The sequence below is a fragment of the Diprion similis genome, chromosome 8 (assembly GCF_021155765.1).
Source record: "Diprion similis isolate iyDipSimi1 chromosome 8, iyDipSimi1.1, whole genome shotgun sequence".
Lineage (NCBI taxonomy): Eukaryota > Metazoa > Arthropoda > Insecta > Hymenoptera > Diprionidae > Diprion > Diprion similis.
In genome coordinates this window covers 15,209,849-15,339,070 of record NC_060112.1, presented here as the reverse complement: position 1 = coordinate 15,339,070, position 129,222 = coordinate 15,209,849, and the positions used below count along the sequence as shown (strand labels likewise).

General features: G+C 41.7%; 6 protein-coding genes and 1 long non-coding RNA gene across 8 annotated transcripts; 2 read left to right on the top strand and 5 right to left on the bottom strand.

The window, feature by feature from the left end:
• Positions 1-37,852: 37,852 nt before the first annotated feature.
• LOC124408718 lies at positions 37,853-38,850 on the bottom strand. The gene is made up of 2 exons (XM_046885857.1): positions 38,636-38,850; positions 37,853-38,240 (listed from the first exon to the last, which is right to left on the bottom strand). The coding sequence occupies exons 1-2, from the start codon at positions 38,759-38,761 to the stop codon at positions 37,992-37,994; spliced, it is 375 nt and encodes a 124-aa protein (XP_046741813.1). The 5' UTR covers positions 38,762-38,850; the 3' UTR covers positions 37,853-37,991.
• Positions 38,851-71,961: 33,111 nt separating this feature from the next.
• LOC124408719 lies at positions 71,962-89,168 on the bottom strand. The gene is made up of 4 exons (XR_006929461.1): positions 89,157-89,168; positions 87,455-87,457; positions 76,000-76,010; positions 71,962-72,087 (listed from the first exon to the last, which is right to left on the bottom strand). It is a non-coding gene; the product is annotated as an uncharacterized LOC124408719 (long non-coding RNA).
• An 853-nt stretch (positions 89,169-90,021) lies between these two features.
• On the top strand, positions 90,022-97,942 carry LOC124408717 (venom peptide isomerase heavy chain-like). The gene is made up of 4 exons (XM_046885856.1): positions 90,022-90,293; positions 96,887-97,214; positions 97,312-97,627; positions 97,775-97,942. Exons 1-4 carry the CDS (start codon positions 90,269-90,271, stop codon positions 97,940-97,942), a joined length of 837 nt encoding a protein of 278 aa, XP_046741812.1. The 5' UTR covers positions 90,022-90,268.
• Positions 97,943-104,137: 6,195 nt separating this feature from the next.
• LOC124409078 lies at positions 104,138-117,275 on the bottom strand. Its single transcript, XM_046886471.1, has 26 exons — positions 116,992-117,275; positions 115,854-115,957; positions 115,289-115,410; positions 114,750-114,906; positions 114,301-114,517; positions 114,016-114,122; positions 113,791-113,945; positions 113,314-113,503; positions 113,016-113,148; positions 112,620-112,935; positions 112,347-112,528; positions 111,898-112,067; positions 111,721-111,830; positions 111,142-111,244; positions 111,010-111,058; positions 109,375-109,488; positions 109,135-109,278; positions 108,392-108,594; positions 107,490-107,754; positions 106,647-106,753; positions 105,835-105,989; positions 105,332-105,627; positions 104,930-105,249; positions 104,686-104,814; positions 104,234-104,454; positions 104,138-104,182 (listed from the first exon to the last, which is right to left on the bottom strand). The coding sequence occupies exons 3-25, from the start codon at positions 115,377-115,379 to the stop codon at positions 104,244-104,246; spliced, it is 3,924 nt and encodes a 1,307-aa protein (XP_046742427.1). The 5' UTR covers positions 115,380-115,410; positions 115,854-115,957; positions 116,992-117,275; the 3' UTR covers positions 104,138-104,182; positions 104,234-104,243.
• A 153-nt stretch (positions 117,276-117,428) lies between these two features.
• Positions 117,429-122,068, bottom strand: LOC124410085 (solute carrier family 22 member 5-like). Its single transcript, XM_046888213.1, has 10 exons — positions 121,934-122,068; positions 120,627-120,881; positions 120,264-120,480; positions 120,031-120,137; positions 119,810-119,964; positions 119,496-119,685; positions 119,247-119,379; positions 118,848-119,157; positions 118,376-118,557; positions 117,429-118,153 (listed from the first exon to the last, which is right to left on the bottom strand). Exons 2-10 carry the CDS (start codon positions 120,812-120,814, stop codon positions 117,977-117,979), a joined length of 1,659 nt encoding a protein of 552 aa, XP_046744169.1. The 5' UTR covers positions 120,815-120,881; positions 121,934-122,068; the 3' UTR covers positions 117,429-117,976.
• Positions 121,696-126,485, top strand: LOC124410084 (exocyst complex component 1). 2 transcript variants are annotated; one of them, XM_046888210.1, is made up of 12 exons: positions 121,696-121,871; positions 122,253-122,795; positions 122,874-123,028; positions 123,114-123,341; positions 123,427-123,663; positions 123,765-124,005; positions 124,092-124,309; positions 124,477-124,667; positions 124,828-125,195; positions 125,318-125,463; positions 125,558-125,752; positions 125,837-126,485. In XM_046888210.1, exons 2-12 carry the CDS (start codon positions 122,348-122,350, stop codon positions 125,987-125,989), a joined length of 2,580 nt encoding a protein of 859 aa, XP_046744166.1. In that variant the 5' UTR covers positions 121,696-121,871; positions 122,253-122,347; the 3' UTR covers positions 125,990-126,485. The 2 variants fall into 2 exon arrangements, with proteins under 2 accessions (XP_046744166.1, XP_046744167.1); XM_046888211.1 differs by lacking the exon at positions 121,696-121,871 and adding an exon at positions 122,042-122,162.
• A 27-nt stretch (positions 126,486-126,512) lies between these two features.
• Positions 126,513-127,704, bottom strand: LOC124410086. The gene is made up of 3 exons (XM_046888214.1): positions 127,449-127,704; positions 126,931-127,091; positions 126,513-126,703 (listed from the first exon to the last, which is right to left on the bottom strand). The coding sequence occupies exons 1-3, from the start codon at positions 127,495-127,497 to the stop codon at positions 126,647-126,649; spliced, it is 267 nt and encodes an 88-aa protein (XP_046744170.1). The 5' UTR covers positions 127,498-127,704; the 3' UTR covers positions 126,513-126,646.
• Positions 127,705-129,222: the final 1,518 nt, after the last annotated feature.

Below are 129,222 nucleotides of genomic sequence, written 5' to 3'. Positions count from 1 at the left end.
TGTTATTTCAATTATAATACTAATTTTAACCGTTTACGAAACTACAAAGAGACCGCGTGGCGCTAATGCTTGCCTTGTGTAATATTTCGCTTTGAGGGAGGGAAGAGCCCGCAATAACAATTATCGCAACGATAAAACTGACAAAGAATTCAATGTAACAGTGCTCAGATCTCGTCGTTTAATTTCTGTGCCTGTGAGAATTTGTCAAGTTGAAAATAACAAAAGGGCGATATATCAGTTTTTGAAGTTTCAGATCGCACTTCCGCTTTTGTAACATCCTCACGTACTACGAGGTGTAAATATCATCGTACTCAGAATTGTCATCTTCATCGCAGTTACATCCTAGCTCTACCATGAGAATGAATGAGACCGACGTTCACCGTATATTCGGATTATGGATGGAACTGAGACGATTTCGCTAAAGCGACAATAAAACACGTGGTGTTACCCAAATCCGACCCAATAATAGAGAACGATTACCCAGTACTTGCCTTGCCCCGGTCCAGAAGTTATAACGGCAATGCCCAACCGCGTTATTTGCCCAGCGTGTATTATACAACGATCCAGGAAGTAGGCGGCCCTGCTAATAGGAAAATCACCTCCGAGGCGGGGCCAATTTCTGGATATCAACTTCCAGGGACGTCCCTACATGGCCCGCAGCAAACTCGATTACAATCAGGTATATTGGATCGAATATTTTGGTACACGCTACAAAACCGTACGAATTACTAAAATTGAATTGCTAATGCACCCGTGCGAAAATCAGTAGAATGTAAATCACTGTATGGCTATCAAAGACACGGTAAGGGTGATCGTTTTTGACAATATAATATATAATGCGAATCATCCAAATATTAGCGCTAACAGATTATAACAGTGACACCAATGCATCGGGCCGATTCTAAGGTTCATGGTTCAAGGTTTTTGGATGGTGCAACATGCCCAGAAATTGGTAAAGTTTGCTTGAATTTTAAACGCAAATTCGAAACGGCGTTGAGCGATGGAGAAGCGAGATTAATAAGTAAGACTGCGACCAAGTCTCGAGCTGGGTTCCCTAGCTGGATCCTGCAGGAGGAGGCTAGGCGACTAATCCAATATCGGAGAGGGGAATTACAAGGGGGTAGGGATGCAAATCCGAGTAGCACCCTCCGCGTCTTGCCTCATAATAAACTCCTTTCATTAAAGGCGTCACTGACGGCGAATGAACGAACTGCCGACTCCCTACGTGGTGACAGCTGGAGCTCTAATTATTGGATTTAGTGCTTCTTCCTTCTCATCCTCGCCTCCACCGACGCTCTCTCTCTCTCTCTCTCTCTCTCTCTCTCTCTCTTTTCTCTTCGACCGCCACCCTCGTTAAATACAGTTTAGCGTAATTAAATCTTGCGTACCTGTCGCCGGAAGACTTGAACTTCCATTCTTGGAATTTACCGATCTGCATTCAATTCCTGGCAAGAGGTGATCGGCCAGCTGTGGGACTACAATTCCGGGATCCCGTTCCCTCGATCTCTCCGATATTTCCGGATTCTAGACAATGCAAAAGCAATAAACGAGATTATTGGGAAGTTGAGATTCGATGATCAGGGTGAATTGGAACGTCAAATGCAACGTCCGATCTCTGATCCGATGGAGATGATACAAGCGCGATTTCTGTCGTCAGAAAATCGAAGGGTTCGAGTTGTGGATTTATCTGAAATCTAAGGCACTGCGAGCACGTCAAGTTATTTTTCGTTAATACCTCCCTTCCCATAGTGTGTGCACTCTAGATAAAAGAAATTTATCGAATTCTCCGCGGAAAGTCGACTCCCTATTTAAAAATATGTCTGTAGTAAGAAGTACGTCGAGACGACCGAGAAGTAGGGGAGGAAGAAAGAGGAAAAGTGCTCGTACTGCTGTGGGCGGAAAACCGTGGATTTCTGTGGCTAACCGCAGCAACTCTAATTGGATCCTTGATGCACAAAGGTATACGTACCTTTCAGAATTTGAGATATACTCGTTGGAAATGTGTACACGCGATTTCTTTTTGTAGTACCATACGAGGCGAGGAAAGTAGGGAAGTATATTTTCTTCGCATATCTACAAAGTAAATTCATCCGTTAATTTATTCATCACTTGGTGCTATACGGCTTCAACGACTCTTTGATTAATTGCGTAATCCCAACAATTTCTTTTCGGAAACTTGTCAGGTTCGTTATAGGAGCATTAACCGTCTGGGCCGGTTCAACGTCTTTACATTGTGCAAATGCATTTTATACTCGATGCACTCTCCTAATGCATTCTATAAAGTTTAGAGCTTAAAACATTCGCCAGAAGAGCGCCGCGTTGCACGAGATCCTAATGAATTATGCTCCAACCTAATGCGAAGGCTGGCAGTTAACGTGGTTATGGACCAACAGACGCTGCGCAACTATGAGTGAACTAATATTGCCAATTACAACTGGCTGAGCTCGTTTATGGTAATACAATTACTTTCTTATAATTAATCATGTTCTCCTGTTATACGTAATCGCACCAAAGACGGTTCGTGTTCAATTTTATGCCTTGATTATTATTTACTTGCTTTGCAAAATCTTTAAAATTAGGATATTAACCCTTACGCTGCACACCGGGGTCGAAATGACTCCACGGCATCTGCACCGTAAATTCCATATGAAACGTATACAAAATAATCTGATGTGATCCAAGATAAATAATGAAATATCGTAGAAATCGTTGATTCATTCTTTTCTCAAAAATTCAATTTTACTCACGGAAATGAATACTTTTTTTTCATCGCTCAGTATCTCCATATTTTATTTTCAAATATCTATATCTTGAGAGTTACTCAGTCAACATTCAGCTCAAAATATTGAAAATTGAGTGAGTCATGATTTTTTTAGTAGAATCATTCATTTTTCGGTATTTTGTTGTGTTATGATTTTTTTTTCGTATTTAAAATTTTATATTGCTAAAGATAACTAATTTGCTTTGAAATATAATAGTTAACGAGTATTCCAGAATTTTATCCAGCTATTCGAATCAGTACCCCCGTTTTTAAGCAATGATTTTTTACGTGGGGTCTACAGCGACCCAGGTGTGACTACCAGTGTTATTATCAGAAAGTGAAGAGTGTAGGGTTTAAAAATCATTGATGACACAGAGAATTTAATTCCTGAAATATGATTTGACAGCTCCATGTTTCGCTATTTTGAGAAAATACGTCAAAACAAACAAACAGACATAAAACGGAATGAAACGTGATCAAAACGTTGCGTGAAAATTTTTACAACTTTCCTTACCGATGCTCATATTTCTTCGATTCATTGTTATGAATGCTCTCACAATTTTACACATGCATTCTATCGATAGAAGTTTCTATTACAGCCGTATATGCTGTATCTTCCCGCATGACGATCGTTACACCAGCAGTACAGAAAACACTCACCCCTCGCTCGCATCCATATTTCACCATATTTCCCGCATGCATGGAAGAGCTTGTGAAGAATATGAATTTCACGTCAAATTTTGAGCAAAACAATATCGATCAATCGACGACTATCGTAAATTTCCGAACTTTAAAGCGGAGTTCTACAAGATCGTTCGATTTCGATAATCTCTCAATACCCTCTATAATTACTAAAAATTAATTCAGCCTCTAAGACTCAATTCTAACTGCGGATAAAGAGTAATTCTTCCCAAGTTGAAAACCGCATTACATACAAACGATTTTATTCCGGGGGCTCTTTGGCACTGCTGATTGTGAGCTTCTCTTTGCCGCGTCAATCGATCGTTAATAACAAATCGAAACTCGACTCAAGAACGGGCACTCCTGGATGGACTATTATACAGCAATGCACGTAGCGGTGTATTACCAACATGATTAAATGCAGCTGGTCCACTCGACGCGAGAATGCAAACGAGTTATAGGTTCGGGATAAACGGGCAATGCAAGGGTTGCGGTGGGAGCGAAGGCGAACCGGAATACACGCACTCTCGACTCCCGAGTAAAGAGTTAGCACCAGCCTTCCGCCCTCTGTGTATACCGACCATTCAGCATATCCACCAGTTCATTCTTCCGGGCGTATAACGATACGGTAATTACGCGTGCGTTGCGGCACAGACGGGGGCAAAAAAGTCCCAAAAATCGTCGTCGAGGGGCTTTATGCCTTCGTCTTTGGGGGCACGGCAAAATGTTGTCAAATGCTTGTGATCCGCCCGCCGCCCCTTCGTCTTTACTTCATCTCGGCCTTCTCATATTTTGTGTATTGAGACGGTAAACAAAAGGGGGAAGACAAAGCGTCGCGGGCAAGCGATATCCTTTTTATTGTCCGACCCAAGAGAGAGAGAGAGAGAGAGAGAGTGAGAAAGAGAGAGAACGGCTCGGGCTCTTTTCCGCCGATTCTCGTCCGGCAATTAGATTTGGAAGGTTTTTCACAATCGGAAGAGAGATCCCACCGACGAAAACCGGGCCTTTGTTTCTCACCTGTGAAAATCACGCGTGATTCGTGATCTGCCAGGTGCGTGGTACATCTACCTTAGCTGATATATTTCCTTGCCTTTGATAATATATCAGCTGATTGCACAGCTCCGTCTTAGAGGGAGATGTAATTCCGGCCCACGGAGATATCTGGGTCAAAACCAGGATCGTAGCTTCTGCCGCAGAACTCAAGTTCTGCAAAATTAAGTGGACATAAATTCCCGCCCCGTCGCGCTTTTATTTCCATCGTTAAAAACTAAATTCCCGCCTGCAGATAATGCCCGCAAATGAATGAAACGGGAGAAAGTATTAAGGAATCCAGTTCATTTAACCCTCGTTTGCTCAGATTGATGCCGCCATGAAAGCTTCAAAACTGTGGTCCAAATAAACCTCGGGCCGACCTAACCGCGTCGAGTTGAAATACCGCGTGCTCCATTAGCCACGGGTCACTCAAAAGTTACGTCGCTAAATCTTTTATCACCTCCTGTCCGCCACTTTCCTCATGCATCCGAGTTTCATCAGTCATAGATCCGCTGTTATTCTGTCGGTATTCGCTAGCGAAAGATTCAGCAGTGATTCGTTATTTTATATTAACATTTTTCAAAAAAGCGTGTTATTGGTACTTCACGCAGCCATTATAATTTTTCTTTTAGAGTACAAGAATACAGAATCAGGGAGTAAAAAGTTTGCAAACCCGGCTGTTTTATTTCATTCCAAATCATAGATAAGTGTATAAAACACATAAATTTCATACTGGCATTCGATTAACTCAAACCTGAAACTGTATCAGTATCACTTAGACGTAGAATTCACCCAACTTCCGTCTCTGGAAATGAGAATACTTCACCATTATTCACGGATGAACAGAACCGCGGCGTGTTTCCGGTGTAAATATTGTAAACGCGGACTTTCTTCTTCTCCTATCGCCTAAGAATATGACGGGAAGGCGAAGGAAGAAGTTGGAGGCATGATATCTTCTACTCGACTTGGCACGAGGCGGACTTTCTTCTCTCTATCTCTTGCTCTTCGTTCTCCTTCTCGCTCATCAATTTCCGCCGAACAGAATTTAATTATTTATTTTTCATCGCACTTGGTGCGCAAAGTAGGCGTACGGGGCGAAGAAAAATCACACACCTTTGTTCGACGAATTACTCGCTCTCCGTCGGCATTAGATTAAACGGGGTGGCGGAAGGTGAGGGGGTGGTAGATGCCGGGCGATACCGGCTCCGCCGTCTAGCAAATTGATACAAACGAGTGACGCAGCTCGTGTTGGCCCTTGATTGAAGCGAGCGACTCGCTGCCGGCGCCCTTTTGCGTAGGGTTCAGAGTTCAAGTATTACTATTCGAGCTGCCTCTTCGTTTATATCGAGAAATATTTCACGCCGTGAAGAAGGTCGGAAACGCTGCAGCTCGGAACGTCATCCATGGTAGATATATTTTTCTTTTTGATATCGAGACAACTGCGCAAGATCCTTGCTACTACACGTAAGGTTAAGGTAAGGCACGAGTATGCAGGCTTTGAATAAGGTGAATATTGAAGGTATAAAGAGTGTATTCACAAAACCCCATAGCGCAACGTCTCAGTTGCGATCCTCGCGAAACTCCGAACTTTTGTTATTTCTAACTCACTTTGTGCCTGAATTTGCATTCATAAACTCCCACAAAACTTGCCACGTAACTCGTTACAGTTTCCCATCCAGAAACGCAACTGGAATCGGAATTAGTTTCAAAGTTAGTTTCGATAGCGAACGAAACTCGTCTGCCACCCCGCAGTTCACGGCAATCACTGTTCGCACATTGCTTCGTCAAATTTTCGATAGCCATCGATGTATCGATCGATCAAATGAACAAGCAATTACAAAGTCGTGCGATAATTCTCGATAACGCGAAGAACAAGACTTCAGAAGGAAAATTTTTTCCTCCTGAGACCCACCACTTTCTGACGATCGACGAATATTTTTCTGTCTACTCGACACGTTTCACAGTTTCAAGTCTGAAAGGAATTTGAGAACGAAGTTGAACATATTTAAAGGGGTGGCTGGTCGATTTCGACGTTGACGTATACATTTCCAAACATCAAAGTCTACGTATTTCAAAAGAGGTTTAACAGCCCCATTACATACATAATTCTGAACAAAAACACTTCAGCAAATTTTCATTTCACGCAGAAATAAAGAAATGGCATAAATTCTACGGATTTAGTACTGCGGTTTTGTAGAATCCATGCTATTTCTTCATATTTTATTTCATTATTATTCTGCTTGGAACGGGGCTTTTAAGCCTTTTTTCACTTTTGAGATTCGATAGACTTAGATATTTGGAGATACATACGTCGACGTCGAAATCGACCAGAGCACTCCCTTAAAGGAATGGAGCAACCGTTCCGTCCACCGCAGTCTTGGCACCGAGTAACCTGAAGGTGGTTATAATTGAGGGTAAAACTCTGTCACCTGGCAGGATCAGAGCTCCTTTTTCGTCTCTTTTCCGGAACTGTTCCGCCGGTCTTTTACCCCAGAAATGGTTCAACTCGCTGTTGAACTCGACGAATAAGGTGTGATACGTGCCGAAGACGTCACAGATGTGTGTGTGTGTGTATGTGTGTATGTGTGTATGTAAAATGTTGCATGTATGAGGTACGTATCAAGAGAGATGAGAAGGACTTGTTAATTTTCTCCCGAGGGTAATTACAGCTTGCTTCATGACGAGCAAATTTCGACCCAGTTTGATTTTTAGCCCCGTTCTTTTATCCGTGCGGAATATTCAAACATCTGGATGGGATTGGACGGTGAATATATTAGCACAAGTGTCGGCGGGCCGGCCCTTGCAGCGATCTGGAGTAATGAGAAGTATTCAGTAATATTATTATTATTATACTAGACACGGTTTTACCATTACAATAGAATAAAGTAAAACTCTTCACGACAACTTTCCTATATAACTCAGCTGTTAAATGATCTCCGGCATTGAAACTCTTAATTAATATGCAGATGTAATTTCTACAAACTTTATATATCGCCCGGTCGCTCAACTAGTTTTCACTGCTCAACTCCCAAGGCGATACAAGCACTACTCGAGCTACCCGTGGTCGCTTGCTGGGAAGGTAGGTAAATTCTGGTGAAATTTCCGAGTTTTCGTTTGATTCAATGTTGAAACTAAAGCTTGAAATTACTCGGAGAGAGTTGACTTAGAGAGAAAGAAAAAAAAAAAAAACAAATAGAAGAAAAATACAGGATAAAATTGAAGGAAGAAATTTCTTTTTACCGCCGGTCAAAGTTACGGGGTTTCTAATTACGCGATGAAGACGTCAAAGTCTTCCAAGTGCCACAAGGTATTTCTCGGATATCATCAACACTCACAATCCGACAACGCATACTTTTTACTCGCTTAAGGTAGAATTAATTATATCTGAATCTTGCCCAAGGCTGCAGCTTCGAAAATGTCTTTCAACTTTTACGATGCACACCTTTTCAAACACACTCGAACGTTTTCTGTTAACCGTAATTGTAGTGCAGCTGAAATTGAATGTAGTGGAGAAAAACTAAAAGAAAATCAATGTCAGCGATACTTTCGCATCAAAATTTTCCGATCCTGAAGAACCGAGAAAATTCACACTGACATGGAATAGGTTGAAATTTATTATACAACTGAGTGTTTCAAATTTCTTCCATGCAATATATAAAGATGGTGGAATAAAAAAAGTTACGCATCAATGCTAATTTATAAAATGGCATCTAGCCGTGGAGTTCACGCAAAATGTCGGACGATTGTATGAAAATCGAATCAAAGCTACATAAGCACCAGCTCTTTTCAGTGTGGAAAACCCCTCTTGAGACTATTCGGGTTACTTTGTACACAATTGAACAATTCTTGGAGCCTTGCCAGTTCTCGAAGGATGTCTTGATTTTAAAAAGGACGTAAAAACAGACAGGCAGTATTCGTCCAGTTGAAACCTCAGCTCCACGTGATTGCTAATTCGTTTCATCTCCTCCCGTCTCTTCCCATAGATCCAGGCGTAAATACAATAGGGATATCAATATTAATTGCACCCGAAACTTGGGACGAAATAGTCCAGCCAGCCAAACTGAAAAATATTTGAACAGCAAGTTGCTGTCAAAACAGCAAACCGAGCGGTAGTGATTCTCGTTCGATGACAAGATCTCCGAGGCTTCGATGGTCGATCGATCAATATTGCGACGATCCGCGTGCCCGTCCTGGGTAATATAACGCAGTTAGGCAATACGATTGCTCCAGGGGTGTAAGGATAGGAGATCCGCAGTAAGGTTGGATCGCAAACAAGGTCCTGCAGGATAGCAGAGGCGAGTCCCGTCGTCAGTTGCGCTATGCCAACATTATCCGAGCCCCCTCGACGATCGGTGGCAGTCGAATGCAAGGAATTCTCAGCGGACCGCTTGGACAAATAAGTAATATCGGCCCGTGCCCGCCATCCATCATCGACCACTCTATTAAACGCAATCCCCGTCGACGCCGCGCCGCTCTTCCGATCATCCCGTCGTACCTACCATCGGGCATCATCGATATATCGGTAGGAGAGGAGCCAGACAAAGAATCGTGTCAGAGAGAGGCCAGGAGACATGCGGCACTCCCGTTGTCAATCAGGTCTGCAACTCCCGAGGGTCCGTTTCATCCGTTAGTCACACCGACCAATGCAACGTCCGGTCGAGAGAAGAGTAATAAGTGCCACGTTAGACCTGACGGGCAATATTCTTCGACCACATCGCGAGGGAAAAAACGCATCCATTGCAAGCTCCGGGCTGTTTTCAAATCCCCCCCAGCTCTGTCTGAGCCACCTCCTTCAGCTTTCAAGCTCCCTATACTTGAACTTATCAACCCTTCAAGAATGGAGAGTAGAAAATATTTGGACGAGCCACATGCTGTCAGAAAACATTGTGGGTTATAGGTTGTTCAAAAGTCAACGTTCACTTAATCGCGAGGCTTGGAATGAGCCTCGCTAAATTTTACACGGAACGTTGTCATTCATTTTTCGTCACACTTTCATGTTGACAAATTTCTATTCCGCTTGGTTATCGTAGATGAATGGAATTCGCGGGGGATGATTGTGGATGGGGAAGAGCAGTGGCGATTCGGGGCATAATTGACCCTGTTCCGTTTAGTTTGATGTTTCGAACGGGCTGCATGTGCGGTTTATTGTGTTCAACCAAGCACCGGGCAAGCCCAGTGCGCCAATATTAGCGATGCACTCGATGCCGCCATAACGGGCCCTCCGGTCCTTCTGGCCTCTCGTCGACCACTTCGCTCGCACAAATAACGACGCAAGTATCGTGAATACTTTTGATCCCGGGCAATATGCCGGCTTTTTGTACGACTTTAGCCTCGGCGTGTCCTTGTTTTACTTTTTGCTCCCCTGTTTCGATTCATCTATTCTTGTAACACGTTACGAAGTTATATTTATACTTGCGTCTATTCGTACATAACTCGTCGACTAAATTATATCTGTAATAAAATCTAAATAATCCTGATCTTTTCACTTTATTGATCAATGTCTTCGTGAGTTCAAGTTTGTCTACATAGTTTTCACCCTGGCGATCAAGCGTAACAATTTCGTATGAATACTCCAATATCACGCAGCCAGCCATCGGCTGCAGCTCCGTTACTCACAGAGAAAAAAGTTTACCTAATACCGCTGCGACACGTGGAGCGTTGAAACTCTTCTTGGGTTTGGTTTAGAATTTTAAGTCGGTCGATACTGCTTACGCGTGTTTATGCAGGCTGACACTATCGTGATAGCTGGGCGAGTGTATAAGTTTCGGTCGAGGCAAAGTTTCGTAACACAAACTATGTTCCGGCCACGACGCCCCGCAGATTCAAATTAATTTAACTGGTAACTTTGCAGGGCAGGTAAATAATAATGGTAATAATGATGATAATAATAATTTCACAATATCAATTTAATAACGTTTTATAGTTTCTGCTCTGGGCTCCACTTTCGGCTTTATGACTATAAGGGTCTTTTTCAAGAATTATTCAAACGTTATAAGATCCAAATTGGATCCTACAGGGTTGGGTGCTTGGCCGTACAAGAAGCAAATCAAATTTAAGACAGTATTAAAGTTTTATACCGCTACCGTGGCATTTTTTTAACGTAAAATCTTTCGCCCCCCTCCACCGTCCGCTCTCTGGCTCCATAAAATTGATGCTTACGTTTTTTGAAAATAACAACACGACATCTCGAATGAGTGACCACCGTCAGAAATTTGGTTCAAACTTCGACCAAAACAAAATTCAACATAATCGTACCGATCAGGTTTGCATCGGAATTTCCCCTTCTTCTCTGAGATTCTCTGCTTGGCAGACTTGGAGTCGCTAAAACAAAAAGGTGGTCCCTCTCGACGTATGAATGGAACTTACCAAACATAAATTAAAACTTCATAGACAAGAAAAAAACTGTTGAGCGTACCTCAAGTTGCTAATTATTATTTACAAAAATTAAATAAAAAAAAAATTGTTTCACAAGTCATGATAATGTAATATTTTTGTTTTGCAAAAAATCTTTTTCGTATCTTTAAAATTCTCAGGTTTTCTGCAGTACGTCCATAGTCTCGACGTATGACCAAAAAGGTTTAAAATTTGACTTTACACCTAACGAAAGTGTTTTGGAATATATCAGTTCCATTAGGATTCAAATACCGCTTTAGCTGAGAAAGATTAAACAGGAATAAACTGTGTGAAATTTCTTTCAAGAGTATAAATACGTACAATAAAATATATAAACTTGTAATTAAATCTGATTACGAGGAAAACCGAAACGTGCTAAAATATTCTCTCGTATCTAGTTACACTATGGATGGTTAAATTGCATAAGGCATTTTGCGTTCATATAGTGCCTCGGTTTAATTATTAACAATTCAGTAAGTTGGCGAGTAGCCATGCAGGCACACGCGTTGCCTGGCGGACTGGAGAGAGTGTGTAATTGAAATATGGTGCACATAGCATATCTTTGGCTTAATATTGCTGCGGTTTCCCATGCACGTATAATACACTAAAGACATCCACCCAGTGCAGAATAGCTGAACGATTTGTCTCGGTTAAGTGTGCATAATTATAAAGCATATATTATTAAATGAGGCAAGGGGGGGAAAATAGAGGGAAAAAAAAACAGCGAGCAACGAGCGCTCCTCGCGCATTCTGCCGTAGCTACTCTTCTCATCGTGTAAACCGTGCTGTATATTTTACGGACGGCTGCCCGGTGATGCAGTAATTAGCGTCTCTTTCATGTCCCTTCGTCTCCGCCGCCCCGTCAGTCCTCCGTTCTCTCAATTTCCCTCTCCCTTTATCTCACCCCCTTTCGTTGCGCTCTCGTGCCGGTTGCACCATAGGCGTATAATCCTCCCCGCGCCTCCCTCCACCCCCTAGAAACTACTTAAAAAATGACGACATAATAATAATAATGTTAATTCTCGGCGAGTTAGAGTCCCACTTTTATCCCAGTGCACGAGTACATCGTCGAGCTCTAATTTGGACCATTCGTTGATGGTCCTTGTTTCTTTCCTCAAGCTGTAATTCTACCGTTTTCGAAACTAGATGCAGGATAGAAGCGAAAAGCGTTCACGCCGGATCTCAGACTCGGAACTAATGTCTTTCGAGTTTTCATTTTTCTTTTTTTCTCTTCGCCTGCAGTTATACCGCGTCTTTGTACCAGCGGATATTCCACTCCGCACCGTCACTTGCAGACTGTGCATGCTCACGGCGTGTGATCGTATTGTAATTCCTGCATTTCCTCTCTCTGCAGTTCATGCGGACGATGCGATGGGGAAACGGCGAGGACGTCGCTGCAAGCCCAGCGGGTACCCACTGTCATCAATTCTGATTCTCGGTTATTTAAAAAACAAAACCATACAGGTGCATGCATATGCTTCTCTTCTTTGCTACCTCCACACGCATGCGTAATTAGTTAACGTCAATTTTCTTGCGAGCCTCTTCCCTGGACGTTTACCCAAGATTGATTGCTCATGCGAGCTCGTCTATCCAACCTCCATGACACTGTACCTCGCTCTGCAAACGTGATTGTCACTACCACTCGAAGAATAAAGTACTACACCATACTTTTGTACCGTAGAGTTAGGATATAAGCGTGGTTAAAAACTTTTTTGAAAATGGTAATGCTAATAAATTGGTTCGAGATTGTACTTATTATAGTTCGCTGATCAGATGGATTATGAGAAACGCTGAGAAGCGACGAAGACAATATTTATGAGTGCTATTTAGGCAAATAATGAAATTTTGATAGGTACAATTTTTGCGCAGAGGAGGTACAATTTGGAATTTAGAACGATATCCTGCCAATGTCAGTTTGATGGAAACTGCATGGTAACTGGATAAACGAAAAGTGACAAACGATCAGCGACAGCTGTTTCGAACCAACGTTTTTCATACGGTCTAACGATCCGGAGAATTCCTCTACTCATGAAAGCGTGTGCGTATGTATCTTGTAGGGCAATTAATGAGCGCAGTTAATTGGTCAGAAGCATCAACGACGGCCACTCGAAACTCCGCGCAGCGAGTGGCGATACGCTCTCCCCTACCCGCGGGCATTCTCAGCGCATTGGATGGAAGGACTGCAGATGCACTGGCAAACTTGGATAATTGATTACTCAAGCAAATCTGTACACGGTGCACGGAGTGGTTGCAGGTTACCTCCTCCGTTTGGTACATGCGTTGTGAATGTTAACGCCGTGCCGCGTAGTCGTTTGAAGCTCGCGATTCGTATACACCAGTCTCTAGGATCCTTGTCCGCGCGAGATCAAAGTCCATACGAAGATGATAAATACCTAGTCAACCTCGGCGGTAAAACGAGAGAGAGAGAGAAATTAGTGAGGATGGAAACACGGCGTCAGTTTTAAAAGCAACGGATCTTCGGCCGTCGTTAAGCAGGTAGTCAGTAAGTTAGCTAGGAGGGTATACGTACGAGTCCAGGATATGCGGTAACCAAACATAAATTAACCTAATGACAAGCCCCCCCAACTCGCCTGAAACCTAGCTACGAGGATAACCCATCTCGTTAATTGCCAGGGCTGATGCCAGATAACGGAGCGTCAACGCGATAAGACAAATCGCGGACAGATGAAAAGGATCCCGCACCATCGGAAGCTCCCTGTGCACTTGCCGGTTTTTACCCATCGTACATCTGTCAACGCTGATAAACACTCCCCTGATCGTCAGCCACCTGGGAAAGGCTGATGAACGGCGAAAGAGTAGCAATAATATATATAAGCAGTACGAGTATATTATGCGACCATTTCTTTCCAAACAGTTGTTGTTATCCGATTATCCGATAGCATCAAGAACTGAGAAACTCAGAACGATGCAGCTGTGTGTCGTTAAAGGATGCGAGAGGACATCGACGGCGAAATCTGTGTTGATTAAAAAGGTGTCCATCTTGAATAGAGAGGCACAAAGAGAGAGGCGTAGAAGCCGATATCAAAGTAAGCTGTAAAAAATTCACCCTTCCATCAGGAAAGAAAGGATTTATAAAATAATAATGGCGTCGAGGCTGGTGAAGCAGTCCAGCCGAGACGCTGATGCAAGGATACCGGTCCCTTGTAGCCTCTTGCGCAGCCGCATTCCCCTGCACTACTGCATTGTGCGTCACCCTTCGAAACCGGCAGGGGTTGCGCGATTTTATCATCTATCTTTTGTCCAGGGTCTCGAGGGGCGATTGCCACCGAGTCCTACGCTGCACGCCGTTGCAGGCTGAGTCTGTGTCTACATATACGTGTGTATAATAAATGTACCCTTGTGTACCAGTTATATAAGAATCGGTGGGTCTCGAGGTCGCGTAGGGTGGGTATTACGCTACCTGAGTCGCGACGCCTGGGCGATGGAACCTCTTCTTCGAGGTCGTACCGACCGACCGACCGACCGACCGCCGAAAGAAATGATAATCTCGAGGCGACCCTCGTCTTTGGATGTGACAGCGTCAGCGGCTTAAACCCGTCCCAGACACACTGCGACATCTCCACTGAAGGCTGGTGGCCTCCTGCACAACAATATCGCTAAACGGATCACGATTAGATTTCATCTGGTTACCTTTACGAGGATATTAAAGGCTTTAAAGAATATATTAAGAGCGGGATTTTTTCTTTTGTATACTTTTTCTACGTCTTCCTCTTACCACGTAGTCCACGATATCCTGACCTGTGCGGAAAAGGATTCGAAAACCAGAATCAAATCCGTGGGAGAATCACCGAAATTCATTGTTGTCTCTATCCGATCAAATGCACCATGCAGTGGGTGAATACACTCAAAGGGGGAAAGTCATAGTGTGATTGTGACCCCCGTGGTGCTTTCACGGTGTTTTTTTCAACCCGATTGAATTCCGTCTTTTCAATTTCTCAGCCGAGTTTCGTTGTCACGTAATATCAACGTGCAGAGTACTGGCACAGTTACACATTATGCCGGGGGCCGATTTTTTTACGAGTATGAAGTCGAAGGGAAATCAACAAAGTAGATTACGGAACTGCGGAAAGCTTATCACTTCGCGGAAAGAAAGATCTCAAACTGTTTCGTAGTGTGGAGGGGGTGTTCTCTGGGGTCGTGTTTCCAGGGTTCTTCTCCGAATAGCACGTAGACCAAATTCTATCAACATTGTCACGACGACTTTTTGAAACTGAGAGAGATTCAAACCCCCAGTCAAAATATCGAGTGTGTAATTGATTCTACGGAAACAACATCATTAGAGAGTACATCGGAAAAATTATAGGAAATTCCCGGAATTACGAAGGGTTGCTCGAGTGTCTCCTATCTTCGCTGGTTGATTCTGTACCAGGTTAAGATCCGAATCCCTGATCAGCCTTAATCGAAGTTTGCACTATCCAAGTTGGAAGGCTCGAGTTGCCTTTGCGGCTCTCCGGTGACTCAGGTTAATAACAATAACAGTATAACCAGAAGAGATAGGGACGCGGTGCCATTTCGATGATTGTGAATCGACCTGCGTAGAGCCTAAAAGGTTAATTGCTTCTAATTAGGTCTTACGTATTCATTATCGGATATCTACTTTGTGCTGCTGCGAGTATCACTGTGAAAAGGATGTAATTGCGAGTCCCTTGAGGATGCAGGCGATGAAGAGGGAGAGCTGAAGATAGTCTGTGGAGGAAGAAGAAGAGAGACGATGTGAAAGGACGTTCCTGAGGGAAGGAAAAGGAAGAAAAAGATTCTATAGCGTAACCGACAAGACCGCATGCTGGGCTGTCCTTTGCCGGTTTTATCCGAATCCCTCCGTCGATGTCTTGCTTCTTGTCCCATCTCACCGCCCCCGCTCTTCCCATCCTTGTACAATTTGATCTTAATACGATAAGTACGTCTGGGTCCTATCATCCCATCCAACTGCGTCATCCCAGGCATTTTCGCTAACGATTCCACGGCTGTCTGTGACCAAACCTCCTCGTTCGCCAGGACGACCCCTAGTTTTGGCGAAAAAGCAGGTTTACTTGTACGCTTAGGTACACCTCCGCTCCAATCGTAGCTTACCACGTTTGCCGTAAAATTAACCAGCCCGCGGTAGGTATAAACATTTGCATTTCTCTCGGCGGTTCTTTCACGTATCACCAACATTTCGGCAACCCTTGTTATAAAAGAACCGGCTGTGTATACGGGAACATGAGTACCTACACTACCTACTATATATACATAGAGTGTGTAAAATTCGCTCGTCTACGCCGAGGAATTTTATTCCGTCCGGTAAAATGAAAAAAGCAACTTATCTGCTAAAATTGACGCTGCGCTGTGCGACCAAAAAAAAAAAAAGAAAAAAAAACTCCCTTGCTAAAATTCATACCACGATAATATAAAAGTATCCGATAAATAACGAGTCCCCCTTTCTCTCGGAGCACTGACCCATGTATATTATATACATAACAACGCATACATAAATAGCTTTTCCACTGGCGTGAAATTATCTTTCCGTTTGATGATTACCCTCATATCTTCTAATGCACGTACTACACGGTGAGATGAATAATGTATGAGTTGGTTTCATTTTCCGCGTCAATAATACAAAGTCTTAGTCCCTGTGGGCCAAAAGTAAACTCCACGAGAGAGGCGCACGAGGAAGAGGAGTTAGCGAAGAGTGGAGCAGCCAGTAGATCAGGGGGAATGATAAGCGCGGGGTGGGGAAGGGAGTGGAGTGGAGAAACCGCCACATACTGCCTTCGCGATGTAGTTCCACGGAGAGGGGAGATCCCCCTACGCAACCCCTATGACTTATGGCATCAAATTTCGACTGAAAATAACTACCACTCAACTTACCCCTTGACACCCCACCGCGCCAGTGTCAAATGTCACGCATAACGTACATAATGTATACACATACACATGTAGGTACGTGTATGTATATATATATATATGTATATGTATTCATACATACCTATATACATTACACGCGATATGATGCGGGGGGTGAAGTAACTCTGTTACCGTTCCAAACTTCCAGCAGATATCTGTTCCACTGTTGCAAATTAACAGTGGGAGAATCCGAATGCAGTCCAGCTGAATTCCGGAAGGGGGAATAATGGGATGATGCATAGGAGTGAATACGATGATCGTGCCGAGAGGAAAGATGAAGAAGAAGTGAAATTGGTGAGGCCTGTGTGACGTGGGAATTTTGGGAATCTTTTTCACGAAATTTTTATCTCTATGCGTGTGTACGATGAATAGGTTTACGCCATCGACTGGCTAAGTATGAAAGAATAATAAATTTAGGCGCAAATCGAGTTAAGAGTTGGCAAAGAAAGAGAAAATATAACTCAATCTACATCTTGAAATTGGGGAAATTTGATCATCCTTTCATATCGTAATTGTCGCAGCATCTGGTACCAGACGGTCCACGAAAGAGATATGAATTTCGTTAGCTCGTTATTTGATTCTCTTGTTTATACTTTTTCTTTTTCCTGTTCTTCTTCTTCTTTTTCGTTCCACAAACTTCAATGTTTATTGAGAATTCTAACAACGATTCAATAACGGTAAGCTCATCGTTCCAATAAATCCAATACGAAATCTGTTATTTTACCTTTATAGACGATACAAACAATGTATGTGCTGCTTGTCTGAGTGACGGAAATTCTGATTTGCATTCCTTCTCGCAGGATTATATATTAATGAGCGTTCGTCGAAACTCTTTGCAGTACGGAAAACTTCACAGGGATATCAAGAAAACGTGCACGGAAAACTAAGGCATCCTGCCTTAACATTCCAGGATTTCAGGAAACAGCAAATATTCGTTCGACTTAACGAAGCTTGCGTTCCATAAAAATATCTTGATATTGGAACTCTTAAAAATAGTTCAAAATAAAATGGCATCAAAATAAACGTACGACCTAGCGGAGAAATTTCTGCACTTGACACAGATATTCGACCCGATTTTTTTGCTCTCACCTTTTTCCATTACTCGAACTTAACACATCTCCCGTACAAAAGTCTCGCCGTGTATAGAATTCGAAAGGATAAGTCTACCATGTAATTGCGTATAAGGGTCTTCAAAACCTTAATAAACTCTGCAAGCTTTACGGCTTCCAACAAAATCCATTCGTCTCAATAGTCGTTTGTAGACAGGACACAATTATCCTCATAAGAATTTTTACTTTTCCATTACGTCTACGAGTACTTTTCGAGACATTTATATTTGAAATCAAATTACGGATGTGAAAAAAGAACGATTCAATTCACCTTGGCAATTGACATGACAGCGCAAATAGCGGTAAAATTACTAGCAATCATGATGGTCTTGCACGTAAAACGACTTCCAATAATTCTGACTGTCGGGTACCTCCCAAAATTTGTAGAAATTGAATTAAACCAAATCGAGTCAAATGTGTAGCAGAAGAAGAGAGCGTCAGATCCAATGCCGCAGGTGCATCTCCGCGGTTCAGATCCATTGGACGCGGCAATTTTAAAAGTATTACTATCCTTTGAAACCCCACCCGCGTGTTCAGCCGAGTGTGAATCCGGTGTGGCAGCATTTTCCTCGTCTGATTGAAATTTCAAGTTCGGTTAGCCATGGCCAAAGAACTCGCTTTTAACCGCTTGACATCATCCCTAATTCCGAAGTGCTCGAGGCACTTTGAGCCGCGGAAATCGTAGTCAGCAAATCTCAATTAATTCGTGCTCCAATTCCCAAGTCGTCACATAAGTCATGGTAAAAAAAAAAGGTAACTGTTTTGTATCTGTGTAAAATTTGTTATTATTATAATTTTTTACAATTTTTCTGCTCTCCTAAGTACCAATGAAATCAAGTTAACGGAGAACTTCCTTGGCACGGATGCGAGTCCTGCAGACATCCGACGGCCTGGCGCGATGCGAAATTAATCAAGCTCACTCGCTGTCAGGGAGGGCACAGCTAGGGCGTTTGATACTAGAAACTAATCGAAGCCTTGTTGGTTTTTGTTCACCAAACGCAACGTGTAGCGAACACCCGGTGCTCTTGCAAAAAGCCTCTCTCCACCCCGCCGCGTCTAAAGGATGCGATCTGCCTCAGCGAAGGAAGGATCCCTACGGACAACGTGCCAGCCATAAGAAATGAGGAAAAGTTAATATTGCGCTTTGGTTCGTGCAATATTATCTAATCGATCGTATGAAAGAAGCTTTATTTCTTCGAAAGAAGCAGTGTAATATCAGGAACCGGAACTGAAATTCGTCGAGCGGAGGCTGGTCAGAGACCATGCACATGACGTGGTCGCAAACAAGTCTTCCGCCAATCACGTGAACAGTGATCTACGTTTGATTCATTTCGTCCATGAGAAAGTAGATCAAAGGGATGGATGGTGCGGAAGTAATGACTTATAGTACAAGGAAAAGCTGAGAAACCTCGTTAAAAAGTTAGCACAAATTAAATTCAAATAGAAGTAAAAAGGTGCGTACATACAGCATGTAATGTATATATATACATAAAGTCGAGGTTTTGCGGCTGGGCGAAAGTAATTACCAAAAAAAGAAATTCATCCGCGGCTTCCTCGATCTTTAATATCCGGAGGGGCTTCAAAGCTCTCTTGGGATTTAAATTTTCGCCCGATGATTTTCTCCTGCAATGCGGTAATGGCCTACATCTAGAGGTTGTAGTTAGTTAGCGAATAGCGTCGTGATGACGGCGGCGATTGGCTGCCGGATCGCGTTGAGGGAAAACTCAACTGCCCCCATGGCAGTACTTCCGTTACGCGAAACTCAAGCTAATAATTGCCACTGATTCAGGTTCGTCAATAATGCAAGCCTCGTCCTAATCCCCCGGATCCCTGCGCCGCTGGTTTGCCAAAGCTGCGGCACCCGGGGCTTTCATATTTTAGCAAACCAATTTTCATTTTTATTTCGCCTGCGGAGCGTTAACGAGTTTTTGCTTTGAGTAGCCGGGCACGATTACTACCGGTGTTCAATCCATACTCTGGCGTACACATATATCCATATATCGACATTGAAAATGAAAGCACAAAAAAAAAAGAGTAAGCGCGAAAAATACCCATGTAATACCCATCAGTCGTAACCCTTGTACAAAATTTACAAAGTTACGATTTTCGAACTTCCTTATAAACCAAATTCTCTTTCAACATTTTGTAGGTCTCTGTCGACATTCATGTATTTAAAATTCAACTTTGCCATTTCATAGTATCTCGTCAATCCAAATATGAACAACAAAAACTCATATTGGCTATCAAGATCATCACTTTACAAACTTCTGAAATATTGAACCAATTTGATCCTTGGAAATCAAGGACTGTTCAAAATTTTGTCCGCATTCAATGAGATTTCAACCTATAATTAACGATCTACAACAAATTGGTTAACCTAGAATTTGACTATTTAGCATTTCGATCCGGACCCTCTCAAAATCTCAGTACGAGAAGATGAACGGCTGACGTTGGGATCCGAGAAGCTTGCTTCACCGTGTGCCTTAGGCTTGAGTAAATTACCTCGAAGATGTAGCGATAAAAAGTGGAAACTCCTCCAATTGGCACGCGGATATAACGAGTGTTTACGAGCCCTTTCGTTGCCTCCTGCATGCTGCACATACGGAAGACCAGGCGCTCTTGATTCGAATAACCTGGGAATAACACACAATCCTCAGTTTCTTGCCTTATTTACGTTACCAAGGAAGACTGACGGACCGACGCAGCTCGAGTATACGTATAACGAAGTTAATAGCAAGTGGGGTAATCACACGGAAATCATCGGGCGCAATCTCCTCGTTTGGGAACCTCGTTTGGGGAGAGTGGCCGAAGAGTATCCACGTTCCTATAATTATTTCAAGTCCGTATTTCACACTCCCGTCACCGCCCTGTTGAACCTGAATATACAGACATGTATACCACTGAAATCGCGCGTGAACACCTGCCTAATTGTTAATAATTTACCAAAGTTAAACTGCCTCTGCTGTACCATTTTATTTTCGAAGCACAGACCCTTTCGTTGGGAGAAACTTTTCAGCTGTCCTACACTCTGATTTCATAATATTCTCTTTCGAAACGGTAATCGATCGGTGCAGAACTTTACCCATCAAACAACGTCCACACATTGCCCACATGCCGTTCGGTCCAGCTGACCCCGATACTTTGCCATCGCAATTATCATCGTGGTCAATTAGTTGAACAAATATCCAGTGGACAGTATCGAGAAAAAAGTGCGGTGCATTTGTTATTGAATAAAAATCAGTTGGCAGTGAATGAAATTCGCTTGGATGAAATCTGCAACCTGCAGGCGTAAAATATTTCTCCAGCAATTTCGCGGATGTATAACAATTGCTGTGTAAATCAAACAGAAATTCTGTTATGAGGTGTGGCTTTGCAAATTCGAGTATTGATTGCTCTCGCTTCGACCTGAACCGTTTCATATTTAATTTACTTTTTCGTTTATTCATTTCAATTTATTTCTCTTTCTTTTTTTCACATTTTTCCACGTCGCTACCTGGGCGATCTGTCCGGTATTTTGATTTTTGGAACTGGTTTGTTTCCGTGCACTCTAACACTTTGTGTTATCAGTATCACGGAATCGTTTTACGTCTGTTTCTGTCCATATTCTGTCACTTTTCATCCCATAACACGAGGACCGAACGTGTCCGTCGCGATGCCACCTGCAGTGTCAGTTACCTGCATAAAATAGTAGCTCAAAATTTGCGCAGTTGTCGAATGGAAGCTTAGAAAGTGTCCATACTCTGTGAGAAATTCTGCAATGTCAATTGCTACTTATACATATAAACTCCATATTTCGTAACATCAAAATTCTCTCTCTAATTTATTGTAGCAAAAAACATTGCGTTTATTTGTTAACTTTAATTGAATTAAATAACACGCGTGCCTAGATGATGTACTTATTCTAATTATACATACGAGTCCCTCGTCACTTGCTACCCCTATCATTTTCAGCACCCCCGTTATACGCGTTAAGCGATTCGTTCTGCACACGTGCGAGCCACTGCATCATGGTGTTAAATAAAATGATGTAAATGACGAAGAAACAAATAGCCTAGAAGGATATTCCGGATAGATACTTGTTGTTTTCTGAAACCCTAAATAAACGACTGAATTCCGCGGATTTCGAATTCTAATTTCCGTGACCGGTGGTTGAATGGAATTTTTATTGAATTTTGTAGGATATTGCTCGACACGCTGGTTGAAAGGGAATTTCTTTCCTCGTGGTATTATTTCGTTGATGGTTACAACGTAACTTTTCACTGGAAAGTTTAACATGCCTAGCTACTATACATATATAATTTTCTGGTAACACTCCGTCAAGAATATTTGCTGAAGTTGGGAGTTCGAAGGGGAAAAATTTTACCCTGCCGAGGCTTTCCTGAGAATAAATGATCTGTTAGTGAAACACGTCAGGCCGAGAGATCAAACCAGAAATCAAACCTGACCTCGATGAAGCGCAAATTAGAAAATGGCTTACGGTAGATTTACTTTTATCTTCAGGGCTGAATAAATGTGGCTATTAATAAAATACGCTGACTCCCAGGCACGTTAACGCCTCTACGACGTTTTATAAGTAAAGTGCGTATAAAAAAAGCTCTAAAAAATATATTCCGCCTTAAGCCTGGGACTTTAACGGAGAGGAGAATGGAAATACGCCGCAGGATTAGGCAGAGATAAAGGTACAATAAAATCCTCGTCAAAGAGCAAATCTTATTCGACGACTACTGCCGTCTGACCCTAGTCTTTTCAAACCAGGGTTAACCAACTCGGTAACGGCAGATTACTGATCGTCATACAAAAACTGTCACCTTTCATAACCCAGCTGAGCCCAAATTCGACGTTCGAAGCTTTTGCACGATTTGCTCTGGATTATACCTGTCAAACATGTGCTTTCATTCATCCTAATGTTTTTCTGTAACAGTCTTGACGTCGGTAGTTGTCGCAAATAATAAAATACTGTTTAATCGCGACCGGAATAATAGATCTGGCCGGCGTTGTGTCAGACGTGGCTCGAAGTCGTGTTCAGAGATTCGAATAGAAGGCCTATAAACGGAGGTCGAGTGGGGAGTATGTGATATCATGAAAATGGATTTGAGCTAGTTCGTAATATTTGCACACGGTGGAAACTCGAGGAGGCGTTAAGGTAAGCCGTAACCCTTAGCCCCGTGTAAACCCACCCCTTATACTCATGCTTACAGCTATAGACCCATACTTCATCCCCTTGTCCTCGTAGACTGCTCATGCCCCAGACTATGTAGATTGTTAGGTGCCTAACAGTCTTGTTACTCGATAGTAATCATGTAAGATGGCGCCAGAGCCTTGTGATTATTAATTAGGGCATAATCACACGGGGATTTCCTCGTTCGCTCTTCTAGTTAACTCTGACAAGATAATTTACGATTATTACAGCTGCACGTTTATTGTACCTACTTGCAGGAGACTCAATTTTCTCCGATACCATTTCGTTCGCCTCCACAGCCAAAACGTCCGTCAATGTCTGGAAGAAACCTGGAATTAATTAATCAAGCACCCGGCCATATGATTATTCAATGCCGACAGAAATTCATTCCTAGATTTTCACTCTTACAATTAGTCGTGATTATAATTAATGAGACTCGGTCGATGACCCTCGGTCGATAAACAAATGAAATAAAACGTATAATTTAGAAGTGAATGTAATATCCGCTCTACAATTTACATATACATCGTGTTTGGTATTCACCCATTTATTATTACCATTATCGCCAATAGTCTCACCAATCAAACGCGTCAATGAAATTTCTCACAATTTTTTTCTAAAAATTTCTGTCGCGTCTGCTTTATAGTTTGCAGCAATTTTTGTACAAATATTTCATCGAAGGGTTAAATCGTCCAGTTATCAGCAAAATTCATCTCGTATGTCGATGGCATCGCTAACGGGTATAAATTCGCAAATTTTCGATCCAATCTAGTCGCAGTGAGAACTGATAGATTTGACTGGCAATCAACGTTAATTGCTATAATTATTTCATGGACTATCAGCAAGTTACCAAACGTGTTATAACGTACCATAACAGATTTACCGAATAAATAATCCGACTCTTCACACGATTCGGGCAGGCTGATCAAACACACCGTGCAACTTTGCCCGATAGTAATATTATCCTCGACCGCAAACGCGTATGTGGACACATATGTCCAGGTACATGAACAAGATGGAACAGTTCATGCATCACACGTAGAATGGAACCAGAGGTTTGCATACAGGTGTCACGGGGATTCGGGACCAAGGGGATGAATACTCCGTCTTCTTTACTCGACACGCTGGCACTGAGAGCTGTGTCATAGGTCCTCGTACTCGCTTTGTACTGCATCCAGAGTCTAGACTCTCTACCCATCCACTTGGTAAGTCTTGTTGCAAAGAGGTCACGCATACCAGCGAACATTGTTGGACACATTCAGATCTTGCGGTATGCCGACAAATGATCTTGACAAAAGACTGTTTCTCACTTTACGTACTTGCCAGGGTTCAACGGACCGCATATGTGGGTGGGTATCCTTTTTCTGCCGACGCATATAATATGAGGATAAACTCGCGGGATTTTCACCGGGTTTATATGAATAAAAGTTCACCGTATGAATTCGGACGAGTCCTGTAGCTGGATTTCGTGATCGAAGAGCAATCCTCATTTCATATATGTAAATGTACACAGAAGTGCATTCGATTTTTCGATATTTTACTAGAATATTCCGGTACAGTGAATGCACCTGCACTTCAATCGCCGTACGAGTTGGATACTTTTTCGAGAACGACAGCCACGTTGGGATGCCTAACTAAAAGCTAGAATTTTCTGAAATACATCAATGCTGAGTACTCGCGAACGGAAGTCAGCGAGTAGTCCGTCGGATCTGCAGTCTATATACCCCGGTTCGCCGGAAGTAACCCAAGTGCAATTATTTATATTGATACACCGATCGATGCCTCGAGCATCGGCGATGCTGGGGCAGCTCCGAAGAATTAATATCGCCGGATTTCCACCAGGAACCCCCAAAGGCGCTTCGATATCTCTGCGTGGATTATATGCGCTTAGTTCGAAAACCGGATCCTAGCTAGACAGTCATTTTCTTTATTATCCTGAAGTATTTCAGCCTCAGTCCTTAGCCAACGGCGGTTTTCACCCCGCAGCTGGTTATTATGAAAAAGAATATCTGCCTTTGCCTAACCTATGCTGATCCGAGACTTTATTTACGGAAGCTCGGAGGTTCGTCGTTGAGTTTTTCTCTTCATCTTCTCTCATACCCCTCGTCAATTTTCCTTCTGTCGTTTCTTTCCATTTTTTTTATTCTTTTTCTTTTTAATATCCTTTCTTTCCTTTGGAATACTTTCCCGCTCCCGCTGATGGCTGAGCTGACGGGCGTAATGACGTGACATTCGAAGAGAACGCGAATTGGAGCTGCAGGTACAAGGTGCGTCGCAAACGCTCCGTCTTTATTATTCCATTTTCTGTTTTTCCACTCTCTCGTTTCTCCGTATAACAATAAAACTTTCTTACGTAGGGGTGAGAGCTCGCATCGCAAAGATGATTGTATCCAACTGTATACGCGCGAACAGAAGAACAAGCTCTGAGCCAATTACTGCCACCGTCTTCGATCACTAAAAGTTCCCTTTCTGGATCTCTCGGCACTCTTGCGTGTCATCAGAAATCGACACAGGCTGCGGTAGTTGGCCGGATAGAAAAAGATGAGAACCTTATTAGCTACTCGTAAATAAAACCATGATTATAGCCCCTAATCGGTCGTGAAATCTACAAAATAACGAATTTACACTCGAAGCTAATTATCGTGCACGCACATTGCATGGGAATACAGGAACTCGGGACTGTATTCCCCTCCCCCCTCCCCCAAACGATCGTAATACCTGGAGAAAAATTAATTCGGTTCATTTACTGTCCCGGCGGCTGCCCTTGCGTGTTATAATTAATTTACTGTACAAGTTGACACACTATCCGCAGTGTGTTTAAACTCGTTCGTTCGAACACGCCAAACCCAGGTTCACCTTATGGCTGTATTACGGTGTCGTTAATTTTGTAATTAATTACTCAATCTGCCTCTTTCATGTGTCGTTACTTTTGCGATACTGCAGCATAAACATACCTTGCATGCACACCAATGTCACCGTTGGACGTTCGTATAATTCGACGCGAACGTCTGATTCTAGATCCAATTGGAAAACAATTACATCCTAATTGTATGATGAAAATCCGCACGTGTCAATGGAAATACCGGTACTTTTTTCCACTACATCAAATCTCGCATGATAATTATTCCCATTATAATTTTGCGGCGCGCAAATGCTGATACATATGAGAATTGATCACGAGCAACTTAATCATCGGAACGTGGGCAGCCTAGCTGCAGGATGTATTTATTGCCTTCACTGGTTCTTGCATATGGTGGATGATATGCCGTGGGCGCGTAGCGTCGAGGGACGGCAAAGGAACCACACATGGGCATGCATGGGTGCATTGAGGGTCGTGGTTTTCAGAGTGCTTGATCAATTAGTGATGGTATTTAATTGGCCGCGCGGGCGTTGATGAATGGAAGGCCGCGCCTCCTCTTCTTCTCTCATTCTCTGATTCCACATCGTCCTTTTGCCCGCTCTCAGCTTGTCCTTCAACTCCGCAAAAGAAACGAGTGACGTAGGATACTGCATCGCGACCGCGAGTCTTCACCTGGCTAATGACGTCTCGAACAAGATAAGCGCCCACCGGTTAAGATATACTTACCTGTACGTCATACCTCAGTCCGGCGGTAATTCGCTTAATTAACATTCTTTGAAAACACTTCTAACAAGTCGCGTTGCACTAGGCGGAACCATGAAAGAAGGCTCTCGTGATTTATTTTATACGGACTAAGACTGAAACGTGGATAACGCATGTACACCCGATCAAAGCGCGTAAGTTTCATTATGCTGAATAACCTGCTTTTGGACTTTCATCTAAGATAGAATTATGCTGAAACTATTTTTGCTATTTTTTTCTTCGAGATGACACATGCTCTTATAGCTGAAACATCTTGGAAACGATTACACCGTCGAAATAAAATCGCAAGCGTGTCAACGGCGGCCATGTTCGATTCCTGTCACTCACCAAAGTTCACAGTTGTTTCACCGTATCGAATGCCTGCGAAATGTGGACCTAAAGACTCATTTCTGCATTTTTGAGACGCTGTACTTTCTGTTTGTCTTTTTCTATTTCCATTAATATTATACATGGTGGCCATAATTTAACTTCAGGGTAAGCAATCTCTTCGTTAGGACTGACGCATATTACTAGCGCAGGGTTTGCGAGGGCGTAAATCCTGGCGTTTCATCTGGCAACAAACGTGCCACGGGACAGAGCGTTATTCATAATTAGCAGGGGATCGAGTTAATTACGGATCCAGACCCATTATCCTAATAAACCGCACCCCCGAATAAATACAGGTTATAAGCCACAAGGGCAGGCAGATGAAGGTGAGGGAGGTCTTAGCACGCCCCAAGAGACAGACGGACGAAGGAACCGACCGATATAGCATCTACCAAAAGGCACTGTGCGTGAATTTGTGTGCATTGAATATCCATGCAGTCGACTTATGTCAGCATCATTGGGCCTATTCGTTCTCGTGTCTCCGGGCTATTAATTAATTAATTGGATACCGACAATTACGAGGTCTTGTCTAACGTTCAATGCACGCTAATTTCCTCTCGTAATTATTCCGTGCATGATTGCCGGCAGTCCCAACCCCTCTGTTACCTATTCGCTGACAGACCAGCGCAGTCCATTTTGATTAATTCTCATTTGCCATTTGCTATGAGAGTCTCGGATGCAAGATGGACGGCTGTTATAGAGGGACGATATGAAATAAACAATAACCCCGATCGCGGATAAGAGAAAATTTCAAACTAACAATAAGCACAAAGTTTTTCATTGACCCACACGCACCGAGTTATGTTTCTTATATTGCCGAGGATTGGTGTCCAAACTTTTCTTTCGAGAAACTTTTTTCACTTCCTATTTTCAGTTCGTCGAACTTCTTTACCTTCTCAAAATTAGATAGGATATACTTTTTCTATTTTAGTTGAGTTACTGAAATTGATTTTACGTCCTATATCTTGTGTTAATTTCAAGTGTTTCATTGCCCACGAGAGATTCAAAATTCCTTGGAATGGTTATATTTCAGGGAATTTTTTTTTTTTTCCAAAAACAGTTTACGATTCACTAAAGATTATAAAACCAGTGTATGGTTGAAAAGTGATGTTACTTCCAATTCTTTAATTATAATTGATCAGTCTAGCATCAACGTTCCCGCGGCTTGTAACTTGGAAGTAACGATAAAAAGCTGCTGCTGCGAGTGGAATCCTTGATTGCTGATAGGGGACAAAATATCTGAACCGAAATCGATGGGTATCTGGAACGCATTTTTACCGAGGTCTAACGAGGTACCGATTCTTAGGCATCCTTTGGACAAATTTATGGCAATTCGGTCCGTGGACCGACCATAATTTACGATCGATTGCCGAGGGTTGCAGCAGCAGGGCTAGACGCGCATGCTTGTGAGTTTGAAATCCGGGTGCTTCGTTTTCAAACTAACAAGGGTATAAAAGTCAAAGTCCTAATTTATTCAAACCATTACGGCAACGTTCGTTTAATGAGTTAATCTTGGAATCTATAGAGGTTCGACTTTTAGGCGATGCCGATGGAATAACCATTCACTCGTTTTACATCTCGTATTCATATTGTGTCTGCAGCTCCGATCCCAAAACGAATACTTTTATTTACAGCCTACATAAAGTCGGCTTTCTTTCTCATCTCACCTTTTCATACAGATTATAGATACACACACACACACACATACCTGCTATAAATTCTCATTCTTATTTATTACGTAAATGTTCGCAAAAGCTTTTTGTAATTACCTTACACCTCGTCGTTACCCGTAACATTTGCAGGACCGTGCTCGTGTATTCAGTTCGATTCTTTGCGGTTCTCAACCTTGCTCGTTATACTGCACTTTAAGGACGGAATAAAAAATATACTTGACAGTTATTACCCATGTTAACAGCAGTTGTGTATTTCAATCTATACTTACAAAGTTCTCTGTATATTTATCGCTTCCCAACGCAACGTCAGGTCTTATTTTACGTCTCACATGCGGGGTAACACAAAACTAGATTCAATTTTCCAATCAACCTCTTAATGTTGACCGAACCAAAAGTGAAAAAACCTACGAGCTTTCGAATTATATTGTTCTCTAAAACCTTGCTCTCGGCTGCAGGTAAAAGTGGGGAGACAGTATTCACTGAAATTAATGATTGGTACTAAGTTCGGTGGTAGAGACCCCAAATGAGATCTCCAGAGCATTTTATACATCGTTCTATAATAGGATCGTAAAGAGAGTAGAAAATTGAACACTCGGGTTACCAGCTAAAACAGGCCCTTACAAGATGACCGTTAATTTGAACCAAGATTGTTGTCAATAAAGGAAAAACTCTCGAATGAAGAATTTGAAAAAACTTCTTTGACATCGTGGCATTCCTACGGTTTGATCAAGGGAAAAATCTCCGTCGTGCACAGATATATATTAGTTTAAAATGGGTGTAGCAACCTTTGTAGAAAATCCCTTGCGTTCTTCGTCGGTGATTCTGTGCAGCGTGCCAAAGCCTCCGAAGGGTCAGGCCTGAAGTCGTTTTCGAGCAGAGACGACCGGGTTCGACAAAGATCTCCGTCTGCGAACGAAACTCCGCTGCGTGGCTACGGTCAAATTTCTCATTAATTCACTCGTGTTCTAAACAACTTATAGCCGGTGGTCAAATCTCCGGTGTCGACTGACCACGCTGTGTCCAGGTTGACGATGCCCCTCGTATAAGGCCAAATTGCCATCATCTGTCATAAATCCCAAAAATTTATTACACCGATCGTGCCCATCGAGCTGGAGTCCCCGACACTCGATTGAACCGCCTCGCCTTCATATATCAGAAGCTGGTACATCGATGCTAATGATTTTCATCCCGCCCCCTTAAGGTGTGGGTACTCGTTTATAGATCCGTGCTGTAGATAAAGCCTGATCGTTGCCCATATGATTTTTCCGATGAAACGGGGAGAATTGACTTCTGCTCTTCAATTATCCTTCTAATTGGGCCATTGGAGTGTTATTAACACTTAGGAAATTTCAAGTTCCCTCACCATCTAAAACCGAAAATTAAGGAGTACCACGTAAAATCTAACCCGAAGATAGTGTCAAGAATGTTTCCTTGGATCTATTCGTTTTCCCGTTCGGTCATTATCTCGTACAGTGACGGATGAAGGTGATCAAACATACTGCGCCTTGAGTATGTGAATAAAACGTGCAAATGGCCCGATTCGTACGACCTGAGCATCAATTCTGCAGGACTGACCACATCGAATGTCGGATTCCGAGTGCAGAACCAGTTTACCTTAATTTTTCCATTATCTAAATCGCGGCGAATGCGAAATTGTCCGAGACAATTGGCCCCAAGTGGCTGCGAATAACATCAACCTTCATCATTCGTCACACAAGGGAAACAGCCAGGCAGTATAAGGTGTAATATTGTTTGCTGATGCGCGTGATTCACAGACCTGTGTCATAATGACAACGGCTTGGCGGCTTGAGACGCGTTAAATGAGGGGTAAAAAATACCTGCACACGGTGTGCATCTCGAAACTTTGACACCACGTCGTGTCGTATCGTGTTACCTGAGTTATGTAACGCGTTTCGTGCCCACCTGCACTGCACGTCGACGTTGGTACAACACTGCATAGTTATTAAAAGTTTTACAACAGTTTTTTAGACGCAACAGCTGACCCTTTCGGCGGAGATCAAAAAGTTCCCACAACGAGATAGGTGAACTTTACCGGGGAAAAACTAGTGTGTCAAAATGAAAAAGTTAGGCATTAATTTGGTTCAAAGGTCGGAGGTACCTCCCCGAAAACGTAAAACGTGACTACCAACTTCGGTGTAAAGGTGGAGTACAGGTGAACCCGGGCGTGAACCTCCACGCACTCCCAGAAGGCTCAAAATTCCAGATAAATATCCTCCCCTATATACATGTTTGTACTTTATTATACCAGATGTTATAACAGGCGTTAAATGTTCACTCACTTCATTATTACAACCTTCAATTCCATCGAGCGGAAAGCGTTACTGATAACGGTTACTTTTTCTGTATAAAAGGTGAACGGAAATGAATAAGGAATTATGAATGTTCATTAACAAGGACATGAATGCATACATGTCATTTCAGAAACCAGAATTCTCATTTTGACTCGGTTACAAATTATAGATAAGATTTATCTGATAATGAACGATTCAACTACCATAAAAAAAAAATCAGTTTCTTCGAAAATTCTCTGCCGAACCAGATTCAGGCGTAAAAAAATGCGTGCATATGATACGACTAAATATACAACTCGTGCCAAAACCCTTCACCATAATGGATCATCAACGTTATTTCCACTTGACTTCTTCGCGAAATTAGGCATCGCGGGTTACGATACATGATTTGGTATACATATGGGTACAGAGAGTACAGGCGCGATACGCAGAGCATGTGAATTTTCCGCACGCATGACTCCCAATTTATATGTAATTAAAGCTGGCTCAAAGACCCTTGCTTTATGGAAACCAAATTTCCGTCGAGGCAGGCGCTTCAGTAATACTCGTATAACTCCCGCGTGGATCATGCATGGCTCGTTCACCGACCCGACCAGCGATCGCCACGAATCGAGCAGACCGATCGATTTACCAAAACACGAAAGCGACGGGGATAGCTTTGTTCAATTCCATCAGTGTCGATATAAACAAGCATGCAACTTGCAGAAGATACAGCAGACAAAGCGCTTGCTACCCTGTCCGAAAGTTGATCTGAACCCGAATGGCCCATCACCTTATACCTCAAGGCAGGTGCAAAGTCAACCAACGTGCCAAAAGACGAAAAGAAGAAATAATATTCATAACACTTAAAAGCACGCCTAAGCACAGCAGGGGCGAAAAGACGAGAGAAGACGGAGAAGGCTAGACGAAATTACTCGGATGCCAGGTGAGGCGTGTTTGGAGCTGTAATTTTCCGGATAATGCAACACCGGTTCTATATATACCTACTATAAGGCTATGTAGGTCTGCCTGCGCCGCGCCGCTCCGTTGGGCCCTAAGGCCCCTCAAAGAGTCCCGCGAAGCTGTGTCTCGGCGGGGAAAAGAGGGCCGACGGCACCGCGGCGGGGAGGCGAAGAGTCCCGGGAATATGGCCAACGGGCCCGTTGGATGGGTCCGAGGCTTGTTAGCGAGCAGCGTAGTTTGTGATCTGCGCCCTAGCCGCCACGCCATCGCTTCTCCCTCTGGTCGTTCGGTCATGTGGACGACTTCGTTGTGTAAGTGCCTTATTAACTTCTCGCCGCCACATCAACTTCGACTTGGTGTTCTCTCGCAGGTAGAGGTGGGAAGGCTTGTGTGCAAGAAATAAGAGAGAGAGAGAGATTTAGTCGTACGAACGTTTCAGGCGACGAACGCTTACTTCGTCACTTGTCTCGAATTTGGTAAACACATGCTGGATGAGCTCGGTATTTTCTTTTGAAAATAGAAAACGCCATTTACATGCAGTACCTATCAAAGTTCTGAAACGTTGATCGATCCAGTTACCCTTGTGACGTCTACTGCGCCAAGAAGTAACCAACGAATTATAAACTCGAACTAAGATAGATGGTTTCAGTTACACGCAAATTCGCCAAAATTTTTTTAAATTTCACTTCTTTTTGACTTCGTTGAAGATAAGGACTAACTGCTGAAACTAAACTGTCTTTCAATTAATCTCGTCAAACAAAATTCACAACCGCAGTTTACGAGCGTGTTAAATTCATATAATTCTGGTTTGAGAAGAGAGTCATGCAACCTTTGAAGTCTCGATGGTAATGAGGATAGCAAAATGAGTGTAACAAAATGAGAGCAAACGAAGGGATAATTTTATAATAGTATTCGCATATACCGGAAAAGCGGACTTTGCACCTTGAACGTAAAAGTAACAACGAGGTGCCGTAATAACAAGGAATGGTGCATCGATACATCTGCGGATTGCATCGATATATGCAATGGACCAAAGAACGTGGATATAGTTACACGCGTATTTCTCGGAACGCGGTACTTTCAGCCAATCATAAAAATCCCCGGCCGACGAAAGGTACGTGCAAGAAGTTCGTGTACATAGCATTTATGATTTTTGCAGACGAGGCGTTCCCTCGCTCCTTATGAAAATTTTCCCTCGTCTTCGCTGCGCCACGTTCAACGTTCGGTGGTTCGCGCGCCTGGCTCCCGAGGTGTAAATAAACGGGATCCGAGATTACACTTGATTACAGGGAGCTCTACTCGGCCGTCCGCGCATCTGACCATCCTTCATCTGACTTTTTTCACCTTCCTTCTCTTCTAGTCTTTTCTCATTCTCTCGTCCATCTCACCGCCATAACGCCACTGCGCAACGGGTAACATCCTCGGCATCCACATTGTTACACCATTATTTGGCATCACATTTGATACTTCGATTTTCCGCATACGCCAACCGTAAAGTGAATCCGACGAATACGTCGAGAATAGGCGCCTACTTAAATTGCTGTGGGAATGTTCCAACTGTAGACGTAGTTACGCCTGGATAGAGGCAGCATGACATACGCACAAGCGAATGATTCCCATAGTTCAGGCTGCTCACTGTGCCACGCGGCCCTCGCAACCCGCCTTTTTACACTCGCCATCGCAAAGAAAAAGCCTTTGAAAAAAAACATCGTATTTTTCAACTTGGAACTATGCTTAATCAGTAGTATTTTCGTTTTGTAGCCTTTCGGTACGTTTTTTAAATGGGTATAACCTATTTTTTCACATTCATTCCACGTGTACTTCCTTAATACAAATTGATAAATGTCACGTCAATTTTCAGCTAAATTACTACCCCACCTGAATAACTGTAAAAAAATCTTTCTTCGAGTGTGCAGCTGCTAGATCGAAATGTAATTAGTTCTTTTTGTACCGCTTGGTAAAAATCGGTCACCGCAAGATTTCCGGGGAACATAAACAAGGAGGTAGTGAAGTTTAAGGCGAAAGGTGGTGATAAACGTTCGTCACAGGATTAATCACCTAAATCACGCCATAAAGGATGTACAAGCCTGTGTTGACCGCTCAGAGTTCCTTTGAAGAGGACTCGCAAAGCAAAACGAAAACAAAGGAAAGAAAAAGATGGCGTGGAAAAAAGAAGCAGAAATTCAGGTGGAGGAGATGAAAGAGAGTAAAAAGAATACCAGCACTCGTCTCGCTAAGCAAATCCTGTTTCACGCCTGCCACAATTTATGCAATTTTCGCAGCCCCTGCAATCACCAGCTCAAACCGTCGTATAACATGTACGGAAACATCGGAGGCACGGTACTTGGAAATAAAAAGTTAACTCCACTCGAGCCGGAACGTAATCGTATAAATTTGGTTTTTTGCTGGATATACCTACACATGTATACAACAAGTGCGATATCAGAACCGTTAGTAAACGGAAAATGCGCGCACATAGTTGAGTCTGCATAACTGCAACGAGGATAACGGGATTTCTAACTAATCTCGAGGGTGAAATATTTCCGCGGATTGCAACCCAAAAGTCGATACGTATTTAGCAATTCATATCTATTTCGAGTAGATAGATACATATATATACGTACCGTAATTCGCCTTCATCAGCGCGGCGAAAATATTATGCTGGGGTTAGAGGCGAGCACGTTTAAAATTTATTGGCCCATCTGTCAGGCGGATGAATATCCCGAAAATACGTCGATGAACAACAACTTGGGGCAACAATGGCAATCGTTCATTTTTTTCTGTTATAATTTGACTCGGTGTTGGTAATGTCCGAGACGGCGCGCAGCTTTTTCCCTCTCGGTTTTTGTACCTCGCGGTCTTCGCTCTCCTCGGTAGCAGAATGTCTGTGCCCCAAAGCAATGACGGACACCTACCAATAAACCGTGTAGAAGAGTCACGAACATCCATGCCGAGGGCGAATGTCGGAAGAGGAGTGCCAGCTCGCAATTGCAAACTCGTATTATATATCTACATATAAGTATGCGTTTGGGCGTCGCACGAGTTACGCGAATGCCGGTGAAAATTTGCGACGTGCCATCGGTAACCACTGCCTCTGGTTTCCTTTCCATCTCGCAGACTCCGTTGCAGTCTTGAGGCCGCGGTTATACGGCCTCGATCTCATATCAAATTCTTGGCATTAAATATTTACCAGGTAATTGAAGAGTTTGACTTTTAAATCCGATTACTCCGTCTGCGGTAAGCAAGTTTTACGTCGTTCGCCTTTATATGGGTTGCATACGTACATAAGAACATTCTAACTTGAGTAAATACCTGAAAGTCGGGAGTACCAATTCAGCCGTGAAGAGGTCGCTACGCCATCTTCACCTTATTCCTTATCTTCTTCAACAGTCGGCCGTATTTATATATTTAGTAACTCGTTAGAGAGAGAAGCGAAAACGCGAGAGTAGATTACATGCTTGGGTCTTCTAAACCTACCATCTACTTGCTTCTTACCAGCCGAACCTCCGACTTCATTACGATCCAACCTTTGCTCTTCGTACGATCAGGGGTGTAATAGACTCGCTCGCCCCGTGCCTTTTCCGCCTTGATAAGGCGACCAATTTTTATTAAACCCTAAAGCGAAACCCCGTGTCTTGGATGTTATCAAATCCTGTACAGCTATGAAGCGTGCATCTGCGATAGATGTTTCTAAAAAAATATACTACAATTTATGAGAAGTAATTCTGAATTCAGTTAAACTTCATAGCTTTTGAGAAAACAATTTTACGGTTGACTGGGTGAGATGGAAGCATTTTATGATCCAGAGGCCTTATATGTTTTCTGTTAATTTCAGTATCAAATCGATTTGAAGTTCAAAGAATCACGGTGTCTGCGAGTAAAACTATCTGCGTCTGGCAAAACCGATTTATCTATGGCCTACGTGACTTATACTTCAATTTATGATATTTAAATGAAGAAATCAAAGTGTCCATGAAGCTTTTTCTCCATCCAACTGGAGTAAAATTAACTCACAGTATATACACCGCAGATTTTCCTGCACGCAAATTTTATTTCATCCGCGACGTTTATGAATTCTCCAACGATTTTTCGGATATGAAACGCCAATTTGGCAAAAATTGTATTAATGTCTTGAGTTCATAGACAGGTCATTTATCTAGTTTAATGAAAATTCAATATTAGCGTAACGGATATGTCTTTGCAAAAGTACTGCTTTTGAAATTCACGTATCCTCGAGCCAACTAACATACCGGGCAAAATAGAATGTCCTATTACCGAATTTCAACGCAAAAGTCAACAGATCACGATATAATCTCTTTCGTCTGCAGTTAAAGTTAAACCAACATAACCATACTGAAATACACAACGGATCTATTCGCATAAATTTGATGATAAGTTGCCATCGAAGAAGTCGCTTAATTCGATTATATGTCTTCTCAGATCGTTAGAGACATTTTGTTATCCCAGTACCATCGAGTGAAATGCTAAGTAGTCAGTTTAATTAGTCAATCGCATCGAGTCTCTGTAATTGACCGTAAAATGTGTTAGTTATAACGAGTGAAAAGAGGGTGTGCACACAGGAGGTTTTGAAATAAGGCGAGGACCGAGATGACGGCAGATGAGAAACTCGTCGCAAGGCGTTCCCGGGTAAATGAACCGGGGATTCATCAGTGTTCGTAAAATTACCGTTTCAACGTGTATAACCGGCGCCCAACTTTGTACCTGACTAGATCCAAGCTCCGTGTTGATTTATAAGTGAAACATTATCTTTTTGAGGGCCAGTCACATAGTAACGACCCATCCGAACGACGGCAGCAGCGTTTAGCGGCGCAATGCATCATGGTAAGGTAATGACGCCCATGAATATGTATACCTGAGCAGAGCAGAACGAGCTCCACGGCGCCATGGTCACGGCGGTGTCCATAACAGGAGAGGGATAACCGGGAGAAAGAGAGGACAAGGGTTACTTATACTTCACGCTAAGAGCCAATAGGGCCTTAGTACGAGACAAAAGATGGAAATGAAGGATGTTCCTTCGCGAAGCTTCAAAACATCCTGAGACTCTAATGAGCTAAGCTACCACAGCTCAACCATTGCTACCCGTCAGCTGCTTAGTACTGGTATTAATCGCATCGAGCCATGATGACACCTCAAAGGTTTAGTACATTATCCGATCCTGTGATACTATTTTGCACTAGATGAATAATCATTGAATATAGTAACTTTTATGCTCATACTCTACGCACCGTGAAATCACCCGTTTCGTCTGAAAAAGCTACCAGCAATTATTAGACGTTCAAACAAAATATGTCGTTGTCAGATTTTATTCACAGTGCTTGGATATGATCTTGAAGCTTGAAGTTTGCTGCCGATTGTAAATTATTATACTGTTCGTATACCCGACGTATTTTATACCTGAACTTGAGTAGGAAACTAAATTTCAGTACATTAATTTAGCTACTGAACCTAGTAAGGTACGGGGTATAATCCGGACTATCTGGGAAACGTCGTGTACTATGCATATACGAGGAGTTCAAGCGGAACCGGAAGCCACTAAAACGCTGAGAAACTCTCGGGCTTGGTATAGCTAATTCGAGTTCTGTGTAACAAGTTAGACGAAAGGATTGTGAGAAGCCAACGTCTTGCATTTCGGTGGAAAACATACTGCAGATACGGAATGATACCGTACAAAGTACTTTGAAGTATACAACATAATTACTTATCGTGAGTAGTTAGCCAGCTCAATTTCAAGCCCGAGTGTCACAAAGCCATGATTGGGAGTTAATCGATGTCGAAATTGCAAGTCGAAACTTTATGTATTGAGATGGTTCTAAAGGGTATTCCATTGGGTTTGCTTTTAGCTTGGGAAACAGTAATGAAATGCCAACGTGATTTATTGTGGTCGTTAATATGTGTAAAGAAAGTGGAACAGTTTGTCACTGCACAATTTTTTCAGTTCTACAGAATACATGCATCAATCTACTGAAATTAGTTATCATCCAAAACCACTTCGTACTTCAAAACGAAATAGCTTTGTTATGCGCGTTCGCGGCTTTATCTTCTATGGCATAAACGTCAAGCTGTACATCCAATCCAGTACCCAATTCACCAACGGCTGAAACTACGATGGTGCTGGTACCAACGCCTCCTTTGACCACGTTGATCGTTGCTGCCTTCCCTGGGGCGTTCACGGCTGATACTGCGGTAATTCTGCCCTCGGTACTGAACCCTGACTTAGCAACCATAGATTTCCCAGGAACGGGGAACTGAAAATATAGTGACAATCCAATACATCGGAATAAGGTAGACTGCATTACTGATCACTTTGAGCGTGGCTGAACATAACAATTTGTGAAAAATATATGAATTACAATTTAAAACCTTGAAGTATAATAAATTTAGTTTGAATAAGGAAATTGAGTATAAAATTCTACGTGCCGTCAGGTACCTGGAAAGTCATATGTTTCCAATTCTCTTTCGTGTGAAAATGAAACAAGCGAAGTACCTACAGTGGAAAGGAACGAGACCGCTACGAAAGTGGAAAAATTTGTACGACCAAGGAAATCGGTGTTGTGTAACAACGTGCAACTGGCTTGCCATTTGCCGCACAGTGGAAAGACATAGGTCCTCATTAAAAGAGGTAATGACGAGCATTTCTTACCCTGAACAAACGTCTGCTCTCCACGAGAACGTCTCCATCCTCACGCTCTCCAAGGTGGAGATCATCGGCCGTGGCGTAGGCGGCGAGATAGAATCCCACGATGGCTAGTAGAACGAATCGCTGCATATTGAATGCCGAATGTACTTCAACTCCTGTATCCTCCAGACTAAGCCGACTGCAAAGCTTTGGTATCACTGATGATCCAGCATGAAATCGCACGGTATAAGTACCTTGGCTTATCGATTACCGGCGATGATTCCTCATTCTCGGTCAAGATGACCGAACAAACAGCTCATTGTCAGATACCTACGCATCTTTCCGAGGAAGACGACACGTTACGCAAGTGGCGTCTCACCTTTACCGAGTAAACAACTTGTGATCGCAAAAATTGTTACACTGCGCGATAACAAACCATGACTTTAATGTACGCATTACAGTGTGAACAAGTTTTTCTACTTGCGACGGCGTCTAGCAAGTGTCAAGTTAAATTATTTTGGATGGCTTAGAAACTTGTCCATTTTATTCCTGATTTTCTCAGACCCTTTGGCGATGTTTGAAGGAGTTTCTATTCCACCTCTCTTCTATTTACAAGCTCAATTTTAAGCATTTCGACATACCTTCTGAATCTGAGAAATTTCTGCAGCATATTACGTAACGTGCGAAATAAGATTCGTTTTACCTGTTTTATTGAATTCAATAATTCACAATGCAATTGCGGTATTCCCACGTTCGCATCAGAAATCCGCCTCTGAAATATAAATACATGGCTTACTAGCCAGATATGTTTTTTCTTTTCCTGCTCACGCCGAGATCTGGGTTGTTTGGATTTAATTAAACTTTTAGTTTTCGGTTTTCATTCGATATTACCTTGCATTCGAATGTTATAATATGCGATGTGTGAGTTTTATTACGAACTACAGGGGGTCTGATATCTCTTTTATCTAATCGATGCATATCTGCTGTTTATATTTGCCCTACGATCTGAAGTATGTCCGCATAAAACGTCATATGTTTACTACTATAGAGTTACAGCGAGTGACTCAACAGCAAAAATTGCAGCTTCGTTTCGTTTTAATTTTTTTTAATTTTTTTTTTTTCGTGTTCAAAGAACGTACAGCACTGCCTTCTAGAAAATATGCCAAGGTTTGTTATAGAAAAGTATTATCAAGAACGATTTCCAAGAATTGTTTTACCTCGTGACGAGTCTTACTTTAAAATCCTCACTCCATATCTTTCTGAATCCTCTGGGTGAAACACTTTTTGTGTCAAGAGTAATGGCCTTTCTTTGTAATAGCAAACCTTCTAAATCTCATCATATTTCAGTCATCTCCGAGCTACAACGATGACACACACTACGTCACAAGGCTCCAAGACGAAGACAAGCTCATGAGCAGTCATAGAATCCTCCAAGATCCTGTCCAAAATCTATAAGAAGAACAAGCCCTACGGCTTAACTTTACCACGCTTCTGATTACAGACTTTTCTGTCAACCTTAAAATATGAGGTGAGAAAATTCATTAGCTCCCATTAGCTAAAACCATAAATTCATTGAGAAAATAAGTGGCTTTTTTGAATGTTATTTTGAACAATTGGCATACGTCGAAAATGTGGATATTTTTTTTTATCGATCGTTTAGATCGAAATTATCTTCTACTTCACAAATTTTTACAATCGAACGACCTACAATTTGGATAAATAATGCTTTCCTAGCAAAAATGTTCGAATGTGCAGCGATGTTTCTTTGGAGCTGCAGTTGCAGCAGATCGGCAACGCAAAAACACATATTCAGCAAGATATAAAAAAATCCATACAAGAACCGGATACTGAAAAATCTGGAATCCTGTCGAGTCCGTATCAATCAATCGATGTTTAAAACTCTTGGGAAGAGATGGTTGACATCAAAGGAGTGCCTCCTTCAATATCAGTCGTCCGTGACATCTTTTACGCGCTGATAGTAGGAACACCCGACCTTTGGGAATGTTAACAAAAGAACTGACGGGTCAAAGTGCGATTCGAGATCGATTTCACCCTTCGTTGGCGAGGCCGCCATCGACGCAACCCCTCGGGTATTGTATTTTTCAAATTGCCAACCGAGTTTCGGGTGTCACTTTACTATTCACCTAACGCCCTCACGTCGCATGACGTATTTCCCCCGAATTGCGTGCCTGATCGAAGCGAGGCGTACCTGAACCGAACGAGTCGTACAGGCGAAACGAAATTTCGCCTTTCGGGGAATGCTTCCAACCGTTTCAGCCCCGTCCATAGACAACGTGCGATTAAAGTAACCCTTCTGGTTTTGTCGCCCGAAGCGGGGTCGCGCGATGGGAAAGAGTGACGAGCAGAATGCCCTGAAAGGCCGCAATTATAACCACATTACTAAATTATGTCCCGAGCTTTATCTCCGACCCTCTCCTTCTCCTGCTTCACTCTTTTCGCTCCCCAACATCGCGGCACTCGCCTTCGCCACTTGAATTACTGAATGCAAGATTTTTACCCCTGGATACGGTGCACGAGCTTTGTTGACTTTTACAAATGATTATCTGAAGGTATACGAAAATTGAAGAGTACCGAAAATGTATTCCGTGCAAATATTTACTTTCTAAAAAGGGTTTCACTGAGGAAAAATTTTCTCCAAGGTTCGGAATCAATTCATCCCAGCCCCCTGCACTTGCACGATGGCAAAACTTTCCTACTACAATCGAACAGGTATTCCCAAAAAACAAGGTATGATCAGATTTTCATGGATCGATTTTTCGTCGCATAAGGGACACATATCAATGGCCGTTATCCGTCCATTCATCCGCCTATGGACCATGCATACTAATTCGTATTCCAGAGTTTTGGAAGCTAATGTAGTAGGCAATCGGGCTTTTGTCTACATCCCTTGGAGCCATTTTTTTTATGAAAAATTCATGCGACGTGGTCATTATGAAGGCTTACCCATCTCTCCCAATCGCATTCCAGGAGCGAAAAATGGGTCTCTCTATGTCTCTTCGAAGTCGAATCAGGTGTAAGCGAGCCAATCTTGCGTGGATCAATGGGGGCTTATCTAGACTCAGTGATAATATTACGTAAGATGAACTGTCCGCACGTACAAAATCGGCCAAATATCATCTTCATTCCGACATCACATCTCGGGAATCCCGTCACCCGGATGAGGAACCGCTCGCGTTTTGGATTTAGAGTTAACAGCTGTTTTATGACCCGCGAAATTATGAGCCCGGGGATGCAAGATTTTACGAGGCTATAACTCGCGGCCCGTTTAACATGCACACCATATTTTCGGCTGGAACTTTTCTCGCCGTGACGAAACACCGGGAGAGAAAAAAAGTGGGCGAGGGGAAGAAAGAAAAGGGAAAAGAGAGAAGAAGAAAATTATCGACGATGGCGAACGTCTGGTCGAAACGCGTGTTAATCCCTAGCCCCAAGCCAGGATCGAAGTGATTACACTCCGTCGGCGAATCTCAACTTGGTAAGACCTCGTGCAGAGTGCGCCATTTTCCACTTTCGCATATCGGTAAAAAAACACTCGATGATTATATACGTACAACTCGCACGGCGTATATTTCATTCGATTGAAAATACGGCACATGCGCGTATAATGGATGGAATTACAGTTTACCCGCAGACTGCGTGCAGCGGTAGTTGTACGGCAGGTGAAAAAGCGCACAGCTCCACTTTCACGGCGCTAATTCAATTTGCATTTCTTTTATCGTCACGTTTATATCTCCCCTGTCGTTCCTCGTCCAGGTTCCCACTCGTACTCTCGTTTTAAATCACTCAGGTACCTTCGTCGGCCCATCTCACCCTCCCCCCGTTCCTCCTCCTCCTCCTCTTCTTTTGCTTTTCACACGTGACACGACAGAAAAGCTCCTCGCTTGTCGCATATTTACATCGCGTCGAGATGGATAAAAGCTTGGCGGCAAGAGCACCCTTGATACTCGTGGGAGTCTGGACTGATTACCTCACAATGTGAACAGATGCGGTGCCGCGGGGTTGGATGCACGCTCACATCTCTGTTTGACAATCCATCGGCCGAGTGGGCGGGAAATTTAATCGATTCAGCATCATTTTGCTACATCAAATTCGTACGGGCGACGGACATTTATACATCCTGAGTGTCACTCTCGCGGTGAAATTAGATTGAAGACGTGCCTCTTCTCCTGACTGTCTTCGTGCTCTTCGTATGCGACTGACTACAGGATCACACGTTGACTCGATGTTGTGATTATCGAAGTAACCTAGGAACAACGGGTGGAATCATACCTAGGCTTTGTCTTTTGACGCTTGGGTACCCTTCTACAGGATCAGACACAGGAAATTAACGGCTCGTCTCCACCGCCGCATCCTACGCAGAATGTTTGTTACGGAACGTAATTTCAGATTTATCTCCTCCAAGTGTCATATCTTTAATGTTGATTCTGCACGTGTCGCATGTTTCTTTATCTTCGCTCCGCTTATCTAGTAATTATCAGGATCCAGCAGAACGTGCTTGATGTCGACGTAGCGTGGAACGTTCTAGATCGATATATCAATAACGAGTTCGATTTTTTTTTTTTTTCACATTTATGAATTTTTCGTATGTAATACAACGAGTTGTAAGATAGGATTTAATATACCGATTTCCCAGCTTCTAGCCAACGGCAGACAAGTTTGTAGAGTCGCAGGTGGTAAGTTTAAACTTGAAACAAGCATGACAGCTGGACCAGAGCAACCCGCATTTAATTTTATTTGCTTGAATTAAATTTGCATACTTTACAAACAATTTCGAAATCGCGTACACTGGAAGAAGTTAGGATGCGAGTTGCTCTCTGAGGAAAAGTTCCTGTCACCAACGTAGTTTGATTAAAAAACAAATTGTTCCTTGAAGGACAAAATATATTTTTCAGTAATAAATATTACTGTCGTATTTAGAATATGAATCACATGTCATTGCATGCAAAGATTCTAACGAGCGATTCAAAGGAAGTGTGGCAGCGTCAAACCTAAATTCCGTGATGCACGTTAAACGGTAGATCCAAATATTCATTTCTCATAAATCTGAACATCAATGCTCCACACATTTCACTAAAGCATGAAACTCTAGAAAATTTACCACTACGATGAAACCGTCTACCCAGTTCAATGGAACCGGTGAACCATCCCTGGGGTGCCTCTCCGTCCTTTTCCGAGTCCATCGTCCTGCTGCTCCTGTGATCGTTCAAGTGTTACGAGAAAGCCACGTGACATTTTCCACCAAGTTCTATCACCCTGAAGGCATGTCACATCCTTACGACTACTTATCCGCTGACTACCACGCTGCAATCTGAAGCGCAAGCTGCTGTCTTAAAAGTGTTAAGTGGGTTACGGATCGTGACGATATGAAATTCGAACTCCTGTTCTAAACCGAAACGGGGAATTTTTTTTGTGTCACTTTAGTAGTCATAAGAAATTTCTGCAAAAAAATTTTGATGACGAAGTATGTTCCTCGAAAATATCTGCAAGATCTCAGCGGGATATTTTTTTAATGCTACGTCGGTTTCAGGAAGTTTCCATACATATAGACTGGTGGGATAAACCAATGGTATACGCGTACATATACCCGCGGTGAAATCCTCTTTACTTCTAAAAAATTTATATCATTTGCATCCCTGTCTCGCCTAAACCGCGAAAATCTGGGGGAGAAAGCTTCTAGTCTGCCTACATAAGTAAAATTCCGTGCACCGTTCACTTCTTTCGTTTCTTCGCACCTTTGATCTTATGTTTCGTATCACCGAGGGTAGGTAAAAAAATATTAAATAAAAAAGCCGTTTCAAACATTATTCATCCACCCGCATTGCCGAAACTTATCCTGGAATTTTATTGTGGAACACTGCAGTACTTGTGGGTATTTTTATTTTTGCCACTTTTATAACGTGTGTACGCAACTGAAGTAGGAGAAAAGGGAGAACTGACAGATCACCACTCTCTATGCACCACTCGTGTAGCCACGTGGTTGCTTCTGAGGGGTGCATCCTCGCTGCTATAGATTCTGCGAAGGGTCGGTGCCAAATCCTTTTATTAAATTAGGTGAAATGCGAATTACGAAAGGCATTTCAATGGGACTCTGCAGGGCGACGGGAAAAGGACGGTTCCTGAGGGACAAATACCGCCTCCTACGTGACATCCAGACAAAATTTCTTAATATGAAATACATTCAGTGTTGTTTTCTTTTCTTTTTTTTCTTCTTCTTTTCTTGGGAAGGGGCATCCAACGGTGCGTGGTGAAATGAAAATATGTAAATATTGGAAAAATCGAATTACTTAATAACGGTCTCACAGCTGGGTGAAAACAGATCCTTTTTTTATTTCTCTTTGCAAAATACATACAAGGGTATAATATGAAACTAGAAAAATTGCACTACAGCATGAATTTTAAAGAAACAAGTCTCGAAGTAAAAGTTTATCTAATTTTTTCTCTTCCTTTTTCATCCTCTTCTTCCTGTTACACTTCCTCTTCTTCTCCTTCTTCTTCAGCAGCCTCGTCCTTTCCGCTTTACTTCACGGATGTGCGGAACAACTCCCGCGGTTAAAGGAGCACGTTCAACCGAGTATAAACTTGGGTGTAAATACGTCGTCGTTAAGGATTATAAGGTTTTGCTGCAAAATTTTTAGCGTTAATCAGAGCAAACTTTTCCAGCACATGAGCGTCGAGCGTCGAGCGTAAAGGCGGAGCAAAACATGAGCGTATAAAAACTACATAATTTTCTTGGTTAATTTTTAAAGTGGCACTCACCGAGTTGGGTGTACAGGGTATGCGTAGGCGCGGAGCTATGCATGTATAACATGTAAGCCGGTAGCTGCTAGCTGCTAGCTACTAGATACAAGCTGGTAGCTGGTAGCTGCTCGTCTGCCAATTGCCCCCTTCTTAATAACGCTGTAAAAACCCTCTCAAGCTCGGAGAGCCTCTCAGAAATTATAATCTCACCTTCACTTCTGTCTTCCTGTAATCATTTACTTACTCAACTGGTACGCTGTACCTTGTACCTGATGCGTGAACGAGCTACCCCAATTTCACTCCAGTCGCAGACGTCTTAACAGCTGAACAGTGCAATCCTAAGAATTCTTACAATTCTTCAATTTCATTAAACAAAACAATCCTTTATATCTGCATTCAAAATCATTCAATTCAACTTTTCTATAGCTAGATAGGAAACGAATAATCAATCGAGTTTATAAGGTAATATTCTGAAAGCAAAGATTGTAAAATTCGTTGTCTCAAATGGAGGCCGACAGATTAACTCTACAGGGCTAAACGTCGGATACAGTAATGTGGAAACACAGTATCGCTGGTTTTATCACAGCGCACAGTAAACATCTGCCTTGATGAATAACGATCGCATAATTGTGAATCGATCCAAGAAAGCAAAGCCATTTAACTTTGTGTGTACCTTGCGGGATGAACGAGCGTTTTGCTAGCGGGGAGTACCGATCTAAACGCGAAACCTTTCGGATCAGCGAAGCGGAAGGCTGCGGTCGGTCCATGGCTTTGGTTAGGAAAACTCGACGGGAGTTAGTACTGATTGGAGAAGGACGATGCCAGGGTGGCGAGGTTAGACGTACGTACTGAAACACCCCTAACATTGCGTGGTTTTTAGATATATGCAATTCGATCCGACAGCGATAACTCGCTCTAAAGTTCAGCCTGAACCGCCGACGGATGCTGCGGGCAGAGAGTGGCTATCGGTTCCTTCGGGATTGGATCTAAAATGAATCCATTTCCCCCCATCTTTGAACTGAAATCGTAGTATAACAAGCCTTCAGGGTGTAATTTCCGGGCGAGTAATTCTTGGCTGAAACTTTTCAGTCGGTGGCGCAACAATTGAACGTAACGTTTCGTTCTGGTCATACATACCGAGCAATTGGTTTACCGAGATTTTTTTAGTTAAACTGTAATTCTGTTTGCACTTTGACTGAAAGATGTATCAATTTACAGCGGATAACTGATCCAATCCGAACTCCGAGGCTTAGCAATAACAAAGGAAATTAGTTAATTAAGCCGAAAGACGTTCGTAAACATCGGGAGGGTCTGTTGAATAATTGAGAGTACGATTTCTCTTTGTTTCTTCGCTGGAGAATAAATCAGTCGAATATAAACCAAGTTTCACGGTTTCGATCCACCGAGAAAAGGAGGATCTAAGACAGGGCAATTCAAAACCCTTGATTCTAATTAACAGTCTCTATTGGCTTCGTGTACTTGTGAACCAAACGAATCTCGGTAAATATTGTTAAGTGATTACTTCTTTCTACCGTATTTCCACGTCTTCGATTTCTCGTCTGTCGACAACTGCTACAAACTGCAGAAATTGACGAGTTTTTTTTGTTTGAGGTAAAACGTGGTACAAACTTCTCCGAACGAATTGCATTGGAAAAAACGATGTTCAATTATGCGTTTGTAACATATTGAAACACTTCGTAATTTCTACAATATATTTACATCGATCATTTTCGTCCATCTGACATCAGCCGAGCACGACTAAAGATACAGCTTTACTATCGCCGTTTAACTGCTAGGAACACAATGGAATGGCTAGATCAAGTTCCGAGGGTTGACATCATACTATTATGTATATAAAAACTAATCTCTACACTATATGTGTATACAAAGATGACATGTCGAGGTTTATGACGATACAGTTGATGTTTACATGTTACGCTCGTATGTGTTCAGAGCGATCGGAACGAATAGATAATCCTTTTCTTATACAGCGCCTTAGTTCTCCCAGTCTTGTCGAGAACTTCGATCAAGGAATACGAAATAAAAGTATTAGAAAAGAGTGCAGAATTATTAACCCATCATCCTATATCGAGAGGATCAAGAGAGATGCATTTGCTGATCTGGTACCACCAGCTGTGTGCGGTTCAGAACCACTTCTGTCCACTAATTATCAGGTCGTCGAGGAAGTCTGTCGAGCTTCCTGAATCCTGAATCCAGAATCCAGAGTAGGTGTCATCAGCTACAGAGGTAAGAGCCATTTTATATTGTCGCATGCAAGAAACGGAAAGTAAACAATCAAAAAGATATGTGGTGGAAGCAACCGGAAATTGATTTCGGGGTTGAATATTTTATCCATAACTATGCGAGTGATTGAGATGGGTAGGGATCGAAAAGTGGAATGACGAAACATCAAATCAAGGATCGAAACAGTGAAGCTTCAAATACGCTTGACTTTGCTTTAGAATGTTAAGATGTAAAAGTCTGGAGTATAGAAAATGTAAACGTGGAATCGTTAGGGTTCTGACTATTCTTATGCGTTGGATTGTACTTTACCTTTTTATAAAACATAAACCCGGATCCGACAGTCCTGCATCGTAATCCACCAGAATTTCAGCCCGCTCTTCCATCGCGCGTTTTCCCTCAAGCAATAACTATTTCCGAAGTAAAATTAAATCTGGAACAAGTATAATTGAGAGATATTCGCTGACCTATGGTATTACGGGCTTTCGTGGAGAATCCCGATAAACTCCGACCACAACGAGTACCTAACAAGTAGAAAAAATAGGGGAGTAAAAAAAGGTTTAAATGCCGAAGCGAAGCTCGGCAGTTAACGTAAAAACTAACAATGAGCCACAGAATGGTCGACGAGCAGATAGCGTCGACCCCGGACGATCGGCGTCGGTGAGAGAGCATCGAATCTCTAGAATCGTCTATCAATTGAGTCGACGGGGCGCACGCAGCAACACAAAGGGCCGTCGATCGTGCTGTTAAATAATCAACCCCCTCCCTCCTGTCCGGGTCTTTTATTCAGCACGCCGATTAACTTGTTCCGACTGAATATGGTACCCATCTCTCTATCCGCCGTTCCATTGTGCTTTCACGATTTAGACGACGACATATCAGCCCGTGTCGCCCTCTTCCACCACCGCTGTTCGATTTAAACTTCGCTGTTTGCCCAAGCGTGACCCCGCCTCGTGTTCCGTGTTTTCGAACAAAAGAGATTATTATTGCGAATATTTCATTCGGATGCATAGGATAATAACATCGCGCCGGTCCGTATGTATTCCACTGCTGTTGGTCATTCTCAGTTCTTTTCGATTTAGATAATACCCTCGATACAGAGAAAAACTTGGTGAATTGCGCGAAACTCAATGAATTTTTTAAGAGCCATTATTTTTCATTCATTTTGTATCTATAGATCACAGAAATACCCAAATCAAGTTCTTATAATCAAACGATCAATTGCAGAGTTCTTTGAATATTATTTATATTATATTAATAAATTCTGTAATCTTTGAAAAATTTCAATCTTACTAAAATATGTCCCCAAGGTCGATCTCTTTCCAAATTTCATCAGTAATTTGATCAGATTTTTAGCCTCTGAAAGTGAGTACCGTCAATATGTACACACCTTGCGTCAGATCAAAGTTTGTAAAATATTTACGTTCTTGGTCTATTACTTAACTACGAATACGGCTAAAAACATATTGTAAAATGAAGTGCATGCAGTGAACCGTATTTTTATAATTTCCCATCGAATATTTACCTCCAGCAATTTAAAACATTTTTAATTTGTTCAAACCAAACAACCGAAGTACCGCACGGCGTGCTCGTTAATGCAGCTAAGCGTCCAGTTTATTGATAATATTAACAGTTGTAACGATTATGTATTCTGTTTTTTGTTATTTTCTGGTTTTGTAGTCAATGCTGGAATACCGATGACACGACGACGCGTCAGACGAGATTTTTTTTCGCTTAGTGCATTTAGGGTAAGCAGTTCGTATAACGTACACATGTAAATATGCGTGCCATAAGTCCTGACTATATATATTTACTTACAAATCGCCTTCATTCATCTCCGGCAAACACTGCATGTGGAACACGTTGTAGGGCGGTGAAGCTGAAATAACCTGCGCGAAGTACTTTGAACCTAACATCAAGATATTTAGCCTGAGGGTAGAGAAGAAGAAAAAACAATTTGTACAACACAGTTTTATGAAATTTAGAACAAAAGGGAGGGGAATGAAATGGAAATCCTGAATAAAGTTTAGCCACTCTCACGATCGGTATGAATATATATTAAAATCTTATGTAACACAAAGTGATATTCTCTGTTTGACGAGAACTTAAAGTGGTATCTCAGTACAAAATATAATTCTAATTTCATTCACTCACTGCAGATAGCTGTTCGTATTTTTCATTTAAAACCTACTTGCATGTATCATTCCTTGTCTTTCAACAAACGTCGCATCATGTTTGTATTGAACAAGTATACACGCAGTCTGCATGAATTTTTGTAAAAGGAAAACTTTTCCAAAGTTTGAAAGTTTTTCCGCGAGCACGAAATACTCCGGCGATAAATATACGTTATAAAGGGGAAAAAAATGAGGCAGAATCAATGTCCCGGGATGCCGGAGGGATGCAGTTAAATTGAAACGAAGTCTGTGAGAATGAACAAAGGCTCGGTTTTTAATCAACTCAATTGACGTCGCGAAGGATCGTGCTACGAGACAGGCAGACTTGCTGCTGCTGCTGCTGCTGCGAGCAGGACAATCTGCAATTTATCTGACTTCCTAAATTAGCCAATCCAATGCAAAATTATTCGCTTGCACAACTCGGTTATAATTTGTTTCGACCGTGAGTTTACCGTCTCTTTTCATCTCGTCGCGGCGTCGGCACGACGATTTGATGACACGCTCAGCGTCGGAATATGGAAATAAAGTTGGTTGTTTAATAATACCAACTAATTGCGAAGCAAAAATGCAAAAAGCGCAGTCTTTTTGCACCTGCAGCCGTTCGCGTTCGACCGACTGATCCAACTGAAAAATCAGAACGGGATTTGACTCTCTTCGCTCGACGCGATTACGCGTCAAAAATGAGAACAAATTTTGCAATTTCGAGTGATTTCAAATTATATTCACACCATTCGCACGGAGGGCTTCGCTGTTATCGTTCACGAGCTCGTTCAGCGGAGTATACCTCGTGTGGATAACTCAGTGGGAATATTCACGTGCTTTAATTGCAGGTACGTCATTTTATGGCTGAAATGATAGCCCAGAACGTGATAATATTTCACAGCTTTTCATCAGCAAATGATACTGCCGATGTAATTAGTGAATCAATTACAATAAAGCAGTTTCTGATTAAATCTACATCCGATTCCCATCGACTGTATATCAACGTAAAATCGATCGACAGCCGGGCTGCCATTGCCACGACGTTACCTGTAACATATGCAAGGACAAAAACCCTGAATAATGAAAATTTCTGCATTTACGAGCCACGTTGCGTCGAATGCTCCGTAACAACGCCGATTGGATTGGATTAATTGAGTAATTGGCTTTAACGAGGGCGTGTATCACACCGAATACGCCCTCGTACCGCAGTCCTTATCGTCAGCTAAATTCACTTTCTATGTTGATTCCAAAAGGCTGCGACTAATTTCAGTGAATTTTCCCATTCAAAGTACCATAAGATATCGCCCAGGGACCAATTCCGAGTGAATTAACCTTTACTTGGAAACCTCGAATCATTACGTTGCGTTGTATTGATGCACATACCGGCCACGTCGCAGACCGTCCATCGATAATTAAATTACTACTTCGTTTATCGACAAACACGCTAGGCGGAGGGTAGAACGCTGCACGCACGCCGAGGTGAACATCCATTCATGAATATATCGATATTACCGTGCATGTAGACATCGTCGTTTATATGCGCACATACGCGCAGCCAGGTGCATATTAACGAGCCAATATTTACACGCGAGCATTACCCACCTTCACCTTCACCCGCCGCCGAACCTGTCAGGGAATGCAATTAACTTTCAATGAGTTTAAAGGGAGGTTTTACCAGAATTTCTAGAGATTTTAACCCGGTTATACAGTCGTTCAAAACTTAATAACGTTGTTATATACTTGCTTTCAAACTCTGCAGAATGTGACCGATGCACTGCACATCGTGGGCTCTGCTTGATTGCCGGTAACGGAGATATTATATTCATCAATAAGCCGGCATTCGCACTCCGACATTTGCAGAACTCGCCTGCTCCTCGTTGAACTCATTATTCTACCAAAAACCCGATTCCGACAGTCTCTGTTAAGCTTGAAATCTCGTAAAGAAAAAATCAGGCAATATTGCAAGGATCACGTATGAGAAAAATATCTTATCAAAGACTATCTTGACCGTGTAACGCTGTAGAAAGACTGAATTCTAGTAAGTAGCTCTGGGGTAACTCACCCTGTGCAGTATGAGAAGATCCATCTTCTGATAACGCGAGTAAACGGTTATTGTAACTGATGCGTACAGAGAAATTCTTAATTTCGAGTAAGGCGAATTTTTTTTTCTTTTTTTTTCTTTTTGCTTGAAACAAATGATTCTTCTTTCCATTTCAAAACGCATCGTAAGTATGTGACAGAAAATTTATTTTAAAGTTTAAATTTGCGATAACCAAAAATGACAGTTCAAATGATGAACTTGTCATACGATTTTAGTAGTAATAGTAGATGATGGCTCTTTTTAACAGCGTAATTGTTAGCGTAAATTCGTACTTAACGTCATTCCAACCTTAACCCGAGCGCGTGATTTTGAGAAAAGTTACAACTTCGGGACAAAAAAATTCTACCAATATCCAAAATAATCGTCGTTTCTTTTCAACATTCAACTTGCGTTCATCAAAAGAAAATTAGAGAAAAAAAACTATTAATCAAACGGAACCCACTAAAATTCTTGGCGTTAATTATCACAACGTGACCGGAATCGATGAGTCACCGATCTGCACGCATAATTCGATGCAACTGCAGGGTCCCCAAATTTTACCGCGAAGATCATTGCATAATGCCAGCATATGACGAGACCTAGTCGAGAAGGTCTTCAAGGGACACGCGGTGTAAAAACACTCGGGAAACGCCGACGTACTAGAAGCCCCCCCCCCCCCTCCCTACACCCCTGGCTCCAGGGGTCACGGAGCCATATGACTATCTATCTTGTTCGTCTTCGGATGAATGGCGAGCTCTACGGATGATGGATCGCCATGTGCCGCGAAAGCTCCCTGACACCCGCATCGAGGGATCCTCGAGTCGGTGCAATCCTTATCCCTCTGGGCCCTTCGCCAGCTTTCTTCTCGGCGCCAAACACCCCTGAGTTCTATGTGCGCCCTGAACGTCGCCGCAACTCATTCTCTAAACGCTGGATTAAGACTCCTCAGTCGCTCAGTGATCGAAATAATCCGTTATGGATGCATACGTGTCGTCCATATCTGGCCGTGCCCCAAACTGCGAAGCCCAGAAGTCAAGTTATGTTTTTTGAATTTTATCTTTCACTGCTGCGCCGCGTGAATTATGAAGTGAACCAATTTCTCATATCCACTCGTCATACGTCCGATAATTTACTTTTCATGGAAAATTTTTGAAACGCCACAATGAAGCTGGTTCAGCGGCCGATCGTCGACTTCGAGCGAGTTCTGATATACACGAGAAATTTTCGATCCGATCGAATCTATCTATTTCTAGTTGCAATTGCCAGCGTAATTTATGCAGACCGATATTGCGCTTCGAGCACTTCAATTATTAGGTGAAACTACAAACGACAGTTCGCGGCTTTACTATTATGAGATCAAAGGAGTGGTCATCGAGGACCTGACCGTGCCTGGGGCTGTCATGCGAGGGCGAATTCGACTGATTACAACGGATGGATCTCAACCCCTCGAGTATGATCAATCGAAATAATTTTTTCCATTTTTATTCGGAGAAGTACAGTCTGATTACGCTTTGGGGAGTGAGTTGGAAAAGAATTTTTATCTCCTGGCAGTTGTTAAGAGAGGAAATAAATTACGATTTTCAAGAGGAAATTTCGGACATATTTGTGTCACACAAATTGTCAATTACCGAATTGGACGATGCGAGTAAAAAAGTTGAGAGTAAATTATTAAATTTGTATAATATACATGTCGCTTGATTATTTATTCAGTATTCACGCGGACCAGAACGAGATCTCATCTCTTTGTTAATTTAAAGTTTTTTAAACTTGGGCGGTAGGTGGGTAGGTAGGTAAGGTATAGGTAGGTACGAGAACTTTCATTTAGCCAGAAATTCTCCAGGGTCCCCTCGCAGACCCAACTCGGTTGCTTGGTATGCATTCTATTCCAGCCGCGAGCGACGTCATCATGCATCTCCTGCAAATGCATACGAGTGTATGTAGGTGCGCGTTATACTTCCATACACGACATATATAGACGACTAGAAAACCCTGCACGTAGTGAAAATTTACCAACAAAAAATTGCTTTCCCTGCAGGCGTGCATATAATATTATGTAAAATAGCAAATGTAATCATCTCTCACCGATTGCCTGGCTCGCGTCTCGTCGAAGGTGAAACTTTACGGTTCAGGGCTTAGTTTAGAATGATATCATGTCATGATGAAAAAAAAATTCCACTCAAGTTCACGTCAGATTCTACCTCTCGGTGTCACGCCGTCGCCTGCACACACCGCGATACTCTACATCTAGGTAGAACCTATTCATCGTCAACGTCGAGTGATCAACGCTGGGGGAAAACCGAGAAAAGCATTTTTATGAACCCGAGTGGGATATACGGTCGGTTTCAAGTTCCAGATCGAGCCCAGCTTGACTCGTTATCCCCGCGGCGAGGGGTCGGGAAGTGTGTCACCCTACCGCGTCGGAAGAACGTCGCACGTGAAACGGTCCTGCAGGACGTCCTGCCGTCTTTCCCGCGGCTTCGCAACGGGACGGACCACCGACGGTCCGATCCACTGTACTTCCTACCGCGATCTTAACCGTCTCGAAACTAAACGCAATTACCAGGCATAGCAGAAATTTCGATAATTATTCCTGCACTTGGTGTTCAATAGGAAGGAGAGAAAGGATAGAATGCGTCAGACGCATGGATGGACGGGTGGAGATGAAATTTACGCCATCGTGAGCATCACTCGATCGAAAAGCTGGATGGAGTAGCGTGCACGCGTAGAAAGGGAATATGCGAGTAGGTGTTTCATGCCGACGACGCAATGCCGAATCGAGGGCAGAACGGGGAAAATGGTAGAAATAAATTAGTAGAGGCACGTTCGGCGGGCTCCCGTGAGAGCCGGGCAAGACATCGACTCTTCAAAGGCGTCGGATATCTATGCTCGCGTAAGTGTTGTAACGGTGATGGGTTTTCGCACGTGTCAGTCGGCATGGCGGTATAAGAGTGGGAAAACGTGCCTGAAATATCCTTCGGTATCATCGCTTTCAACTTCTTTTAAAAGAGCGCTCAAAGCGAATGCCTTCACTACCTGGCTCGATCCGGTCTCTCGTCGTTGCTTCCGCGCTCCTTCGAACCTCCATCCTGCGAAGAAAGTTTTTCTCGTCTTTGCATTTTTGTTTCTCTCCTTCCAATATTACAGCTATGACTCGAAAGATCTCAATGCATACGGGAGCCACTTCCGCTGCATATCGTTTCACGATCTAATTCACGGTTCACCCCCTCCGTCACTCTTATCTCTCTACTTGTTATAACAAGACGGCCGACTACAGAAGCATCCCGGAAAAGGATCGGATAAACTTTTCGATCTTACTTCTTCACGAGCGTGGAAAACTGAGGGTTTTTGTTTCACAGACAAATTGTAAATTTCTGAGGGTTGCTTACGCTCTCAAGATGGACATTCGGATTCTGGAAGGTGACGTCAACTCGGGGTTAACCGTTCGGTATAAGGGAGCCTGAGCACGTAGGGCCGGTTTGCCGGCCACCTCGTCATGTAAGGAATGCCCGGTGCCTCGCCTCGTCCTGTGTGTTCACCTCCTTCCGAACTGCCTGCCGTCAGAATACTGATTGTGAAACGGCGACGTCGAAGCAGCGGCTGTTGGCGATGAGTTCGGGTCGAGGAATTGCACTTCGGAATTGCTATGTGACAAAGAAGTCGCTGATAATTCCTCACGGTGACAATTCGGGGTCATCCTTCAAGAGACTGACTTGAGACACCTAGTCTCCCTCGTCATTTAACTCGCGTTCTGACCGACGTCATTGCAGACTTCAAGAGTGAGAAGGGTGAAGGATGGAGGTGACGGCGTCCGCTGCTCTTCCACTTTGACACTTTTGCTCTGAATCTTAAGGCCGTCTTAAGCCGATTTAACGTTCGCTCCGTGGATATTGTAAGTCACACAAAAATTCATTCAACATGTGAGGATATAATTGTGAGAATTAATTTATTGCGAGTTTTGAAAGAGTGAATTGATTTCTAATCGGGCATCGTTACCCTTGGGTGAATTTTTCCCTCTTGAAAGGAGTTCATATGAGATTTTTGGATTTATCGTCAGAAATCGCGCAATCTAATTAGCTCGATGATTCCTGGAGATTTATTATCCAACCCATCTTTCCAATAATTATTTTAATTGACGCAATCAACAAGCTTAATAAACAAGCTGCTTGTTGACGCGCATAATTGCTTTGTAACCGATTCCAGTGAGAGGTATTCGTAATCATAACACTCACAGACGCACGTGCTACTTGCAATGGCAGCGGTCGTTAAAGATTGACGAAACTTACCGTACCTGCAATCAGGAAAAATTCTAACTACGAAATTACAAATGTGGTCGGTGATATTAATTTCTACGAACTGAAAACAAAATTTTCCAACGCTGTACGGTACATATATTGATGATGTAACACTCCAATGTGTCGTGAGATATGAGATTATTTCACCATCTGACGTCATCCATCAACCAAATGTCAAGTAGGGCTTGAAAAGCACTTTTCCGAGGGGAGGATGAATTCAAACGTTGCTTAAATTTCCTTAGAGGAAGTAAATGAATCTTCAAAAAGCCCTGCTTATACCTTACTCAGTATTCATGAGATGAATTGAGAAAAAACTTGAAAAGACGGTTCGGTGATCAGTATTATGAAGTATCAATTCACACGACGTCTTACTAATTACAGTCAAAAAGCAAACAATTATTATAATTTTCAAATTTAGGTTAATGTAGCTTCACTTGAATGCTGCTGAATAAAACCATCCATTTAATATCAAAAATTTACTTTGCCAACTGGTTAAGTGACTTGAACCATTTTCACATAATTTCGAGTGAATTCGGCTGGCTCAAGGAATGGTTGGAGTATTGCTAATTTTGAGCTGCGAACAAAATCCCGCGAAAAATCACTGTACCGTTATAACTAGATGTCCGGGAAATCCGGCGTGAAGAATCGACAACTACGACAAAGGGACTTGTATATGGAGCATTCCACTCCAAACCGACCTACATCCGACCCTCACCGTCGGCCTTTTTTTACTTTTAAACATGTTGTAGGGTGTACAAAAAAAATAAAATTTCGCCGAGTTTTATTTTTACTACTCTAAAGAACACGAAACCCAATTTTTGAATGAATAGCCTCAACGATTGACTTTGAATTTTTGTCGTGAATTCTTTGATAAAAAATTAAAATTCTGCAAGAAAAATAGAAATAGGCAAGCTTTTGGCTTGGAAGCTACAGGCGAAACTAGTAATTAAAAAGTGCGAAAAATCGAATTCAATATGAAGTACATGTTAAAATTGTATTAAATTCGATTTTTCTCACTTTTTTATTACTTGTTTCACCTTTATCTTCTGAATCAAAATCCTGCTCATTTAGATGAGCAAATAAAAAATTCCATTAGTATCGTTAGATAGAATATCGAAAAATAATTGACATGTGTTTTTTCTTTTTTCAATTCAATGTTTATTAACAAATATATAGCAAGTCGAATACCGTGTGACGTCATAATGTTACACATTTTTCACATTACAGTATATCTATATCTAAGCACATTGTGACGTCACGCGTCAATTTCAAACTGCTATATCTTTGTTAGCGAACGTTGAATTGAAAAAAGAAGAAACACGTGTCCATTATTTTTCGACATTCTATCTGACGATACCCTGAAATTTTTCATTTGCACTTCTAATTCCATCTTTTTTTCAAAATTTTCTATTTTTAACAAATAATCCACGATAAAAATTTAAAGCCAATCAATTAGGGCTATTCATTTGAAAATCTGGCTTTTATGTTTTTGGGAGCAGTACAAATTCACACCGTGGTTCCAAAAATCTGACACTCTGCGAAGGATGATTTTTTTGTACACTCTACATCATACTTGAAAATAAAAAAAGTCGCCGATGATGAGGGTCAGACATAGGTTGGTTTGGAGTGAAATGCCTCATATACTTTCATCAAAGAGTATGGAATAATCATATCAACATCAATCCAAGCAGATCAACTAGAGGCTATTGAAATTCGTTTCAACAGTGAAAAGAGCAATGGAATTATTTCAGGTGCTGTTAAAATGAAAAGGAAAATTTATGAGTCGGCCTGCACCGGGTTAACGAGAGACCTTTTAAGACGTGCGGAACAAACTCGACCCGAGGCAATGGCCAAATTCCGTTATACACGCATACAGTCCCGAGCCTCACGTAACGATTTGTTATTCGACAAGCACGATTGTTATTAGCCATCGATATAATCTATAACGAGGGAGCACATTACCGCGATCGATCGGAGTGCCGCCACAATACGGCCCAAGGTGATTTTTATTGTTAATACTAATTACTGAACAACACTACCGTTCCAGCTACTCAAGGATGATCGGTTTCTCTTGTCGAAAAGCCACTGCAGTATGAGCTGAAACGCCGACAACATCAAATTGTCAGTGTAGCATTTCCAGTGAAGCATCAAGCCTGTAACAGTATAAGTGTAATAAGCGTACGTACCTTGGTAAGTCCAGGTGTATTCGTAATAGTTTTCGCGATTACATCGTCTCGCAAAAGTGCCCTAAGATCGTGCCGTCGAATTCGCAGGAGATACGCTGGAAATGATTTTTCCCTGGATTCTCGTAGTGAGCGGATTTTTGGCTGTGAACGGCACGCCGGTAAGTTCGAGCCGAAGAGTCAAGCATTGCTATTTATTCCACCGTCAACATCGCCGTGATGGTTGTTCGGCAAAATGCATGTTCAACGTTGCGAGTGATGTCCTTAGATCTAAAATTTTCATCTCTGCAACGTACACCTCGGTTGCAAGGGAAGTTTATCCAAGAAATGCTTTCATCTCCGCCGTAAAACTCGTTCTGTTGTAGGTCGTGAAGAAATTGTCTTTTGACGGCTGCTCGAAGGGCGACTGGAGTGTCACAGACATTTCCCTAGAGCCCAAAGGCACCAAGATACACGTCGTCGCAGACGTCGGTTACGACGAGGTAAGCTCGGTCCGCGAAAATTGCCGATTTCTGAACCAAAGTACCCAGGTACAGTAAATAATTACGTCACCGGCTCTTTGTTCCTACAGAAAATGCCAAATAAATTACATCAAATCAGCGTCACGCTCACGGGTTGTGGGGCTGATTTCAAGTGCACGGGTTACACGAAGCCTGTCGTCAATGACATCGACTGTCTTGCCAATAACGGAACTGATCTTGATCGAGAAGCGTGTGAAGTCGCGACGGTGAGTGGCATCTTCTTTGAAAACTGAGAACTGCAAATTTTGGCACTTAAGAATTCGGTATCTTATATGCGCGTGATTATTTCAGGCACTGGCAGAATGGGAACTGGAATCTGGCATGATTTTTAAGAAGTCAAATGATAAGATAATAATCACCGAAGGAAGTTCAGGAAGCATATGCGTTCACTCTGACACGAAACAGGTTGACGTCGATGCGGCAATTGGACGCGTTATTTCCGAACACATCCAATACTCCAACCAATAACTAAAACGTTTTACAAGTGAGTGATCATAGCTAGCAACCGAGAAAAATATTTCGTTAAACGCCTATGAATTACTCGATTCCTTAGTCGGACGAAATAATTTTACAATATCGAGTTACTTAAATTCGTCAAATCATACAATCGTGACTGATAAGTTTTTTTCTTTCAATTATTGCAGGATGGCCTTATTTACTAAAAATACAAGCAGCTATGCACTACTGATCATATCTCACATACACAATTAACCAAGTGTCGACAAATAAATATATCTCAAGTGGAACCGAACCGCCATCCATATGGAGTGGAAAAAATAAGCAATCTGAATACGTACACTCAGTTTTTGCAAAAAAATTTTGCATGCCCGTCATACCTTGTACCAGAAGGATTCCCGTAGCATAGTAAATTTCTTTCACGCTTCCCCACGCAGAATCCTTGAGGTCATGAGTTTGAGAAAGCGGACACCTTCTGTCGCGTTCACCTGCGCACTTAAAGTTTTGCAAGTGCCACTTCGACAAGAAGATGTGAGCTTCTTACCTAACGAACCTTGCAGCCACTTCGCAAAAACTTTTGGAGTCTTGATTAGAACGACGGAGAGAAACGGATGCGGAAACCCCAGACAGTACAGTCTCAAGTGGCGACCAATAAATTAAGTGTTTTGCGACCTCTCTGTGTATCCGCCGTCGCGGCTCTTGACGGCCAATCTTTTTGCCGAGAATGCGTAAATTATCAGTTTCGGGACCTCACCTCCGACCCAGCGAATTGTGTTCTCTTTTTTACCAGGGTACGCAGACCACTTTTTATGCTGTTGAACGTGCAGCTTTTCGCAGATGTTATAGAACGTGGTCATAAAAACAACGGTAATGAGAATGAACCGCAATTATGGACGACAATTCTCAGCCACCCATCATGGCTTTGGACTTACAGCGAGATTTGTTGGTCATGCTGTTTAAACACCAATAAAACAAATTACTGTTTTTACATGAAAAATTTTCACCCTAGAAAATACATGTTTCGTGATTCGAGTCGGTTAAAATCTCAGATATTGACATTTAAAATCATTATAGGTGAGACTTCGTATTATTTTGTAAATAATCGTTATATAACAATGAAGTATGGTGGCTGAATTTTATGGCACACGTGTTTGTGTAACTCAGACAGACACAACGTCGCGACATGCTTCAATTTCACGCCGCGTACCTGCATCAGCGAGCTGACCACCAGACTTCAATAATCAATTGATTTTATAATTCATCTGCAAACGGAATTCAGTTGAATTAGACTAATTACTGCTCCGGATTGAAAACATCGATTCAATATAAGATAATTTTAGATTATTGAGATACCAACTGGATATATGATTATTATGTTGAATAGTTATTCCTGCTATTTGTACCAGAAGGATCGAACCGCAAGTGTTTCAGGACGATACTAAACGTTACGGGATTTCTATTACTAGACTGCAAGCCATTATTTGTCTTAGAATTTATCTTCAAGTCGTCAATAAGGATGTAAATTTTCTAACAAGCTGAACGACACAAGAGGAATGAATTGAAAGTAGGTGGTGTGAGTGGACCAAGGTTGGTACACCTCGACACGTCGAGTATTTTCCAGTGAATTAAGTTTCTTGCCTCGTGTTTCCCAAGTTTATGTGTTTTGCGGGTGCACATAGCACGGTGAAAGGATGCCAGGGAGAGGGTGCGTTTTTTCACGTCACCGCGCACCAAGTCCTCTTTATCTCAAAGTAAGTAGCCCGCGGACTGTCGCTCGCTGCGATGCTGCAATTTCATTGGCCCATTGCGACTCCCCAACATCGCATCCCTGGCCTTTTTGCCTCGACTCGAGTCAAAGTCCGTCAGTTCAGTATCACCGCAAACCCTCAACGACGAGCCCAAAAGTCGTAACAAAATGTGGACAAAGCGCTTCAGCGGAAAACAAAAAGGGGAAAAGAAAAGTTAGATGCTTCGAGGAAAAGCGACCATTAAATCCCAACCCCCGAGGCGTCGGTGATATGAATTTTCATAAAATAACCTCTGTTTGCTTCTCACAGACAAGAACCGGCCTAGAACCCAACATCAATTATTACATGATGACCAAGTAAAGGGATTTACTAACTATTAGTCTAGAACAGTAAAGTTTTTTGAATGATTAATTACAACGAGGTTGAATACGATTTTTTTTTTTTTATAAAATTCATTTATCATCGGACAGATTTTTGGAAATAGACAAAACATATGCAAATATACTTTTCTGCACGAAACTTTCCGATGAAGCCGCTCTAGAGTTATCACGTCGCGATGTACGCAAATTGAGTTTAGAAACTAAGCTATAAACACAGCGCTCGAAAATTTCACTGTGCGAAAAAAAAGAAATAAAAAAAGGAAGAAAAAGTAACTTTTTGCAAGGACCCGCGTTATTATTTGTTGAATGAATCAACGTGAACTACTTATTCCTGTATACCGATACACCGTATATGCTATTGAATCAGTAACAGAGAAGAAGTGAGGAACAGAAAATGAGAGGGAGAGAGGGAAGGGGGAGAAAGATGTAGATGGAGACAAAAAGGGAGCCTGCAGCACACGTCATCCGCAGTCACTAGCGACGCGACGCCAGATACTAGCTACATTCCCGCAAACCGCATTAGTTCTGCTCCGCGTGGCTCGAGTGCAGCAGAGGGGCTGTTGAAGGGTGGGGTTCAAGAGGGACCAGCCGATCCGAGGGCTGCAGGCAGGGAGGGTGCATCTCATCGCGTTTGTTACTTTATTTGTTGCCTCCCTGGTTCAAGGAATCTCGTTTCTTCCCCTTGGTGGACACGGAAGTGCCTGCAGCGCGTATTTACAGACCTATAAGATATCGTCCCGGATTCTCTTTATGCTTTTCTTGCCCTTTTTCACTTCTCATCCATTATTCATTCGCCAAAATATATATTGTATATTTCTGTTTATTCTATACTCCATATTTAAAGAATTTTTCTCTGTTGTTGTTTCTTTTTTTTTTTCTTCATTCTTCTTATTCTTATTATTATTATTCTCAAGACATTTTTTCTGAGCACCAGGCTTACCATTCGCTGATCATGAATTTCTAACCACTCTGAGACATTCTGCAGAATATATCTTACTCTAAACGGCGTCAATTAACGGAAATGAAGCGGTTTTTTCCCATAGTCGAAAGTAAGACGCGGAGAACGCAAATTTGAGTAACTGGATTCCGTACGAAGAAGGTTTATCAGCTACGCGTGTCGAAGTGCGTCGGCTGTGGTCTGCTGTTAGGTATTATTATATACATTGTTCGCGACATGAGTTTCGAATTACAGCTGCGAGCAGCGAGGCGAAATTGGGATTCACGCTGCAGGGAGCTTGGATCTTCTGTTTCATCTTTTTCCTTTTACCATCTACCGACTTACATCTCGAGTGTGTCGCTGCCGGGGTCCGTAATGTAGTTTCAATTGCATAAAAGCCTGAAACCGCAAAGTTACCGAGCTCGAGATTACAGGATTGTATAAAACGTTCCAATCAGAAGATATTCATGAAAATGAGCTTCCCATTTCAGAGTCATGTTTAAAGTATAGGACTGCACCGGTTATAGTACGGTCTTCAAGCGGATTGAGGTCACTTAAGAAGACCTCCGAGAGGTGACACGGTTAACCGGTTAGCTGTTTGCGGAAATGGTCTCCGACACAAGTATACGCGACATGCAACGCCGTGATAACCATTTATCCGTATACATATATGGTTATACATTTTTAATGGAATAAAAATCCCAAGGGGTCAACCCTCAAGCAGAAGTTTGCCGTTGGCAGAAATCGCGAAAGAGATTGACTTTCGCAAGGAAGCCACGTGGGTACTCGTGGAATTGAAATACATTAGAAAATCTTGTTAGCATTTATACTTTACAAGATGACGAAGCTGACGACGAGGTACTTGTTAGTCGCAGTACCTGAAATCGAGTACTTTTCAAACCGAGCCCGTCATCCTCTCGGTAATATTGAAATATATGGCTCGAGTTGGAAAATCGTTTGTGAACATGCAGGCCTGTCGACCGAGTTCCGAAGCTAATCTGAGATTATCAAACAGGACCATCGTGTTTAGCAGTGCATTTCAGCGCAAGAGGACAGCAATACGGACTATTGTACCGTGGCTTGATTCGCGTGGACGAATCCATTCACGATACGGGAACAGGGGAACCGCCGCTCATTTGACAGTTTCGTGCCAGACCAACAGACAGACGGTTTTATCTTCTCTCGTGATGTCTTTCCTGTCTGCTGAATTTATCGATTAGCCTTTTGAAAGCTGGCGTACCGGCAACAGCACAAAAATCTGCAGAAACCAACCGTCCGTTTCAGAAATCTTGAGGCTTGTACCTCATTTGACAGCATTTACCTACAGGGTACGTTTCTCATATTTATCGCAGTTCCAGGTATATTCTTCAGACAAGCTCTACCAGACCCATTGTTTAATATACGTATAGAAATAATGCGAGTTTTAAATAAGTATTGTGATACTCTGACTATTGTGCACTTTCAGTTTGCTTATTTGAATGAACGGCACCAATGGGTTTGGGAGATTTTTAAATATCTCGGGCTACAAATAAGGAAATGAGCAAAGACAATAAATCGGCAAGTCGAGGACGAGAATTACTATTATGTGTAATAATTATTTAATATTGGTTTATTCAGAAAACGAACGGGATATGTAAACATAAATATAATTACTGGAATGATTGTGTTTGATGGTCTGATGACTTGATTTGCTGATTCAACCCATCAAAGGCGAGAGGAGCTCAACGTCGACAGCCTCGACTCTGTAAAGACTGCAGAGTGCTGTTTTACCATTCGACATCGATTGATCTTCCTATTGGATGATCATGATGTTTCATTATAATTAATTGAACTGAATGATTTCTGACATATTACGGTATCGTTGGTAATTTCTGTGAATTATTTAATTTTTTTTTTTTTTTTTCTACGTATCCTTAATTGCTTCCGAGATAAAATGCGGATTCAGCTTGAAGCACTCAACTTTGACCGGACTCTCATTAACATCCAGAATTCCGAAAAGTCCCTCGAAATAATTGCTGCTTAACCGCGGCTCGGCGGTTCGTCGCTCTTCATTATTGCTACTATGGAAAGTACAAAGGCGAAATTACAATTCGAATTAGCGAGCACTTCCAGTTATAACATATACGCGGTACCGGTAGGGTATAATTGCTAAAACGGTAATGGTGTCCAGTAAAGGAAGAATGCCCGATGAAAAGCACAGAGGATGAATGAAATGCCTGCCATAAGAGGAAGATAGGGAAAAAATAATTTGTCGAGTGTTCCGGCATTCCTGAACTCTGAATAGCGCCTCGACTACAGTTCTTACTACTAACTTATCCCGTGTGAATTTGCATACATTCAATTGCGGTCGCAGCAGCTAAATACTTATTACGGAATCCGTAGAATGTGACACAACATGTGATAGCAGCCAAAATACAATTAATAATTACAGGAAGTCTATTTCATAATAAAATAACGTCAAATTATTGGACAATTTAATGTACTTGAACTTGGTTGGAAGTTGAGCGGGTGGTAATTTAACGTTGACGAAAGGACTTCAAGACTCTAGATGGGTATTCGAAATCATCAGAGTAAGAAACGCAACGAGACTGCCGACTCTCGGATTGAAAGGATTTCTCGCGCGAGCTTGGCTCGTCCCTTTTTCTCGGGCCCGACGCATTGCAGAGATTGAGAAAATAGAAGAGAACTAAGCTTGTATATCCTCCGCGTACTGCACGTGCAGTCCAGCATTTTGCGGAAGGGTTACTAGTGCGCAGTAGCATTTGAAATTGAGTCCATTACGGAAAGTTTCCGTCATTCACTTCCCTGAATGGGAAATGCGTCTAGACGCCTCCACTTCACGCAACAGAAGCGCCGCTTGTGCAGCAACGCTTCTTTTTTTATCTACCCTGGCAGACTTCACGGCGGTGCATTGTGTTAAGTTTTAAAAAATTCCTGCCTCCTGGCTGTCGGTTGAGAACTGAAGCGTGGACGAAACAACAAACCGGTGGCTTCCGCTATTAGAAGATGACAAAAAACGAGAAACAAGAGAAAAAAAAACTAGACAGTTCCATTAAAATGATTGACGAAGGAATGATTCCGCGGTACCTGGAGAATTATTTTTCACCCCTCTAGAACATTCTGCGAACAACTTGTCACGCATGTATGCGTGTGATGCATGAGTTTTTAAAAGGGTCCCTTCCCACGGTCGTATAACGTGTCACGTCAGATTTCTTTGTATTCGAGACACCGTGTTCAGTGACAAACGTGCAGTGATATCTAAGCCACTGTTTAAGTCACTCAAAAAGGTGAACAGGAGAACATTAATTGCGCAGAAATGAGCTGTGCTCTTTCACCAAAGTCCACGTTGTTGAAAGCCGCCATCGCCCCTATATCCGATCTTGACCCCGTATTGCGGCCTGTCAATCGAAACCCACGTTCTTTCTCTAATCAAAATGACACCCGGCATATAGAATCAGACTCCGACAATGGAGTGTCAACGATTCGTTAAAAGCAATTCCAAGTCAATCGTAATGTGCAGTCGAGACAAAATTACACGTTTTAGCCTATAGGTAGTCAACGCATGTGGTACTCAGTGTTGAAATGAAAAAAAGAAATAAAAAGATGTCGGTGAGAGCTCAGGAAAGTCAAGGGGAGAAAAGAGAGCACGAGGACACACATGGAAGAGTTAATTGGCCTCTTTAGTTCGCCCTGGACTCGCCTTGGATCGCGTCATGGGGTGTCGATGCGGCAAAAATCGTTTACAACAAGGCACAAGGTGAGAGAGTGCATTGTGAAACAAAGTTGAAAAGCACTTGGTGCCCGCCATGCCGCGTCGTGCGGATAAAACAGACCCAACCAACAACCTAGCATCGGTAGTAACGCGGCATTTAACAGCGGGTGTGAAAGCATTCAAGGTCCCCAATGCCTACATGGCCCTTATATTAGCACGAGGAATCTGCATGACAACGGGCGGGCGCCATTGTGCGGTAAACGCTTGCACTGTACCGCCATACATATGCTAATATTCTCTTACGTTAACGCTCCACACCTTATAATCATAAATTATATTCAAAACGTTTCGGGGTCCCAAGGATGGAAGGGAGTGTACGGAGACCCATAGGCTGCATCGCTTCTAACTGAATCAAACGGATAAAACGAATTGCATAAATCTTTTTCAAGCCCGTCCACCCTTATTCACAAGCTCGCTTATACTCGATCTAATTTATACAACTGTATCTAGTGCCCCGGACACACACTCATCCCTTTACACAGTCAGATTGTATCTTTTAATACTTCATCCCTGCCCTGCCGCGAACACTTTTTCGAAATATATTCGAACAAGAAAACAGCTTTTAACATATATTTTTTCGATACGACACATATCGAACCGAAAAAATTACCTGACTCATAAATCGTTTGTAATAAAACGTGGTAAAATCATATTGAGTTTGGTCTATTCATATGTAGATATGTTTCAATTTGTTGGTGGTAATCAATGGTTACGTATTTTTTCAAAGATATTGCAAGTTCAAAGCACCAACCCAGAATTAGTGTACTTCAAGTTCATGCTTGGAAAGCAGGTACCAATTGGCTCTACAGTTAATTCGCGATGTGTAGGTACGTAATTCGGTTTACCTTAGCATCGAATCAGCCGTGCATTCGTAGCTAAAGCCAACGTGAAACGCGGAGCTTGCAAGCAGAGCGCCGAGCATACAGTTAAACGGCGTGCATTAATAAAAGTCGTGGCAACATTCCACTGTAAGTTAAAAAACAACACCTAGTATAAAAATAACTGTGTGCGCGTGTCAGGAGGGAACAATGAGTTTCCGGCGACTCTGGCGTGATTCCTTTCGAAGGTTAATTTAAAAAACTTGAGATAAACGAAGCTGTGATGTCGCGGATTGCTTTGAGGGTGGTTCATTAAATTCCTGGTAGAAACAAAACCAAGCATTTTCTGTGTGGTTTCTCTTCTTGTGAGTAAGCGTGCAATATTGTTTTACTGAAAGTGTTGTTTCATTGTGTGGTTCAAGTGACAGTCCACGGTTGGAATAAACCAAGGTTCCAAAGTGACGAAATTTCGTGCACAAAAGCCAGCTAATAAGCGAGCAACGCAGACCAGTAAGCGTGTAAAACTTCGGCGAAGAGAGAATCTGAAATTTACAAGGGAAATTAACGATGTTTTTCACTCTCACCTCTGAAGGATCACTCGATGGTAACAGGTATGACGGCCTTACCGAGCGGCTTTTCTCTCTACCTTACCTTCCGCTTCCTCTTCCTCTTCCTCTTCCTCTTCCTTTTCCCCTTCCTGCAACCGGCCACTTATACTCTTTCAACCCTGTACATAATTCATAAGAAACTTTCGACGACTTACAGATATCATGCTTTAATTCTTTTTCTCGTGATACGTAGTCCCGCTTTGACTTAAAGTAAAAATGAAAGGCACGCGACCAGCTGCATCTACGCGAAGCTAAGCTCACGGATTAAACTCACGGTCTGAAAAAGAAATACAAGTTCCAAACGGTTGATATATTCTAGAACCGCGACAGCGTGAACCTTCAACGAAGGGTGAATGGAGTGACGAGGTCCATTCGAATACACGTTCCCTCGTTGAGAAAAGGAAACAAATCAAAAGATATTATATTTTTATGGCAGGTTGTCGCGATGTATCACTCTGATAGATTTATTCGTCTTATCGACGGCGCTATTGCCTCTTTCCATGGCTGTATGATACATCGTGGAGCCTCTGGGAAATATACAAGAGTAAAACCGAATAGCTTTCGTTACACAGCGGTGTTCTTTGTGCCCCTCAATCTTGCTCTCCGCGATACACACACCTACGTTTATATAACCTGATCCCAGATTCATGCATTCGTGCAATTCATTTGAAAATAAATTTCTGCTACTAAAATAGTACGCACTCTCGCTTGTAGCTGAAACCTGTTCATGAACTTTATATCCTCACGCTGCGAAAACGTGGATTTAATTCTGTTAAAAAAGAGCGAAATAACTCCTCCGACATTCGTCGCAGGTTCCATACTTTTTCCACGACTGATTGAACGCAAGCTTACAGGAATGCGCAAGGCCAAAATAATCACAAGTGATCAATGAAAATACCTCTTCACCAACTCTCATTTTCTTTTTAAGTGACGTAAGTCCCACGTATCTGGCCCACTGATCTGGTTTTTCCTGTCGATCGTGCACCATGCCAATGTTGCAGAGCTTTGCTGCAGGGAGGAAGGAAACCTGCTACAATACTTAGCATGTAAACTGAACGATTTGTGGGGTCAGATTCGCCTAACGCAATTCCGGAGGCAATGTTTGAAAAATACATAAGTCGTTTCGGGACAAGAAGTCATGATATGGGGGGAATAGAGATAGGCAGCATCGAGTTTAACTTAGCCGGGAAAACCTCGGGGCGGCAGTGGTTTCAACTGCTACATTTCCGCGTCCGGATGTATGGATCCGGAGGAATCGAAGACCGGCCCGTTCTTCAATAATTCATGAATTTTCCGCTTCGGCTTCACTGGTTTTACGGCATTCTAAACATTGTCCGAGGGTAGACTCAATAATCCCAGATTTTTTCCCCTTTTTATCCTTTGTTTTGTTCCTTTCTTCTCTGGTTTGTTTTTATCATCTTCGCCTTCGGATGAAACGGTAACGATATGGCAAAAAAATCTGATAATATGTCAGGGAATGCTTATTAAGGATTACTCTCACAATTTGATTGGGTTCTCGGTACTTATGAACTTTCAAAGTTGGACGTTATTAATTCGGTATTCAATTAAATCATTAAATCATTAAAAAGTACTTTCTATCATCGAGTAAGTCTTTGTAATTAGGAATTCTGAGTCGTGGCGCTAATCCTCCAAAGTAGGTTTCACAAATTCTCTCTGCGAAGATGGGTTTTACTGTTACAACACCGCTCGCGCTGCTTTGGAAAACTTGGATAATGACGAACTCCTGGAAAAAAGGAAGCCATTTCACCTTTTTGTCAAATGAACACTATTATGAAAAAAATTATACGCTCAATAATCTTGCATCGTATACTGCAGGGTGGTATCGATCGCAGACAGTGCGTCATTAAATTCAGACCCTCAATCCAGGGTAGCTGAAATCGCGGCTCATTGAAATAAAGAAGTTGTGTCTACCGTAAATCCTGACGGTACCTACATAAATGAGAAAAAGAAACGAAGAAAAAAACGGAAAGAAAACCAACAATAAAATCGATAGATAAATTCACGTTGCATTGATGTCACGCTCATTGAGACGGAGTAAACTTGGAGGATTTCCATTCTCGCGTATTTCCATTAATTCTATAGGGGTATAGATGGGTTGCGTATACCCGCAGCACGTTACGTCGGTTGAATAAATATAACATTTTTTACAGCGTGCCATTCAGGGAATTCTTTTCAGCGAACCACCATGCCCGGTTATCCATTCTATACATATTCCTCTCGACTTCGTACATGACTATAGGAGATAAGCCTTATGGAAATTGTCGGACACAATCCTTTTAGACGTTTTCGGTATGCGAATCATGCAAGACGCGAAACCCTTCCACCCACCTCAATCTACTCCCGCGTTATTCCACCCAAGGGAAGACCGTGGAACCCAAATGGATTTGGCTCAGAAACAAAGTAACCTATTTATTATTAGTACGATATCAAAGATCCCGCGTAGAAAGGCAGACAGGATGAGGAGATATCACCTTTAACTAATCGGCAAATCAGCCGTTAAATTTCCGGTAATCGGGTTAGAAACTGATTCGGAAAAGAACGCTTATTCGAGTTTTAACGGATTGAAACTATGCCTGTCATATATCGAAAAAATAAATCCAAGCCCACCCCCGATTCTGTGCGTATATATGGAGGGAATTGCGATTCTTTATCACATCCGGCCCCCACCCGGTTTGAAAAATATAGAACCAAGATAAGACTCAACGCTCGAGTAAGACACGCCCTCAAAGGTTGACAAAATTTATACATCAGCATAAGATTCAATTTTGATAGACGCATTATCAGTGAATATACATCTTGGGAATGACGAAACAAGGAGTCAGAACCAGCGCCTAGACCATAAAAAAGCACTTCTTGCCGAGGGATGGAAAATGTATGCGAAACCCAGCCGGCTGAACGGCTTACGTGCGAATATGGAGAGCCCGCCCGAAGTGAGTGGAAGGTGAACCGCGGCTCTTGTTGTGCAGAAAAGAAAAGAGGTTCACTCAGTCGAAGTCAGCCTACGAGGTAATATCCCATACGTCACTCCGTTCATAATTTATAATTTGGTAGAACCCCGCAGCGATCTTGTAGCGCCTTGGAAATGTGCGCGTTAAAAGTTTCAGGAGAAGAAGTGTCCCGCGTTCAGAGTCTTGATGTGAACTTCCCCTTTCGTCGTACCCTCGACGAGCCGAGGAACGTGAATCCGCGCTCAGTGGTCCCAAGTGGCCTTCGAACTCCTGCAGAATTTTACATGCAGCCTTATAGCAATACAGAGACTGAACTGAATGTAGGCACAACAACTGCGGCTCGTACCATTTGGCCCAAACTGCCATTACCATTGTGGCCGAGATACTCGTGGATGCAGAATTTTACGGACCCCGCTCCGCCGGAGATAACACCCAGGTCGGATACAACCCGAGAAGTCACATCCGCGTTGGGACCCCCGACCTAGGAGAATGGGGTCTGTCAAAGCAGCCCAAAGCTGGCCGGCAAGTTGGCATGCTGTAATCCAAACTTCGCTGAACTCCGGTAGTCGCGCGTATCACTGACTGACTAGTCTGCACTGCAGGGTGGTGGAAGCCCTGGTGGTCTCAACTGGCGGAAATCCCAGGCAGCTTCGAGCCCGGCTTTAGCGTGCTTGGTGTGTACCTACATCCACCTCCTGAGTTACTAATGCGACCACTGAGTAGAGTGTTAATATTTAATTGCATGCCGAGCTCCGTGCCGGTCCTGGCACAGATTTACACATTCTCCTGTCGCACCGTGCTTCGGGTTAATACACAAACACCGGAAGCTGCCATTCCTCTCTCTACTCCGGGCACTTCGAGGTGATTTCACTGATGACGTTGAACATGCCGAGAAGCATCAAACTTGGAGAAAAATGCCTCTGGGGTGGGGGTGAAAGTCCCGAAAGATCATAATTCGATGGGTTGAAAACCCGAAATTTTCGAGATAGGAACCTTGAAACGATGGATGATCTGCGTAGCGGAAGTGGGATTTTCCATAAATTAACCAGTAGAATGCGGGTTTTCCCGAAAGATCGTTTAACCGAACGCTCTCTTATCCGCAAAAGTATTTTCAACGACAATCTGCATTCCGAATGACCAAAGAGTAGAATGTGGGGATACAGAAAATTGAATGTTCCGAAATTGAAAATTGAGACCGGCTATTGCTTCCAACAGCCGCAAAATCGAAAAAATTCGTTGTCGACAATCGAAGTTCACATGGAACAAAATTACGATCCGCAAATGCGAATCAGAAGTGCAAAGACTTATGCTAGATAGTACTAGACATTGGCCATCAGATACGTGTGGCGTTACAAAGAATATATGTGTTTCTGACGTCATCAAACCTTTCGGAATTTCTTCGGCCATTCTCTAGCATTTCAATTTCTATCTTTCTACAAGTCATCTTTTCGTATTTATGGTCTTTCTACGTTTTTAACTCTCGGTAGTTTGACTTTCGGGATTTTGGTTCCGTCGACTTTTTAATCTTACGCATTTTTCTACCCCACCCAACCTCTCTATGGAATATCGTTCGTCAGCTATCTCAAGTTTGTCACCTAAAAAGAAATCCTGATCATGCGAAATGCAGCGGGAAAAGAGGAGGCTCCGTCGATCCTTGAGGTGTTGATTAATTGTCGAAGTCTCGCTTCCAGCTGTACAAATCGCCAGCTCGCGACCAAACTTGGATAATTGATTGAAACATGCCCAAAGTTTATCGATTCGAAACGTGGATGAGCTAAAATTGATATGAATTTCGCCGTGGGTCTACTCCAGGAAGCCAGAAGGCAAGGCCTGAAATATCAACCCTTCCGATACGTCACCGGATTCGCAAGCAGAATCTGCAAACATGTTACGAGATTTATGGAAGCGATTTCTATGATTACGCGGCAGTGGAAATTGACCGAATTTGCAGTGTTTACACAGTTACTCGGCTCAAAGCCATACAGGGTGTGTATACATAAATATATATATATATATATATATGGTGTGTGTGTATACATATATGTATATATCTACGTTTATACAACCCTAAAAGCTAAAACCTAATGGTTTCCATGCGACGATTTCTCTTGCGAAACTATGTTTCCACTTTACGCAGATATTCGCGTGCAAGCAAGCCTTGCATACCAACACACTCATCTGCGTGCAAAGGGTTGAACCATTTTACGCAGTGGCGTAGGTTCGGCTGACGGATTGGACTCGATGTTGTTTTCTTCGTCTTCTTTTGTCGGCGGTCTCTCAGGCTGTAGGTTCTTATGCCTGGGGTGAGTCCCGCCGTATTCCAAATGCTCGTTTTTGCCGTAGTTTTCTGGCTTTTCGCAATTCTCCGGACCCCGGTCATGCACTGATCTATTACCACACTCAGACGAAGGCACAGCTCGAAATCACGATGTTTTTACCCCTTGGTGAAGAAGCTAGAGCACTGAGAACCTCGAGACGTTTCCAATCGTTACTTTCCTATCAGAATGGCCAGAAAGTCCGAAAGTTGATGGGGTCGAGGGTAGAAAACAGGCGAATAGCGAGGACTCGGAATAATTTAGCCCCCTTGTTTTCTACGTCTCGCGTCTCTCATTTTTGACATCTTTTTCTTCGTACCGTGTCCGTAAATTCAACGTCGTCGAGATTCCCGTAAGGAGAAACCTCGCGTGTTCGTCGTACGCCATTGCGAGACGCCCGCGGCAGCCCATTAGACGGCGACAATGCCTTCCCTTTCTCGACTTTTATACGTATTTCCGCCATTACTGCGCGTTCTGTGTCGCAATAAATTCTTTCTACGTCACATTAAAATTCTTGAAAGGAATCCTGAATATTCACTTAGATATTGATATGCCGCCCGCGGAGAACAAAAAGCTAGTGTGAAAATGTCGCAGACTAAGAAGACAAAAAATTGAATAAAAAGTAAAACTGCCGGGGTGGTTTCCGTTCCGCCTGCGGCTCATTTTTTGTTAATTATTTTCAACGAAACGCTCTATGCTTTTGGAATCTGCGACAAACCTTCGATGAAAATTTTTTACACCAACTCGGAAATCTTCTCATCTGCTGGAGATACACTTCGGTATACAGTTGAATATCATGTTAATCACGTTAAAAATATTCAGGGATGTCAAACAGGCTGATGCGACGGAATGTTGACGTAGGCTCCTGGCATTCGTGTACCCTCTGGGATGTATCGGGCCAAAGGGGATTCCATAAAGGATGGGCGGATAGCTTAGGGGCAAAGAGGAGAGGGCTGCTTTCATCTCATAATTAAACCACCCCCTGCTCGACCAGCGGGGTAAACGGAATAGGGGGAAGGGGTCAGCCGGAGGGGGGATTCATCTCTCCACTTCTACCGACCCTCCTGTCAATAATTACTAATTTATCCTCCTCCCCCTGCGTTCATACCTGCCAAACAGGATTCTCTTATGCATGCACGGAGATGCGAGTAATTTTACAGATTCTGCCAACGCCTGTCACTTCAAATAGCTGTACGTTTGTCGCCCATAACATACGAGTATATATCCTCCATTGTTTGCCATTTTCGAGGTAATTAGTTATTAATTCTTTCTTTTTATCCCAAAACTGTCCAACAAATGTTTCTCTATTCAGATGAAGAGATTATGAGTCAATATTTTTATTTTAAAGTGAACGGGTTAAACGGGGTATCCGTATAATGTCCGTCGGTATTACAGGCAATGTTCAGGTACAAAAGGTTTTTACTACCGCGAAACCTGCAATATATGGTACGAGTAATAAATAAAATAAATATTTTTTATCGTAACACATTTTAATTGGATAACTACGGAGTTTTATCCTCTGCTATACTGTAATCACTGATTGCATATATAAATTATACACAGCGACTATTATGTGTACTACAGAAAACAAATTTGAACGCATGAAATGAGGTAGGGAATAAGGAAAGTTGAAACGAAATTTTTAATGGATCAAGGTAAAACAGATTTGTTAATAATTGTTTTAACGGTGATCGTTAATGAAAGGGAGGCTGCCTTTCAACAGCTTCTTGGTACAAGGTGCCCGAATATCGTTGGTTGAATATTTATTTTTCAGAGGGTTATTAAATTTTAAATTCATAGTTATAATTGCCGGGTTTTTATGTGCGTAAGCTAAACTTAATTACAGCGCGAAGTTATTCGTGAATTTTATTAATCCAGACAAATATTTACTAGCCGTAATGAACTTTTAGTGTTCATTGTGCTAATTATATAGGCAACCCTGCGAGATTAACTGCCTCCCACGTATGAAGTATTTAATTTTAAAGAATAGAAGTTCAAAATAAATAATTAGTTAAGGTCTCTTCACCCCTGGAATCTTTAGTAGATGAAACGTGTTAATAGATCTGCAGCGTTCTTAAATATTCCGATAAGCGATTGATTTATTATTAACAATTATTCTGTGTTCGACGATACCCCGATACTGGGATCAATTGCTGTACCAAAAGGTTTGTGTATGTCGATTTCGCGGTGGACGATTTAGGGTTCGTTTCAGGTGCGGTAAATTGTGCGGCTCGTTGGGAGTTGTTCAATGGTGAGAGAAAAATCTCGAGTTAAGGATAATCAAGTGGGAATAGGTGGGTATAGCAACATAAAAAGAAATGAGAGTGAAACGAGTCGGGTGTTGGCGAGAAAAGAGAAGAATAAAAGGAACGACCTTTAAGCCGTTTTCTGCACGATATATAAGAAAGAACCAAGAACTCTTTTCATTCTCTGCCCGACTATCTTCTAGAATCTATCAAGCTGCCATTACACACGGTAATAAAATATAGACAGCGTGACACATTCTCGTCAATTTGTAATGAAAGGATCTCAATCGTTAAAAAAATGCGTGTACATAATGACTCGGTATTTGGCAAGTGCTTTTACTTCAAAATCCTTTTTAGACTCTTAATCAAGCCAGCCACAGGTTTATTCCCTACTTTTGATCTGATTAAAAATTATGAATCATCAACTTGGGAAGATGATAGCTTTTCAAAGTTCTCCATAATTTCTTTATGTTAATTATTACACTTGTAATTACCCGACAATATATGTATAAACATTGGTTGGTAGTAGCCTACTTGTTATTTCAAAAGATCGTAAATTCAGAGGAAAATTATTCTGCCACAAGATAAAACGCGGCGACTGCAAAGATTTCGCAAATTGACTCGATGGGAAAACCACAGAACGAATCTGCGGGGCAGCGAGACGGGAATTGAGAAGAATAAGAATAAGAATAGGAATAAGAATCACGAGGAAATTCAGGCAAAAGAGTTTTCATATTCCGCCAAACCACCCTGCAGCTCCACCACCCGAGGCACCCTCGAAGGAACAAGGATTTCGTTCACCGGCAGGCACATCTCGACTCTCCGGGTTGGCCTCTGGCAGTGCCGTCTGGCTTTCCGAAGACTACTGCCGGGCTGAGAGAAGCTTTGATAATAACGACGCGATTACATTTTGCTCTTCTTTTCGAATTTCACAAGCTCACGAAGTGTCACGCCTGGCGTCTGGTTAGCGGACGTAGGTACGTTCCGTGAGGTCGATACGTATTACGTGGACCTCTGTTCCGCGTGGGCGGAGAGAATATCGGAGGTCACTGTACACCCATTGAAAGAACAATCATTTTCACGTAAGAACTCGGAGTTGTATGTAGTAATTCGAGGAAAAACGCGGAGAAAATACAATTTCGGGGCTCGAGTTACTGTCTGCAAATAACAAGCAGCAGGTGTTTGATCTCTAGTAATAAGAAAAGGCAGGAGAAGAAAGAAAATTCCATCTAGAAACTTGACTCTTAAGCATCTGTAAGACGATATTTTTCACAGTCCTTTTGATTTACGATGAATCATACGAGCCCCATTAGATTTGACTCGGGTGAAAGTCAGCGCGGAGGATCTGAGAGGGAAGAAAAATCCGAATTGCGTCAAATTACAAATGTACGGAAATAACACGCCCCACGAAGAATTGACGTTCTGGTTTGTGCATCGTACCGAATAAATGACAAGAAATACATGAATCGCGTAGACGCTCGTATAAGTAAGGAGAGAAAAGTGAGAGGAGAAAAATTCCCGTGACATTAGTTTCCCTGCACATCGCTACGCTCTCACTATCCACCCAGAGTATCTGTCGTTTACAATTGAAGTTTTTACTCATACTTTTTGTTGATTTAGCCCCCCTTATAGACGGCTGGTAAGTAAGAGAAATGGTTTCAACGCCCTTCCCGATTCTCTGCACAATCAAACGAGGCAGAGTGTCCTTATCGAGTAGCGAGAGCTGCATCGAAAAATCTAAGAAAAATGTGCTATGCCAAGAAGTTCCTAGCCAACTAGAATTTCGATCTGAAAGAACGTCGCACGATAGTAAATGATCGTATAAAGCTGCCACGTGGATCTCATTATTATAGCGCAATTTATTTGTTCCCACCACTTGGAAAATTCGATTTGTAACCGATTCTTCTGACGATAATTTCTAAAACATTTATCTATCGAGTTCTCAGATTAAACAATTCAAAAGCAAGCTTGCCCAGCCATCAGTCCGCGTTCGACGGATGTGTAACTCTTGTTATCGGTGATATCGCTGAGAGCAGCTCGATACTTTGCAAGAGGATCACATTACGGCTCTGTAGGCTCTGTCGCTATCTCATATCTCGACGTGCGCATTAGCACGTTTATATGGTTTGTTTAGGAGAAGTCACGCTCGGTCCACATTTGTGGACGGGTTAGAGCGCGTGTACGAGCTGTGCCACCAGGACAGGCGTATCAGGACGTTAATGCACACTCCGCAATAAACTACAAATACGCCGGGTTTTGTTTGCGGAGCACCTCTAATGCAGCTCCATGAGTGTAACCGTCCGTTCACACGTACCGTTTCGATGGTTTAACCGAAATCTTTGTGCTTGCACGCTCTCGCATCCCTGAATCACGAACGCAATTCGCAAACACGAGCATTCTGTTACACGGTTCGACGATAATTCATCACTACTTCATCGGCAGATGGTGATTACCTCGAGCTGTGGCAACGATCGATCGATCTTGCTTCATGTTTTTCAACACATCATCCGGTGCAAGATGATCAACTGCATGCGATGCACCATTAAAGTCGATGCAGATTGCATTGATTTATGTGAGTAGTCAACGCTGAAACGCTAAAGGATAAAAAGATCTTCACGCGTTGTTGTTGTTGTAACTGTACAGGTGAGCACGCGTAATTAGGCCAAAGTGTTTCATTCAGCTCATCATTAATTCCCCTTCAGTTATATTTGATAAGTCATAGTGCCTTAAGCGTGCACCGTACATCTTGAAGTATCGTATTCGACTCGGCGAAATGGAAAGCGTCGTTGTACAGAAATGCTTACATCTCTGCAAAGTGAGTAAGATAAATTGAGGGGGCATTGAAAAAACGTTGACAAGGAAGAGCTGCTCCTTGATATATTTTTATTTTCTACTTGGTGGAGATTTGTCGTTTCTGACAATTACCTGAAGGGCTAATTGTTTCGCAGCATTTCTTCCTACAACGAGGACCCCCCTTTCCACGGTCTTGCAGGCAGAGGAGAAATTTATTGTTAACCGTTTCAGCGTAATGAGACCGTCACTCACTCCGCTTCACATTCCGCCGTGTTCCATCCACCGAATTGAATGATGAAAGCAAGAGATGAAAGGTTCTCGGTCGCCAGGTTTATTTGCCATCCTTCACCTCGGAGAAGGAGCCCGCAGGATTCTGCCTCAGCTCTTTTGCCAGACGCACGACGACGCTCTTCGCGTAACGATCGAGGAGGGCTGCAGGTGTATATGTCTATACATATATACATGGGTGTACAAGTCTACATGCGTGAACGAAAAATTGAGAATAAAGACTATTCACAACGACGCATCGACCAAGGTACCCTTCCAAATTTATCTTTCCTTCTCTCCATGCCACCGTCTTCGTTGCGCTTTATCTCTCCGTCGATTCCCGCGTATTATTGTACTTGCGTGCAAAGAAAACGCGGACAGAAAATATAACCGTGCCTTAATCTCGTTTCCTTTCAATTTGCTTCGCTTCTTTCAAATGCTCCCAGCTCCCTGCAGCGTATAGGTTCTATTTTGTAAGTAGATTAACGAAATCCCTGTATATACCGTTGCGCGTTGTCAGGATATAGGTATAACGGAGACCGTGTGTGTCCAGTGTATTCGTCCTGCACGTAGGTCGGTTCCAAGTCGATACCTAGACTCCGTTTTATGAGGTTGCACGAACTTTCTTTACGCAACAAATACCTGCCAGAGTGAACTAATTAATCTCACCGCGGATGATGTCCCTATACAGCTATACTATATCCCACGTCGCGGATTTTTACGTTTTCATTCTCCATGCCTCGAATATTTCTTTACATCCCGCATTTTAACTTTAAACAGCTCTCAAAAGACAAAAAAGAAAATCAACCATTGTTACTGCAGCAGCGTGTTATTCCACAGGCATGTCTAACCGTATGTTATCGGCGTTATTCATACGTCAGTTCAGCCCGCGTGGAAGCAGAAAAATAATTCTTCACTATAACAAAAAAGCAGATAATTTATAGTTGATAAGACGATTAGCTCGTCAACCATATCTATGGCGTATATTCCCAACCGTGAAATACGGCACAACAAAGCCATCAAGGACAAGATCAGTGTGATATAATACCTTTGAATGAAATAGGGTATGGTATCCTTGGCGGATCCTTTTGATGTGGGCCGTGTAAAGCTCCGCGCATAGCAAAGAACACCGTCCCTACGTAACGCTGTTGGCTAATACTAGCTCACGTCGTTTGAGGACGATTATACCTTATACCACCCACGTACACGGAGTTGAACAGAATGGATGAAGTGTTTGATGTGGCTGTACCCTGGATCTTCTGCATATGGAACTAGTTGAAAACGGTAAAAGCATTCGTAGGCTTTCACATGGCTTCGTTATCGGGACTCTTCGACCTCTGGAACATATAATACCAAGCCTTCGAATTAAACAACCAAATGAATGATAGCGTCCGGCGTGACACGTATTCTTAATTGTTGAGCCAGCTTCGACCAGTAATTGGTGAAGTGAATTTTTGGAATCCTCATGATACAGTAATTCTCGCTGGAATCGACCCAAACGGAGAACATTAAACAGATGTGCGAAGTGTCTAACCGCCTGTGTATACCTACTGCATACGTGAATGATGATTTATGGCTTTGGAATATCGGCTGAAAGTGACGCGAGCTGCAGGTATCGCGACTGTGAGGCCATATGTGTCGGTTTATCCCTAATTATGATTTCACGCTACATTTATTCGCCTCGTATAAACCACATCTGCAGTGGTCACTGGATGCATTTGTCAACCGAGCATGTGCAAAATACGACAAGTGCAGTGTGTAGACGTGGCCATCGTCAAATCCATCGTAACTCTGGCCTAAATACCCTCACCCTCCACCATCCCAACTTGCAACCTTATCCCCCCCCCCCTCGCCCCTTATGTACACGCAATGCTCAACATCTGGAAATTTAGCTGAACTTGACTAAAATTTATTAAATCAGAAACACCCCAAGAAGACACGCGAAACCCTAAATTCATCGCGTCATGTTTTTGCAGACGGAAAAATCCATTGCCTGCCAGATTGAAAGGAGACGCGTAGCGTCTTTGATACAATGAAGTAAATGAGTCTTGCAAGTGGTTTATTTGGTTCATTGAGGAGCCCTCAAGCACCCCGAGGGAAATAACACAACCGACATGTTTGGCTGATCGTAAAGCAGCGGGCCATAAATTGGCCGTGGTTCCAGCCGATTAGCCGCAAGAAATGAGAGATGGTGTTAATGAGGTGAATCTGTCATCCGATCCGCGCAGGACAGGCTCTACGGAAGCCGAACTAGTATAGGATAAGTTACCGAGCCGGGGGGGCCGGAACGGACATGCATACAATGAGGCCTTGGGTCCGTTACCCTCGTCATAGCCGGTTGACGGGCCAGGTATTATAATCGGTTCCACTTGGTTACTCCGATGCAGTGGTAAGTGGTCACACATGGTTACGCCGACACCCGTAGGCACCTACGGGGAACCCGTCGCGCGTTCAATGATTCGTGTCTCCAGACGTTGACCGCGCTTAATTAGTCATGACGTCCGGTGATTACGGCGGGCGATGCGTCCCTCCGAGATTCCGAGTCTTCTGCTATCTCGTCACCTACTTGTAAAAAGTACGCGGGGACCGCGGGGACGAAACAAATAAATACCTTCGGGAGCGTAAATTATAAATAATGACAGACGGATATTAGAAGTGAACGGCATTGTATCCATTGTGTCCGTTATGGCGTTGCTGCATTGTGTGCCATGGTCCCCGTGGCACGGAACAGGGTAATAGGTGGCGTTGAACATTTGATGATGCACAACTGTATCTAAAATCTGTGTCTAGGGTATTCAATGGACTGTCATTATTATTTACACGCACACACACCTGGGAACTGACAAGTTTGTCGTTACGCAATTCACATACGTATCTGTCATTCAGCTTTAATCCTATTAACAATATGACTCTGAACGTGATCGAATGAAAGGAGTTATTGAGACACCGCTTCGGTGAAAAAGTTGAACCCTGAGTATCTAAAAGAAGAAATTAGATACCTATGGCTCAATTTTGATAATGTTGACTTCCCGTAGATTTGTTCATAGGTTTTTGACGCACCCACGCGCACTTTGGAGTGAAAAAAATGATAATAATATTTCAGTCGAATGGAGGTTATTAAGAATCTTTATAAAATTTGGACTCGCCAGACTGCTGCTAACGATTCGCACTTTAATTTTCGTTTCACCATCCGAGGCCCAATTTTCGTTAACTGAGATCACAATATTTGTGATTCCTCGCGAAGTTGACGAGGAAATAAATTCATACGACTCGAAGAGCGAAGGTACCAAATGAATAGACGGTAATCAGCTCGTCACGTTAGCGCCTTGCGAATATCTTGCGGGAAAAAGTTGCGAATGTGTAAGAAAAATTTGTTGAGTTGTACTACCCCCGGGTCTGACAAAAGTTAAGCCGTGAAGTCAAATAAATGTTGACAGTTACGAAAGGGATGCTGATTGCTGATTGACCGCGAGGCGGAAACGCGGCAGTCTGATTTGCGGGGAAATCTTGACGGATACCAGGACAAGCATGCTTCCTGTCTTCTGCCGTGTCGGGTTCCTAGCTGTAACACGAAACCTATTGGACCCAACCCATGTGAACAACAAAAATCAGGTTGGCCATACTGACTGCGTGTGCGTGTGTGCGTGGGATCGTATCACCTCCACACCATTGAAGCCGTCCTCTTGCGTTAACACGGCACATGTTTTCCACTCGATTGAGGAACCGAACCCATGGAAGAGCCCAGCCCCTCCAATGCGGTGGTCAGATATCAAGTGTTTGCGTCGTCGATCGAGAGCACCGTTCCGTTTTCGCCCAAGCGAATCTGCCAGGGAACTTTGGATTGAAAGACAACACAAGTTTCGTAAAAGCACCTCCGAAATTTGATACCGATTCTGAGTTCACTCGCCTTCATTCAACCAGACGTGAAGTTCACATCCGAGTAATTTTCTGCACCGCATAATTACCTCCCTTTGCCCCAGGTCCTCGATTACGCGGTATCAAAGTCAAACTGCAAACAAAGGGAGGTCCTGTAGCTCCGCGCACACCCCTGCCAGAATAATGTACACATCTTCATTATCCCTGAGGCGAAACGTCAAAATTACATGGAAGAACTGCGGCGTGCGTTACTTATCCTGACAGTATGGAACATGAACTACATAATTAATGTAATCTAATAAGAGACAGGGGTGTGAAATGGGTTCCGAATATCTTGAATCCATTTGTGTGAAATTTCGTGCTGCATAATGGAACTAGTACGTGATTTTCAATGGGACGAAACACTGCAATTAAAATTATATCTACGCGCTAGGATCAAGGTTTTTAAAATTTTTAAACCCATAAAACAGCGTCGTAACTCGTACATATAGCTCATTGAATTTTTATTGATTGTTCAAACTTGTGCAGCAATTATGTGAATTACGAAGTGAGGGAATTCAGTGACGATAAAGTGTGACGTTAAAAATGCATGAATAAAACATTTGGCATCTCATCGTCGAAGCGAGCTTGCGGAGCTACAGCCAAACGCAGTTGCAAATTCAACGCTTGGACGGTAGGGCGATATACACGTCTGCGAACTGAAATCCAAACGACCTCCGTAGAGCAAGAACGTTTCACTTAATAGGTACACCACGATCCGAACGTCGAAGTTGGTCCGACTGTCGAAATGCATAGACGCGCTAAATTAGAGCTACCTCAGGGGTACAAGAACAATAGACGCTAATTAGCTAAACCTTTGTGTACCAGAACGGAATTATATTGCGTAACTCATTGTCAGTGATCACGCACCTTTGATACGAAGGTCTGGCCAAAAAAATTTTGCCTGAAACGAAAAAAAATTCACAAATAAGTACCAGTTTGACAAAAAAAAAAACCGCTCCCGCCGTGCGGCATCAAGTAGTTCAAGTCGTCAAGTTGTCTCAGTATCCTACGCTCATATGAGAGAAGTTATTCGTGCGCTCGTCTTGCCTGATGTCGCTACCCCGCCTCCGGCTGTATAACACTACCCACCTTCTTTCCAAAGAAGAAATCCCACCTACAAGAACGTCTTTACGACCTATAAACGCATTAACATCTTGCTAAGAAAATACCAATAGAATACTGACCGCGCCTTTTCTTTAGTAAAGTTTACTTTATTCTCGTATCGAATACTCACCGCTCGCCTGAGTACGAAAATTAGTTGAGCGAAACTTTCTGTAAAACTGTGGAAACTTTCTGTAGGAACTTTTGCATTTTTCCTAAGAAAAATAAATGACTAGAATTTGTTTTTCTCCTCCGATTCTCCGTCTTTGTTCTGAATATTTCTATGATCACAATTCATTTCTATATACTCATGCATGTTGTACGATCAAAAAGACTGCTTGGTGACTAGGAATTTGCAAGATCAAAGGCAAACAAATTTAGCTATTCTCACTACGTTTGAATTTTTATTAATATAAAATTTCTTGCGTGAACCAGAAGCGACATCGATAATGAGGCGTTTTTCTTATAAAGTCGCCACGTGACTGGGAAAAGTTGTGACCAAGATACGTGGAGCAAAAAATCAGGTGACTAAAACCCAAAACGTGATACACCCCCGACGATGACCCCAAACCGAAACACCCTTCTTGGTTAATAGACTTACGAAGAAATAACTCGATACGGATCGAGTGGTCCGTCGCACAGGTTTCTTGATGTGGAGATTGATGGAAAAGGAGCTTTGAGCACGTTAACGAAAGACGGGGACGGTGCAGAAGACGCGGAACCGTCTCTGGACAAAGTGACAATCACGCCGAAGGTGGTGATGGGGGTTGTGGCAGTGTCCGGTAATGGATTGCCATCGGGGTGATTCATCATCGCCCGCAGAATTCGCAGACTGCCCCACGCCGAGGCTCTGGGGATGTCGCTTAAGAGGAGGACAAACGGACCTCTTTCCGCGCCATTTTGATCCCCAATTCCCACTCGGTAGAGATCAATCTTTTGCGGCCGCGAGTCCGGATTCCGTCGAAAAAATTCGTCAGCAATCTGCGATTGAGTCGAAAATGTTTCCATCGATACTAAACAATAATTGTTTTCTTTGTAGGTTCATTAGATGTTTCGTTCTTTTTACTAAACATTCCGTCCAATACCGTAAAGGCATACAATCTTGCATGAAGGCCTTGGTAGTCTGAACTCTCTCCACAGAATCGAATCTTCTCCGGGGACGTATTGACCGGAAAGTTATAATATCCGTTGAACGCAAATGTTCCACAGATCGGAGCTCGGGTCTGTTAGCAGAATCCCTTCCGGGCGAAAGACCACCAGTCTGACCTACAATCTGTGCGCAAATTAATAATTAGGCGATTATATGCCTTTAATTAATTCAATTTCTATTTTAGTGGCTGGGGTATCTCTAATGCGGGTTAAACCCCGGCAGGGTATTCACAATCTCTGCGTAATGATTATCGCTCGTTATATAACATATATCAATAATTTCGCGTGTGAACAACTCTACACATGTGCAGAAGGTCCTACATTGACTGATAGTCGTTAAAATTGCATTAAAGTAATTTCTGTTTGTGTAATTACGGGTACGCGAGCGTTAATCCGCAGACTCTGAAGTCGCGTTGACTTGAAAAAGCTGTAATTTACAAGATACTAATATACATACATTCATTTACCGATGTGGAAACCCATAATATCCTGATACCTGTGTCGCGTCGTTAGTATAGCCAGATTATATGCGTCCCCTTTACGAGAAGCATCTGGCCGCTTTTCCTTACCAGTATAATGAATAAAATATATAACTGAATCCAGATAATCTATGTTTGTATAAAGATAATGCATCGTAAGTGGCACGACGAAACATTACCCATGTCGTACTAAATTTTTAAAATCGTAGCACTGGTACGATTTTACAATTTACCTCATTTCATCTTCTATTCTTACAATTAGAGATACACGTCACTCATCCAGGGTAATGTCAGTCGACTCATGAATTTCGCATAAGAATTTCCAGAGCAAACACGAAACAATTACACGTTTTCAATTTGGAGAAATCTGGACATCGTGTTTTCAGGTATTTACAAATGCAAGTGCTACTTGCTGGCAGGTAGATTTAAACGTGGATGCCTCGAAGTCACTTCTGCTCCGCAGATACGTGATATCTGTCCAGACTGAAATAGCAATCCTGTCGTCGAGAGTCGAGCAAAATGAAGCACGATGTTCATGATCTAGCACAATCAAACCTCCACGTCCAATGTTTAGAATTCGTGGATTGTAGTTAATTAATGCTGCATATTGTCCCTGGGGTGATTAATTTATCGTCGGGTCCAGGTGACGCCAGAACAGACTTCAATTACCACCAGCCCGTATCCCAAACTTGTCAGAGAACGTGGAATTATCCATGCACGATATCGATTGGGGGAAGAACAGCGTTACATGGGCGCCAGTGGTAAGAAAATAGTGAGAACTTGTGAACTCTAAACTGACGACAGTTTTTTTAATCAGCATCCAACTGGCCAGTACTTGGGGCAACGAGATTAGTCCGCTAGTGAAATGCGGATTCCAGTGTCCGTCAATGAGGCATTAATATCCACGCATTTCAATGCTCTGGCGTAAGGCAGAGGACCAAAATTTCCCAACAATATATTGTCTCTCAACTTGCAGAGACGGATTCCCGATGTTGTGTTCGACACATAATCCGTGGGCAGGTTGATAAATTATTTCAATCAGGAGAAATGAATGACTGAATTTTAATTAACAAGCATGCGAAGTAACTTTGCTTGAAGATTGGGAGGTCGTTTGTCACTCCCTCACGAAAACCCTTGGGGCCTGGAATTTTTAAGCTCGGTAATACACTCACGAAGATGGCTTATCGTTAGCACTCGTCCACCGTAAATGAGGCCTTGGCTTAGCTCAAGCGATTAAGCAAGGCAGCGACTCGGTCATAAACGCAGGCTTTTCACACAAATAAACCGGTGTGAAAATTGAAGCTGCAAGATGATTTAAAGTCTTTTCCGCGGTATCCGTTTCTATATAGTTATAAATAACAAGCTATAACTTCACGGGATATTTAAGTGCCTACTTTACAGGCGGTGCGAGAAGTCATCAACATATTTCACACTGAGGAAACTAATTGAATGCCAAGACTGACTTCGGATGTTTTGCCTTGAGAAATCTCCTGAAATTCGACTCACATAGTCCCGCATCGAATCTCAACTCTATGAATCGGATATTGCTTGATGAAGCGAGCCATTGCAGACAACCCAACAATCTTCGCATCACTATTTTCAACCTGAAACATAATTGATCGTCTATGTTTCACACGTTTCGTATAAATATAATATTTAACCATCATTACATCTTGGTCACGTTTAGTATAATAAACTGCACTGGTATTTTCTACACCTGGCTGATGGCCCCTCGTGGAAATAACGGGGACGTTACGTGAGCATACCTTTAATTGCAATTAAAGTAATTGATATCAGAGAAATAATTGGAGGCGATTGACAAACAGTATTGGCCACTAATGATACCAGGGTGACTGTTAACACTCCGCACGATCCAGTACACGTGATAGGGATGATCGCGTTACCGTCTGACCTGCGGCCACGTGACCATGCTGCACGTTCAGCTTATACAGGTCGGTGTTCAATGTGATACTTGCAGGACGCTATCAGCGAATAGATAAAGTTAATCTAGTGACGGGGATGTGGAGTCATAATGCTTTCTTGCATAACGTCGATTCGAAGCTAATGGATTTTATTACCTGACAAAAAAGACTTCTCATATCGCCGTTCTATCAACGCGATGCTTTGCGATCAGTACACCCGTTGCAAAAAGTTCTATGGTTGATGTATGGGGAAATACTAGGTACTATAAATTACGAATTTGTGCATGTCGCAGTGTAATTGAGCTGATCGGTATGCTCCTATTTTATGACGGTGTCAGAACAGCGTATCTAGTTTACTGCTCGCAGATCCACAAAGCCACGTGGCATGCAATTTTGTTTCAGTCAACCCAACCGAAGTAATCCAGATTGGCCTGGATGACTATATCAGCTCTTGTCTAACTTTGTTACGCCAGGCAATCAGAATTCAAAACAAATGATACCAAATCCATCCAACCTGCTTCAGTGGTATGATATTTAGGATAGGATACTCAATTCTTTACGAGACTAGATTTTTTCCCTCTACAGAGAAAAGTGAATTATTAAAACCTGTAGAGCTTATCCGCTCCAAACTTTCTCACGAAAGTGTACCTCCACCAGCCTGGTGACAGAAAATTTGTATTTCGATGTACAAATGGATCGGAAAATGGAGTTCCTGAAAAGATACACACCCTACTTTCTCTATCTCGTCAGTTCATCGGGCAGGCAGGTTCCAGTCAGGTATTCAGCGTTGAGTACGCAAGGACATCTTAGTCACTTGGCTATAAATTCAAACCGAGAAATAATTCAGCATTTATTTTTCAACCACTTGAATGATATTCTGCGTATATAAAAAAATTGAAATCCAACGAAAGGTCAGAATGTTTAAATTGCTGTTGCTGCTCGGTGTCATTACTAACGGAATATATCTTGTAAATTGCAAAAGGATCTCACTGTCACCAGATAATAAAAAATGCCTGTCAGAAAATATCACACGGATTTGGAAAACCTTAGAACCAAAGATTACAACGATCATTTTGCACGATTCTATGGACAGAGAGAGCAACTTTGAATTGTATCACGACCTGGCTTCAAAGGGTCCGATTGAATCAACGACATTCGATCGTCTGGATGATTGTGCTATACCCCCTGCAAAGAGACTGTCAGTGAAAATGTTTGTGCTGTACATTCGTACAACAGAAAAATGTCCAACTATGAATGAAACCAAAACCACACTGAAAAAATTGCAAAAACAGTGTTGGTGGTTTCAACGTGTCCACCTGATATACTTGATAGGAACAACGGTCGCTTGCAGAGATGTGAAATTTATCAATCAACAATTTTGGGACAATCTAATTTTCAGAATTACAATCATAACTTTCGATGTCAGAGAAAAATGCAGCTTGATACTCCATGCGTGCAATCCATTCACTGGCCTTTGCGAAAAGATACGAGACCCCAGCTTCGCAAGGACTTTCGTCGACCGTGTTGAAGACATGCATGGATTTCCATTGCGTCAATCCGCAGTCAGTCGTCCGCCTAGATCTGTTGTTCTTCGCGATAACGCGACCGGAAATCCAATAGTGATGAAAGGATATGACTTTGACGTAATGAAATTACTTACATCGAAATTGAATGCTACTCAGCAAGTGATTCCGCGTTTTAACGAACGGTGGGGTCCGTTCAACACCAGCAACGTCGATGGACTAGCCTTGGATTTTATGAAAAGAAGAACTGACATTCTAGCAAACTCTATGTTCATCGTACTTTACAAGGATCTGAGTACTTACGCAGAGTATAGTGTATTCCATACAGTTGGCCGTATATTTGCCTTGGTACCGATAGAATACGATTTATTAATTAATCAATTCCATGGTTCACTCTCATCGCTGGCGATCGGCGGATCGCTCGTCGGAATTGTCTATCTAGCCTCACTAGTACTTCGTTTCCAATCCGAAATGCCTACGCTGCTTCAGCTCTACTTAATTATCGTTGGTGGAGGTTCGTCACGCTACCCAACCCGATGGCCACCACGAGTGCTTTTGACATTTTGGATGATTTTGGCTGTATTCGTTTCCATCATGCTTCAGAGCCGCCTCATCGACGAGCTGACGATCGGATTGAAACCCACCAGGATTCGCACCTTTGCTGAACTGGATAAAAGCGGTCGTATACCTGTGGTTGAAGCGAACGAATACGCGTTCCTGATCGCTGCCGGTGCTGGAGATGACGATAGAATTAAACGAATAGTAAGGCGAAGCGTGATTCAGGATAACTGCTTGACACTTATGCTCGAGCCGGCAAAAAAGAACATAACTTGCTTTATGGAGGAAGTCGCCGCCCAAATGTTTATAGAAAAAACAATGCAGGGTGGCAAACCCACGTTCGCTATCACTGACGAATACATGTTCAAGCAGTACAGAGCGTTCACCGTTCTGCGCGGCTCGCCATATTTGCCATCCATCAACAAACTTCTATCACGAATGTACGAAGCTGGAATTACAACCAAGTTGATCAAGAGTCAAGACATTCTACAAACAAAAACCTCAGGGCGGTCGAAAGATACCGATGAAACTGACCAGTCGGTTTTATCTCGGAACGGCCTGCAACGAACGATGTTAATTTTTATCTGTGGTTGCTGTTTGTCAACTTTTACTTTCTTTATTGAACTGGTCGTACATCGTGTTTACAAATAATCGAATTCATTCTCATCAAGCAATTCAACATATATGTAACTGAGTGTGTTTTCAAGTTTTCGTATCTACTCGGATTCGTCTGTACGGCAGTATCTCCACGTCATAAGTACGCGATATCCCCTGCGTTAGATAACGTAAAAATAAAACTAAGCCGTCTTGCTGAAAAAATGAGTGGGTCTCACGAGACCAATGTAGCATACACTAAATTGCTGAACTTTTCCAATTTTCTCCTCGATTTGCAGATTTTCCATCAACGCTCCTTGCTTCCTACCCTCCGCTTTAACCCCGTGTGTACATTCACGTGGCGAAGTAACTTTAGCTAATTGTGTGTGATTTATGTAGATGAATCGAGTTAATGTATCGCTTTACAGAATAAATGTTTCGGTGAGAATTGTAGCTGCGACTCTTTGGTTACAGATCATACGATTGAAGTAATGTTATTTTGTAATCCGTAAGCATGCAATCTGCTAAAGTGCAAGGATTTTGCCGGGTCATAATCTTAATTAATCCATTGCAGGAAAAATCAGAGAAAACTGACCTCAATTTTTTTCACCCCAAATAAATCAGTCTTACGAGGGTTTTAGGACAGTGGCCAATTGGCTGCATCGAATCGCAACGTCGAAACTACAACATCGATCGGCCCTTTACAGGAAGTGAGCTTACCCTGCGGAGGCTCGTTGGAGATTAACGCAAATCTAAGCCAGGCCGGTACCTTAAGCCTTAGTTACTTCTCCCGCCCGCTAAACAATGAGGGTGCTAATGGGATTCCGTCATCTGAAGGGAATCTCCCTTTTATCCAGGACTTTGGGACCGGGATGACCGGACACCGATTTCCACAGGGTCAGTGAAGCAAGCTCAATTGCTCCGTTTATTGTACCGTTGGAACGAAAAGAATCTACTTGTTTGGAAGTAATGTACCGCTGTTTTCGTTTTTCATTTCCATGAACAATTGAAATGAAACATCGCAGTTGTATCATATTCGTCTTGTAACGCTTAACACGTTCCTGTTTCCTACAGTCCACTACTAAAGTACTTTAGCTATTACTTGTTGGTTGATAAACAGCATCTTTAAATCTACGTTACGAAATTAATCCGTCAGGATGTTGACACCTGGAACAATGCTGCAACAGAAAAATTGCAACTCAGGGATTTGCAGCTCATTTGAACACAACCAACGTCACCAAGAGGTTTTATAAAGAACACGCTAATCGTTGCCCTGCATCAACCGCATCGTTATTGACACTCCAACAATTGGTGCTGCAACTATTAATCCTGCATATTCTAGGGGATCGAACAGTTTCTCCTTCAACTATCTGCCAAATCGTTCTCTTAATGGTAGATATTTGGGTGGTACAACAAATCGTAAAGGAAGTACGAAATACATCGTTGAGATGATAAATATACACGCGTCTCCTTTTCAAATGTATGAAAACTTCCTCGCAATGGGTAACATTATCGTCGACGGGTGTATTGCTATCTCAAATAACAAGTACAGTTCAGTAACGGTCATGTTTACGGAAAATTTTGAAATATTAGCTTTTCAATGCCTCTGATAATATTAAATCGCCGTTCAGTAATGCGTGACGTAGAATTCTCCGGCAGTAATACCGCACCGACTGAGAAATTTGCAAGACTAGTAGCGCGCACCATTAGATTTAAAATACCGTTCAACTTACCGGTCTCACCCCACTGGTGAAAAAATAGAGGAAGTCAAAAAAAGGGAAAGGAACCGTACGAGGGGCACATAGCCGTACCCAAAAACTCCCAGACGGTGAGCGACGTGCGTGAAAATCCCCCTCCAGTGACTTATGCGATCGAATTCCACTCGATATAACGCACGCATGTCGCCAAACCCTTAAAGCACCCCTGCATCGACTTATATGATCTACACGAAGCGGGAATCACCCTGGAGGCAATCTTAAAAAGTATGCCATTAAGCGATGGCCAGACTCTTGCCGAGGGGTGCCTTTATGAGATTTTATTTAAACGCGGCGAAGCGACGTACGTGCGGCATTGCCAACGTGGTACCGTTTCTTCAGAATGACAAATGGCGGGGTTATATTTGATATTGTTTCGTTCCACTACAGCTGCAGTTGCACGGGCTCTGCAGGTCATCCCCTCGACAAACCCGCACTATTTTCATTCACCATGAAATTTAGCCGCCTAATATAAATCGTCCGTACACGGAATATATCCTGGGTCGTAATCCACTGCACTGACTCTCATCCCACCAAGCCATAAATAACAGTTTGTCAGATTGACTCTTTTTCTATATTCTTCGAGCAAAGACAACTCATAAGCTTTCAATTTCTGCGAACAAAAAGCGAAGAGAACGCTTAGGTTCCAAAAATCATACATAATACCGTTTTTACGACGAAATGAAACAAAAATTAATAATTCTACCCTTCTCAGATGTTATGAGAATTTTTGTACAAATAACGAACAAGTGATTGAAAGACACAACCTCTTACGTCTACCTTGAGACATCGTCTATGCCGCAAATTCGTCCCATCGTGTTTTTTCACTTTCAAGAGTTAACTATTCGAAGCTAGGCCAATTGTCTGAAAATACACCTTACCCTCTTTCTCATCCACCCTCTCGTGGCTTGTCATGAAATTGGTGGACGGTGCTGAGCTCGAAGGGTGAGAAAGGGGTGGAGGAAAAAGGAAAAATGCACACAACCATCGCGTGCCGGGATGCAGGGGCGTGTTGTAATTTGTTCGCGTTAGACCGGGTGGAAGACTGCAGTTCTGCGGAACTAGGGCAGGCCACCAGTTTTAATGAAAAAATGCACCCTTCCAATGAGCGCGAATTTGTATACGCGTAACAAAATTCAGGGTATTATTGGCGCGGTCGTTTGCTGAAACTTTTGCGATATTGCATTAGAATCCCGCGGGATAGACGAAGACACGCGATGCATGCTGGTTAACACGTCGCGTGATGAAGCAAAGAGCTGTACGAAAATTTATTATTTTATTATGCAAAGCTTTGCTGTATGAGCAGTACGACGATGACGTAAATTCTAAAATCGAAGTTTACGAATCTGGGCTAAAGTAAGTGTGCAATAAACATACGTGTTGATAAAATGGATCATTTAAAGTAGGAACAGTGGAAAAAGTAGGCAGTAGAATTCACCTGATATAAATCGTACGCCAGTTTTTGCAATCACATGTCATTCCGTGGCAATCGAAATTGAACGTAATTTTCGAAAGCTCATTTAGATGATTTCAAATCCGTATTACGAGCTAATGCTCGTATTGACAGACTAGAATTTCGATCTTAGAATCGTCTGAAGACCTAGACGGGCTGGGATACTCCTTACTTTCGGTAAAATTACCATGAAATATTTCAGCAGCCTTGCCCACCCGTCAAATATTGACTATCTCGAGCATCGTCTTAGTTTTTGCGACGCAATAAAAGCTCCACGCCTTTCATTAACCATTTTTTACGTTGAGTTTATAGACATTTTCGTGGAAATACGTTAATACAGGGGATTGCTGAATCTGATAAACTTATCCGTTCTAAACCCACCCTAATCTAATTGATTACACGGATTTTGTAAATCAGCGCAGACCGAACCGCCCCTCCAGACAAAATTCTCTGAAGGCAATTCTCGTCTAGAACGTCCATAAGATTGTTAACCATTATCAGTAATAAGTACGTTTTTACAATAACAGAAACCCAATGGAAACTCATCCGCGTACAGTGCGAGGAAATAAGAATAAAAAAAGTAAAATAACGATAAAAATCTATATCTCTCTGGTGTTTCATCACTCTGAATCGATTTGCAATCCAAATTACGAATGCCTAGTTAGCGATTGGATTTCACAACACGTTATATAATTGTTAAATTCTCTTTAATATTTCTTTCGTGAAAATAAATTATTTCTTAACCAATAAAGAAAATTCATGGTCTCTTTCACCGCTTTCCCTTGCGTAAAAAATCCTAGAGTTGTTACCAAAAGCTGGTTAAAATCGCGAGTACATCTGCAGGAGATTTATTATACAACTCAGATGGATTTTATGTTTAAAAACATTTCAAATTTCTGCTTTCAATCTAATATCAAAGCATACAGGTGAACCTAGTAAACGTAGCTGTTTAATATCCTACTGGAGGGAGGGGAGCAGGGAGGATAACCGGCAGAGGCAAAAAGGAGCAAATTCGCATTCATACGAAATAGCATTTGCTTCGTGGATGCATATTTAACAGAGTACTAGATGCACTCTCTCGTCTCTAGCCCGTTTTTATGGCTTTGGCGTACGTGAAGACGCCGACGTTGTCCTGCGGATACTCGAGCAGCTCTTCGCCTGCCATCCCGTCAGGTGAGTGGTATACTAAAAGTTTAAAAACTCTGAGCCATTTAAAGAACGTCGACGAAATCCGCTGTCAGCCGTGCACCTCGACAGTGAATAAGATCTAAAGTATATCGTAATGGGTCTCATCAGTTTGACCTCCGGCAGTCTTATTCATAATTGACAAAGATTTTCACGTCCACGACCTGTATCGGCAAAAGGATCAAAAGCATCCGTTCAATGGATCTTCAAGAACCGCGAAAGTCCACTAAATCCGCACAATATCGCGAACGTCGTTAAGGCTATGAGGCTAGGCTCTCAACGAAATTCCATGATCCTTTGACGGCAAAGTAAAAATACGCATTCAAATCGTAAACTTAATTCGAAAAAGACTCTCTGCGGTTTCAGCAAGAGTCCATAAATATTTAAACAAATATCAGGCAATACTCAGGGAATGTTTGCTTAGCTACGAAGATCGTTAATCCCGGTAAAAAAGTAATCGTGAACTGATTTTCGCTCAGTGGTCAATCCACTTTGCTCGAAGAAAGTGTCCCGCGTTTTTTCCGCGCTTTGACGAATACGGGCATTCAGGTACGGACGAATGCGATTCCGCATTCAATGTCGCGACAGTGAACGACTTGGAGAACAGCGAACACTCTCACCCCGTTGAAAATTAATTAACGTTTCACCACGAGGCGGAATTGCAACCTGCCACGTGCGGCGCCATGAACAACATGAGAAATAACCTCCCCCGCTTTGCCAGTAACAACAACAAGCGGCGTTTCATGAAATAGTTGAAAGCACCACACCTTGGCGTGTCATAACGTACCGTGTTTCAACGGATTGTATTCAATTTTCGGTTCGTGAGCAGCTCAACTTGCAGGAAATGTATACCGAGGCAAAATAATTTGTACAATTATTACATTTGCGAATTTCAGTTCGGTATTTTTTCGGCGTCCGCTAACTTTTTAATCGCGAATTTCACCTGCTGGCTGGATTGGAATCATACGTGCGTGTTGAAATGTGGTGTCATCAACAGATTCGAACGCTTTATATACAGTGTAAATTCTATATAATTTTCGTACACTGTTCAATTAATCTTTAATTGCAGCCGCGTTTATTTGGTATTTATTCGTAGAATCAATAATTGATCATTTGTCTGTAGAATATTTTTGCAAATCGAATATTGTAACAAGTACCGAAATATTCGGTTTGTGTCAATTGTTCGTTAATTATTCTACTTTCTCAAATTTGAACCATGACATGACGGTTGATTGATTGATTTACACTCTTTTTTTCCATCGTTTCTACAATTCGGAAAAAACCTACAAGTAACAGCCATTACAGCATATCTACCTGCTTTACCCTCATGTCAATCGGAAAACAATTTGCGTAAGCAATCGGAGATTCGGATTTGTCCGACGTTCCTACAAATCAACTCTGCACGTGTGTACTCCGCTTAAACGATATAACCGCTGACTCGAAAAGAAATCAATTCGCGAGCGTAAACGGCTGCAAATAACGTTTCTGTCAGGTTCACGTTCAATCCAAAACATCCATTAACGCTGGAGGCTCTCCTGTGTAATTAAATAACATTACTGTCGATAAGGGAAGTTATAACGGTACTTGACAGTCCATCCTGTAATTCTGCAACGAAGTAGTCTCGCTTTAAGTAGATCAGGAAAACATTTCGCCGTACGTTGAGTACCGAGAATTCCAGTTATCACATCTTATACATCAAAATAATGTTACACAGAAAATCCAATGTAATTGACAAAAGAACGAAAGTGTTTCATTTTCACGATCCCTGATCATAATCACCTGGTTATAATAGATCAATCCATTGAATTCTAATCGGCCGCGATAAATTCATTCAAACTTGTGGAAATTAGCGATTCGTAACAGACAAGTAAATGGCTAATATAAGATGAGAATATAATCCTAGCTCATTTGGCAAGCTCGGTAAAAATCGGGAAAATATATAAGTCGTTCGACCGGAAGGAGATACTTTCAAATAGACGACATTGGTAACTTCGAATTCTGCACTCGGAAACGTACTGAAAGGAAAGGAACCCCTGCGAGACTACTTTCCTAACATAAAGGTATAAAATCGCGTTGAAACCAGTTTAAAACGACGGATCTGGATCTGGATCTGGTCTAGGATAGGGTAAACTATACCGTATTGACTATAGATAAGAGAGCGACAAACGGGTCTGCGGATCACTTCCGCATCCGCATTTCTTGATACTCCCTATAGAAACGAAGCAGCGCGTTCTCCTCCAGGATCGCGGTTGAGCGAACGCAACTCATTCACAGCCTTTTCGCCAAGTTTGTGACGTGTAGCACGTCGTACTTCTTAATACTTCGCCATGTTTTCTCACAGAATTTTCATACTTGTGTTTACGATTTTTCGTGGATTGTGCGCCGAAGAAAACGGTAGGAGCATTTTTTATTAAATCTTGATTGATATTTTCGGCGCATAAACAGTATTAAACAGTGATTCGGAAGTTCATTATGTCTCATGAGATGCACGCTGTAGGTTCATCACGTTTGACTTGATCATTTCTTCGGCAATACTTCACTCACAAATATTGCGGTGTGTTAAATAATCTGTGCAATTTGTTACTCGTGTCAAGTGATCTCTGTGCCATAAAACCCGTACAATTGTAATTATATTCGCGAAACTATAAGACCGAGATAGGTAATAAAAGCACTGTTGGAATTTTATGGTTGTACGGAGGTCAAAGATTTACAGGATTGTAAAGCTCTGGAAAATGTGGTCTCCGGACCGCCGGGTGAAAGCGCGCCCAGCAATTTAACAAATTGACTTTTTATCGCTCGAATCCCATGTCATTGAGGACCTTATTAAAAATTGAAATCACAGGTAACCCCGTGCTGATTTTAATGTTTAAACGTTTCGTTTCTGGTCTTGCTCGCAGAGACTTAATCGATTTGAATGAATTCTTCAATCGTTCAGAATTCAAAATAACATAGTCATTACATCTCAACTATAACATTCAAGTAATCCAAGTTGCGACCATTAACTTCATCCAAAGTATCGTTAAAATTGATAACGTTTGTATCTGTAATTCTAATCAACATTTTTTTTTTGTTACCGTTTCTTCTTTCTCGCAAGGCAGAGTCGACGATGGTCTTCGAGCTCTCACTGCTGGCGGAAAGGCCGACAAGGATAGTCGGCGGGATGGACGCGAAGAAGGGTCTTCACCCGTGGCAGGTCTCCATCCACTGGGGCGACCCGACTCGGGGGTTGGAGCAGCGCCACGTGTGCGGAGGCAGCCTTTTGACGGCGGGATGGGTGCTCACAGCCGCGCATTGCAAGACCCTATCCCCTCGGCATCCCCCGGGACGGTTTCTTGTCCTCGCCGGAAAGTATAAGCTAGGAACAACCGAGGAAACGGAGCAGAGCTGCCTCGTCACGAGGAGTTTCATTTATCCAGGTTACTCGGGGTAAAAAGATGTGACGAGAGCCATACGCGTTGAAAAAATCCCTCCCTACTTCCGAGGTGAGAACTTAAGAAGAGAGTCACTTGTTGTTCGGTTTCAGCACAGTGGCGCCGTACGACATCGCCCTGATGAAACTGGAAAAACCCTTCGAGCTGAACCCCTTCGTCGCTACGGTGAGCCTTCCTTATCCGGAGTCCATTCCGCGGGGTAACGCGATGCTGACTGGATGGGGCAGCATCGGTCGTGGCAGAGACCTAAACAAACCGACGACTTTGCAGGAGGCTGTTCTCCCCATTCTAAACTACGAGATTTGCAAACGTGCCCTGGACAAGGCCCTGCGTCACGAGGGTCGAAACCCTTTACATCCCACAAACATCTGCACCGGTCCTCTCGACGGTACAAAGTCCGCTTGTAAGGTTAGCATTTCACCAATACACACGCTCAGAATGAATCTGTGTCAGCACGCATGGCCTGGTTGAAACAAAGGCTTTTCACGTGCTTTCACGGCAGATTAAACGAGCGACGAAGCAAATTTTCAATCTGGTGATCGTCCTTTCTTCCAGGGAGACTCAGGGGGTCCTTTGGTGGTGGTCAACGCTTTTGGCCAAGCGGAGATTGTGGGCGTCGTATCTTGGGGACTCTTTCCTTGCGGAGGTCGAAACGCGCCTTCGGTCTACACTCGAGTGTCGGCCTACGTTCCATGGATTCACAAAATTATGCTAAACTATTAAAAACCTCTATAAATAATAAATTCGTTAATTTTCGTTACTGAGCGAGGTTTCAAGACTTTTTTCCCTACGTACGAAACTAGCTACAGTCTCGTTATAAGTCGTGTAATCCAAGACGGAGTGAAAGGCTTTCCTAATCCGGACACTTCGTAAAGATTCTATTTCCGTATCGAATCACTATCGAGAATAGACAAAAAAAAAGGCAATGAGTATTACACTGCAGAAGCATCAGCTGTGCAATATTTTCTCCACGTGCAACTCTTTGTCATTGGAGACTTTTTGTTCTGTAGCATCGCAGAGCGAGCGATGGCTGGACGTTAATTGGGATTAAATAGAGAGCCGTTGAGGGATGGGAGGGTCGGGTGAGCTGTAAGCGGTTGGGGGTGGCAGCGGCTGGCCAGCTCTGTCTGGAAGGCAGGGTCGTGGCTCAAAGCACTGCTAATGAAGGGGTTAACGTACGGCGCAGCGCTTGATATATCATACCGTAACTAAACTTCACGTGGATCAGTGCGTATGGGCTGCACAGGATGGTCGTTCGTACCGTGGTTGCTTTACCACCACAGGTAGGAAGATATAATTCCGCGACTTTAATCAGTTGATTACAAATCAGCCGAAGTAACGTGAGCACTCGGGTCAAAGGGTGGGTAAAGCCAATCTGCACGTCGCGTCATGCGGAAAGGAATACACACACATGTGTACAGCTGATGCGAAGATGACGAAAAAGCGTTCGACGATCGATCTCGCGGGATCCCGTTTTTAGGATCCGTTTTAATATATTGTTTACGAAATGAACTTGAAGATTAAGGAGGAGAATTCTTGCGGGCCCGCTGAAAGTCCCGCTAAAGTTCTGATCCCAGCCACGCGATACTTACGACCCCGCGACGTCAGAGTATGTAGATTAATAAAAATCCTCCGACCACCCGGACTCTCGCTCATTTGTATTCTAATAACACGCGGGTTTATAGGATTATAGCAGGGCCGCCATTTCCAATGCAAACACATTAAAGTGCCTTAACCTGCAGGCCGAGCGACTCGCGAGCCGGGGATGGGTGACCCTCGTCTTATTTGAATCTTATTTGACGGGCCTCGGCGCTGATAAATTCCATTCCACTAAGTAGCTGCCGTCGGGTGACGTGTCGTGTTCAGCTCAGTCCCTGGCTCTTTTCGACATCCAGCTCGCACCGGGAACGCATTGGGCGCGTGGCTGCAGAGGAACCTGGGAACCCCCTTACTTGATTCTGTGTCACCCCTGAGTTCATACAAATATTTCTTCCATTTCTTCATCAAACGATAAAACGTTGCTTCGAGATCTGTTTTGAGAAAATAAGGATTTGTGCAATTGACTTCGTAAGCAATCAAAAAAACCTTATCTTGTTTTTTTTTCTTTACATAGCATTAAACTTTTTCGTATACACTTGGAATCAGCCGTTACTTGGGTGAAATTTTCTCAATTCGATAAAAAAATTCTACTGCATTTACTTTCGTTACCAAGAATTTTATCAAAACAATCGCAAAAAATGTTTTTCAATTACTGACAAAACAGAAATTCCACAAACCCAATACGTTTTTTATCAATCTTGTCATTAACGATACAAAGATGCATCGAGGTAATATTTTTCGAGGGTTACATCATGATTAAAAAAAAAGAAGCAAAATGCATCGCATTTAGATTTGTTAGTTAAGTACTAGATGAAGACATATATCCAACTGAAACGTGCTCACAATTGTTTCGAATTAATGAAGATTCAATAATACTACTAACCGGATAGTGAGAATAACGAAACTGTTACAACTGCGGGACAGAATTCGAGTGACAAAACATTTTATTCTTTGAAGCTGTGATGTAAAAAGTCCAGTTCAGCTGAAGTAGTAATTGAGTGTAGTTCCGGTTGTACCCCTCTAAAGCGATGGTTTCAATTATGAAATAAGATTTTCGCCTGAAAATAAACTCGTCCGAAATCGCCAGAAGACTTTTGGGTGATGCAGATGAAGCATCTCGGTAAAATTTCTACAAAATATATGCCTCCCTTAAATTTTAGCTCGTCTCAATGGTCAAACTCCGATGCAATCCAGAGTGAAAATAAAGCGCGGCAATATCCCGGAGGGAGTAAGAAACTTTTAGATTGCAAGATCATGTTGATGCGCCAACTCCAGACAGTTTATACGCTAACCCTCTAATGCCTTTGGAAGTTCTGAACCCTTCATCCGTGTCTCGCCCTGCACCCCAGTGCGATCGATTTCCACCGTGAAGACGAAGCAATTCTCAACCGTATATACCTCAAATTTCACCAACACCGTCAGCTTGCTCATCTCGCTTCCCAGACGGTCAGATTACTCCTGGCAAATTGTATATATATGTATATATATACATATGTATGTATATATACCTATATATACTCGGTGCTCAATCACTGCACGGTTACTCAGTCTGTAAGTGCATAAATGTGCGGGACAGGCGATGAGCCGTGGCCGTTATTGTCCCGCGGGAAAGCCCCCTGTATGTCCCTACGTTAAAGCTAAAATCCAAAAATGAATCACGTTTCTGAGGGTGGGCTATATTTTCTTCTCTTTTTTTTTATTCGTTTTTTCTTTCTCTCCCTCAGACTCTCATAGAGGAACCCTATACCCCATTGTCAAACACAAGCAATTCACCCTCTTTGCGGGACTAATCGACATACCATTATAAATTATCGATTTTCCAACGGGAGGACTTAAAGCATTAGTTGCAATCGGTGGCTTTGACAGTTTATATACATATATATGTGTGTGTACAAGTGCCAGTGTAGCTGTGGATCGATCGCTTCGTTTTTACCACACTGCCAAAATAAACACCTGCTATTATGAAACACGTCGGTAATCCCACCATGCAACCTGCGTGTATGCAGCACTCTGATGTTGCGAAAGACATGGGATTTAATTATGAGACTAATTGATACTCGTATCGAGAATACTGATCGTAGGAATTTTATTGAAGTTAATCAATTGGAGCTGTCATCCAGGTGATTGATACAAATGAAACTACAGCGCTGAACAAGACCTGTTGATGGATTTAGTTTGGACAAGAATTCGGGGCAATATTATCCCCGCGTCTATAACGCTTCTGCAATATTTCCTTTCGTGGATATTTGAAACGTGTGGTGGGGTCGGGGAGAACCATCCATCACGTTTCACTCGATATTCCGATTTGAGCTAATTGAATTCGTGCGAGCAATTAGGCGCAGCCGATCCTAACCTTACGACAGCGCTCCCAGACAGCTGGGGAAAATAATAGAATAAACGGCAAAGCGATCTGCTTGCTAACTCGATGACACCTATTACAGGCACATCAAGGCTCAGTTTGTAATTAAAAATTCTAACGAATTGGGGGGGCTAAAACTTCTCTATATCGCAGCAAACTCATCAGTCACACTGACAAAACGAAGCAATAAGAGACGTTGTCTGAATGGGGAGAACAAATAATTGCACGTGACTGGAAAAACGATTTTTTTTTTTTTTTTTTTTTTTTTTTTTGTATCAGTCACAGCAGCACCGAAACTTTCGAGTGAATATTAACGCTTTTGAAAATAAAGGACAACCCTTCCGAATTCATCGTTCTGGCGTATTAATTGGCGTATTTTGAGGTACCGTTTACTCCCATTAAATGAACGATGGCAACACACGACCATATACGGATTAATAACCATGCATTGGACTGATCTACCCCATAATGGCGGATGGTGCTTGTGTATTGTAGCTTTTACGGATCATAAGACATTAATGCGTATTGTTGATGACTCGAGCTGTTAGGCAGTGGATACAGGGAAAAGCGATCCGAGAGGGAAACGCATGGGCGAATCGAATCGCCCCCATTTATTCGAGAGACCTAAATAGTGTGATTTGGAACTGAGGCATGCAGGAATAGATACACGAAGGAATAAGCATGAATGACGAGGATAAACGAGCGAAAACGGTGAAAAATTCTCGCAAAATTTAGGATTTTCCATAGTCCCATTGTGCTGGTCAGCTTATGTTTCCGTTACGGGGCTTGAACTTCTGTCATCTGCAAACATGCAATGCATTTCCACCACATGCGTGGTTTGAAATCCAGGAAACGGATGCAATCAGCGTGAGTCCAAATCCCTGCTTTAAACCTCCGCTTCGGAATCCGATATTCGGGAGATTTTTATCAGGATAAAAACTCTGTAACGGGAAAAATAGTCGACCGTTAATTCTTTCGAATAATTTATAACTTTTTCATTTCTCTTATTTTTCTTCTCCTTTCTCGGTCGAAATACATATGATTTTAAAATCCGAAGAATACCCTCCGGGTGAAGATCTCACTTTCACCGGCTGGCTCGTATTTGTTCTCCGACAAAGATAGCGAAAATTAAGAATTCTCAAACGGAACGTTTCACCGGCTGTTGCCTTTCTCTAATTATCCAAGTGCCTCTTCCGTCCGCTGATGACCCTCCCGCGTCCTCGTCATCGACCTCAGAAGAGTTTCGATGGCCGCAGCTAAAACGATGGAGCAACGAAGAACGAAGGATGCCTGCTTCCTTCCGAGCTTCCACGGCTCTGAACCTTGTTCCTGCGCCCCTTGTTATACGTATAATAGGAAATTCCCCGAAGTGCCGTCTTCATATTTAATGTCGTTTTACCCAGTGGCCTGCCTAAACTCTCCTAACCCCAGCTAGGACGTCAATAAGTCTTGCCTCGGCATTTTCGCGACCTCAATTCCCAAGTGATAGGAATTTCATCATGCATCATACGAGGGCAGAGAGATGGTGGAGGGGGGGGTGCATTTATTGCACAGTATTCGAATTTATACGGTCATTGTTTTCCAAGATTTCTGTTAGCTCTTACGGCTAAAGGGGGATGGACAAAGATGTTTTACGATGCCAAGAATCGAACATAATTTGTACGGCTTTAATTGAAATTCCCTCGAAGACATACCTACTTTAAAGTTGCCTGTTAGCGAGGAAGCGCCCGAGGCTGACATAGCCAACTGGCTTTGGCGAATGCCAAGATCTTACATTTCTTACGCACGTTCCTCATTTTCCGGTCGACATCTGATCAAACGAGAATTTCCAGACTGCGCACGAGTCCAGTCTTTCCGCTTGACAAAAGAGGAGATAAAGAAGAATTCCAGTATTGAACCGAAGCGAATTTATAATGCAGTGAAATGCCACGCATTTGCAAATTCTCTACCGCAGTATAATTTTATACCATCTTTTCTCAAAATCCCGCTTGCATCTCATTCCTCTGATGCAATGCTAATTAATGCTATTAATGATAAATATCTTTGCAAAATATCATTTTTCAATTCTTCACTAACTACTTGTTACTTTGCAAAAAATAACACGAAATTTTTCGTTATCGGATTCGCAACATTTTCCTCCATGACATTCCTACAGAATGGACTCAGTTACTTGATCGTCGTGAAAACGCTTCATCGTCTTCAGCTGTCATTAACTTGCAGATGACTTTCGATATAATTACACAAACACTTGACAATGGTGTATTATACGTATTGTTGGCATTACTAATTGTACATTGCAGTGGTTTGGAATAGCTAAGTCATTTCGACCATTAATACACCAATGGCTTACAAGTATCTGCCACAACTTCACACGTCATGAATAATATTAATTGTACAGTACACAGTTTATGTGTCATTCGGAATTAGTGTATTATATAATGACTTACCCCACCCATAAGCTATCACTTGTCAATCGAAACTTTTGTACCTTTCAAATAATTACTAAGTGCAGATAATTAGCGATGAAGTGATAATTAGATAATTAGTGATGGTGCAGATGAAAAACTTCATGATTGCTACCTTGATGTGGAAAGAATCTGAAGTGCACGTAGTTTCTCGAGTTGGAAATCCCAAGATCATGAAGTGTGTGTATGAGTCCTACTTACAAAACGTACTTTTTTTTAAATTCTTCACTGACTAGTTCAATCATTGTGATGACTGACAGTAAATATAAATACTACTAAAAATCGACTGCAAATGCTACAGGATCATTCGAGACATTATTCAAAGAATATTTCTTTCGCGTTGTAAATTTTCATAGGAAACTTCTCAATCAAAGTATTTTGCTGTAAATTATTCCTCGAATAATATCAACAACAATCGGCAACATTAATAAATATACTTGACCAGTGACGTGAATAATGTAGAAAATTTTTTTATTGTCCATTGTACAGTCTAGTTTGTGTACGAAACGATAAAATATAATAATCGTTCGAAGAACAATTGCCCCGTAGGTAGGTACGTATAAATAAAACATTACGCTTTGAAGAAGTAGAAAAATTAACTTTATATCGCCTCAGCCTCGCGAACGGTGTTGGGGAGGCGACGTCCTCTGGTTTCGGGAAGTAAAAGGGCAGTCAGGATGGCTGCGAGCAAAGGGGCAGCCGCGAAACACATCAATGGCAGTCCTGGTGTCACTGTAGAGAGCATCGGAGCGAAGGGAGCAATCATGGCGCCAATCCTAGCCATCGTCGAGCTAAGGCCAACCGCACAACTCCTAAGAAGAGAAAATATTTTCAACTACCGTAATTCTAGAGTAAATTAGACTAAGCGGTAAATTTCAACGGCGAATTTTTGGGTCAAGAACAAAGTGTACTGTACTAGGATACCCTTCGTCGATGATGTATGGTATATATATAGTTCAACTTGAATTTGTTGAGGATAATTCGACCTTGAATGAAGAGTAAAAAAATACGGGGTCTTTTCCAAACACAAATCGAAAACTCACCTCACCGCAGTGGGGAACAGTTCCGCAGTATAAACGTAGAGAATGCCAAACGCTGCTGTGATTGCAAATTTTCCGATCAGGAACAGTACTATTGCAACCCAATACAGGGAAGTAGATGTCCTGAAAATCCTAAACTTACTATTTTTCACTCTCTGTCTTCGGTATTTTTTTGCTCAAAAGAAGATTCCGATTAAAATATTTCCCCGCATGCAATGATTGAACCGATAAAAAATTCTCATCTCACCACGCCGCCGCTCCACAGGTCACGGTGCAGATCAGCAAACTTATTATAAGAGCCCATCGTCGACCCAATAATGGCAAGGCATACAGGGCGAGTGTGTAACCAGGAATTTCAACGAGGCAGACCAGAGCAAAGTTCAGGTATTTGTCCCCGGAAAGACTAGTGCTGTTTACCGATAAACCGTAGTAGACAAAGGCAGTCGCGGCCCAAACATAAAACATTACTGAAATGCGTGTGACGAGTAATCTTGAGTGAAAAGCCAAGCCCAGCATCTTCAGCAGCTGAGGATCCTTCGACGGAGTCTTAGCGTCGCTCGAAATCTTCTGGGACAGTATCATGTTGATGAGAAGTCAGAGTGGGTCAGATATCGAGCAAAAAACTTGGTCATTTTAAACTCTGTCTCACCTCCATGGACTCCAGGATGCGCGAAGAAAGAACAACCTTGTTGGTCTTGGCAGCTGTCGAAACTATGGACTTGGCTTTGACGTTTTCATTTCTCGCTAGTAGCCAGCGCACTGATTCTGGTACGAGCCAGTAGTAGCACAAAAAAATAACCGCTGGTGCCGACACTGCCAACTGTAAGAAACGCCAGGAACCAAACCACCAGGCAAAAAGGGCGACAGCTGCCTCGCCCAGTGCATAGAAGTAATTCAGGAAGATTCCACAAAGCTCTCGTTTCTTCTTTCCCACCAATTCAACGCCTAAGAAACCACCAGACTCATTCTCAACAAGGTATATATGCAACACAGTTCATTGAAAAATTTCTTGCAAAGATGAAAGAAAGAAAAAAACTTAATCACTGTACAAAAATTTGACTCAAATTATTCAAGTGGATAGACGGTACAGGAAGATGAAGAGAAAATTAGGAAAATGTCTTTTGCTTTCATGTTGAGCTAATTTATATTTACCCAGTATAAAAGCGAGGGGATATATTCCGGCAGTTCCGACAGCGTTTAAAAAGACGAATACATTAAAGACGTTGTAAGAACCGGACAATACTTGTCCAATGCCAGTAATAGTCATCAGCATGATGCTCGTAATGAACATTAGCTTTCTACCGAATCTGTGGACAAATATCACGTTTTTTGTTAACCAGAACTCATTATTTCTCAACGTGTTGTAGGCTTTGCAACTGCCTATTTATGAAATAATTTTTCTAGTATTAATGGGATTTGTTAAAAGTTTCTTCACGAGCAGCATGCAAAATATGTTTTAACAAATATAATATTTTTGGTAGACACCGTTGGAAGAATGAAGCGTATGATAAATTTGGAATTTTAAGAGATACAACAAACTCGTCATCGCATTACATATTCTGTATAGTATCCACAGCAGATTGTGATTTTTCGAACTAGCTCTCAAGGTATTACCAAAGAAAACCGGTTTGCTCTATAATCATGGATTGTGTTTCCCGTCAATTGAATCGTTGTTTGTCGATGCCAAAGGTGATCACTTTTTACAGCATAAGGAAACGAACAAACATGAAATGTGCCCGTAAAGACATTAAAGTACACCATTAAATTCAAATTAGAATATCACGTAACGATAGTCGGCACTTGTTATGAAAATATCTACAAGGTTTCCGTCTTTTGAGAGATTTTTCTTAACCAACTCCGGTATACTCTGGCATTTGACTGTTCATAAATATATTTCTTGAAGCAATTTGCTAACTAATGCTTGTACGATATAAATTTCGTGATGAACGATCGAATGTCCATACCTGTCAGCGAGCATTCCGAATAGACTTGAACCACAAAATATTCCAGCAAAGTGGACAGTGCCGATCAGAGAAAGTTTCCATAGGTTCGATTGGCAGGTGAGATTCCACTAAAACACGTAATTGTAACTTGTCAATCCTGAAACAGTAATTAACCATTACGCTCTGAACTTATTTAATAATAATGAATGCTACAGTGTTTGAGCAGTTGTATATTCGGCGTGTACTTGTTGACCTGGTTGCAAATAGTCCATGGTTTGGTCTAAATCGTTGTGTACTCAAAAAGACCCGTATGGCACACACCTACTTTAATTGGTCGTGATAAATCTCTGTTCCAACTTACCATGGCCATGCATTATTAGGCGAGATATTGAATAAGACTTGGCTTCCGGTACGGAGCCGCGTTGGGGAACGGTTTATTGCAGATGTTTAGCTAACATTACAGTTCACTTCCTCAGGGCGAGGGGCAACCTGATACAGTGGAGTCAATATCAGGGTACCACTCGCTCTGATGAAGTGATCCCCAATGTTCGCGAAACGTCTGCAACAAACCGTTCCCCAACGTGGCTCCATCCCGGAAGCCAAGTCTTATTCGGATTCCAACCGCGGATTCACTTGTTAGGTCCAAACTGTAATAAGTGTACCCTGCAGAGCTATGGTGTCAAGCCTAACTGCACATGTAACATTGAAGAAAACCTACCACAGGAAAGGAACAAGTTCTTCGAAGAGAATCACGATAACGAAAAATATATGAACCTTCGATCTTACAACGTTTCAGAAACTAGTTTTCCTTTCATTATTGAATTCTGCAATCTTAATACAACTTAAAAAAAAATGGGTTCAAACCTCGCTGACGATGGTCCAATCTTTCGGATCAAAGATCCACTCACTGCACTGAATGATCGTGTTCGTCGAAAAGTTGAACGGACACGTTTCGTTGCCAACAAATTGACTGACCGTGGAATTTAACTTAAGGTACATGCTACATTGGCTGGGAACGTAAACGTCATTGGCTGTCTGCGTCTCATATTCGAGATCAGGAATAGTCTGGTTGACCCAGGATGCTAAATAGTTTGGTGAACTCCGGTCATCGCACCCTTCTATGTAGCACCTGAAGACCATAAAGGTTAGCATCATAAGTTTTGAATTCATACTGCCGTGCGTGGTGGATTGCCGTACATTATATTCTCACAGTATGCTCAGGTGTATGAAATAAATCTCAAATCTCGTGATATTCTTTCGTTACACATAAAATGCTGGATCATATGTATAATTGTATACTGAACATACTAATCTTTATTTCGAACGATAAAGATTAACTTCTACCATATATAGCTTCTAATGACCTATAAATATTACATCAAATTACTTCGATAATAACTTCAAAAATTGAGAGTCTCAATTACCGCAGATATTGATTAAGTAAATGGATCCGCAAAATCAGTTAAAGGTGTGATGCTACTTTCAAAGTTATTCAAAATTAATTAGAATTATACATTTCTAGATACACTTCAGTGTTGCATGGAGGATTGATTCACAAGCCAGACTCGTCAATGGCATACGAAAATTGTTTAAATCGTTGCCAAAATGTAGTAGCGATAACCTTTGTACTCACCGGTTGTTATACAACAACAAGTGCCAGACCGTCAAAGAATTTGAGAATTTCTACATCTTATTTCACCACCTTGGCACCGGCGAAGTGAGAACGTAAGAGAACGCTTAATCAAACAACACAATCATCAACTCACCTGTACTCTGGTACTCCAGCAACAAATACGTAAGATAAACTGTTAGCAGCACTGAAAAACACCGGCAAGCAAATCAAAAAGTAATTGATTAACTGAAACTTTCCCAGCTCGCCGAGCTCTTCCAAAACCTCGTCGAAGTCCATTGTTAGAAGTCTTGAAACTGATTGTAGCCGCTGTGAGCTGCCGGGTCGAGTACCACGTGACTACACAACGTGACGTAGTCAATCGAAGGAGGGGTTTTATGCTAGAATCTCTCGGAGAAGAATTTCCTGTAGAGACTGCCGACACCCGGGTCACTGCGGCACCGCGTACCTACTCATTGAATCTGAAGTATACCTACTTTATAATCAATATATCTGAATGTCACGTTCACAATAATGTAACTCGCTCAGGTAGCACACTTTGCAAGATGAAGATTGTTACTTGACCATTCAATGTCGACGCAAAGTGAACGAAGAATGAAAAATTTTACTCCGAATTGTCGGAACGTTGTAGAAATGATAACTCTATTTGCTAGATTGTAAGATCTGATAATGACGGTCAGTAAGCGTGTTAAGTTGAAGTTATATCAACCGTGTGTCCACAAACGTTCTTGACACGTCGAGATCAACACAAAATAAAAGTGGAAAATAGCCAAAGTGTATGTAACAGGATTTACAAAGTCGTGTACGTATACATTGTACGAAGATTTTTTTTAGAAAGACAAGTCCGTTAACCACGACAAATTATAAATAAAACTGTACCTTCCCATTTCTATTTTTCAATCTCCATCCAGCAGCTGGTACAACTCGCGGATTTCTGATGCGTCTGCGATTTCGCCTCTGCCGGGTTCCTATTTCACCAGAGGCTACATCAGTCACATGAATACTTGACACATGCATATGTGACTAACACTGAGAGGGAACACACCGAAGTTTTGACCGTTTGCATTGAAACTGAGAGCAGTAACGTTCAAACTGTTCTGCAGTAACTGTTCAGGTTACAGTCACTGAGCCGTTTCTAAGCCGCATAGATCGTACAGTTTGCCTGGTCGGTTTAGAATTCGGCCCGTTACAATTATGACGGTGGTTAATGTGAAATAGCGGATCGTATGTCACCTGCGAAAAATTTTTCTGAATGCTATTATACTAAAAAAACTATGCAGCGTTGACTGTAGGAATATAAACCACGCGTAATCTGAGAAGTTCGTCGATGAATCCAACAAAATTAATTCAGATTGCTTGAAAATATTCCATGCAAATTTTATTTGACGTAAATTTATAAATGCTAATTAATTTCCTAACAATGAATCGGAATTCCTTTGTAATTTTCGCGTTTATTACGCATCTATGACCATGAACAATAAATATCTCGAACACGGGAACAAGCAATAACCATATGGTTTCGCAGAATAATTATCAACATCATTAGTTGTAATTATCTACTAACTATGCGGTACGTTGTACCGTAGTTAACTCGAATTATTCATTACTTGAAATTACAGCGTACGTTTGATCCAGTTACCACAGCTAGCGATATGTCGTATCGCATAACCGTTGAATTAATGCTCATTCGGAAAGTTCATTCACTGTGTGCTGCCTTCTTCATTACATCACAAATGTATTTCAGAAATACCGGTATATGTATCCACGAAATTCTTTAATGAAGCGCTATTCAATCAGCTAAGATTTAAGAGTTGTGAGTCATCACCAGCGTCACTTTCAATCGTCACAGTTATTTATATTCAAAGTAAAACTCGCAGCTCAATAAAAAGATTTTATGATAATGGCAATTGAAAACAATCCGAAAATTCGTATTGCCTGGTCTGTTTTTTGATCCGCACCACCGGAACACTTGAGGATTCGTACTCTAAGTCATAGTATTTTAATATCGCAAAGTTATCATATAGTATCTGCTATGTTAAAATTCTGCTATTGAAATATTTTCCAGGTGGTGAGTTTTAAAAAATACGCTATGCAAATAAAACCTTGCCTTTACGTCTTATCACTTAACGCTAAATTTCAATCCGCCATTGAAAAGAGAAATGGAACTATCGGCGAACACGTGTCCCACCACACGGGAAACGATCGGGAACAATGAGTGTCAGGGAGTAAGTAGAAGCGACGTAGTTTTCACCCAGAACAGAGAAAGCCAAGACAGGGAGTCCTTGGTGAAAACCACGTAGGAAGGGTACATAGGTACGTCTTTGTCATGTTAATCAAGGCCACGCTTTTGTGGGAATGATTACGTTACCGAATCCTAGTTCAGACAGTGGGTTTCCTGCAGGTTCGAGAGGATCTGATTAAACGGAAACAGTGTCGCTACCAGCCTTCCTTTCAGCTCTGCATTTTCCTTATTTGCATAAATACCCTCCGGCTTATTTGCCGCGCCCAGTAACTCGTTACTTCACCTTCGAAAAACGAGCTGCACACTCAAATCGATGCCTGTAAAATCCACCGTTAGTACCAACAAATCTACCCACTCACATTCGAGCGGAGTTATTTTTGCAAAATGAAATTCTGCCGATCAGTAAAACGCATAAAAACGCGAACATGAATTTCAATCCCTCGTCACGTCACCGGACCTTTCAAGTGCCTTTAACAATAAGCCAATTTCGTACTTACATGCCTGCTTCTTACCTCCATGTGCACCATGACCACGACTCGTTGGACAAAGCTGATTACACACCTTGTACACACGAATTTATCAAACAATTTTCACGATTCTGATATTCTGATAAGTTATTGAAAAGACAATTTTCTGAAAGTGACTCTCGTGCATCACGAGTGATCACCGAAGTCGTGCAGGTCATCGACGCAGTAAACATACTGAAACTATAAAAAGATGTCGGGTACATTGCTCTAAGACAGTTCTCTGGCAACGTGACGATAAATATAGATTTTCATTCTGCGTTTAACACCGGCGGGTTAGATATATTATTCAACTTTGTATCACACTCCAGTTAGTAAAGAGTGATTGGAGTTTAACGACGGAAGACGACGACCCGTGACGTAAAATGGCTGAATAACGTCGCAAGCTATACTTTAACCTATTTGAGCCTCGGTAATCCACTACGTATTACGTTGAATCAAATAATACTGAATTGCTTCAAGATAAAATACTGCTACTAGATTTGAGCCACTGATATGTGGAATCGCGGAATATGTGGGATTTAAGCACTGAATTTAATCTCACTTCTCTATAATCCTGATTAAATAAATCATAAATTATACAATGATACGACGAACAGACTGTTAATTAAACACTGAAATCTGTCGCAAAATGTGAATAATACATCTATATGATTAATAGATATCTCTGGTAGATAACACTGAATCTTTTATAGGTACCGTCAGTGTTGTTGGATATCGACGAGGTATTAACAAGCATTTTTCTTCGAACTAACGATACTCCAATCAGTACCAAGAAAGTGGTACTTGAATTCTTTTTTCCATGATAACTAAAATCGATTAACTTGATAATGCAATAAATGTTTACAAGTCTACATTGTACAAGCGTACCAAATTTAAGGAGTGATTGATTCAGGTTTCTTTTTTAGCTGGCCGATAGCTACTGCCTCTTGTATTGTGTCCGGAAGCTTGTGCCCAGTGGTTTCCGGAAATATCAAAGACAAAATGCTGGCTACCAAGGCGACGGCTCCCAAAACCAGCATCGGTAGCGACGCCATATAAGTTGCCTGTAAACGTAATATCGATTAGAACACCAGGCAAATTATAATTAAAGATAGAGTCGACTGAATTTCCTTCGCAATGTCACAGCCTGTAACAGTAACTGAGACAGGAGCTATTTTTAAGAATTAAATTGCCGGCTCTGTAGCGCATATAATTATTCGGCCTGAGAGACAATCGTTTTAAAACTTTACCAATCAAAGTTTCAGGATTATCTTTGAGACACATTCGGCTACTTGGAAAATGAACATTCTTCGATTTACGTTAATTAAACTACTTGTACTTACCAGCAAAGGCATTTGCGGTGCTATCATTGATCCAATACGAGCGATCATGCTGCAAAATCCAAGGAGCGAGTGTCGGAGCGGTGTGGGGAACATCTCTGTGGTATAAACGTAAATTGTACTGAAGGCTATCGTGATGCTGCACTTGCCTCCCAGGAAGACAATTAAGGTCAGGTACCGCCAGTCTAGAAAACGAAAAACATTCATCAATTCGAAACGACGCGTGGGACTCAATTCAACCTTTTTGAGAATCAGCCACCATAGCGTTGCACCAACCTTCAGGAATGAAAATTGTCAATATGCAGAAGACACCGCTGAGGAAAAACGAACCGCTGAGGATTGGCTTTCGCCCCATGTAGTCCACCAGAACCCAACAAGCAAAGTTGGCAGGAATCTCTACCAAGGCTACCAAAATGAAGTTCACGTATTGGTCACCTCCTACCGTTACCGACTGTAGCGAGAGACCGTAATACACCAAGGTGTTGGTAATCCAGCAGAAAGTACAAGCCATTAAACGAAACATCAATACCCTTTCGCGAAGGACTTGTCTCAGCGCCGAAATGCCTGACGGTTTTGATCCTGCTCCTTTCTTCTGTAAGATAAAGTTCTCGGTAACATGTTGGTTGCATACTACTCATCCTCTCTCTTCACATATAAACGTGATCGACGTACTTTTATCTTATGCTTTTTCGCCGTACTCTTGATGAAATCGATTGATTCTTGTGTAACTTCAACGCCGTTCTTAACTGCAATTTTTCGTAACACGCTCTCCGCTTCATCTCCTCTACCCTTGCTCAGTAGCCATCTGAGGAATGGAAATATCGATGTATTGCACTTGTCTGAGCGAAATAATAAAAGTTGTTTTATAATTCGGTGTTATAAAACATAAGATGCTGGAATCTGGTTATTTTTTAATCAACTTTATAAGCTAGACTCGAAAAGTACGTCATACTCGATACGCGATTCGTACCTCACGGACTCTGGAACTAGAAATGGTATGAATACTGCGATCAATCCCGGTACATAAAGTGCCAAAATGAGATGACGCCAAGATCGAATCCACATGGCACACAAAGCCATGACGGCTTCTCCGACCGAGTACATACAGCACATGACAATACTGATGAAAACTCTTTTCTTCGGCCCAACAAACTCCATCCCTGCAAAGAATATTAGCTGATTAAACGTACGTTAAATTTAATTCGAGCTCCTGAATTTTGGTGCCACAAGTTAGCCTAGCACCGTGGCTCCATGCATGCTTTACAATATTAATATTTTTGTGCTGTACTAGTTTTTCAACGTGTTAAGCAGTTATTTCCAAGAGATATCGCCATATTTCCGTACAATAAACACTTAAATCCAGCATAGCCGGTCGTTTTAGAAGCCTGACAATGAGCAGATAATAGTCATTACAATTCTATACTCAATACAATACTTATTCAATTACCTAAAACGAACGCAGCGCTGTACAAGCCTGCTCCAGCCATCGCGTCAAGAAACTCAAAGATGACGAACATCTCGTAATTGACGGAAAAGGACCGAATCAATCCCAGTACCGTGGCCATCGTAGTGGAAAGTACCAAGAGGTTGCGTCTGCCATACCTGCAGTCATCGAGACTCGTATGAATAACTATGAACGAGAACCCACTTTAAAATCAGGCGAATATTTTACCTGTCTGATACATAGCCGGAATATATCAATCCGGAAAATTGTCCAACATTGTTAATCGTTCCTGGCAACGATAACTTCCACAGATTTCCGTCGCAGGTGAGATCCCACTGTGATTAAAAAATTCATTGCAACACCAGGATGATACAATTTTTTCCTTACTTTACATATTTATAGATATAACTTTGATCTGTTGCAGGGAAGCGTTAATTATTGAAATTAATTTTGAAAAATAGTTAACTCCGTAGAAAGTAATGTCTTTAATACAAGACCATTCTTGGAATTTACTTCGTTGAGAATGGTGAGCTTATCGGTTTCATAGATCCAGGCATCACAGCTTTCGGTTTCTGTTGTAAACACGGTTGTTGAACACGAGTCTGTGACATTTTGTACAGTATATCGCGTACAAGTCGTCGGTACACCGTCGGTGTAGGGAACTGCTGTCGTCAACCAGGTCGGATACAGTGTTGTGTTTATGGGATCTTCGCATTCTGTTAGCAGACACCTGGCGAAAAAAATGCACAGCAATTCGTACAAATTTATCTTCTCCTGTTATCAAACTGTAATCAATATCAATGCAGGTCATCACCTTGTTGGAAATAATACTGACCTGATTTACAAACGCTTGATAAAACCACGTTTATTCTATATGCTTATTACAACCTCGATTATAATATCAGTAGACTTCTGATACAGGCATAAATTGCGAATAAATGGTATGAACTACAAACACTAACCTGTAACTGACAGTCCCAGCGGTGAAAACGTAACTCATTGTGAAACCAGCGGATAGTAGCATTGGAATTCCAATAATAACATATATGCGCAAGGTGTACAGACTAATGTGGTCAATCTCCGGAAAATCATTTTTAATCTCATCATCCCCATAGTCGCCTGTGAAAACAGAACCACATCTCAAATCCAAGTGCAAAATTATCGTGCAACAAACTAACTGAAACATTAAAGTATATTCAGCAGTTACAAGCATTTTTTGCGATGCAGCATGTATCAAAAGCTTTTATGTACTTATTACTAGTGAATTAGACATGGATTGTTGATAAATAAATGAAGGGTGGCACGGAAGAACGATGTAAGTTCCACAATACCGAAAATGTGTGTGTTTTTTTTTTTGTAGCAGAACGGTGTGAGTGCCATCATCATGAGTTTTGAGGAGAGCAAAAAACTATTCCGAAATTTTATTCCACATCGTTTTGCCATGCCACCCTTCAAATGAGTTTATATATGCAAATATTCGATCAAACCGTCCGTAGGGTACCGTCATAATTATTTTGCTCCGGTTCTTTCGGTGTCGATGACGATATTCCATTGGACTCGGATGTATACTGACGGCAGCAGAACAGTTGCATGATACCGATAATATCGACGTAAGCACTAAATCTGAAGAAAACAAAATTAAACTGGTTCAAATGAATTAACTAAATACAATCATCTTTGAAAGAAACGATCTCATCTTATATAAGACAATTCTGAAATTCTTTTTTTTAATCTTATCTGCTAGTCCCACTAAATCGCATGTTATATCATTCCAGTATAATTGTTTAATCGCTTTACTATTCTTTCTTAAATAACCTATTGACTAATGAAAATAACGAATCATAATCACCTAATATAACAATGGTATATGGTCTGTCAGTAACATAACTTTCTCGTGTGTCATGTAGAAGAACCACTTCACTCACTTTACAAGAATGCAGAAAAACAATTAATAATCTAGCTAGATATAAATCTAAGCATTTTATACGGGCACCTTTTTGGCCTCTTTTGAAATTCTGTACTATGTCTGGTTGTTTGAATTTAATGGAGATCCCGAATTTTCTTACCGGTCAGGGCGAGTAGAATAGACTAATGGTGGTATCCAACTGCGAGGAGTTAGCAGAAGAGTTGATTGGTGAATGCCGGGCACTATTATCACTGGTTATCAGGTCTTGCAACCGTAAAATGAAGAATGTAATATCTGTCTCTCAGATTACATTAATTCTAATTTTGCAACGTAGGCTTTCAGGAGAAAAATTTCAAATTATTCACTTGTGGGATCATACTCAGGAATGAACGCGAATATGCGACTCTCCGATATCCAGTTGCCCAAGCCATCGATATCTCGTTGTAGATTATAAAAATTAACATAACGTACGTAACTGCAGACTGACAATAATAGCTAAGATAAGAAATACATCCTACCAAAGATCGTAAAGTGAAAAGGTAGATGAAACAATGTGCGTTCTTTACAAAGCAAAAAGACCCGTTTTGGCATTCAATGTTTACGATAGTTTGACGTTTGAAAAACAGACTTTAAAACAGCTCATTGAAATTTTATTATTCAGCCAGCTATTTAAAATAGTACATTCGCATAGACGGCTTCCTAATAGCCGGCAAACTATGAATAAACATGTCGATCAGGACGAAACTGAAAAGGCTCGAAAACAGCTGCACTGCGTCAGGGTGGTGAATGTTTTTCACTGATAAAAAGTGAGACAATAATGTAGTGTAATGCTTTAAAGAACGACGAGTAGTACTTGTGCCGACACAAGTGCCTGTACCCATACATAGCACCTAGGTTATATAGTGGATCAGTATAAATATCGTTAGTAGATAACAATCTGATTTGAAAGCGAATGATACATGTATAACAACGTGTTAGGGATTACGCAGTTTTACAACATTAGTACACGTGTTCAAAGGACGTGTTGAACAGTTCTTCAATTCATCGAAGAAATGATGTAACATTTTCAACTCCATGACCATGAAAAAATCTATTCGGTTATATATGATGGATCAGTCTTCTCCTATTGATTTACACTCTCTTATTCTATTGGTAAATATGTGAATGAGTAATGATTTCCAATCAATTATATTGTACCTTTCAATAAATGCACGACAGTTTATAGTTATAGGTACAGTTATAGAACTTCAGAAACAGTAACTGATTTCAAGTTTTGCAGATTGAGTAAATTAAAATACCTGTTTCTTCAATGGTAACCGGTTTATTCGCGATGTTTTTACGCCTGGGACAATCAACTCAAAACATATTTTCTACACTCACTGGGAAGCAAGCACGCAGTGTAGTACTTTCTTGAAATATTTGGGCAAAAAACGTCAGATAAACTCAACACTAAACCTCTAGGGAGGAGACGTAAATCAAGTAACTTTTAATAATCCCTGTAACCGCTAGTCGTCAACTAAAGAGAACGGCGAATTCATTCAAACGTGTCACGGGTAAATGCCAGCTGTATAGATCGAGAGATAGCTGATCACTGAATTTTACTCTTGGCCCGTATACGTGATGCAAATACTACAGAACCTTCACCCCCCCCCCCCCTGCCATCATGAAATCACCAATGCAAGGATCCTAATACGAGTGAGTAAGAAATAATGGCAGCAAGTAATGACCAATCAAATACGATAACCATAAGTTTATTCTCAACTTCTCAAAATTTCTTGGATACATTAAATATGATCAGATCTTGTTTCCCATGCTAAATGGGTTTTCTTTTATATAATGTCAGTTCCAACTGTGAGATTAAATAATTTCAAGTTCTAATTATCTAAAAACAGTCTATATGACAAGTTATTACGTTGATAACATAATCTTAAGTGGCTGATATACTTTGTCTATAAAAACTATTGAATGTTTCATCAACCGTTATAATAACTTATTTGCTCAGTCGTCTGAGCAAACTAACTCTTTAGAAAACGTTCACTATGCAATGTATGTTACATTACATATCTATTTGGACATCTGTTCATTAATGAAAAAAAGATTTGTACAGCGTGGTAACATAGTCAAAAATTACTGTATAATGATTTCCCTAATTTGTTGGCCAGCAATACGATTTAAGGCAGCATTAATTATATTATCTCCAATTTGACTAGGACTAACAGCTAATCTATATTTTGTGTAAGATCAGATAGAGTAAAGATACCACGTTTCGTAGGTATCATTTTCTCAGATAACGCGGCTGTCTGATCTCTCTTTGTTCCTTGCTCCGCCGATTTTCCCAGCTTCAGAAACAGTGTCTGGAAGCTTTATCCCCAATGTTTCTGGAAAGCTCAGTGACAAAAAACTTGCTGAAATGCCCATCACTCCGTATAATAATAAAGGTAGCGACGGCATATAGTACGCCTGTAAACAAAACGAACAATCGGACTAAATTCCGTATTGAAACGAATGTGAGCCGAAAGAATGCACAGACAATAATTATACGGGAAAGAATTTTCCAAAAAACTGGCAGCACTTGTATAATCACAACCATAATATTGAAACTTCGACTTACTTGTCAGCTAATCATAGGCTTGAAAGTAATAAATTCAGAGGATTATTATAGCCGACACTACCAATACTTACTAGCAATGGCGTTTGCGGAGCTGACATAGACCCGATACGTCCAACCATACTGCACATGCCAAGAAGAGAGTGACGAAGTGATGTAGGAAACATCTCCGTTGTGTACATGTATATCAAGTGATAAGCAGTCGTGATGCAGAACTTACCGCACAAAAAAACAATTAGTGGGAGATGCCCCCAATCTGAAAAATATTTCAATAATTACCTTACATACGTCGTTCGCAATCTTATAGTCTGTAATCTCAAAGATGATATTTCTCTTGGAGTCAAAGAGCGGTAAAGTTATTGTTACGGGATAGAACTAGAAATATTGATTTAACCAATCAATTAATAGAGTTTAAATCGATAAACTGAACTTCAAAACTCATGTTTAGTAATATTTCAACTTCAAAATAGTTGAGCTTCTGAATTTGTTTGCATGTTGTTGCGTTAAATTAGGTTACGAAATTGGTTCTCTGTCAATTAAGCCAACCTGCAGGAATGAAGATTGTGATGATACAGAATATTCCGCTCAAAAGAAAAGTTAGACTAAGCGTCGGTTTGCGTCCAAGGCAATCTGCGAGGATCCAGGCAGCAAATAGAGCCGGAATTTCAACCAGACTCACTAGAATAAAGTTTATGTACTTGTTTCCGGGCACATAGATCGAACCCAACGACAATCCGTAGTAAACGAATACGTTAGCTACCCAGCAGTAAGCGCAAATGATCAATCGAATCAAAACGGTCCTGTTTCCAATAACTTGTCGCACCGCAGAAATGCCTGGCGGGTTAGTTATATCGACCTGCAATTGATATTGTTAAGCATGAACTTCTATCAAGTACGTCGATCGAGGTGGTGTACGAAGTTTTTGTGCATTCGTAACAAATTTACCTTGTCTTGATTTTTGTTCTTCCAATTCCTTATCAATAGAATTGACTTTTGAGAGATTTCTATTTTATTTCCAGCTGCGATTTTCCGCAAAACAGCTTCAGCATCATCAATTCTTCCTTTGTTCAGCAGCCATCTTTGAGACACAAATTCAAAAGATAGATTAATCAATGACCTTACATCCGAAGGTACAACAGTACTATACAAGACCTACGTGACAAAGACGTTAGAAAGAATTTCTTACTCTTATACCTTACAGAATCGGGAACTATGAAAGGTAAGAACAGTGCGAAGAATCCTGCTGTGTAAAAAATCCGGAGTAGAATCCGCCAAGATCGAAACCACATGGCGAACAACCCCAAGAAAACGACAAACACGGTATACATGGTGCAAGTCAGAATGCTTGCCAGTGCTCTTTTTTTTGGTCCAACAAGCTCCATCCCTACAAAAAAACAAAGAAATTTGAATGTGGTATAAATTGTATCCAGTAGCCAATGTTTCAGACATTTTTGAATAAGCGTTTGCCTGAAAAGATAGTCATGGTACAATTGTAGTTACTCAATGACCTAGCACAAATGCAGCACTGTACACGGCCGAGCCCGAGAATGCATCTAGGAACTCGAAAGTGATAAACATCCAGTAGTTGACCGAAAAGGACCGTATCAATCCGAGAATTGAGCTCATTAGTGTAGCGACTACCAACAGGTTCCGCCTGCCGTGTCTGCGATGAAAGTTTGTGTTAGCATTTCGAATTAAGCATCTCCAATACATGTAGTAAACAGCTTACTTATCCGAAAGATGACCGGAAAGTGTCAGACCAAGAAACTGGCCAAAATTATTTACCGTTCCTGGCAACGTCAACTTCCACAGGTTATTATCACAAGTTAGATCCCACTGCAAATGAAAAATCAAAATTAGTCGATATCTTCTCTAACAAATATGAGAATAAACATGTATTCAAAATGTTGATCGTTGCGTCTTATAGTCACGTCAGTTAGTCTGTACAACACATGCACTTACTTCATTGAGAATAGTTATCTCTTCAGGGTCATAAACCCAGGCATCACATCGTTCAGTTTCGTTGGTGAAAACAGTCGTTGAGCACGAGTCCGTAACCTTCTGTACAGTGAACCGGGAACATGTAGCCGGTTTGCCATCGGTGTAAGGAACTGCGTTTGGTAACCATAACGGATGCAAAGAAGTGTCCCCAGGATTTTCACACTCTTTCACTAAACACCTACGAAAGAAATGTATTTCGTTGTTGGATCGACAGTTATTAGAGTATATAGAATTCTATGTGTATAACGCATATCATTTATATTAATGGTACAATTTAATGAGCCATAAAGTCGTGTTAAAAAGTAAAAAAGTGTAAGTGGGAACCTGTAACTGACTGGTGCGGTTGTAAAAACGTAGCCTAATCCTCGGGCAGCAGATAGTATCAGTGGCGTGCTCAAAATAAAATACATTCCCAACGTGTAAAGACCAATATGATCGACTTCCGGAAATTCATCTGATGCTTCATCCTCATTTTCATCTTGAGAACCAAGACTATACTTAGAGTCCTTCATTTTAACTACGAAAAATTCTCGAAAGAATCGCTTGTTTTACGCGTCGGGAATAGAGTCTACGATACGCCTAAAACAAATTGAATTCATTATCTTGGTGAAATTGTGTATTCAGAGCCGATAGACTCGAAGTAGATGTGAAATAGATGTAGTAGCGTACGAATTACAAGTCTACCGATTTATAGAACTATAAACCATATCCACTACTCGAATGCACTTCAAATAATGGAATGCGACAGATATACGGTAAAAGCGTTTCTTCAAACAAGTCTACTGTAACTCATTCGACCTTATCATGGAACAGCCCTAATCGACGTGATACCGTAATCACTCTGAACTCAGTTAGGAATACGTAGTGTTTGTCATGATGCAATCACTACTATACATATAACAGATTATTTCGTGGAAGTGCGGCATGGGAACATCTAGCTTTATCTATTAAATACCAATACCAAAAATCCCAGTGCGCCTGTAGGACTGCAACCTCCTACACAAAAGAACATTGAGTTGCATCTCTACCGGCGCCTTGTCGGGCTTAAATTCGAAGTAAGATTTAATTTGTGAATTTGGAATTCTGTGAATATAGTGCATTGAACTGTTGAGTATATAACTCTTTTCTAGAACCGATAAGACATTTAGTAAATAATATGTTATTTCGATTATAAAACTGCAACCATGACAAATGCAATTGCATTTTCAAGCTATGCAGATGGCATTGATAACTTGGTACATAATATCGGGTATTTTTCTGTTTCATTTTTAATTAGGCGACACAATGACCTCGCGCCTGATAGCTGCAACACATAATGCATCTGACAAATGTAAAGCTACGTGCTTGGTAGAGAAAAAATCCCAAACTCACGCCTGCGCCTCACAATATATCTAGATTCGTGTTTACGCCCTCAAAGTCTCGATGTGAGCTGTCAAACGACAGTTGCAATCCCAAAGAACACAAAAAAATTGGCTTCAGTCGCTTCAGTCAATTGTGTGATTGTATACGAAGCGTTGCGAAATAACTCGCAGTGTTTCAGGAGTGCGGTAACCCTATTTTAATTCTTAGGTAATAAAAATCTAATTTCGAGGTTGGAATGATGATTTTCAGAAAATGCACTGAGTACTTACGCATATCCGAAAAACGAGTTTCATCAATGGAATCACTGTCACTCTTTTCAGATCGACAATCACTATTTCCCCAAGGTTTCTTATCCAACTCCAAGTAGTGCACAGTGTTGCATAAGACTCAATAATAGCACATTGCTTGTGATAAATTCTTTGGCCTACAAGTCTGTGAACCTGGTGATTCTAACCAAACTTTAAAAAATCACTCACACAAAGTCATAGTTTCTTTTCCGTATGAACATGGGCCACAATAAGCAATTTAATTTAGAGCACACTAACCTTGTCGGTGATTGGTTATATTAAATTATTCCTCACATTTCAGACTGTGGAGCTGCTAGACTGACCATACAAGCCAGTCATTATTGATGCTCGAATAATAAGGAAAACCTGAATAATTGAATAAAATTTGTCGACGCAATGGCTGTGATAAAACATGCGCTAAAACGAGAACTGTTCGCACCAGCCGATCAACAATTGCTTAGTCTCTGTCACGTTTGTAAGGCTTTTAAAAAAAAAAAGACTAGTTTCTTGTGTATCGTTAGAACAACAGACACTCCAGGATCACTATTGCTTTGCCAAGTTAAAAAAAATGACAAGAATGTCTACAAGAAAAAACAATCGTGGCCCCTGACGGATATACAAATGGTTGATGGTGTCGGTATTGATTCATTAGACCTGGAAATATACATAGATAAGGTCTATAAATGGACGGCCACTTATGCTCAAGAAAGAACAACGTTCATACGGAATTTGTATACGTATTCTTGTAGCATGCCGCAAAGACCTGAGTTCAAAAATATACCCAGTGACTGGATGATAGATCCTGCATCTCTCAAAGAAAGCGACAGTATTATTTTCACGCCGGGTAAATAACTGCCAAACAACCTTGATACTTTTGTATCCGAAAGATACATGTACTATTATGTATATTGAATTTTTTCAGATTTGTTGTCTCAACCTGTATCTGCAGATTATCAACCAATTACTGACAAGGAGGCTACGTATCTAGCATCGTTAATGGCAAGTTGTGACTATGCGGTCTCAGATGCAGAACGTTTTATGGAAACACTTTCTAAAGATCTATCGATACTAGATGGGGTAAGATATCGGCAACTCTTGAGCTTCCGATTAACCAGTAAAGACAATACGTATTAACAAATGTCCATATTTCTTACTTTAATAGCAAAATGTACAATCGGTCCTAGTCTCTGAGCCTCAAGTAATTCAATTAATGAATGGCATCGAGGCTGCTATTACCGAAGCATCTTTAGTAGAATCACGTCTTGCTGTCTATGATGAGGCACTTGGGAGAATCCGAGATGCAATGGCTAGAGTTGGTCAAAAAAACCAAGCTATCCATACTGCTAATCATAACGCTAGGCTTCTTCTCGAACAGCTTGACGCCGTAATTGTAAGTGTATAACTACAAGGATTCTGCCTGAGTATTCTATGTCTACAGACTTTTCCACTCATCCTTAAAACTTTCACTCAACTAGACACAGCTGGATATACCAGCAGAACACCAACGCACATTAAGCGAAGCAGAACTTCCAGGAGGGAGAGAAGAGCTTGGACGAGCAGGAGCAGCTTTATTGAAAGCTATATCTGTTCCTTTACCTCCTGGTCTTGATAAATTAGGAGCTGCTTCGGAACAACGTAGACGTCTCGATAAACTTAGGGCTAAATTCTCTTTGATTGTAGCCAGGCATCTGAATAATCTATTCATACACTTGGTTTGTCCATTTTTTCTCTTTCTTGCCATCTATTGCTTTATGTCTGTATAGACTTAATAGTCTGTAACCATCAGCTTTGTCTTACTTGACTTGATTTTCAGGGCAATGACATAGGTGAAACTTCGACCTTGACAACAGATCTTACACTGCCTACTCATCAAGCAGTACATCGTGAATTAGAACCATATACCGAATTAATGAGGTTACTCAGAGCTCTGGACAACAAAGCATTCACTCAATTAACGAAAGTGTATACTGGCACCATGAGCAAATTATACCAGAGAGATCTAAAGCTATTTTTCGAAGAAGCAAAGACTCGCGTTACTAGCAAAAAACTTAATGGTGGATACATATAACCTCATGTAAATTCAGCCATAGTATATATGCAAAAGTAAACATTTTGTTAAACATCTTACATACATTTTCAGCCAATACATCAAAATCCAGTGGACAAAAAGGAGATGACTTGATTAGTCCGGCGCCTCTTTGTCTCTTGGGCGGGGAGGTTTGGACTCCTCAAGGAGAGGGAGCGCTCTTGGACACTGTTCTAGATCGAGCTCTTTCGCAATTGCAGCCTGTCTGTCTCGCTGAACAAGCTTTTTGCGTTTCGTTTTTCCAGCTTGACTCGGTTCTTTCCCCAGTAAAGGTACGTAACGTTTCTTCACTTACATTTCTTTGAATCACAGGTACATGAATAGTAAAATGAATCAACTTGAATAAGTATAAAAATTTTAATCATCGCTAGTTGCTTCTATTGATTATAATATTGCAATCGAGGAGTATATAATGCATGATGTGATCAATTGTTAAAAGGGAAATGAAACGGATGAGACTGATAGTATTAGCAACGGAGCAACGAGTCCCGGATCAGCAACTTCTACTGCCAGTAAAAAGTTGGAAAGACAAGTAAATGAAGAAGTTAGAGCTACAATGGCTGCAATATTTCCGTCCCTTGAGCCTGAATTGAACAATTTTATATCATATTTGGATAAAATAGACAGCTTGTGAGTTACTAGATTTTCGTTATCATTAGAACATTAAAATTTTGGTCAAATAATTAAAACTTACCTAACAATTCATTATCGTCCACGTTTGTAGTACGAAAAATATTACTGTCCAACAACTTTAATACCAATAATCGCAAGCGAAATATTCTTTTTCCAGTTGGTGCTTATATGTACTAGTGAGGCTCTCACAGCACGTAATGTCAGCACAGGATACGGGATCCTTTCTTTCAATGACTTTTGCATCAGCACTTGTACAGGTGAAGAGATCGTTTGATAAATTTATGCAGGCACAACTACAGTCCATCTTGCGTGACACCAAAGTCAACCGTCGAGCCAAATGTGGAATATTACCTTACGTTGAAAACCTTCAGCCCTTTGCCCGGACTGCAGAACGGATATTCAAAAATTCTGATAGAAAAGTTGACTTAGAGAAGTGGTACACCAAACTCATTGAGGCAATGTTCGAAGCAATTGTAATACACAGTGGTGAACATCATAAAACACCACCGGAGGTCATAAAAATGGGTGAGTTTGAAGTTATATAAGGATTTATTTTCATTACCCGGTTATTGCCTATTATTGTTTCAATCGATCGATATGTTATGTATATGTTCCTGCACCCGACAGAGAGTTAATCATTTTTGCAGAAAATTTCCATCATCTCTACGATCTTTTGTCCCAGTTGAAAATTTCCGTATTAGATCATGAGAGAAAAGAAGCTAAGCAAAAATACCATGATGCTCTCCGAGCCTATGTGATTCAGTACTTTGGGCGTCCACTTGAGAAATTGAATGTAAGGTCCACGCTTCACCTAGACTTTTATCATATTCTACATCCTGCAAGTCCGTGGACATTGTTATTGATTTTGTTCCTTTTATGCTTCACAGCTCTTTTTTGAGGGTGTACAAGCGAAGGTGGGGTCAGGTGTAAAAGAATCCGAAATCAGCTACCAAATGGCATTCAGCAAACAGGAACTGCGCAGAGTTGTTAAAGAGTACCCTGCTAGAGAAGTGAAGAAAGGATTGGAAAATCTATATCGAAAGGTTGAAAAGCATCTTTGTGAAACCGAGAATTTGCTCCAGGTAAAAAACCCATCTCATTGCATTCACGAAGATTCATTAACTGTTTGCAAAATAATATGTGAAATAAAAAAACCACTTATGTAGGTCGTTTGGAGCGAAATGCAACGTGAATTTATTGCACAGTACAAAAATATCGAAGAGTTGATCCAACGATGTTACCCCGATAGCATGGTCACCCTGGAATTCAGTATTCAAGAAATATTAGAATTCTTTTCAGAGATAGCAAGGTCTCACTGAAAGCTTGCATTGTCAAGTTATGTTATGGACACGTGGAAAATTGTGGAACAAGCTGATACATAATAATTATGATACGAAAATTATGAGTACTATATAAATTTTTCACTTAGAGTTGCAGAATAATGTAAATAATTATGTATACATTTTGTAGATATTTAAAACTATCCAGATAAGATTATAAACTAACGTATTTAAATATATCAATTATTTCATTAAATATGTGTAGTAGCCAGAGAAAAGAGCCACAGTTTACGATTCTGCTTCACATTTATGAAATTTCTTTACATAATGAGTTTCGAATTTTTTCTACTATTACCTAACTTTGAACGTACCAATTCCAAAGCCAATTCTTGAGGAGTTTGAAATTACTCAGTAATTTTCTAGCCTTAGCTGAAAGTCGGCTTTTTCTATATGCATATAGGTACAGATACCAGTCTTCAGTCTTCCATTGAGAGCTGATCATATCTATTAACAAACTGTATGAAAAGTGGGCAGTGAAAAAAATCCGAATATTCGAGACAAATACCTATTTCAAATTTTCCTTTTATTCGAGAATACAGAATGTTACAGAAATTCCCGCAAGTTTACAACAGTATATTCGAGGTAATACATTACTTAACAGTTCACAGTCTACTAATTACAGCCAACACATTTGTTTCACTCTTTGGGGGTTGGGGGATAGGCATTCAGGTAGATAAGACCGGAATATTTGGCCTGAAAATAAAAAACCGATTAGGAATAAATGTTGAGCATTCAAATCATTTAATGTAAGTTGCTTAGTGTAATCAATCTTCCGTATTCATCCTTGTTAAATTAAAATCTAAACGAAATGTACACATTAGAATTAACATGAGTTATAACAGAATAATGTCACAATGTCTCATTAATTTGTGAAAATTATGTTTATAAGAGACTTTGACATTCCGCAATGGAGTACTTACAAATGCAATGCTTCCAATCGTGAAACCAACACCAAATATAAGATGCAAGTTATATTTTCTCTGATTAGCGTCGTATTGGGTCTGCCACGAGCCTTGAGGTACCGGCAAGTCATTAAGCGTTGTTTGCTTGAATTCAGCTGGCGGATGGTAAGAACGAGATCCTGGCAGTAAACATAAGACATAAGGATCAAGTAAAATATAAGATGACATTGGTTTGATTTAATTTGAGCTAGATTAGGTTAGGTTGCATTTGCGTAGCAGCACGTATAAAATGTGTAAAATTATAACGCTTAACTTGAATTCATCGAGGGCCAATGTTAGAGTAGGAAAATAAACTTCTGGGTTTTGAGTTAGGCTTCCGATTGTATTTAAGATAAGAATATTACGTAATGCCATAGGTATGATCGAAGGATATAGTGTAAATCGAGGGTAGCACAATGAAGTACGTTGAACTACCATTTTGACTTAAGCCGATCATAATTGCACTACATCAAGGTCTCAATTGAGAATAAACTTACCGCTGCGAAGAACGTTTCTTCCTACTGGTCGCAGGATTTGGCCCAACATTTTTACACGTATTCTTGTCTGCTTGTCGCGACAGAAACGCAGAAACCGAGTAATTGACCACTGCAGCAGACGCCTTACTTCCGCTCCCAGGATTCCCGTTCCAATCTATCAATGCAGTAACGTATCTGTTAATTTGGAAAGCGGGCTCTGATTTTTGAAAAACAAACTCAGGCTGTTCGGTAATGCAAATTTACATTAATTTTATCAATACAAGTTAGCCGACGTAATTCTGAATAAAATTATTTCTTCCCAGATTACACTAAAAGAATCAGCCAAAAATTGTAGGTGAACCTCGGTGCAGGGTAACTTTGTAACTTGTGTACGAGAATGAAGTGAAGTCAACCATAGCCACGCTACAGCTACAAATATTCCTAGACAAATTGTTTCGTACATTGTTTCGAATGAACTAATTTAGCGCGCATCGCCGTAACAGGCATGAATAAAGTTTATTTCAATCGAAAAGCTTATCTCGTTTCGGTAGTTGCGTTAATATTCCAAAAGATGAATCGGTCAATAATTTATTTTACATGATTGTTGCACCTGGTCACTTGGCCGTAATACCGTTGACTGGAGATTGCTAAAGAGCAGTTCACATTGGCGCGTCAGCACGGATCGGTAACTAATCAAAATGCATGGAATCTAGTGAACACTAGATTTCAGGCAATATGCTTGGCCGCGCTCGGCATCACACATGCATATACAACGATATAGTGAACCACATTTGTGTGCTACCCAGCAGAAGCAACCAGTTAAACGGGGCATTTAAAATTCGGCAAATGTCGATATGTAAGGAACGGGTGGGGAACTGCGGTATAGAAATTTCCTATCACACCGACACATTAAATGTTGTAATCCCCACAAGTAAGTCGATAAATGTAAGGTACTGCCGTTACCCCCTTGTCCGTCGTGGCTTTTTAGACTATCATTAGCAATCTTCAGTCAACGATAGCGTCGAAACGAAAGCCGAATGGGGCTTTCCGTAACCGAAAATGGAGTAGATAAATTCATCGTCAAGCGGTGCTCTGCGTCGCACAATCCAAGTCGGTAAACAGTCGGTACGTAATAATGATAAGAACGAATGTTAACATCACGTGTACCCAGATGGATTATGCAATGTCGGATATTATTATAAGTATGTAATGACTGTCGATGGAAATTTTCATGTATCGCCGTATAGACATCGTCATTAAAAACGAAAGTTATAAGTTCACCAAGCGCTTCAGTGTTGAAGAGGTGACATTTATAAATTACCAGCTGCCCGTCGCGGCTTCGCCGGCGGCTTCTAATATCTGACCTAGCTTATAACCGAACTAAACAAAACTCTATCTAAAATAGTTTAGACAGCGATCGCATGAGTTTGTGACTCCACTCATATACAGCTTAGCGCATCAACTATTGTAAAATGGTTGTACCAATTCAGAAACCTTTTCGGGCGTGAGAAACGCATAACGTGAAAAACAAACATTCATTTTTTACGGGACAAACAAGAAGCAAAAAATTAATTTTCATGATACGAAAATCTTTCCAAGCGTGCGCAAAACAACTTCCCCAGCTTTCATCGCAATGGATTTTCGGAAATCGAAATTTGCAGTGCCAGAATGTATTTGGTAGACCCTGTCTGAACTATTTAAACCCTCCGTGCTGCGAAGAAGAGAAATAACCCTTTTCAGGTTAATTGAAGCCTGAGCCAAGTCGAAAATTGAGGAATTTTGGAGATTATAAGAC

Coding starts and splice junctions, on each gene's coding strand:
- LOC124409078 (XM_046886471.1), bottom strand. CDS start 115,379: ATGCAACTGTTCTGCTGCCGTCAGTATACATCCGAGTCCAATGGAATA. Junction 111,831..111,897: donor CCTGAATCAATCACTCCTTA/AATTTGGTACGC, acceptor AATCGATTTTAG/TTATCATGGAAAAAAGAATT. Junction 109,489..111,009: donor TGGTCATGGTGCACATGGAG/GTAAGAAGCAGG, acceptor AATTTTTCGCAG/GTGACATACGATCCGCTATT.
- LOC124410084 (XM_046888210.1), top strand. CDS start 122,348: ATGGCTGTGATAAAACATGCGCTAAAACGAGAACTGTTCGCACCAGCC. Junction 123,342..123,426: donor AACAGCTTGACGCCGTAATT/GTAAGTGTATAA, acceptor TCACTCAACTAG/ACACAGCTGGATATACCAGC. Junction 124,310..124,476: donor CGGTTCTTTCCCCAGTAAAG/GTACGTAACGTT, acceptor AATTGTTAAAAG/GGAAATGAAACGGATGAGAC.
- LOC124408718 (XM_046885857.1), bottom strand. CDS start 38,761: ATGCAGCGATTCGTTCTACTAGCCATCGTGGGATTCTATCTCGCCGCC. Junction 38,241..38,635: donor AGAGCAGACGTTTGTTCAGG/GTAAGAAATGCT, acceptor CTATATTTTCAG/TTCCCCGTTCCTGGGAAATC.
- LOC124410085 (XM_046888213.1), bottom strand. CDS start 120,814: ATGAAGGACTCTAAGTATAGTCTTGGTTCTCAAGATGAAAATGAGGAT. Junction 119,686..119,809: donor CAGTGCTGCATTTGTGCTAG/GTCATTGAGTAA, acceptor GTTTTTTTGTAG/GGATGGAGCTTGTTGGACCA. Junction 119,380..119,495: donor ATAGTTCCCGATTCTGTAAG/GTATAAGAGTAA, acceptor TGTGTCTCAAAG/ATGGCTGCTGAACAAAGGAA.
- LOC124408717 (XM_046885856.1), top strand. CDS start 90,269: ATGACCGGACACCGATTTCCACAGG. Junction 90,294..96,886: donor CGGACACCGATTTCCACAGG/GTCAGTGAAGCA, acceptor CTCGCAAGGCAG/AGTCGACGATGGTCTTCGAG. Junction 97,628..97,774: donor GTACAAAGTCCGCTTGTAAG/GTTAGCATTTCA, acceptor CCTTTCTTCCAG/GGAGACTCAGGGGGTCCTTT.
- LOC124410086 (XM_046888214.1), bottom strand. CDS start 127,497: ATGTTGGGCCAAATCCTGCGACCAGTAGGAAGAAACGTTCTTCGCAGC. Junction 127,092..127,448: donor AAGAAACGTTCTTCGCAGCG/GTAAGTTTATTC, acceptor GTTTACTGCCAG/GATCTCGTTCTTACCATCCG. Junction 126,704..126,930: donor CGATTGGAAGCATTGCATTT/GTAAGTACTCCA, acceptor TTTTATTTTCAG/GCCAAATATTCCGGTCTTAT.